This window comes from Anomaloglossus baeobatrachus, chromosome 5 (assembly GCF_048569485.1).
Source record: "Anomaloglossus baeobatrachus isolate aAnoBae1 chromosome 5, aAnoBae1.hap1, whole genome shotgun sequence".
NCBI classification, from domain to species: Eukaryota; Metazoa; Chordata; class Amphibia; order Anura; family Aromobatidae; genus Anomaloglossus; species Anomaloglossus baeobatrachus.
Window position 1 is genome coordinate 181,225,688 of NC_134357.1, and position 144,179 is coordinate 181,369,866.

At 45.4% G+C, this 144,179-nt stretch overlaps 1 protein-coding gene and 1 long non-coding RNA gene across 2 annotated transcripts in view; both read right to left on the reverse strand.

The window, feature by feature from the left end:
* Positions 1 to 14,486, reverse strand: part of SH2D4B (SH2 domain containing 4B) — a 524,447-nt gene extending 509,961 nt beyond the window's left edge. Inside the window, exon 1 of the mRNA XM_075349020.1 lies at positions 14,115 to 14,486. Coding sequence (XP_075205135.1) covers positions 14,115 to 14,298 — 184 coding nt within the window. The 5' untranslated portion in view covers positions 14,299 to 14,486. The remainder of the gene's footprint in view (positions 1 to 14,114) is intronic.
* Positions 14,487 to 52,416: 37,930 nt separating this feature from the next.
* Positions 52,417 to 117,839, reverse strand: LOC142311029 (uncharacterized). The gene is made up of 3 exons (XR_012754233.1): positions 117,775 to 117,839; positions 117,273 to 117,395; positions 52,417 to 52,497 (listed from the first exon to the last, which is right to left on the reverse strand). It is a non-coding gene; the product is annotated as an uncharacterized LOC142311029 (long non-coding RNA).
* Between the last annotated feature and the right edge of the window lie 26,340 nt (positions 117,840 to 144,179).

Genomic DNA, 144,179 nt, shown 5'->3' on the forward strand with positions numbered 1-144,179 from the left:
ACAGAGGCGGTGGAGGAGGATGCAACTGACGACTAAGTTACCTTGCGCCTTCCTGGACAGAGTCGGAGCACTGGTAGCACGTCTACAACTGCATCCTCAGCCACCACCCTGCCTCTGAGCACTAGTCGGGAGGGCTCAGCAGGTCGCATGCCCTCTAAGCCTTGCCTAGCCTGGTCCTTTTTTGACATAAAAAAGATCGCCCAAATTATGTGATCTGTAAAATTTGTCGTGATTCTGTTAGTAGAGGGCAAAACCTCAGCAGTTTGACAACTTCTTCCATGAATCATCACATGAATAAATATCATATGTCCCAGTGGGAAGCTCACCGTGCTGCAATGCGGCCTAGCGGAGCGAACCATCCACCGCCTGCCCCTTCCAGTGCATCCGCGCGCTCTTCATCTTCTAGGACTGTGGGGACAGCTGTCACACCTGGTTTTCCACGCACAACTCCCACCACTGTAACCGCAACAGGCAGTTTGCTTGGTAGGTCGTCAGTTGGTTTGGAAGGGGAAACAAGTGCGTGTGTACAGCTCTCTCAGACATCGATAGCACCAACGTTGGATGAAGGCAACATCATGTCTCCGCCTGCACTTTCCTCACAAACCTGCATTTTTCCAGGGACACCCTACTCAACACCGTCTACACACAGCAGCCAGATCTCTGTCCCTCAGATGTGGACAAATAAAAGGGCATTTCCTGTGACCCATGACAAAGCTAAGAGGTTGACTTTATCCCTTTGTAAGCTCTTGGCTACCGAAATGCTGCCTTTCCGCCTGGTGGACACACAGGATTTTAGAGACCTTATGTCTGTCGCTGTGCCCCAGTACCAGATGCCCAGTCGCCACTACTTCTCTAAGAAAGGTGTGCCCGCGCTACACCAGCATGTCGCACACAACATCACCGCTTCCTTGAGAAACTCTGTGTGTGAACGGGTGCATTTCACCACCGATACTTGGACCAGTAAGCATGGACAGGGACGTTACATGTCGCTGACTGGGCACTGGTTTACTATGGTGATAGATGGTGAAGGGTCTGCTGCACAAGTCTTGCTGTCCCCACGACTTGTGTGTCAATCCTCTGTCTGTCCAAGTTCCGCCACTGCTTCTGCCTCCTCCACCTCATCTGGGTCCTCCACCTCTGCCCCAAGCCTGCCTTGTCAGGCCACCAGCGTTCTCACTGCGCAGAAGGAAGCACGCACCCCTCATTACTATGCTGGCAGCAGACCGCAACGGCATCAGGCGGTCTTTAGCTTGACATGTCTTGGGAATAGGAGTCACACAGCTGAGGAGTTGTGGTCAGCTCTGCAGTCCGAGTTTAATAAATGGTTGTCTCCACTCAACCTGCAGCCTGGTAAGGCCGTGTGCGACAATGCTGCAAACCTGTGTGCGGCCCTTCGCCTGGGCAAGGTGACACACGTGCCTTGTATGGCTCACGTGTTGAACCTTGTTGTCCAGCAATTTTTAACACACTATCCCGGCCTAGATGGCCTTCTGACCAGGGCACGAAAACTGTCTGCTCACTTCCGCCGTTCAACCGCCGCAGCTGAGCGACTTGCATCGATCCAGAAGTCTTTCGGCCTGCCGGTTCATCGCCTGAAATGCGATGTGGCGACACGCTGGAATTCGACTCTCCACATGTTACAGTGACTGTGGCAGCACCGCTGAGCCCTGGTGCAATACGTCATGACGTATAGCCTGGGCCAACGAGATGCAGAGATGGGGCAGATCACCCTGATGGAGTGGTCTCAGATCAAGGACCTATGCACCCTTCTGCACAGTTTCGACATGGCGACGAATATGTTTAGCGCTGACAATGCCATTATCAGCATGACAATTCCAGTCATTTACATGCTGGAGCACACGCTAAACACTATTCGGAGTCAGGGGGTGGGACAACAGGAAGGGGAGGAACTACAGGAGGATTCATATGCGCAAGACACAACAACATCACCAAGGTCCAGACGTTCATCATCACCAACGCGGCAGGCATGAGACCATGGGGGACAGGGATCAACATGGGCGCATGGTAGCAGGTGAAATGTTGAGGAAGGTGCAAGAGAACATGAAGAAATGGAGGACAAACTGTCCATGGACATGGAAGACTCAGCGGATGAGGGAGACCTTGGTCAAATTTCAGTTGAAAGAGGTTGGGGGGAGATGTCAGAGGAAGAAAGAACGGTTAGCACCTCTATGCCACAAACACAGCGTGGACTTGGTCCGCATGGCTGCGCAAGACACATGAGCGCCTTCTTGCTGCACTACCTCCAACATGACCCTCGTATTGTCAAAATTAGAAGTGATGATGACTACTGGCTTGCCACACTACTAGATCCCCGGTACAAGTCCAAATTTTGTGACATAATTCCAGCAATAGAAAGGGACGCACGTATGCAGGAGTATCAGCAGAAGCTGTTACTCAATCTTAGCTCGGCTTTTCCACCAAACAACCGTGCAGGTGCAGGGAGTGAATCTCCCAGTTGTAACTTGACAAACATGGGAAGGTCTCGTCATCTTCAACAGTCTACCCGTACCAGTAGCACCATATCTGGTGCTGGTAACAGCAATTTTTTGGAATCTTTTCATAATTTTTTTAGACCGTCCTTTGCAAGGCCACCAGAGACAACAAGTCTGACACATAGTCAACGGCTGGAGAGGATGATACAGGAGTATCTCCAAATGAACATCGATGCCATGACTTTGCAAATGGAGCCTTGCTCATTTTTGGCTTCAAATCTTGAAAAATGGCCAGAGCTCTCCACTTTCTCCTTGGAGATTTTGTCGTGTCCAGCTGCCAGCGTTGTCTCTGAACGTGTCTTCAGTGCTGCTGGGTGTGTGCTGACAGATAAGCGCACGCGTCTGTCCAGTGACAATGTGGACAGACTAACGTTCATCAAAATGAACAAGTCATGGATCCACAAGGAATTTACTACCCCTGTGTCATCCTGGGGAGAGTAAATGCTTGTGGATTTGGAATGTGCTTGATGCAAATCAAAACATCCTGTTTGCAACTAGGGCACAAGTGCTGCCACTGAATGGGTGGGTGTGTGTGGGGCACAATTTTTGGAAAAAAAGGGAGACTCCGCTTGGAGTAACCCTTGCTTGCTGTGTTTTTTAAAAATGATCCAAGATAAACAGAGCTGGGATCAGGAAAGACTTTGCTACCTACCCCGGAGTCATCCTGGGGACGGTTAAGTATGGCGTATTTTTGAATGTGCTTGATGCAAATCTAGCTGTGAAGTGTACAACTAGGGCACAAGTGCTGCCACTGAATGGGTAGGTGTGTGTGGGGCACAATTTTTGGAAAAAAAGGGAGACTCCGCTTGGAGTAACCCTTGCTTGCTGTGTTTTTTAAAAGGAGCCAAGATAAACAAGTCATGGTTCAGCAAAGACTTTGCTACCTACCCCGGTGTCATCCTGGGGACGGTTAAGTATGGCGTATTTTTGAATGTGCTTGATGCAAATCTAGCTGTGAAGTGTACAACTAGGGCACAAGTGCTGCCACTGAATGGGTGGGTGTGTGTGGGGCACAATTTTTGGAAAAAAAGGGAGACTCCGCTTGGAGTAACCCTTGCTTGCTGTGTTTTTTAAAAGGAGCCAAGATGAACAAGTCATGGTTCAGCAATGACTTTGCTACCTACCCCGGTGTCATCCTGGGGACAGTTAAGTATGGCGTATTTTTGAATGTGCTTGATGCAAATCTAGCTGTGAAGTGTACAACTAGGGCACAAGTGCTGCCACTGAATGGGTGGGTGTGTGTGGGGCACAATTTTTGGAAAAAAAGGGAGACTCCGCTTGGAGTAACCCTTGCTTGCTGTGTTTTTTAAAAATGATCCAAGATGAACAGAGCTGGGATCAGGAAAGACTTTGCTACCTACCCCGGAGTCATCCTGGGGACGGTTAAGTATGGCGTATTTTTGAATGTGCTTGATGCAAATCTAGCTGTGAAGTGTACAACTAGGGCACAAGTGCTGCCACTGAATGGGTGGGTGTGTGTGGGGCACAATTTTTGGAAAAAAAGGGAGACTCCGCTTGAAGTAACCCTTGCTTGCTGTGTTTTTTAAAAATGATCCAAGATGAACAGAGCTGGGATCAGGAAAGACTTTGCTACCTACCCCGGTGCAATCCTGAGGACGGAAAAGGATGGCATATTTTTGAATGTGCTTGATGCAAATCTATCTGTGAACTGTACAACTAGGGCACAAGTGCTGCCACTGAATGGGTGGGTGTGTGTGGGGCACAATTTTTGGAAAAAAAGGGAGACTCCGCTTGGAGTAACCCTTGCTTGCTGTGTTTTTTAAAAGGAGCCAAGATGAACAAGTCATGGTTCAGCAAAGACTTTGCTACCTACCCCGGTGTCATCCTGGGGACAGTTAAGTATGGCGTATTTTTGAATGTGCTTGATGCAAATCTAGCTGTGAAGTGTACAACTAGGGCACAAGTGCTGCCACTGAATGGGTGGGTGTGTGTAGGGCACAATTTTTGGAAAAAAAGGGAGACTCCGCTTGGAGTAACCCTTGCTTGCTGTGTTTTTTAAGAATGATCCAAGATGAACAGAGCTGGGATCAGGAAAGACTTTGCTACCTACCCCGGTGCAATCCTGAGGACGGAAAAGGATGGCGTATTTTTGAATGTGCTTGATGCAAATCTAGTTGTGAAGTGTACAACTGGGGCACAAGTGCTGCCACTGAATGGGTGGGTGTGTGTGTGTGTGTGTGTGTGGCCCAATTTTTGGAAAAAAGGGAGAACTCCGCTTGGAGTCACCTTGTGGTGTTTTACATGATTTTAGAAGGGCGTGCCATGCCTATATCTGTGTCTTCTCCTCTTTTTCCTTGTCCAGCTCTTTTGTTTTCGCATGATTATATGTCCTTGTCACTTTCCCATGTGTTTGTGTTGTGTTGTGAGTTGTTTGTCACCTTTTGGACACCTTTGAGGGTGTTTTCTAGGTGTTTTTATGTGTTTGTGATTGCCTGCCATTGTTTCCTATGCGGTTCGAGTTCGGTTCGTCGAACGTTCGACGAACCGAACTCGAACGAGACCTCCGTCGGCGAACCGAACTCGAGTCGAACTGGGACCGGTTCGCTCATCTCTAATAAGGACCCAGGAAGCGAGGAGAAAATTTGACAGAGCTCACTCTAAGTTTCACGTGTTTTGCAGAGAGCCACACAAAATCCCATGGAGAAAAGACAGGAGCCGGGTGACGAAACCGATCGGACACCGTCTTCATACGGTCCTTAGCTGCTTGTATCAACTCTTGAGTCCGATCCCAAACCTCTCTTGCATTAGTTGCCTAGTCGGCCACAAGAGGAGAAGGTACAGCAGCGGGAAACGGTACCAGTACCCTAGGGTGTTTCCCATTATTGAGTACAAATGGTGTCTGCCCAGTGGCCTCAGCCAGCGAATTGTTAAGGGCAAATTATGCCCAGGGTAGGAGGGAGGACCAGTTATCGTGGTTCTCAGCAACAAAGTGTCGAAGGTATATAATCATGGATTGATTGGTACGCTCAACCTAACCATTGGTCTCCGGATGGTATGCCGAAGAGAGATTCAACTCAATTTGCAGAAGGCTACAAAGATCTCGCCAGAAACGGGAAGCAAATTGCGGGCCTCTATCACAAATGATACGATCTGGCATCCCGTGAAGCCTAAAGACATGCTTGAGGAATAGTTTGGCTAGTACCCTGGAAGACGGGATTCTCGATAACGGTACGAGATGAACCATCCGGGAGAAATGGTCCGTAATGACCCACACAAATCTATTCTAATCCTGTGAACATGGAAGATCACCCACAAAGTCCATGCCTACCACCTCCCATGGTCTATCTGGCACTGGTAAAGGATGCAAGAGCCCAGCCAGTCTCTGCCGTAATGGACGGTTGCGAGCACACGAGTAGCAGGAACCGACATATCTCTTGACGTGGCTGGCTAAGTGTGGCCACCAATACCACCTCTCCAGTAACTCTCGTGTCCGCCTAATACCAAAATGCCCACCCACCTTTGAGGTGTGGGCCCACGACAGTATATCATTCTGTCGATCAGGCGGCACAAAGGTCTTGCCCGGTGGGATTTGGTCTAACGTCACAGGGGAGAGCGTATGAAAAACCCTGGAGGGAAGCATAAGACGAGGTTCGTCAATCTCTTCCTGGGTAGAAACCATAGAGCGAGACAGAGCGTCTGCCTTGTTATTCTTACTCCCAGACAGATTGTTGATGGAGAAGTGAAAGCGGGAGAAAAACAAGGACCAGCGGGCTTGGCGAGGATTCAGACGCTGAGCGGTTTGTAAGTACGTCAGATTCTTATGGTCTGTATAGACCTGGAAAGGATGTTTCGCTCCTTCCAGCAAGTGACGCCACTCCTCCAAGGCTAATCTCAGGGCGAGCAGTTCCCTATCCCCAATGGCATAGTTTCTCTCTGACGGTGAAAAGGTTTTAGCAAAGAAGAAAGAAGAAGGCCTTTTTCTACCTGCACCGTTCTTTTGATACAAGACTGCACCAGCACCCACTGAAGAGGCATCAACCTCCAAGAGGAAGGGCTTATTCTCATCGGGTCTTTGAAGAACGGGAGCAGTTGAAAAGTGTCTTTTTACTGCCTCAAAAGCCTGGGATGTCTCAGTAGACCAGACTTTTGGATTAGCACCTTTCTTAGTCAAGGCCACCAAAGTAGAGAAATGGGGTATGAACTGCCTGTAATAATTTATGAATCCTATGAAGCGTTGCACCGCCTTCAAGGAATGAGGTTCGGACCATTCCAGGACAGCAGAGAGCTTTGCAGGATCCATAGCCATACCCTCTTGTGAGATAATGTAACCCAAAAAAGGCAAGGATAACTGCTCAAATACACATTTTTCGAGTTTAGCAAACAAAGAGTGCTCCCTTAAATGGGAAAGGATACGAACGACATCCTGACAATGAGTCTCCAGATCAGGAGAAAAAATCAGGATGTCGTCCAGATACACCATGACGGAGGATAACAGTAAATCCCTGAACACATCGTTTACAAAGTCCTGAAATACTGTGGGTGCATTACAAAAAAACCAAAAGACATGACTAGGTATTCATAGTGACCGTCTCGGGTGTTAAAAGCGGTCTTCCATTCGTCACCCTCTCGAATTCGTACCAAGTTATACGCACCCCGCAGATCCAACTTCGTAAAAACCTGAGCTCCCCTCAGTCTGTCAAAGAGCTCCGAAATTAAAGGTAACGGGTATTTGTTCTTTATTGTAATTGCGTTGAGACCCCTGTAATCTATGCAGGGACGCAAATCACCCTCTTCCAAACAAAGAAAAACCCAGCTCCCGTGGGAGAGACAGACTTACGAATGAACCCCTTCTCTAAACTCTCTCTTATATAGGTCGACATGGCCTCTGACTCAGGTATTGACAGGGGGTAAACCCTGCCCTTAGGTGGAACCAAACCTGGGATAAGGTCTATGGCACAGTCATACGGCCTATGGGGTGGAAGAACCTCAGCACCCTGTTTGGAGAACACGTCAGCGAAATCCAAATAGGGTGTAGGTATGGGAGAGAGATCAGTTGATGCAACCGCAACGACCTTAGGTGGTAAGGGAAGACATCGAGACTGACATTTCGAACCCCAACTAATAATGCTGTCGGACTCCCAGTCAATGTGAGGAGCATGAGTCCGAAGTCATGGGAGACCCAGAAGGACGTCGTCTATACCCTCAGGCAAAACAAGAAAAGAAATCTCCTCTATGTGACCCTGAGGCAGGGAAAGGCGCAAGGGAACTGTCCTCAATGTAATGGAGTCAGACAACATAGTCCCATTAACAACACGGACAGGAATAGGCGCCTCTAACATGATAGAGGGAATATTGTGTCTTTTTACAAATCCTGAGGACACAAAAGTCCCGTCAGCTCCGGAATCCACAAAAGCCATAATAGGCAATGTATTCTCAGAGAATGAGAGCTGACCTGGGATACTACACTTAGAGGGTGCAGAAGACGTCTCTAGTAACCCCCCTCTAATGGTTACTAGGCCTGGGAGTTTCCCTGACGACTAGAACACTTGTTGGCATAGTCCTCAGCCTGACGACATACGTAACATATAGGAGGACCAGACTTGCGTAGTCTGGAGGACGTATGACCTAACTCCATAGGAGTGGGAGATGTTTCAGATGCTGAGGAAGATGGTAGTGGACCCTCAACAACTGGAATATCCCGATGCTTAGGGCGTGAGGAAGAGACCTCGAGTCTATGTTTCCTATGGCGTACGTCGATCCTCGTTACCACTGTGATCAAGTCCTCCAGAGAAGCAGGGACCTCACGAGTAGCAAGGGCATCCTTGACATAGCCTGCCAACCCTCTCCAGAAGATAGGAATCAACACCTTCTCTGGCCAATCTAGTTCTGCCACCAGAGTTCTAAAAGCAATGGCATAAGAACTAGTGGATAACGAACCCTGAGATAGATCTAAGAGTCTCAGGGCCGCATCATGGGTAACCTGCGGACCCATGAATACCGCTTTAAGAGCATCAAGAAAGTCTTGATGTCTCAGAGTAACCACATCAGAGCGCTCCCATAAGGGAGTCGCCCATTCTAAGGCTTTGTCCTGAAGTAAGGAGATGATAAAGCCTACTCTGGACCTCTCCGTAGAGAAGCGAGAAGAGTTAACCTCTAGGTGTATCTGACACTGACTAATGAAACCACGACATGATCTGGCATCGCCAGAATATCTGTTTGGCCGAGCAAGTCGAGGATCATGTGCAGATGTCACCATGGTCTGAGGTTTATCCTCTATACTCTTGAGCCGCGACTCAAGTACTTGTATGTAACGGTGTAACTGCTGATATTCTGCCATAACTGCCAGACCCTTGGCTCAGTCCTAATGTTACGGGGGGCTGTCTGATAATAAAACCTAAAGGAATGTCAGACAGTCAGGGTCCACCGTGCAAAGACTCTGCTGCAGACTATGGCAGAGGATAAGGGGTATATAAGTGTGCCACTGTAAAAAATAATAGCACAAGTGCACAGTGCAATACCTCTGTTAAACTCACAGAGGAATATAATTAGAAAATAAAGCAATTCCTCCCTTACTTGGAGGGTGTGTGGAATGATCTCTGTTAAAGATCACAGAGACAAAAGCAGTGAGTGTGAAATGGCACCTACCTAGGTCCGTTCCTCTAGTGCCGTTCCTCTAGTGGTACAAGGAGACGGACAGCAGCGTAAGCCGCACAAAGCTCCTACCTGCGTTCGCTCCACTAGTGTGCGAGGACACGAACCACTAGATATGGCACCTGCCTAGGTCCGCTCTTCTAGTGGTGCAAAAGAGACGGACAGCAGCGTAAGCTGCACAAAGCTCCTACCTGCGTTCGCTCCACTAGTGTGCGAGGACACGAACCACTAGATATGGCACCTGCCTAGGTCCGCTCTTCTAGTGGTGCAAAAGAGACGGACAGCAGCATAAGCCGCACAAAGCTCCTACCTCTGTTCGCTCCCCTAGTGTGCGAGGATACGAACAACTGCCAGACGCAGTATAAGGAACGTTACCCTAGCGGCAATGTCCACCTACGAGTAGAATCACAAGGCCCAGCCGGACCATGTGCCTCAGGCACCTGCCTATGTCCGCTCCACTAAGAGGTAAGGATACGGACTGCAGCCGAAGCTGTAAGGTATAAGAACGCTACCCTGCCGGTAACGCTCACCTAACATAGACAGAGAGATGCCTAGAGGGACGTGCACAGGGCGTCTACCCTCATGCATGAACCAAGAGGACTGAGCACCGGGCGGCGTGCGTCAGGGTCTTATATAGACTCTGTGCCTCATCCAAGATGGAGGACACCAGACCAAATCCGCTGCCAGAATGACAGCAATGACGTCACGCTGGCCTATCACCGAGCAAAGCATCACAAGCACATGACCAGCGACCAATCGGCATAGAAGGTGTCAGAGACATGTGACCACGTGTCACAAGCACATGACCAGTGGCCAATCAGCTTAGAAGGTGTCAGAGACATGTGACCTCGTGTCAGCGATGATGTCACCCGCACATGTGCAATGGCTCCAAGATAGGACTTAGTATCCAGCGCTTGCACATGTGCAGTAGCAAGAAATCCGGACATAGTCTCCAGAGCCACAGCAACCGTAACAGAAGGCCCCAAAGCACTGGACGGGGCACGGAGGGCAGGCACCAGGCACAGAGCGGCGTCAGTGCAGGCGCCGGGCACAGAGCGGCGTCAGTGCAGGCACCGGACACAGAGCGGCGGGAGTGCAGGCACCAGGCACAGAGCGGTGGGAGTGCAGGCACCAGGCACAGAGCGGTGGGAGTGCAGGCGCCGGTCACACCACTCCGGAGAGCAGAGGGGCGGGTACACCGCTCCAGAGAGCAGAGGGGCGGGCACACACACCGCTGAGCACTCTGACACTGGACAGCGGGGTATGTTGTGATTTAAAGGGCCGGCAGCCTACAGGACCGCAGCGGCGGACCCATCACTGCAGCCGTCGGGAACCTGCTTGGGGGCCGCATAAAAGGTTATTGCGGGCCGCATGTGTCCCGCGGGCCGGAGGTTCCCCACCCCTGCTGTACAGGATCATATAGTGCACCGAAGAATAGTCCGTTCTAGACATAGAATAGACTCTATGTCAGTGATGGAGGCATAGCAGGGAAATACTGATAGCCAATTAGCCATAATAGCCAGCTGATAGAGACTGACCTCGATGTACATCCCAAGAACAGTAGAATTACAGCTGGATGGATTTGTTTGCACTTCAAGAGGTAAATAAATCCTGGAGTTATGTCTGCACAAATAAGGATACTATATACAGTATGTACATCATTATAAGAGCACATTGTGATTTTGTGACTATCCCTTGTAACATTGTTATGCAGTGGAAAAATGTCACTGTCTATGGTGCTGAAAGAGAGACGCTCTCAGTACAAAAGATTATTCTTAAATATAAAAATACCAGATTTCCCATGTTTTCACTTAAAGGGTTTACTATGCAAAATAAAACTTTAGCTAGGGAACAAGATGTGTGAAACATAACAAATTGAGTTAGGCCTAGGACACCCAGCGACAAAAAAGTTGCAAGTGGAAAGCGATAAAAAAATCGCATTCCACTCGGACCAATATTACTCTATGGGGCAGCACCCATGAGCGATTATTTTCTCAGCCCTAAACTGACCAAGAAAATATTCGCAGCATGCTGCGAGTACAAAGCGAGCTTGTTTCACTTTCACTTATTCAAGTCTATGGGGCGAGAGAAACATAGCATTGCTCTCGCGTTACACCAGTTACATTCTCTCATCGGCCGGCAACGGAGAAGATAGGGAGATAAATCCCTCCCTCTCCTCCGCAGCACCGGACCTCCACTTCACAGTGCCGGCCCCCCCCTGCAACTGTGGTCTGATCGCACGAACGGACTACAGTCGCATGACACTCGCACGACACTTGGCTCCCGCTGTGCTGCGAGTGTGTGCCGAGTGTCATGAAAGGGCTCACAGTAATCCCCATGTTGCCTCGGCCTTATACTCACACACTGGGACCCACCAGGATCAAGGGCATGCTGCTTTGTGGTCTATTTAGAGAAAGGAATCAGTGATTTCACTGTTTCAACAGCTGCTGGACAGCTATAGCCTGTGGTTGGCTGCAGCAGTCAGGGATTAGATCAGCGCATCATCCAATTTTTGATTATGATGCACTGCTTAAAGTTACCTGACTGCTGCAGCCAATCACAGACTTCTGCGGTGTGGCAGCTGGTTGAGCAATGACATCATCCCTTTCTATCTTTACGCAGACCACAATGCAGGCTGCACTGGATCCTGGTGTGAGTCCGGAGCTGAGTTTGACTGAGTTTGTTATTTTTTTTTTACATATTAAATACCCTTGAACAACATTTTATTTTGCCCCAAACAGCACTTTAACTTTTTTGTAGTGCTAATTTATGTCAAATGTTGTCCTTTTTGTAATCTATGGATGAGATACAATAAGCATGCACATTTACCAACAGTTTGGAGTATCGGTGGAACCACAATACTACTGAACAAACAGCAGTCAAATCTGGTTTGCACTGGTAAAGCCATTGGGGCCCTAATAATATAACGTTGTAGTATTATACTGAATATCTCAAACTGAGATTCATGCTTTTTATGATAGTCAGTTATGCTACAGTATGAAAGTATGTATGGATGCTATCATTATATCATTCATATCACTGAATGAAAAGCGCACAGAATATTTTTACCTGTCAGAACATTGGATGTTCAAAGAATAATAAAAATTATTGACTCTACAATAAGTTGAAGGCTCAAGAGTTAAAGACTTTATTAAATCTGACCATCTAGTATTAGTAAATTAAATCATAACCAGGCTTTCCCTAGCCCAGAGAAATAATTCCTTTTACTGAGCTAGACCTTATCGCAATATCTGGGACTGGAGTTATTAGCACTGAGCATTTCAGGATTGTTTGCATGGCCGGCCCATCTATGTCAGGCTAAAAGCAGGGAAAGGCTAGTGACCTGCACTGCCCCACCGGAGTCAACAGGGATCACGGGTGAATTGAATTTTTTTCTCTTATTGCACTTCAATTTATGGGGTAATTTGGTAGAACAATATCACTATTGCATGCATAGCGGGGACACTCTTCCTGTTGGAGGCACTCTCGGAGAGCATTATTGCTAATAGGGCCTATGAGTAGTACTATTACTAAAATGGAAACTCCAGGGAAAAATTTATACTAATGTTGGCACTTTTTTAGGCAACTATTATTATGGGAATATCCTGGCAAGTACTTTTGACAGTATCATGGAAGAGAACTATTACAATTGAGGACATCTTCATTGCCACAGTCACTTTTGAGAACACAATCTTATTGTTGTAGGCATTCTGATTGGTTCAATTATTTTGGAGGGTACATATTAGGATAATTTTACTATTAGCAACACAATGCTTTTTATAATCATGTTTGTAACCATTGCTTAAGCACTATTTATTGCCAAAATACATTTTCGGGGGCTAGTGGCATGTGGGCACTATAACAATAATTTTTAACAGATAATATGCTAGTGGCACAATTACTATCAGGGGAACTATTTTCTGCGCAATAATATTTTGGGTGGCAATAATGTATTAGGTAGCCCTATGTTTAACACCTATCACTGTAGTGGGCTCTGTCTGTTACTAGAATTTTCAGGAATACCGTATGGCATTTATGTATCTACAGTACAGTAATTAGGAGCACATCAGTATTAGGGGTAGCTATAGGATGACATTGCTATAACATCAGCTGTTTCTGCTAACAGGTTATGGAGAATCATAGAAAAGTGAGGAACATATGATGTCCGGACAGCAAACTCTGTATAGACATGTCATGGCTGCAAAGAGGACATGTTGACTGGGCCAAATATATAACATAGGTAAAGACGATGTCTAAAAGCAAAAGAGTAATCACATCTGAGACACAGGTAGAAACTATACTGTAGTTTGGCTGAACGTCATCTGGTCAGTTATGTATTCTCCTATCTAATCTGCGATTCACAGTGAATTTAATGTAAAAAATAATGTTATTCCAGGGAACTAGTTCATTGAGGCCTAGCATGTAAAATGTTATTCTAATAAGAGAATTCAGTATATATGTCTTGGGAGAAGTGCCCCTGACCCTGATCACTGCCCCTGACCCTGGTTGCTTCACCCACATGCTTCATCAACCCCTACAGCACCACGTGATAGTAAGAGTCAATAGCCCTGGCATGTTGTCAGTTTAGATAATAAGGAAATGTCAAGGAGATTTATTACAGAAATTACTTAAGGCATAAAGATATTGGAAAGAAACATGAAAAACGCCATGTATATGTTGTTGAAATCCTTTGGATAAGAAATTAACAACAAGCAGCTGGAAAAAATAAAAAATACATGAAGAAACTTGAGCAAAGCAAAGCTGAAAGTTTACCCTTGTGTCCAATGACAAGTAACACAACAAATTAACAATTATAAATTGAAATAACTATTATAGTATTCTATACTGATTATTGATATCCTTATAATATCTGAATGGATTTATATATATATATATTTAGAGAGCTGTGTCATTAAATTCCATACTGATAATAAATATCCAAGTTCAGTTTCTTAATCATTTTCTCAGTCTTATTTCATTAGGACTTACTGTGTTGGAACTTGGCTTTGATTTTCATTTTGGATTCCTCCTTGTCCAGATTTCGATCCCACTCAGACCAGCGTTTGATTTGCTCTTCCCTCATCTTGTAGAAGAGAATTTGTTTCTGCTCCTCATTCAGTTCCGCGAGAAGGTCGGGATCAATGTACATGTCCCGTAGAATCTGTTGCAACATGTTTGACTTTGGATCCTCTTTTGTGTTGAATCAAACAAAAGCAAAACTTAATTCCACCAAACACATGTCATTGCTTTGTAGTGTAGAGAGCGTATATATCTGGAATAAACATGAAGTCCGAATATAAGAGACTTGAAAACAGAATAAAGGTGCAAGAAACAAAGTGCAGGTCAATAATCTTTAGTAGTGCCTACATGCACCAAATGCTGAATAAATAAATGCCAGACTTAACAGGAGAAGGTATCTGAAGACACAGCCGAGCAGCTCACAGAGTATCACACCCTTTGCTATGGTTGATTTGTTTCTGGCTTTGAAGCAATGTGTGCTCAGGATAACAATGTTTTGAGTGATGTCATGGTTAAAAGTAACAGCTACACCAGGAATATCCATGTCAAGGCTGTTCAGCCTTTGAGAACGGATCTCTGGTGACAGACAGGAAAGCTTGGTTTTGTTCTGAGTGCCATTCGATTACAGCACAGGGCAGCTTGGTGCTAGGCCCTGGGGTATGGGGTTTCACTCTTTATTGATCAACCGCTCTACTGCTGAGAAAGGTAGCACTAGCAAATTATGAGGGATCTCATGCATAAAGCACATATAAGTGCCAGTTATTTACCTTGGAGATTACATTTTGCATTAAAAAAAGAAGCCAGCACATTTAATGGAAAGATTCATTTTTACTCTACCCTGAGTGCTGATCCTAAAAGTCATCAATGCATTAACTCATACAGGTATATCTGTCTGTCTGTAAAACATTAGTCCTCATTTATGAACACCTGTGTAGAAAAAATGGGAGACATTAGCAACCTGATCACTGCTTTAAATTCCAGGCTGGATTTTTACAAAGATATTTTTTAATTGCACCAACTCCAGTTCTTTTGCACTGGTTTTCAAAGAACGGCCCTATTGGGTTATGTGCTCTAGCGGATCCCACCCCTAATGTTGCTGTCTTGCTGGAAAAAAAAATAGACACAGTTCTCTTGTAGACCGCAAAAGATTTTCCTTCAAGACTTTCCTGCATTTTGCACTATTGCTTTTCACCTTCTACATCCCACTGCAAAGAAGCATCTTCAAACTATAAAGCAGCGGCCAGTATAATTTAACCAGTTCAAGATAGGGCCACCCCCGCCACACCCTGCCGACCAGGCGTGCTTTTGGTAAAAAATAAATTCTAGCTCAGATATTCAAAAAAACTTTATCCTTTTTATACCAACCATAGAATTAAATGTATCTCATTTTTATATTCCTTTTATTTTCTAATATTGGAGGAAAATGTAAAGAAAAATAGGAAGTCTGTTTATCTTTTTTTTTATAATTACATAGGACCACTAAAACATTTTAAGTTGCATTCCCCTTCTGAAAAAAATATTTTTTATATATTGGACATATGTTTTTAAATGGGGAAGGGGCCGTAAACAGCAATTCTGACTGTCAAGGTCTCTTTTTGTTCCCTTTTGTTTTATTTATGCTTATTTTTCTCTATTTAATTCTTACTTGTATTCATATTTTTTTATTATTATTATGAATTATAATAATAATAATTGTATTTTTTTATTATTTTTATTGTATTACTCATTATTTTATTTTACTCATTGGGTCCAAAAAAGGCTGAAAAATTAACAGACCCTTGGGGTATTTTTACATATGTATACATTATTTTTTATTACAGATTCCTCCAGTAACTGGTTCTAGAGTATTAGTCCCAGTTACAGGGAAATGTCAGCCTGCTGCCTACATAGCAGAGCTGACTGGGTTTCCTAAGAAGCAGAAGTTTCTTCTCCTTCCATTATTCCAGTGATTACATGTTCAATGGGTTTGAAGGAGGAAGCACAGTAAAGCTGGTGTCACACATAACGCCGACGACAACGACGTCGCTGCTACGTCACCATTTTCTGTGACGTTGCAGCGACGTCCCGTCGCTGTCGCTGTGTGTGACATCCAGCAACGACCTGGCCCCTGCTGTGAGGTCGCCGGTCGTTGCTGAATGTCCAGCTTCATTTTTTGGTCGTCACTCTCCCGCTGTGACACACACATCGCTGTGTGTGACAGCGAGAGAGCGACGAAATGAAGCGATCAGGAGCCGGCACTGGCAGCTGCGGTAAGCTGTAACCAGCGTAAACATCGGGTAACCAAGGGAAGACCTTTCCCTGGTTACCCGATGTTTACGCTGGTTACCAGCCTCCGCTCTTGCTGCCAGTGCCGGCTCCTGCACTGTGACATGTGGCTGCAGTACGCATCGGGTAATTAACCCGATGTATACTGTAGCAAGGAGAGCAAGGAGCCAGCGCTAAGCAGTGCGCGCGGCTCCCTGCTCTCTGCACTGTGACATGTAGCTGCAGCACACATCGGGTTAATTAACCCGATGTGTGCTGCAGGAGAGCAAGGAGCCAGCGCTAAGCACGGCTCCCTGCTCTCTGAACTGTGACATGTAGCTGCAGCACACATCGGGTTAATTAACCCGATGTGTGCTGCAGGAGAGCAAGGAGCCAGCGCTAAGCGTGGCTCCCTGCTCTCTGAACATGTAGCACAGCGACCTTATGATCGCTGCTTCTGCTGTGTTTGACAGCTAAGCAGCGATCATAACAGCGACTTACAAGGTCGCTGTTACGTCACCGAAAATGGTGACGTAACAGCGACGTCGTTGTCGCTGTCGTTTAGTGTGACACCAGCTTAAGTGCTACTGCTTTCTAATTTATATTCACAAGTATTTGTTCTACATTATGCATACAGAGATCGAGAAGGTAAGGCTAGTTTCACACTTGCGTTCAGCGCATTCTGTGACTACGGAGAATAGCGCAGTCCATTAACGGACTGCGCTATTCTCCATAGAGTTGTATGGACGACGCACTGTAACGCAAGTGTCTGCGTTGCATCCGCTGGACGACGCAGCGTCGTTATTTTGACGCTGAGTCGGGCGGATGGAACGCTGCATGTAGCGTTTTTCTGCGCTTGGCGGAGTGTCAAAAAAACGCAACCTGCAGGAATCCGTTAGGCGTCCGTTGTTTTTATAATGGACGCCTATGTTGGCGGATTCCGTTAGAATGCATCATTTGACGGATTCCGTTAACGCATCCGTCTTTACACACCTGCGCATGCCCAGATGTGTAAAGTCAAGGAAAAAACCTACAACGGATTGCGTTATTTTGTACGATCCGTAGCATTGCGTTGTGCCACTATATGCAACGCATGCGTTGCATGTGTCACACAACGCAATGCTACGGATCCCGTCCAACGCAAGTGTGAAACTAGCCTAAACCTGATAATAAATGTGTTATTCTCTTTGAAGAGCCTGGCTGTGTCAGGCGGTCAGCTCCCCATTCCCAGAGCTGCACAATCTTGTACAAGCTGTTGAGCTGAGTTCACATGTCCAGTAATCATCCATTAGAACGGATCCTGCAGAGTTTTTTTGGTCACCGCAACACTGCATTAAAATGCATTTAGAGGCGATCAAAACATCTCATCTACCCAAAAATTATATAATTAAAAATTTCAGGTCTAAAATAAGCCCTCACATAGTCCCAGATCCTGAAAAATGAGAACACTGTGTCTCGGAAAATGGCGACAAAAACGCAATTCTGTTTTTTGATAAATCTCTGATTTTTTTTCACCACTTAAGTAAATATAACACTATACATGTTTTGTTTCTTTGAACTCGTACTGACCTGGAGAATTATACTGCCAGGTCACTTTGACCATCTAATGAACATGGTACATAAAAAATCCAAAAACAATTATGGAATTGCACTTTTTTTGCAATTTCGCTGCTTTAGGAATTTTTTCAAATTTTTTAGTACAATATGTGCCAGAATGAATAGTTTAATTTAAAAGTACAACTCGTTTCACAAAAAAACAAGCCCTCACATGGCAATATTGACGGAAACATAAAAAAGTTATGGCTCTTGGAAAAATGGAAAATCGCTGGATGGAGAAAAGGTTCCAGAGAGCCTATCAGAATGATTTTTTTTTAACGTAAAGGAAGGGAATAATTGAAATGGTGTTGTAATAGAGATTGAATTGATACCTTTTGGTGAAGAAATCCATGTTGTTGTTCTATATTCACCATTTGAAGTTTTCTGGTAATTAGATTTTGATACACTGAAGTCGGACTGTGCACTGGGTCTTCTCCTCCCTGTCTGTGATTCCTAGGCCTTACATCTATCTTCGGTGTTTGAATGCTGTTTCACTGAATTTCCATTTACCTATCTCTTGTCACATCTCTATCACAGCCTTCCCTTGTGACTTCTTCTGTTATAAGGCGCCTCAATATTCACTATGGGGGTGGCACTGGTAATAGAAGAGATGTCAGAACCTGATGTTCTGGACAACACAGGCTCTGTCCAGCCACACAGTTTGGACAAGCTGGGGCCTGCATAGCTGTCCAGTTTGACAGTATGGGTGTATGTGCTGTTCATCTGAAGTTATTAGCTCCTTGCTCCAGCCAATTGGAAAGTGCCACAGCTTCCAACATATTGTGAATTAATAAAACCTTATTATTAATATTGTTGAAGAATCCATTAATTATAGCAGCGCAGGCAACCTAGCTTGATTTTATTATTATTATTATTATTATTATTTTTTATTATTATTATCATTTATTATTATAGCGCCATCAATTCCATGGCGCTTTACATGTGGAAGGGGTATACATAATAGGGACAAGTACAATAATCATAAAAAAAGCAAGGCACAGAATGGTACAGGAGGATAGAGGTCTCTGCCCGCGAGGGCTCACAGTCTACAATTGATAGGTGAGGATACAGTAGGTGAGGGTAGAGCTGATTGTGCGGCACTGTATCAGACTGAGGGTTACGGCAGTTTGTAGGCTTGTCGGAAGAGGTTTTTATCCAACTATATCCAATGTTTCCTTTGGGGTTTATCCATTAGCCACGTGGCAGCAGCTGTTTTTCTACATGCCTACATAGGAGTTGTAGCTATCACATCTCCACCAGGTGAGTGTTAACCAAGCACTTGTCCAATTTCCCACCCAAGGGTATCACCATATTGTGCTCTCTGTTTCCCACATCTAGATTTCTTGACACATCCAATATTTATGTACTATACTGGTATATCTTATCTAAGGTTCAATCCATTAAAGAGTGGATGCATCCAAAGTCTCTGAGGCCTAAAACACACTTCCGCAAAAAAAAGTCCGTATGACAAGGTCCGTTTTTCGGGTCCGTCTTCCGTTTTTTTGGGGCATTTCTCCGGTACGTATGGCATCTGTGTGATGGCGTATGCGAGCCGTGTGTGCGTGTGGAATGTCCGTATTGACATACAATATGTACGTGTGCAGTCTGTGTGCCGTCCGTTTTTTCAGATACGTATTTTCACACAAATAACCTTGTTAGCCCATCAAAATGTGCTCCTGGTGTGTTAAATTGGTCAATTAAGTACCCAATGTGTTTAGTTTGCTTAAATTAACCTTAAAAAACATGGCTTCAGAGCTCATTCTCACATTAGACACACTCCAAAATGTCTCTCTCCAATTAAGCAACCATGTATTTTCTCTGATTGATAACTAGGAGATTTGGGGTTAGGCGACATATGATTGAAGAAGAGCCACCACTGGAGAAAAGGATGTGGATTCACCGTCTTGTGAAGCTCAGGAAAACACATGGCCATTTTAATATTTTATATGGCGAAATGCGGAAATTTCCACCTAAATTCCAAGCCTACTGCCATCTCACCATGAATTCATTTGACAACATCCTTGGCCTTGTGTACCATCGTTTGAAGCATCAGGACACCTCTATACGCCTCAGCATCTCCCCTGAGGAACGACTGTTGGTGACTTTACGGTAGGTGTTGTCATGTATACTCATGCTTTATCTGTTATATTGAAATACATGTTGTCGCTAAGGCATCATTTTGTTAAAATTTTGTAATTTAAAATTAAGGTCTTTGTAGAAATCTTATATTGATCACTTAACCACAGTGCAATTTCAAAATAAGATCTGAGAAGTCACATCTACCATTCTATCTCTACAAAAATGAAAGAAACAAGAGGCTTAACTCAAACAAGCTTGTTTATTAAACACAAAATTAAATATTTTTCCAATATGGAAAGTAAAGATCACATATGCTTTTCCCAACCAAAGAAATTATAAAAAAACATACACAGTATCTCGCCAGCTATTGGATGATACAAATATTTGGTGTGAAATACAAATTACATGAATAGTCAAAGTAATGTCATGTTTTTGTTCTATTTCAGTTACCTTGCAACTGGGCAATCCATCAGCAGTCTACATTTCGAATTCTTATTGGGAAGGTCCACAATTGGCAAGATTATCCTGCATACCTGCACTGTGCTATGGGAGACCCTTAGGCATCATGTCATGCAGCTGCCTTCAACACAGGAATGGATGCACATTTCAGAAGAATTTTTGGAGAAAACAGCTTTCCCAAATTGTATTGGTGCCATTGACGGAAAACACATTAGAGTGAAGAAACCACCTAACTCTGCATCAAGATATTTTAATTATCATAAGTTTTTTTCTGTAGTTATTTTGGCCATGGTAGATACAAACTACTGCTTTTTATTTGCTGATATTGGGGCCTATGGCAGTGCCTCAGATGCACGCATTTTCAGAAGCTCACGTTTAGCACGACGATTAATGTCTGATAGTTTACGTTTGCCTGCACCAAGACCATTGCCTGGTACTAATGGCCCTATTGTCCCTTTTGTAATGGTTGCAGATCAGGGGTTTGCATTGTCTAGGCATTTGATGCGTCCATATCCCAGAAGGGGGCTGGACAGATCAAAAGCCCTATTTAATAGCAAATTGTCCAGAGCACGTTGCTATGTTGAACGTGCCTTTGGCATTTTGGCCTCAAGATGGCGCATTTATCAAACCACCATCCAACTCCAACCAATCACCGTCAAGGCTGTCATTAAAGATACAGTAGTGTTACATAATTACTGTAGATTACATGAAAGCAATGACGAAGACATTGAGGAGTTGCCTGCTTTAAATGCACCATTTGTAGAGAATGGTAGTGTTAGAACCACTGTGTCCACTTCTGGTCTACAAGTGAGAAATCAGTTTAAAGATTATTTTAGTTTAAATCGCCATAGTCATGTATAATTTTGACATTGTTATAGTTTTGTATCAATTGGTTACATAAGCACAAACACATATGTATTACAAAAGAGAAAATGACCATACATAGGTATAATTTGTGTTTTTTTTGTTGGTTGGTTGTGTTTGTGGTCCCCATAAGCTATTGTGATATAACTATATTGTTATAACATCATGAATTTTTGTTCTAAAAACAGTACTACTGAATGTATATGACTAATAAAATTATGGCAAATTTGATTTGAAAAAGTTAGTCCAGAATTATTATTTTACCTATGTATGTATGTTATCTTTTGCAAGACACCCTGTATTTTTTGTTTTTTTTTAAATACAATTTTGTCAGGGACATTAGCCCATACAAAACACCATACTTTATTATGCAATAATGTCACGCAAACATAATTTGTTTGACACTATTGGAATACAAGTATGGGACCAGACCATATGCAGATACTGCATAGTGGCTGGATTTTTAATAATAAAGGTGTCTGAATGTTAGTGTAGTAGTTTATGTGCATGCATTTTTACCCTAAACCCAGTTTATTCTAATGAAAGGTCCAAACAACATGTCCAGAGCAAGGCATCATTCTAACAGGCAGGTATTGTTTTTGAAGTGATAGAGTAATTTCTATTGAATTTTTGTAAATGAAAACAAAAATATGACTACATGCATATAGAATAAGTAATGTGTTACATTTTGATATGTTTCCCCACCAGCAATACCATAGAAAACATAACAAAATGTAAAATAATACATAAAATATCACATTATGATTCAACTAAATCCTCTAGGCTAGTGATGTTTTCCTGTGTAGGCTCCATTGCATTGGCATCTACAGAATATGTTTGCTGCACAACAGTAAATGTTGTAGTGAGTGACTGATCAGTGTTTCCACTAGTAACAGTTGTTGTACTTGGAACAAATAATGAGGCAGTTGTTTGAGCAGATGGAAGACCAAGTGTAGGTGGTACATATTGATGTGTTGGAAGAGGCTGAGTATGTGTGTATGTGAAGTTAGTTGGGTAAGTCTGTTGTTGAAAGTACTGTTGTTATGGATTATTATTAGGAACATGGTATGCTGTTGGTTGTTGAAACATTTGAGGTAGTCTATGAACATTACTAAAAATACTAGGATAGTTAAAAGAGGTTTGCATTGGTGTTTGTTGGGGTATTTGTGGGACAAATGTTGGCTGTTGAGATGGCCTTTGTGTCATTAATGTACCTGTTTGGTGTGGGACAACTGTTGGCCTAATTTGTACATCAGTTACCATAGAAGAAGATGGACACTGTATATGTGTTTGTTGCACTACAGGATTAAGTTGAAAATTAGAGAAATGTTCTTCTGTTTGGGTTTCCACAGTTTGTTGAGTTGTGTTTGTGTGTGGGCCACGTGGATTGGCTCTCCATTGTTCTATCACTTCAAAACAATAAATGGGTTCTGGCTCACGATGGGTAGCAGATATTAGTGTTATTAAGGACGCCCTCAATCTGTCCTGCCTATCAGGTGCAACCAATGCAAGAGGGGGAGAAAGAAAGCGGCAAAATCTCTCTCCATCACTCTCTGGTATCAGTGAATTCATCATGTGTATAATTCTGGTATCAATGATATCTGGCAGGGAACGTAACTCTTCATAACGCCTATGTCGGCGACCACGGATAGATTGGGCTACTGTGCGCATGGCATTAGTTGATATTCTTGACTGTGTGCCTGCATGTTGCTGTGAACTACTCTCTGCAATAACTGGTGAAGGGCCACTTTGTTGCCATCTAGACTGGCCTGCAATTACATTAGCGGATTGACTTGTTCCCAAACCCAAATCAGAGGACATTTCTTCTGCGTCTGGCTGGCTGGTGTTGGGGATTGTTGGTGATTGATATGAGGTTGGCTCCATCTCAGAAGCAGAGGTCACTGTTAATACTGCTGACGGGGCTTCCTCACTATCTTCCAGATTATCCTCTGTACTTTGATGACAAAAAAAAAAAAAAAATTAATGTGTGCCTTTTAAATAAAACCACCATGTGATGTAATGGTTTAAACTTACTTTGGTACTTCCATAATGGGCATAAGGAAGCTCAGTTTTTCATAATGGACATATTTTTTCTTTTTTGCTGTGGCAGCTGTGGTGGCCACTGGGTTATATTCTCTTCTGAACTGGTCACGGGCTGAGCGCCATCGCCGTTTGACAAGATCCACTGTTTAAAAACATATACATTGTAAAATAAGGTCACAAATTCTAACAATTGTAGATTTAAAAAAATTAGACATTAGTCTTGTATTGCAGCAATTGTAAAAAATAGGAACACACATCCATGTGTATGAAAACAACAACCCATAACACTCATATAGTGACATAATAACACAATAAGCATGGGAAAGAAAACAAGTTCACCAGTAAAAATCTTAAACCACTGAATAATCATTTATCTCCTTTTAAATGTTAAAAAAAAACAAAAACAACAGAAAGCCATGAGAAACAAAATGACTACTAACCCATGAAGTGCCATATGTTCCACATATACAGTTAGGTCCAGAAATATTTGGACAGTGACACAAGTTTTGTTATTTTAGCTGTTTACAAAAACATGTTCAGAAATACAATTATATATATAATATGGGCTGAAAGTGCACACTCCCAGCTGCAATATGAGAGTTTTCACATCCAAATCGGAGAAAGGGTTTAGGAATCATAGCTCTGTAATGCATAGCCTCCTCTTTTTCAAGGGACCAAAAGTAATTGGACAAGGGACTCTAAGGGCTGCAATTAACTCTGAAGGCGTCTCCCTCGTTAACCTGTAATCAATGAAGTAGTTAAAAGGTCTGGGGTTGATTACAGGTGTGTGGTTTTGCATTTGGAAGCTGTTGCTGTGACCAGACAACATGCGGTCTAAGGAACTCTCAATTGAGGTGAAGCAGAACATCCTGAGGCTGAAAAAAAAGAAAAAATCCATCAGAGAGATAGCAGACATGCTTGGAGTAGCAAAATCAACAGTCGGGTACATTCTGAGAAAAAAGGAATTGACTGGTGAGCTTGGGAACTCAAAAAGGCCTGGGCGTCCACGGATGACAACAGTGGTGGATGATCGCCGCATACTTTCTTTGGTGAAGAAGAACCCATTCACAACATCAACTGAAGTCCAGAACACTCTCAGTGAAGTAGGTGTATCTGTCTCTAAGTCAACAGTAAAGAGAAGACTCCATGAAAGTAAATACAAAGGGTTCACATCTAGATGCAAACCATTCATCAATTCCAAAAATAGACAGGCCAGAGTTAAATTTGCTGCAAAACACCTCATGAAGCCAGCTCAGTTCTGGAAAAGTATTCTATGGACAGATGAGACAAAGATCAACCTGTACCAGAATGATGGGAAGAAAAAAGTTTGGAGAAGAAAGGGAATGGCACATGATCCAAGGCACACCACATCCTCTGTAAAACATGGTGGAGGCAACGTGATGGCATGGGCATGCATGGCTTTCAATGGCACTGGGTCACTTGTGTTTATTGATGACATAACAGCAGACAAGAGTAGCCGGATGAATTCTGAAGTGTACCGGGATATACTTTCAGCCCAGATTCAGCCAAATGCCGCAAAGTTGATCGGACGGCGCTTCATAGTACAGATGGACAATGACCCCAAGCATACAGCCAAAGCTACCCAGGAGTTCATGAGTGCAAAAAAGTGGAACATTCTGCAATGGCCAAGTCAATCACCAGATCTTAACCCAATTGAGCATGCATTTCACTTGCTCAAATCCAGACTTAAGATGGAAAGACCCACAAACAAGCAAGACCTGAAGGCTGCGGCTGTAAAGGCCTGGCAAAGCATTAAGAAGGAGGAAACCCAGCGTTTGGTGATGTCCCTGGGTTCCAGACTTAAGGCAGTGATTGCCTCCAAAGGATTCGCAACAAAATATTGAAAATAAAAATATTTTGTTTGGGTTTGGTTTATTTGTCCAATTACTTTTGACCTCCTAAAATGTGGAGTGTTTGTAAAGAAATGTGTACAATTCCTACAATTTCTATCAGATATTTTTGTTCAAACCTTCAAATTAACCCCTTAACGACCGCGGGCCGTAAAATTACGTCCTAAATGACATAATGTTACTGCCCGCGGTCCTCCGGCGGCAGCATGCCGCGATCGGTGCACATCTCAGCTGATTTTCACAGCTGAGATGTGTGCCTGCTAGGCACGAGCAGAATCGTTATCTGCTCGTGCCGATTAACCCCTTATATGGCGCTGTCAATACATGACAGCGCCATTATAAGCGCGATCGCGGTAAAGTTTTACTTACCGCCGAAACCGGAAGTCACGTGACGCGATCACGTGACTCCCGATAGTTGTCATGGTAGCACAGGGTCATGTGATGACTCCTGTACTACACATGAATTGGTTTCACTTTCGCTGTGCCCGGGGCACAGCAAAAGAGAAAGACAGCGTATCTGCTGTTTACAGCCTTCCAGCTGTGATCAGCAGATACTGCAGAGCGATCGGAATGCTGATCGCAATAGCCCCCTAGGGGGACTAGTAAAATAAAAAAAAAAAGTAAAAAAATAAGTTTTAAAAAATTAAAAAAAAACAAAAAAACCTAAAAGTTCAAATCACCCCCCATTCGCCCCATTGAAAATTAAAGGGTTAAAAAAATAAAAAATATACACACATTTGGTATCGCCGCGTTCAGAAACGCCCGATCTATCAAAATATAAAATCAATTAATCTGATCAGTAAACGGCGTAGCGGCAAAAAAATTCCAAACGCCAAAACGACGTTTTTTTGTCGCCACAACTTTTGCGCAAAATGCAATAAGAGGCGATCAAAACGTAGCATCTGCGCAAAAATGGTACCGTTAAAAACGTCAGCTCGAGACGCAAAAAATAAGCCATCATTGAGCCTAAGATCCCGAAAAATGAGAACGCTACGGGTCACGGAATATGGCGTAAAACGTTCGCCACTTTTTTCGGACAAACTTCCGATTTTTTTTTAACCCCTTATATAAAAGTAAACCTATACATGTTTGGTGTCTACGAACTCGCACTGATCTGAGGCATCACACCCACACATCAGTTTTACCATATAGTGAACACAGTGAATAAAATATCTCAAAAACCATAGTGCTATCGCACTTTTTTTGCAATTTTTCAGCATTTGGAATTTTTTTGCCATTTTCTAGTACACAATATGGTAAAACTGATGGTTTCATTTAAAAGTACAGCTCGTTCCGCAAAAAATAAGCCCTCACATGACCATATTGACTGAAAAATAAAAAAAGTTACGTCTCTCAGAAAAAGAATGGCGAAAAAAAAAAACGGAAAGCGAAAAATAGGCCGGTCGTGAAAGGGTTAAACGTTACAATCTGCACTTGAATTCTGTTGTAGAGGTTTCATTTCAAATCCAACGTGGTGGCATGCAGACCCAACTCGCGAAAATTGTGTCACTGTCCAAATATTTCTGGACCTAACTGTATTTTCCATTATACACTACACATTACTGTTACCATTCCAGACATGGTGACACCAAGGAACATGCATAATAAACCAAACATAGAAATACAACTCAAAATGTATAGACAATTCACAGCACATTTGCAATAGAAAAAGCACAGAAATGCAAACCAAAAAAAAAACAATCATGTTTAATAGTGGCTTAACCACCCTGAAATGCCTTTTGTACATGCATAAAATGCTTTGCAGACCACATATACACATGCTGACATTACTAGAAAACTGCAATGAATACTTCAAAAGGCCAAATAAATACACACTCCTGTTTGTGAGTCTCCAGTGTAGCTCAAAATGAGTCAGGCCCATTAATACATGCCATAAAAACTATACAGATATGTTTCTAATCTGCCTACAGAATGTGCACATGTAGGTAAAGACAGAAGCAAGGCAAATATCTGTACTCACCATATCTATTTTTCTTTCCAGGGGTACATTGAGACCATCCATTCCTAGGGTAGACTATCTCTGCCACAGCCATCCATGCTCATTCCACCATTAGCCTGTCATGATAGCTATCAACACGTGTGTCCCACAGCTCTGGATGCCGCTCTACTTCTCCAATCAGGCTCTCTGTATCGATTCTGGGCGCCATGCTCAGTACCTGTGTTGTTCTCTGTGCTCAAAGTTCCCCTGCAGTGAGAGGACAGGTGCCCAGCTGCTGTCTGGCGTGCAAATGAGACAGGAAATGGATGTTTGGCGCCAGAATTAATGGCCTACAATTGACCTAATAGATTGGTAACAAGTGTTTCAAATTTTGTGATGAAAAACGGACATGGACGATACGTGCTGAACACGGACATACTCTGTGTGCATTCCAAGCAGGCACGGACCCATAGACTAAAGCGGGTCCGTGCCTGCGTGTTGCCAGCAAAAAACGGACATGTCATCCGTGTAGAAAAGCGCACACACGTACTTACGACACGGACACACGTTCCGTGTGATTTTACGTGCGTGTGCCATCTACCATTGAATAACATGGGTCTCCGTGTGTACGTGTCTCCGGTACGTGCAAATACGTACCGAACATGTACAAATTAAACGGATGTGTGTTGCGGGTCTGAAACCTTGCAGCATTTTCTTGGGTTTTCTAACTATTATCATAAATTTATTAAAATAATTTCTAACATTGCCAAGTCACTGACTGACTTGAAGAAGCAGATGTGGCTATTTGGAAGCTTGAGGCAATCTACGCTATCACTTAAAGGAATGTTTTTCATCTGACCCAAAATTGGTTCAGCATGATCTTGAGACCCTTTTACTGTGGAGGTCGACACCTTTGAGGTTGGAGTTGGAGTGGTGCTATAGCAAGCAATCTTATCTCTCACTCATCTTCATCTGTGTACTTTCTTTTCATGAATATTTTATTCTGTTAAGAGTAATTGTGAATTGTTTGCAATTAAGTTGACCTTTGATTAAAGTTGCTGCTACTTCTTTGAAAGTGCGAAACATAAAGTCACTGTTGTCACGGATCATAAAAATTTGACTTATTTTGAATAAGGCTACATTCACACTTCCGTTGTTTTTCATCAGTCACAATCTGTCACCTTGAGGAATTACGGATTCCTGCAAAATATTTTGCTGGAATCCGTTTTTTCCTCATAGCCTTCTATTATCGACGTATTGTAACTGATGGCCTTGCGTGCATCCGCCGCATGATGGATCAGTCATTTACTGACTGACTGTTAGGCGGGAGCAACGCTAAATGTAATGTTTTTTGGAGCGGCAAAAAAACGCACTTTGCAGATATCTGGCGCAATCTGTCAAGAGATGTAATGGATGTCTATGGTGCTGGATTCCACCGTAATCCATCACACAACGGAATCCAGTGCTGGATTCCGTCATGCTCTACTAAGCATGCCCAGCATATTTGGCACACCCATTGGGCTGTCCCAAACACAAACGAATCAGGACAGATCTGTCAAAAAACAGATGCACAGCGGCTGTAACGGACGCGATGGATCAGTTTTTTCACAGGATTCCTGTGAATGAAATCCCGTGGCATAACACATTTATTGCGTCAGTTGATATCTAAAAAATGATGCATCTGTCGTTGTGTCGCAACGACGGCCATGACAGATTTAAAAAACAGAAGTGTTAATGTAGCCTAAGCTAAAAGACTCAACCTCGGGCAAACTATATGGGCTTTGTTCTTTTCTAGATTTGATTTTGTTGTGATGTTTAAACCTGGTATTCAGAACATAAAAGCTGATGCATTCTCACAACGTTTCTGACCTTAGTCTGAGGACTCGGAACTAGTTCCTATTCAAGTTGAAAACATAGTTGTATTGTCTGTTTCTTTAGCTCTTTTAGAAGAGATCTGTAGATCCTAAGAGCAAGCCCATGATATGACTCCTATCCAAAAACTATTGTTTTCTCTCAGTTTTGCCTACAGGTTTTTCAGGAGTCTCATGATTCTGTGCTCAAGGGTCACCCTAATTTTAACAATACCATCCAACTAGCAGCCTGGAAATTTTAAAGTCAAACCATACTTAAAGACTTTAGGGAATATTTACTCACTTTTGAAACTTATGCCCATGCCAAGATAACCAGAACATGTTTCGCCAGTTTTCCCCAGCCCTTACCAACTCCTAGGAGTCTTACCACATCTCCGTGGACTTCATTACTGACCTCCAACCATCCAAATGGAAGACTGTTATCTGGGTGGTAGTTGACAAGTTCAGTAAGGGATGTTATTGTGTTCCTCTGTCTGGGTTGTCTAACTCAGAAACCCTAAGCAAGTTGTTTATCAAGCATATTCTCATTTACATGATGTTCCAAAAATATAGTTTACAACAATTCTTTAAAAAGATCCATATTGAGTTTTCTTTTTCTTCTGCCTATCACCTAAAGACCAATGGTAAGACAAAACATATTATTCAAACCCTTGAGTAATATCTTAGGTGTTATGTGTTGGATCATCAACCTGACGGGGTGGAACATCTGGCTTATCTAAATTTTCTATGATCAAGAATTCATTAAAACTACTCCCTTTTTCTGTAATCTTGGATTTCATCCTCATTTTAGTTCTTTTTCAATAACTGTGATAGATACTGTCATGAAAATATGATAAGCAGATATGTTTTCATGGTCTCTGGATCAGGGGTGATTCCCCCCCCACCTCCCTCCAGAGCCCTACCAAATTAAAAGCCAGGAAAAGATTTCCTTGTCAGGAGATTTAACATGTACCTTTCAATTAACTGCAACACCCCTCTCCAGCTCTTCAAAGACCCCCTGCGTAGCCAGAGATGCTTTGACTATAATCTGTATACACAGGGGCGGAGTACAAGTTTCCTGCAGGACTTTAGCTTTGCTGATCAAAGGACCAGGGCAGCCGTACTGTCTCCGTTGGGGAAGTATTAATATTGTGAGATATATATGTCCCCCAGATATGGCGGGCATACCACTGATCTCAAAATCCTATAACGCACATCTCACATATTTCAGCTTAATCATAGGACATACGGAAGAGCCACAAATTAATATCTGGCCCCAGAACATACCAGATCCCCCTTTTGTGGTATCCACCTTCTGCTAAAATCCTAAAATAAAATACGACGGTAATATCGTCCACGTGGGATGCTCCCACACGGAGATATGAGGACCATGAGGATTCCATAATTTTGGAAGAGGGGAAAACCCCCTCCCTTGCATGATGTCAGCAGAGGTGGGGGCTGCGGGTGGGACAGAGGTTGATAAAAGCCAGTGTCTTAGTAGCCACTGTGTCAATGCCAGAGGATATGCAAGCTGTGCATAGGATTGTCTAGTTCCAAGGGGCTGCCTCTCCCCCTATATCTGAGCCATAATCTGTGGCCAGGTGTAGTAATCTTTCATTTTTTTCCTTTTTATTTTATGGAACTGCATACTGTATTTGTATTGTTCCCTTTTATAAATTCTTGTATATTTTTTATAAACACTGCCTTCTATTTTGGATTAAATATATAAAATTTAATAGTTTCTTTCCTCATGCTCTATATATATATGAACCCAAAACCCGAAGGGCCTTATGCTATCTGTAACGGGTGGCCGGACCGCCTGAGAAACGTCCGGTGGTGGCAGCATAATTATTCTTGCATAGAATTAGTGAGGTGCTATCAGTAAGGGTACCGAGGTATATATATACTCCATTAGCGGGAATCAGTTATATGCATTTACCATTGTTGTGAGACCTCCAATATTTGGCATTATTAGCTCAGCAGCCTCATTTACTTATTGTCTGGAAGTTCCGAAATTGACCTGACACTATGGGGGCACTAGAGAGTAGTCGTGTTCTTGACAAATCCGTGAACAGCTGCGGGATATCTGAGTAACTCCCCCCGGCTGTTCATAACAGATACTATGGCGTTGAAAATGCTGTGGATAATTTAAAATATGTCTGGTCTGAAATCAGAGAGAACTTGAAGAGGGAGGGAACAGAGTGGTCAGACCTAAGTTTCTAATAGGAGACATTCTAGAGGCCTAAGCCTTAGAGTTGGGGACAAAGTATGGTTGACCACAAAAAATATCAGCCTTAAGGTCTCTTCTGACATATTGGGGTACAGATTTATTGGTCCTTATGAAACAATCAAGGTCATTAACCCTGTAACTTTCTGCCTGCAACTTTATCCATCTTTTAAAATACCCAATCTGTTGGCTATCACATGTCACTCCTTAAGTCATATCATTCTCCAGTTCACACAGTAAGAAAGTTTCCTCCTCCTGTGGTAGCTAAAATAAATTTGGAGTATGAGGTGCAGAGAATCCTGAATTCTCAAATGGTGAGAGGGTCTTGGCAATATCTTGTGCATTGAAGGGGTTATGGTCCAGAAGAGAGATCCTGGGTTCCAGCGAGTAATTTCAACGCCAAAAACCTAATAAGGAAGTTTTACATTTGGTTTCCAAATAAACCAGGTCCAAAGGATCCAAAGGCTATCAAAGGGGTCGTTACTGTCACATTTCCACCAAAGCCTGCTCCTGCAATGTCTGCTTTAGTTGCCAGGCACTGCTATGTTCACTCTGCTGGGTGATAGAAGAGATTTTGGAACCAGGAGCTCTGGACAGCAAAGACTCTGTCCAGCCACTAAGAAACTTGAACCGGTAGTGCTGTCCAGTCTGACAGTATGGGTGTATGTGCTGTTCATCTGCAGTTATCGGCTCCTTGCTGAAGCCAATTGGAAAGCACCACACCCTACTAAATCTTTCAGCTAACTTCTGGAACCTGCCAATTATAGGTTTGTACTTCTCTTGGTAAGGTCTGTAATTCTGTTTCTTTTTAGTATTGGTGTTTTGTTGTTTAGAGCTGAGCTTGTTCATGCTTCTTGCCAGCTCGCACCCACAAACAACAACTGACTCTGTGGCCTTTACCCACGGACATCTGTGTAAGGCTGCTTTCACATCAGTGTTTTTTGACGGTCGGTAAAAAAACGCAAACACATATGACCGGATCCTGTGGATTGAATGTGCAATGCATGCAAACGCAATTGTTATTTTACCGGATGCTTCTGCAGCAGGACACAGAATTTATCGGCCGGCACTGGAGTCAGCTGATAGGGAGTAGATGAACTCATGATCTCACAGCCCGCACACGCTGCGATGGACACAGGTTAACAGCAGTCACTGCCTGCTGCTGATCACGTGTGACTGTGTGCGGGCTGTGTGGTCAGGAGTCAGCTGAGTTTAGATCAGCTGAGGACTCCAGTGTCGGCCGATTACTTGTTCTGTGTCCCGCTGCATACATCGCAGCATGTGCAGGCTGTGAGGTCTGCTGAGCTCAGATCAGCGGACTCCACTGGCGGCCGAACTCAGCTGACCTCACAGCTTGCACACGCTGCCATGGATGCAGGTGACACAGAACAAGTAATCGGCCGAGTCTGGAGTCAGCTGATCTGATTACTTCTTCAGCTGATCTGATTACATATCCCTAACCCTAGGGTTAGGGGTAAAAAAAAATATGTGGGCTCCCGCTGCATTTTCTATTGTTAAGGGTAACTCAAGCAGCTACTGGCTGTAATACCCACTGCTTGGTGTTCCCTTCACTGGCAATGGAAAATCCAGGGAAGAATTTTTTAATTTTTTTTTTTAAGATTTTTGCTCAAAAATTAAAAAAAAAACTACATGGAATTCGCTCAATTTTTGTATGCTACCCAGGTACAGCAGGCATGTACGGGCTGCCCCCAACCCCCAGCTGCATATTTGTACCCGGCTGGGAACCAAAAATATAGGGAGGCCCTTTTTTAATTATTGCATGAATTTCATGAAATAATTAAAAAAAAATGACGTGGGCTTCGCCCAATTTTTGTGTCCAGCCAGGTACAACTAGGCAGTTGGGGATTGGAATCCGCAGCGCAGGGTGGTAGTAGTACAAGCTTTATGGGGCCCCCCTGCTGTGAATCGCAGTCTGCAGCCGCCCCAGAAAATGACGCTTTCATAAAAGTCATCTTCTGGCACTGTATCCAACTATTCCAACTCCTCCAACGGCCCTGGTGCTGGGTCGCACGCTGGGTAATATGGGGTTAAAACTAGCTTTGTTTTACTAGCTGGCATAAAGCTCAAGATTCTTAATGTCAGGCCAAGTTTGACCCGGCCATTAAGAATCTTCAATAAAGTGTGAAAAAAAGACACCACACAGAGAAGAAATACTTTATTAGAAATGAATACACAGACACACTTAGGAACTTCATCTTTATTACTCCTTTCCACCCCTCCATGATCCTGGTCTTCTGGAGAGAGAGAGGCTGGTTTCAGTCATCTGTCTGCTTCCTCCCGCTCCTGTCCTCCGCTCATTATACTCACTGAATATTCACTGCACTGAAGAGTTGGAAGCCAGAGCAGCCCTGGGGACTTCAGTGCTGGGGACCGTATAGCTGGGGACAGGTGAGAATCCAGCAGTGTGTGTGTGTGTGTGTGTGTGTGTGTGTGTGAAGACATATGTGTGTGCCTGTGTTCAGTGTATACATGCATGTGCGCTATGTGTGTGTATGTGCTCGGTGTATCCATGTGAGTCTGCTATGTATGTATACATATGTGTGTATATGTGCTCACGTATGTGTGTGTGTGCAGTAAGGACCTGGAAGCCGGAGCATCGTGGGGTCAGCATTGGGGACTCATCATAGTTCCCAATGAACTCTGGTGAATCTGTGAAGTCAATGTCCTGACACCCGCTGTAGCGTGGATGCCATGGGGGTGTCATCAGGATGTCATCAGAGTTCATTGGGAACTCTGATGACCTCCTTGACGTCACTGCACACACACTGATTGCTGTATACTCACATGTCCCTGCCATGCTGTCTCGGTGCTGTCCCGGCGCTGCTCTGGATACCAGCTCCTCTGTGGCGTGAAAAATTAATGAATATAATGAGCTCTGGTCAGGAGGAAGAGGCAGCAGAGCTCAAGACAGCATCACAGGATACAGGTGAATATAGAACATTTTTATTTCACAGAAAAGTGTTTTCTTCGGTACATGTCACACGTATGACCATAACCATGCATGTGACTTGTACCTGATAAAATACAGACATCTGAAACAGGCCAGAGAGAGAGATTTCTTTACTGACCATGCCAGGCTGCTTTCTGGGCATACTCAGTACAGACAACAGGATCTTGTCTATCAGGATCCGGCGAATTCCGGTACAGCAGGATCCAGCACCCAGCTGATCTTCAATAATTTGGTACCATAGACAATGCATGCATAGTTGTCTGTAAAATATATAATTGAGCTGAGAACTCAATCTGTGCATGCACTGCCAGATCAATAACAGCTCTATTTTATTGAAGGCCAGCCAGGAATTCAATCTGTGCATGTGTCTCCTGCAGCAATGATAGTGCCAGCAAAGGATTTCAAACAGAAGAAGCAGCTCACTGAAAAATCAGTGACCTGTTTTTTAAAGACGGAAGGCAAATCACAGTCAAGGAGGAGAAGACCCAGTATATGGCCAATCTCACAGTTTCCAATGCCCAATCGCATAGATGTCCCTCCTTTACTAATCATGAATTCTTGAATATATCCAACAACAGCAGAAATATCATTCACTGTTGCTTATTGTAATATTCACATAGAACATTTTATTGGTGACACTCATTCTAATTTTTCATCTGTTGTACGGAGACCCAAAAGATGTGGAGCCCATAGACAGGTGCCTACTATTCCTAATTGTTAATACATCACTGTATACGGCTGTGCAATGGCAGCAGCACAAGCCATACAGTATAAAAAAAGATGGAGAAGGCAAAGACATGTCTAATAGTATAGAGTCAATAACAGCAGCTTCAGCAGCAGTAGTACAGTAAAGATGACAAAAATGGACATTGAGCTGAGTCCAAAGTCCATGGGATCAGAGATCTGATCAAGATAGCAAAAGTCTAGGTAGCATGAATCTGGCTGTTAAGCCGGTGTTTCTCTATTTTCTGAAATGAATCAAGTTGACGCTGTGACAAATAAAATATTTGATCAATAATGTTAAATACACTATAGTTGTTGCTGCTGATGCCTTGGCTATTTGTTATAGCCCTAACGCTGGTACAGGCAAGGTAGCATCAACTTTGCAGTGAGTCGAGAGGGCTTTGCTTGTCAGTGGTGTGGTTCGCAGTCATATAAAGTTTGTATATCTGTTAACCAGTTCATAGGGTCTATTTGTATTTCATACATAGGTGCGGTGCATGGAAATTCCTGGTCCAGCTTTCAGGTATAGATACCAATCAGAATAAAGGAGTGGTGTCCAACTTCCGCATATAGTTCCTTATAAGTAGCAGGCAAGAAAATTCTTCTTCAATAAAATCATCAATTTTATTTCATCATTAAAAAGTCAGCAGATGTTCACAGTCGTCCACTCTGAGAAAGCTTTGATGAGAAGGGAATAAAGTATCCTGGAAATATGCCAATTTGGACTTGCTTTCAAAAAAAGAAATAAATGTCAACATTTTACTTCTTTTTGCCTGATAGTGTATGTCAGCTATGTTATGAGGCTCATGCAGTCTAGTCAAGCTATCTGATGAAATCGCTTTGTGTGAGAAATGGTATATATAGGCATCCACAAATATGGTGTCTCAAGCGCCCTACACTCACAGCCTATTTATGAAGTCAGAATAGTAATAAAAGACAACTACCAGATGCAACAGTAAAGCCAGACTACGGCTTCTTTAGAGACTCAGCAACCAACATCATACACAGCCTATCAGTGTGTATGCAAAGCAATCGCAGCCCAGTCTCCCTCAGCATAGACCCTGCTAGGGATCCAGCAGCCCACATCATTATACAGATCCATTCTGCCTGTGACATGTCATGTCTGAGGAGAAGACTGCACAGTCTATGCAAGATCCAGAACAAAGCTTAGATCTTAATCCTCGATCTAGTGAAAAAGCTAAACGTTGTACCAAGCTCATATGGAAGTTTAGAGATAACTAGGGATGAGCGAATGTATTCACCACTATTTGGTATCCGACGGATAATGGGGTATTCAAGGTCTTCGCCACCCGACGGCTAATTTGGTATTCGCATCAATACTTTAATTTTCATTTTTTACTTCCTGGCGCCTTTTTTCAGCCGATGAACACATCTGATGTTGCTTGCCCTCACAGTAACACCTCATCCATCTTTGTTGTGGTGTTACTGTGATTGGCTTTGCCGCACAGCGTCATAGGGGCTATATAAGCCAGCGGACATTTTGTGCACGCATTCATTCCTGACCTGGCAGTGTAGATAGACTGTACTGTGTGCGGGAGAGCGTTTCTACAGCCAACTAATATTAGTCCTTCTAAGGGCTGATAATATTTTGCATTAGCTGCTAGCAGGCGAAGAAATTGCAGAATATAGGGTCAGTGATAGTGCATTGCTTTTTTTGGTGAGTTCCGTTCCTGTTTTAAACTGGCAAAAAAAAAAAATCCTGTTATTAGTGCTGCATACGGTCTGTTACTGCAGTGCGTAATATCTGGTGAGCTTTTCAAAGGCAGAGAGAGATTTAAAGCTGTCCTGACATCTGCTACTAATAATCAACAATCCCAGCACTACTACATCCCTTGTGTGTGTTCTACTAGGAATAGGTATTACAACTTCCTAAAAAAGGTCCCAAAATTGACAAAACAACGTGTTCAGGTGTAGTTTAGTGCCTGTCAGCCACCATCTCAATTCATACCAGCACAGTTGCGTTCTTGTGTTGGCTTCATAGCATACATAAACTCCATAGTACCCTACTGCTAAAAAAAATAGTGTTAGTTTAAAAAAAGAAAAATTACTGTCACAGCCTGTAGTTCTGCCTGAAGCCAAATACCATAATATATAGCATCCTGGTGGTGGCTTCATATCTTACAGAACTTAGTGGCCTTCTGCAACTAACACACAGTGTCAGTGTTTCAAAATTTTAATTAATACTCGGTGTCAGTGGCTCTACTTCTGCCTGAAGGCCAATACCTTACTAGCAGCAACCTAGCATACTTTTGGCTGCTTCATATTTTACACAACCTACATAGTTTCCTGCTCTTACTAAAACAGTGTCAGTGTTACCAAATTTTAATTAATTCTCGGTGTCAGTGGCTCTACTTCTGCCTGAAGGCGAATACTTTACTAGAAGAAACCTAGCATACTGGTGGCGGCTTCGGATCTTACAGAACCTACATAGTGTCCTGCTCTTACTAAAACACAGTCTGAGTGCCAAAAACCAATACTAAAATAAAAGTTTTGTCAAACCCTGTTTTCTTTTAGGGCTGAAAGACATTCACAACATCTTTGTTGACTCCTCCAAGTGGTACTTTGTCCAATAAAGGTACCTTGCAGTTTTTAGACTTACAGAAACAGCTATAGTGGGAAACTATTAACACAAGTTTAATAACCCAGCATCAGTGTTGTTCCACTGCCTGTACAAAAGGTCACGTTACAGTATTCACCTTCAAATAATCAAACCAAAAAAATGGGAAACAGAGGCGGTAAGGGCCGTGGACGAGGTGGTAGTGACAGTGGTGGCCGCCCATGCCGTGTGACCAAGCCAAAGAAAAAGATTCCTGCTTTATCTACCTTTGCTTTCCAATTTTCTTGTCCACGTGGGAAACCACTCTTGCACCCTGAACAGTGCGAACAGGTAACTAGTTGGCTAGCAGAAAATGCCTCCAGTTACTTGTCGAGTAGCAAATCCCAAGGGTCCACACAGACAGACTTGAGTAGCCCAGAGGCTGGTCCATCGAATACTTACCCTGGTCCTCCTTCCTCACAACATCAGTATTCTAAAGAAACATATGACCCCAAAGCAGGTTACTCTAAGGAACTGTTTACGGGACCCATTGACCTTTCTTTCCTCTCACCGCGCAACACCAACAACCTAGGTGAGGCCTTGGTGTGTAGTGATGCACAGATCTTTGAGCACCCAAGGCCAGAAGAAAGCCATGTTGTTGGCTGTGACATGCTGGGAAATCAGGTAGAAGTGTTGGAGGATGATGAGACACAGTTGCCCTCAGGTCAGCCTGAAACCTCCGTTACTAAAGATGTTGACCTTCAGGAATTTGAAGATGACCTGGTCAATGATGAGGTGACTGATCCAACATGGACGGGTGGTATGGATTGCGAGAGCAGCAGTGCAGAGGAGCATGTGCCCATAGTCCGCAAAAAGGCTGTAAGAGATAGGGTTTCAACCACTGCCAGAAGTCAATAAACTGTGCACATGACACCACCACCTGTGGCATCTCAAAAGTCCAAGGGTCTGTGCACCACCTGTGCCATCTCAGAGTCCAATGGTCCGTGCTGCGATTGTGTGGGAGTTTTTTTCCAAGAGTCCTTCGGACCAAACGGTTGCCATTTGTCAAATCTGTCAGACAAAGCTTAGCAGAGGCAGAAGTACTTCCAGCTCGGGCACCTCCACCACGAGAAACCATATGTTAGCCAAGCACACTACTAGGTGGTTGAAAGCTCTAGGTGAAAAACACGATTTCCAGACTCAAAACTCTGCCACTTCCCCTGGGCTGCCTGCTTCCCAAACTGGTGTGCAAGAAGGTGGCACTGATGTCTCCTTTTCCCAACCTGATGTTGGCCAAACTCAATCATCAATGACCACATCCGCTTCGGTGTCCCAGCGTTCCGTTTAGTTGTCCATGAGGTCCACAGACCTTCGAAAAGAAGCGAAAATACCCGTTATGCATCCAAGGGCAGAAACCATAACTGCACACATTGCACGATTAATAGCCCTTGAGATGTTGCCGTATCGGCTTGTGGGAACAGAGGCTTTCTGTGACATTTTGGAGGTGTTAGAACATCTATACTCTGTGCCTAGCCGCCATTTTTTTTTTTCACGTTGTGCCGTCCCTGCGCTCCACAATCACGTGTCCGTAAACATCAAATGGGCTCTCACCAATGCCATAACAGTGAAGGTCCACTTAATCACAGACACGTGGACAAATGGAAGTGGACAGGGACACTACATCTCACTGACGGCACACTGGATGAACCTTTTGGTGGCTGGTACAGAGTCTGAGCCAGCAACATCCCATATAATTCCCACACCCAAAATAGCGGGCCCCACTTCAATCAGAGTTTCAGTAGCCTCCTACAGCCTCCTACACAGCAATATCGCCTTTCTCCTCCTAATCTTCATCTGTCTCCTATGCATCCTCCTCAACAATCGCCGGTGTCCAACCGTCGACATCATTCGCTAGCTGGTATCTCTGCAGCACTGCCTCGTCTAAGCGGCAACACACTCTACTGAAGCTCATCTGTATCGGTGACAAATCGCACACAGCACCTGAGCTTTTGAAAGCAATAACTGATCAGACAGAGGAGTGGCTTGCGCCATTGGACCTCCGTCCAGGGATGATAGCGTGTGATAATGGTCTAATCTGGTGGCGGCTTTAAAGCTTGGAAAGCTTGTACACATTCCTTGCATGGCCCACGTTGTTATTTTAGTAGTTCAGCAAATTCTCAAAAAAGTCATTCAAGACTATTGTTACGATCAGGCGCCATCATAGCCACAAGTGGCCTGATACGGTTCCTGTTCCCAGGCGCCAGCTGCCGTTCTTGGCCGTGCCTCGGGTCGTCCAGCTGGCTGCTCCTTCCACCATGTCTAAGTGTGGAGAGGCGGCTAGTGTGCATGCGCTCGCCGATTCACCCCAGCCAGAGCTTAAGTTCGGTGTTTTGCGTAGTGAGCATGCTCAGCCTGATTGTGTCATTTCTGAGACTAAAGCCTGCTTTACACCTTGCAATTAAGCATACGATATCGTATGCGATTGTACCCGCCCCCATCGTATGTGCGGCACATTCAATTTGTTGAACGTGTCGCACAAACGAATAACCCCCCGTCACACATACTTATCCGTCCATTCGACCGCGATGTGGGCAGCGAACATCCACTTCCTGGAGTGGGAGGGACGTTTGGCGTCACATCGACGTCACGCGGCAGCTGGCCAATAGAAGCGGAGGGGCGGAGATGAGCGGGCCGTAAACATCCCGCCCACCTCCTTCCTTCCGCATTGCCGGCGGGAGCCGCAGGATGTAGGTAAGATCTGTTCATCATTCCCGGGGTGTCACACACTGCGATGTGTGCTACCCCGGGTACGATGAACAACCTGACGTTCAATTTTTAGGAGATGAATGACGTGCATGCGATGAACGTTTTACCGTTCAATCGCAATCGCACGTAGCTGTTACATGCTACAATGTAACTTACGATGCTGGATGTGCGTCACTTACGACGTGACCACGCCGACACATCGTAAGATATATTGTAGTGTGTAAAGCGCCCTTATGTCCTCAGTTCAGGCTACTGAAAATGCTCCCACAATTAATCCTAACAGCCTCTTTGCACAGGTACTTGGACTTTGTGCTGTCTAAGTTCTGGGATGTGCCTACTGAGCATGTTCATGCAGATATTCTGAGTTCTGAGTCTGTTATTCAGGCTACTGAGCATGCTCAGGCACTTACTGCATTAGAGGCTAGGTCCGATAAGGATCTCACTGAGCATGTCCGTGAGGTGGCAGGTCCTGATAGGGCAGAGGGTGTCAGGTGTCCTGATGACGAGGCCACTCCGGACTGGCTCGCAGAGGCCCGGCCCCATGATCTGGCACCTCACCATTGGTCGTCAGATGATGACTGGCGAGGTGTTTGGGGTGTGGCTGCCATGAGGTCATCAATGACGTGGCGGTTCCGGATAGGCCGCTGGTGACGTCGCTGATGACATGGCACTCTGCTATTGGACCTTGGTGGTTATACCCTGGGTTTGGGGCGGACCCAGGTTATAAAAGGGGCTAGAGACAACATGGAGGTGCACAGTCTTCACTTAGAGTTCATGGTGGCAAAAGCCTTGTTGGAAGCGGTAGGTAGGGCTATGCGAACAGTGCCTGTCATGCCAAGATTCGTGGCTCAGCTCATCAGGGTCAGGCGCTGTGCTTCCTTGCTGCCCTTCCAGTTGTGCTATAGCAGTCCAATGGCACTAACTGGGCTGTGGCTGCTGCGTCAAAAGTCCGTTTGTGCCTCCTACGCACATGGACAGCGTACCTGCTGCATTACTTGTCCGGTTGTGTCCTCTACACACGGACAGCATATTTGCTGCATCACCTGTCCAAGGGTGCCCTCTACTCACACGGACAGTGTACCTGCTGCGCCACCTGTCCGGTTGGGCCCTCTACGTGGATGGACAGCGTATCCTAGAACCCCTGTGGAGTTAACAGGGTGTTCCTGGATTGGGTGTGTGAACCCTATTATCCTCCTCGGCTTCCCAGTCAAATGCTACTGGTGTGACTACCTGGTCTGATGTGTCCTTCACACACGTGGCCAGTCGAGTGGTGACCAGACAAAGCGCTGTTGCGGCGGTCTTCTCGGTTAACGCTAACTGGTTACCATATGGCCTGACGTGTTCCCTACACACGTGGTCGGAGTAGCGCTCGCTCCACTGAAATGCTAACTGAGTTGTCGTCCGGTCTTACGTGTGCCTACACACGTGACCGGTTCCCAGGTCTCCTGGGTTATCTCTGACTCATCAGCTCTATAGTCTCCACCTAACCCACAGGGTGCAAGCAGCTCCATTGCCATCTGGAGCGTGGTCGGCCCCGACTGGCGATTGGGATATATACCCCCTGGTCTTAATCTGCCGGTTCCCACGTAACAACTATTTTGTCTTTTATCATCTAATGAGACTGCAAGCTACACTGTCTATAACAATTGGTCAGCAGTCTCTATTTGTGTTTTTTATTGATGCTGTGCTCCATAGTGTGTTACACATGGCCCTCTGCAGAACCAGAAATTTTTTAGCTCCTTAGCATGTTATGCCCTGTTGCTTACCCTACCAATTTTTTTAAAAAAAAAGCTGTTGGGAGTACCTTCTGATTCATTGCTACATGGTGTCTAAACCATCACACCCTAGGGGAACTGATTGTATTAAACTCCTTGGCATGTTATGCTCTGTTATAAATCCTACCAATTTTTTTTAAAAAAAAGCTGTTGAGAGCTATGGCAGTACCTTCTGATGCTGTGCTACATGGTGTTTGAACAATTCCCCCCTGGGAAAATGAATTTTTTGAAATCCTCGGTGTTAGCTAGTGAAATAAAGACTGAATTTCAGAGTGAAACAACTGCCACTTCTGCGGTGCTGCATGCTTCACAAACTGCGGTCTAGGAAGCAGGCGATAATGCCTCCTGCTCCCAACCTGCTTTTGGTCAGATGCAATAATCATCAACGACATAAGCTTCGATGTCTCAGTGTGGCGTTCATTTGTCCATAAAACATACATTACTGAATCATTTGAATAGAATTTGAATAGAGGGCCACTGGAGCCGGTGGTGTTGGTGGAAGAGGGCAAGGCCAACACCCAAATGGCCACATTGGCAATAGCACTGTAAAGTGTTATGAAGTATGTATTCCAACTTTCACACTAATGATATAGGGGACGCAGAACACTACAAATGACTGCCATATCTCCCCAATGTATGTTACAGGGCCCACCTGAGAGCCCTAAGAAGTCTGAGATTTGAGGACAGCCAGTGGCCCTTCTAACATTTAAGTAGAGGGCCACTGTAGCCGGTGATGCTGGTGGAGGAGGAGGAGGGCAAGGTCAACATCCCAATGGGCACATTGTAGCTGACCTTTTAAAGTGCTGTCAAATATGTCCAAAAAAGGAGGTGTCAGACAGACACCAATATAATGTATAAGTTACAGCCCTTTCTAATCGAAAAAGGAAAAATGTAAAAAACGAAATATGTGAACATATGCTAAAGTGGGGTTTTTTTGGAGGTCGGGGCTTGATTTGACGTTTTATTACAGTGATTAGGTACTTTGGTTTGTGATCGTTGTTCTGGCGACTACTACGTAAATGCCGCGTGCTGCTCTGAGCACGTTATTCAGAGACACTAGAAATGTAGTCAGGCACCTTCTACAGGCTGTGCCCATACTATTTCAGCCTTTTCCCATCGATTTCAGCCTTTTCCTCAGTCACCACAGGTCACCGTTGGGTCCAACGGAAAATTATTCTGGTTTCTCATGGACTTACATTGGGGGTTGAACATTCGTGAATAGTCGAATATCGGCGAGGTATTCACCAGATATTCGGCGAAGCGAATATTAGGGTATTCGATCATCCTTAGAGATATCCTTACAATTGTAAAACATTAACTTTCCTGTATCAGGCTACTTTTCAAAGTCTATTGTGCTGCCCTCGGTAGACCTCTGATGTCACGGTGGTTGGTCCAAGTGGCCATGTGGGCTTACCGTGCGACAGACTTTTGTGATGGGGGTTGAAAAATAATACTAAAAAGGGAGAGAAAAATAAAATAAATAAATGAACAAATAAAAAGTTTGCAATGCCAGTTGGGATGTTTGGGTTTGGTATGGCCAGGCACTGCTGAAGGTCCCCAGGAGTTAGGTGGTGATGCACAGTCCCCTCAACCCCCCAACTAGGGCTGGTTCCTGGGGAATGTGTTGAGGTAGGGATGGCGCAGCAGAGAATAACTCAACCAGAGACAGAATAGTGAATTTTTACCTTTACTGGTGCTCTGCATAACAGAAAATTATAGCATTCACAATGATGGTGGTCTAACCTGCCTCAATGAGTACTGTATTTGGTTTCTCTGCTGTGTGATGTCAGTGTATTCCTTTGTTGCTACTACACTATCTAGGAAAAGGTGTTGAAATCCTGGGATTTTCAAGACAAGAAAACTCTGGATCTTTGATTCCTTCCAGCGAGCAGGTGACTTGAATTATGAAGGAAAACGCACTGTTTCTTCTAGAAGTTTTCAGACTCAATCATGTCACTGAGCTCCTGGGCAATTTCACTGCTCCTTATGAAAAGGCTAATAGCAGTCTCTCAGTTTTCAACTGACCTTGAATGTCCAGGTTGCCAAGGGACTGATACCCTGCCAATTTGTAGCTGGCCCCTCCAGAGGCTTCAACAGTTACCTCAGGACAGGACCGTCTCCATGTTACACTCCTCTCACAGGCTGACACCAACTTCAACTACCATCCTATGAATTTACCTCACACCTAAGCTCCTCCCCTTTCTCCTTCTAGGGCGCAATCACAAGCTTTATCAGCTCAGGTGAACAGCCCCAGTAAGGGAGTGTAGGAAAATGTTTGTATGTGGTGAACAGCAGAGAAAACCAAATCTCATTAAAGCTGGCAATACATGTTATACATATTGAAATACACATGCAACTATTCTTTGCGGTGACTCAGGCACAGGGCACCACATTACCACTAGAGAGAGCTCTAAACCAACTGTGTAGTTTATGATCTTTATATAGAGAGATTAAAAAAAAGCGGAGAATAAGTTATAACTTTGAAAAAACATAATACACAGGATTTCCTAGAAGAACTGCAAAGTTTCCAGCAACTTATCTCTAAGAGAGAGTATATGCACAAATAACAGATACATTATCATGAACAACTAAATCTGACAAGCAGTCAACACGATCATCTAAAGCGGACTGTACACGCTACGATATATCTAAAGAGATGTCGGCTGGGTCACATCATAAGAGACACACATCCGGCATCGTTAGTGATATCATAGCATGTGACAGCTATGAACGAGCAGAAGTACTCACCTTCTGGTTCATCGTTGACACGTCGCTCATTTTCTAAAAATCGAACTTTCGGTTGTTCACTGTTCCCGGAGCAGCACACATCGCTCCGTGGGACACCCTGGGAACGATGAACTGCAGTTTACCTGCGGCCGCCGGCAATGCTGAAGGAAGGAGGTGGGCAGGATGTTTATGTCCCGCTCATCTCTGCCCCTCTGCATTGATTGGCCGGCCGCTGTGTGATGTCGCTGTGATGCCAAAAGGTCCCTCCCCAGGATTGCCCGTGCCGCAGAAACGATGGGGGCGTGTGCGATCGCAAATGCGATCGCACAATAAATTGTAACGTGTAAAGCAGCCTTAAATCATGCTCTTCAAAAAATTCAATTCTTGGTTAGCACCTTATAAGAGTGTACCGCCCCGCTCTCAGCAGCCGAGCTGCTCGGATCCGGACCTTAGGTGGGTGGCTCGAGGGTCTTCGGACCCGGAGGTCTCGCGGTCACTTCAATCAAAAAGCGGATTGTAGTGGTGGTGGTGGGTGTAGGACGTATATGTACGGGCTGAGCCGTATTAAGTTCGTGACACCACCCACGGTGTGTGATGAGGTTGGACACCACTGCTGCAGTTACGGGGCACCCGGGGGAGATGTTATACAACAAGTTGTTAACCCCTCAGTGGGCAGGGATGGTGGCCCCGGGACCCGTTGGGGTTTTGGTGCAGGGAGATGGATGACCGCAGGGTACTGGTGTACTCACTATTGAAGGAAACACACAAGTCTCTAGTAAACCAAGGTGATGGTGCTCGGTGCCCGCAGCCGGCTGCGTTCTTGTCCCCCCACCTGGCTAGTGGTGTCTGTCTTTCTCCTGCTCCTTTGTAAGATGGTGGAATGTCTGTGCTTGCAACTTCAGGAGTCCGCTCCCGGCTGGATGTGGCCTAAGGAGCCCTTGCCCACAGATGCTGGCCCGTGGGATCTCTGAGCCCTGGCGGTGGCCTTCTATCTCCCTCAGTGGGCTGTTGTCTTCTAATAGGGACTTTGGGTGGGACAGGACCTCTAGTCCTGGCCTCAATTGGTAATTTAACCGGTTCCAGTCGCTTCTGGTCCCGGCTGCAGGGTCCGAGTACCCGCCTGTGTGCTCCGGTTTCCGAGTCGGTTCCCCGGGTCGGTACTGGCGGGCCACTACCCTGTCCCGGTCCACTTCGGTTCCAACGAGCCGTCTTCCCGGCTCCTGCAGACGGAGACCGCCATCTGCCTCTTAGCCACTGGCACCAGGGCTCCTACCCTGGCGCCGTTCAATTTGGGGTATTCGCCTCTGCTGGAGCTGCACATAGCTCCAGCCCACACTCCTCTCCAACTTGAACTCTAACTCTTGACTGCCCAACTCACTACCTTCCTGCCCCCGGGCTGTCTAGACTCCTTGGTGGGCATCTTCCAACTGCCTGGTTCCGCCCCCTGGTGTGTCTACTCAGCCCCGAGGGGGGTGACTAGGGTTTTGAAAGTTGGCTGATGTCACCTGTGAGGGAAAGGTGTAGTGCAGGGGCCTATTTGTGATTACCTGGCCCGGCCAGGGCGTCACAAGAGCATGTGCAGAAGCTGAGACTAATGAGTTACAAGTAGCTGTTGCGCAAAAGAAAATTGTCATGGAAGCTAAAACAGCATGCAAGAAGGTAGAAATGAATGAACTGGAAGTCCCTACAACGTGGAACAAGTGTGTAAAGATGCAGAAGTGGAGGCAGAAAAAGTGCACAACAAGGCAGAGATGAAAGCAGAAACAGTGTGCAAGGCATGGATTAAAGCAACTGCAGGAGTGAAAGCATTGTGCAAGAAAGCAGAAATGGAAGTGGATGCAGCATGTAAAAGGGCAGAACTAGAGGCAGTAGAGAAGGAATTTGGGCTTGCCACATCTATGGCAATGTTAATAGTCCTGGAACAAGCTATCAATGGAAGCCAAGGAGACAGTATCAACTTAAGTGATTTCAATTCAGAAGATTCTATTAAACACACAAGAGACTACGTGCTAAGCCAAAGTAATGCATCCCAGTGATCCATGGAGCTCTAGCTGACCAAGGTCGACATGTACCAACCTGACCTCTGCCATTTAGATACTGCCCGTGGAATAAACCCAATAATTTTTATGCTTCCGTATAATAATCTAGAAAGGTGGACCCTACTTGGGTCAAGATATAAAAGAGAACATCAAGTCTCATTTCCTCCATTTTCTTACTTCTGTGAGTTTATAAAAAATCTTGCAGAGTATAAGACTGAGCTAAGCTTTTCCTATGGAGCAGCATCTTCTAAATATTGTATGAGACTCAACATTAGAACGGAAACTGCAGATGTCCAATGTCAGTAAAAAAAAGTCTGATCCTCTTATAACACAACTAATTCAGCTCCAGACAAGAACAATAAAAGGGAAAATGTTAAAAATCCTAATTGGCTATGTCTCATTCATAAGAGGAAACAAGTACCATGGCACTTCTGTTGGTTGTGGTGCTCAAGTTGGATCCTATCCTGTAATCAACTAAATCAAAACATGACACTCAAAATCTGCACGTCTGTCTGTCAGCGGTGGATGCTACACAGTATTCCCTTAGCAATCCATAATGATGACGGTCCAAGGTGGACAGACACGTCTATTGTCATTTTCTGGATTGCAAGTCCCTTCCTTAAATATCTTTCTATTTCACTGTGAATTTTAGTTCCAAGTTTTGATTTTGTTCATTCATGAGAAGACACATTCCCTAAAAAAGTGCATCAGCTTCAGAAAGAAACCACTCCAACAATGCAAGGAGCTTTTAAAGAAGTTTTGGAGTATGTGACAGATGTTGTGTTTCTACTGAATCCTTTGCTAAAGAGTGTACAATTACTATTAGATGTTTGGCGTGTGACAGTGAAGACCACATTCAACCGTTCCATCCATCCCAGCCTAACTCAGCATCACTTAGGGTGGCTTCACACTTTAGCGATGCAGCAGCGATCCGACCAGCGATCTGACCTGGTCAGGATCGCTGCTGCATCGCTACATGGTCGCTGGTGACCTGTCAAACAGGCAGATCTCACCAGTGACCAGTGACTAGCCCCCAGCCAGCAGCGACGTGCAAGCGACCCTGCGCTTGCACGGAGCCGGCGTCTGGAAGCTGCGGACACTGGTAACTAAGGTAAACATCGGGTATGGTTACCCGATGTTTACATTAGTTACCAGCGCACACCGCTTAGCTTTGCTCTCCTAGCTACAGTACACATCGGGTTAATTAACCCGATGTGTAATGCAGCTACATGTGCAGAGAGCAGGGAGCCGTGCACACTGTTTAGCGCTGGCTCCTTGCTCTCCTAGCTACAGTACACATCGGGTTAATTAACCCGATGTGTAATGCAGCTACATGTGCAGAGAGCCGGAGCCGGCAGCACAGGCAGCGTGAGAGCTGCGGAGGCTGGTAACTAAGGTAAATATCGGGTAACCACCTTGGTTACCCGATGTTTATCTTGGATACAGCTTACCGCAGCTGCCAGACGCCGGCTCCTGCTCCCCTGCTCGCTTCATTCGTCGCTCTCTCGCTGTCACACACAGCGATCTGTGTGTCACAGTGGGAGAGCAACTTTGAAGAAAACGAACCAGGGCTGTGTGTAACGAGCAGCGATCTCGCAGCAGGGGCCAGATCGCTGCTCAGTGTCACACACAGCGAGATCGCTAATGAGGTCACTGCTGCGTCACAAAAAGCGTGACTCAGCAGCGATCTCGGCAGCGAGCTCGCTGTGTGTGAAGCACCCCTTACACTTTCTTCCTTCACAAGCATTGGCGAGGAGGATGCAGATCAAGCAGCAACTCTTACCACAATATCTTCTTCAAGTCTTTGGGTGAAGTCTGTGCGAAGATACAGTGGGTAAAATAAGTATTTTATATACTACCAATTTTGCCAGTTTTCCCACATACAAATGTGATGAACTGGCCTATCAGGTTGTCACAGGGTATTGTTCAATCTGCCCTTCTGTACAATATCCACCTCCTCCTTGGTTACGGGTCCCTAACCTTTGGTGTTGCCAAGAGCAAGCTAATCAAAATCCTAGGAACACTCTGCACCACACCTACCAGACTCACCAGAGGACGGCCTGAGTGGAATAGGGTCGCCCACTTGGGGGGTTGGTTAAGGGGAGGTCAGGAGTGTCAGGAGTAGGCCAGTGTAGTGTTGGAGGTGAAAGTGAGAGGAGGTCAGGAGCTCGGCTCCTTGAGACTACTAGGTGGCAGACGTTGGTCTGGGACTGGTAGGAGCTGGACTCCGGTCACAGGGGATCGTGACAAGGGGAACGGACTGTCGAGGAGGACAGCCGGCAGCCTTGTGCCATCATCAGGCCACAGGCCAGGACATGACAGGGTACGAGGACCCTAGGTCAGGAAAAAGCTTCAGGCGTTCTGGCAATTTACCCGACGAGAACCGAGCCTTCAAGATCCATTCTCCACCTGCTCCAAAATCGGGGAACTAGCGTAACGAGGGGGACAGGACTTTCCCACTATGCGGTCCAGAAAATCCCAACCGTGAACCCTGAGTTCAAGCTCACCCAGTTAGCCATACTGGTGAGCGGGACCCGAACAGTTTTACACTTGAGGGACCAACCAGAAGACTAGGTGCCAAGGCAAGGGTCACAGACTAAAAGGCAACACCAATGGGCATGGGATCCAGGTGTGCTCCCTCCAAGAGGCAGCGGTGTCCAGAACTTTGGTTTACCACAGTTGTCGGTGTCAGCGTTATTGGACTGAGTGAGTACACAAGTGACCCTTAGGCGGGCTTTGCACACTACGACATCGCAGCCCGATGCTGCGATGCCGAGTGCGATAGTGCCCGCCCCCGTCGCAGCAGCGATATGTGGTGATAGCTGGCGTAGCGAAAGTTATCGCTACGCCAGCTTCACACACACACTCACCTGCCATGCGACGTCCCTGTGGCCGGCGACCCGCCTCCTTGTTAAGGGGGCGGGTCGTGCGGCGTCACTGCGACGTCACACGGCAGGCGGCCAATCAGAGCGGAGGGGCGGAGATGAGCAGGATGTAAACATCCTGCCCACCTCCTTCCTTCCGCATATCCTACGGAAGCCGCAGTGAGGCCGGTAGGAGACGTTCCTCGCTCCTGCGACTTCACACACAGCGATGTGTGCTGCCGCAGGAGCGAGGAACAACATCGGACCGTCGCGTCAGCGTAATCATGGATTACGCCGACGCTGCACCGATGATACGATTACGACGCTTTTGCGCTCGTTAATCGTATCATCCAGCCTTTACACACTGCGATGTCGCATGCGATGCCGGAAGTGCGTCATTTTCAATTTGACCCCACCGACATCGCACCTGCGATGTCGCAGTGTGCAAAGTGCCCCTTACCGTCCCAATGGCACCTCTCCGTCAACATCACAGAGTCCTGAGGCATTCCCCCTACCCGTGGAGGGGTTGAACACCTATCTGCCCACACCATCGCCACCGACTACTCCCAATCGCAGCGGTGGTACTTTATCTTACCACGCACCACTGGTGGCGTCACAAACGTTCCACACTATCCCCTGTAAATAGCTTCCCCCCTTTTTATTCGAGTGGCCGCACTACCCCCGGGTCCGGAGTCCCCTCGAGCCACCGCGGATCCAGATTAGAGCAGTCCAGCTGCTGGCACGGGGGCGGAACACAAAGAATGGAGAGGTCTGTAATTTTATGGTTGTTACACTTCAATTGTGACAAAGAGAATCCCATCCAAAAAAAAACAAACAGCATTGTATGATTTTTAAATAAGTAATTTGCATTTTATTGCATAAAATAAGTATTTGATCCCTTACCAACCAGCAAGAATTATGACTTTCACAGAGCTGTTATTTTTTCTTATGAATATTTACTTCTCTTCACTCATTACCTCTATTAACTGCACCTGTTTGAACTTGTTACCTGTATAAAAGACACCTTCTGGATGATTCAGAGGTGGCATGGGAGAAGGTTATGTGGGCAGATGAGACCAAAATAGAATTTTTTTAAATCAACTCTACTCGCCATGCTTGGAGGAAAAAGAAGGATGAACTCCAAGAACACCGTCCTAATAGCGATGCATGCAGGTGGAAACATCATACTTTGGGGATGCTTTTCTGCAAAGGGTAAAGGACTATTGCACTGTAATGAAGGGAGTATGGATGGGGTCATGTATTGTGAGATTTTGAGAACAACCTCCTTCCATCAGTAATGGCATTGAAAATAGTTGGTGGCTGAGTCTTAAAGGATGACAATGGCCCAAAACACACAGCCAGGGAAACTAATAAGTGGCTCTGTAAGAAGAATTTCATGGTCCCGGAGTGGCCTAGCTAGTCTCCAGACCTGAACCCAATAGAAAAGCTTTGGAGGGAGCTGAAACTCAATGGTGCCCAGTGACAGCCCCGAAACCTGAAAAATCTGGAGAAGATCTTATGGAGGAGTGGACCAAAATCTCTGTTGCAGTGTGTGCAAACTTGGTCAAACAACTATAGTAAACATGGGACCTTTATAACTGCAAACTAAGGTTTTTGTAATATGACACTGCTAAGCTGCAAGTAACCACATTTCTCATGGTCCTCATGCCTGTCTCCATCGACCTTCCTGCTGATTCTTACTCCTTTAAGAGGATTCTCAGAAACATCACCACACAGCGTGACATGACCAAGTTCCACTGCGCAACTATACACGTTATTACCATTCATGACGCCGATATTCACATCATCAATATTTGGTTTTAATGAACTGTTTGATTGGGGCATTGTCAGGCATATATTGAGCAACCAAATGTCCCAGATCGGTCCCCAATAAAACATTTGTGGGGAGGTTCTCAGACACCCCCACTTCCTTCCCCCTGGTGTCAGTTGGAATTTCTTCATCAGGGCCTGCTTGATGGCCTCATAGTCTCCATCTTGGTCTCAAGGGAGAGCAGCGCACACTTTCAGGTCTTTGCCTCATAGCAAAATATCGGGCCCACTGATTATTTGGTAACTAGTACTGTTTACATGTCGTTTGAAATCCCCTCAGAGATATTTCCAAGTCCCTGTCCCTTTCTGTCACAGGTAAATGCTCGGGGTGGGGTTTAAAGCTGTTGATATTATTGGACTCACTGTTCAGTGAGGTAGACTGTTTTATCTTAAGTTGGACCAACTGCAGCTTGTACGCTCTCATGCTTCAGCCTCTCATTTGGCTTGTCATACCGCTCACTTGGCCTGGGATTGCCACTCTGCAAACGAACTTTTCATTTTTGTAACACCAGCTGCAGGCGCACTTGAGGGTTACATTCTCCCAATTACTGCAGATTGAGTGACAGACAAGAGTTCATTCCACTCTGGGAGCAATGGTTTCTGCTCCTCCCATCTGAGTTGGAGAGTTCTGGAAGCAGATCAATAGCTAGGTCTCCTGGTGCTCCACTCGTCCCAGGCTCTGGTGCCACCCAGTGCTTGACACTAGGAAAAACGAAAAAGTCCCGCACGACATCCAAAATATAAAACTTGCTCTTCTTTATTAATACATGTTAAAAAGGTTAAAAACCTGGACGAGGGACGCGTTTCGCAATATGCTTCCTTATTCACAGTCCTTCACAAAGTAACATACAGGATTCATTTAAAAGCCAAGGGTGGAGGAAAAAGGGGAGGGGGAGAACAGACAGGAAAAGATGTCATATATTAATAATCTGCAAAAAAAGAACAAAACAAAATGAAACATTATTATATCACAATTTAAAAAAATACATGAAAAAAAACATTTTATCAGGCTCAATATAAATATAATAAATCATTTTTAAGATTTAAACCTTCTGGATATCTTGTGTGCATATAATAAATCCATTTTGCCTCACGATAACGTAGTATTTTCTTAATGTTGCCACCTCTCTTAGGGAGTTTAACTCTTTCAATGGCGTTAACTTTTAAGCTGCTACAATCCCCATGGTGTTCTTTTAAAAATGCTGTGAAGCCCCTGACAGGCTTCTAGATGTTATATTTGTGGCATCATAAACATGTTCTGATATGCGACGTCTCAACATTCTTAAAGTACTCCCAATGTATTGTTTCTTACATGATTCACATGATATTAAATATACTACATTAGAAGTACCGCAATTGATTAATGAATCTATATTGTAGCTTCTATTCATCGCAAATGATACAATACGTTTTGTGTTTTGCATGAATTTACATAAACTACAATTTTTTTGGCCATATTTGACTGATCCTGTAGTTGGTAACCACATAGAATCGCTCACAATATTAAAATTATGAGATCTGATATTATGATCACTTGGGGCCAGAGTGTTACCCAAAGATTTGTTATTTCTGGAAACAAATCTAACCCCCTGTTCCAAGATTTTATTAAGGGTGGGATCAACTGACAAAATCAGAAGAAATGTTTTTATGATGTGTATAACACTATAAAAATAAAGGACTGGAAATATTAAAAATATATTGCTCCTCCTACCAGTTCATGCAAATATTTGCCAGAGACGGGAGAATTTCGTTCCCATGGAACATCCTCTATTTTGGATATAAAAATCATCAGAAAACATAAAAATAATATTTTTTTAGCAAAAATTCTGTAGCAGTCAAAATAAATTCTTGCAAATCTGGCGAATAATTACTGTGTCTTTTCATCTGGTATTTGAGGGCAATAAGTGCAAGATAGTGAGGGATAGATGAATACAATGACTGTACGTCACAGGTTATCTATATATATAATTGCCTTATTCTATCTGTCTGTCTGTCATGCTCCAAAATTGTGTCCTTACGGTGACAAACAGCGGATTGGCCACTGGGCTCGCCATGGCCCCGCCCCCCACACGGATTGGCCGCTCGCCTCGCCTCGGCTCTGCCCTCTCGCACGGATTGGCCTCTCGCCCCGGCCCCCTGCACGCATTGGCAACTCGGCCACGCCCCGCCCCCCTCACGCATTGCATGCTCGCTCTGGCCCCGCCCCCCGCACGCATTCCCCGAACCGACTCCCAGGTGAGTGCTGTACCCCCGGGAGCCCACATCAGCGTACGAACACACACACACGCACACACATAAGAACACACACACACACACATCAGATCACACTCACACACACCTCACACACACATCAGATCGCATCCACACACTCACAACATCCCGTGATATCGCTTGCTTCTCGGCGGCGATACTGTGCGTGCAGTGACCTTCCAGGACCTGCCGGAGGATCACATGGCCGGAAGCATGTGGTATCTCCGGATGTTGTGATTGTGTGAGCGCGTATGTGCGATATCGTCAGTGTGTGTGAGTGTATGCGATCGGATGTGTGTGAGTGTGTTCTGATGTGTGAGTGTGTGTGTGTGAGTGTATGCGATCGGATCTGTGAGTGTCGGCAGAGGAGCACGGCGTGCAGCACAGCTGCTCGGACCGCCCACCGGTGGGCACAGGGAGAAGTGGGGTGTGTGTGTGAGTGTATGTGATCAGATGAGTGCGTGTATACTGTCTGATGTGTGACTGTGGAGCACGATGGGGGGTGCACAGCATGGGGGATGGAGCACGATGGGGGGTGCACAGCATGGGGGATGGAGCACGATGAGGAGTGCGCAGCATGGGGATGTAGCACGATGGGGAGTGCGCAGCATGGGGGATGGAGCACGATTGGGGGTGCGCAGCATGGGGGATGGAGCACGATGGGGAGTGCGCAGCATGGGGGATAGAGAACGATGGGGAGTGTGCAGCATGGGGGATAGAGCATGATGGGGAGTGCACAGCATGGGGGATAGAGCACAATGGGGAGTGCGCAGCATGGGGGATGGAGCACGATCGGGAATGCGCAGCATGGGGATGTAGCACGATGGGGAGTGCGCAGCATGGGGGATGGAGCACGATTGGGGGTGCGCAGCATGGGGGATGGAGCACGATGGGGAGTGCGCAGCATGGGGGATAGAGAACGATGGGGAGTGTGCAGCATGGGGGATAGAGCATGATGGGGAGTGCACAGCATGGGGGATAGAGCACAATGGGGAGTGCGCAGCATGGGGGATGGAGCACGATCGGGAATGCGCAGCATGGGGGATGGAGCATGATGGGGAGTGTGCAGCATGGGGGATGGAGCACAATGGGGAGTGCGCAGCATGGGGGATGGAGCACGATGGGGGGTGCGCAGCATGTGGGATGGAGCACGATGGGGGGTGCGCAGCATGGGGGATGGAGCATGATGGGGAGTGCGCAGCATGGGGGATAGAGCACGATGGGGAGTGCGCAGCATGGGGGATGGAGCAGGATTGGGAATGCACAGCACGGGGGATGGAGCACGATGGGGAGTGCGCAGCATGGGGGATGGAGCACAATGGGGAGTGCACAGCATGGGGGATGGAGCACGATGGGGGGTGCGCAGCATGGGGGATGGAGCACGATGGGGGGTGCGCAGCATGGGGGATGGAGCACGTTTGGGAGTGCGCAGCATGGGGGATAGAGCACAATGGGGAGTGCGCAGCATGGGGGATGGAGCACGTTTGGGAGTGCGCAGCATGGGGGATGGAGCACGATGGGGAATGCGCAGCATGGGGGATGGAGCACAATGGGGAGTGCGCAGCATGGGGGATGGAGCATGATGGGGAGTGCACAGCATGGGGGATGGAGCACGATGGGGGGTGCGCAGCATGGGGGATGGAGCATGATGGGCGGTGCGCAGCATGGGGGATGGAGCACGATGGGGGGTGCGCAGCATGGGGGATGGAGCACGATGGGGGTGTGCAGCATGGGGGATGGAGCACGATGGGGGGTGCGCAGCATGGGGGATGGAGCACGATGGGGGGTGCACAGCATGGGGGATGGAGCACGATGGGGGGTGCGCAGCATGGGGGATGGAGCACGATGGGGGGTGCACACCTCCCCCCAAAAACACATACATACACACACCGCCACACACGCACTGCACAACACACCACACACACACTGGGAACCACAAACACTGCCCTACACAGACACCCACATACACAGACAACGCCGCACACACACAACACCCAACACACAAACACCGCGGCACACACAAATATACGCACATACCGCACAACACACACATTGCACAAAACATACCTCCCCCCAAAACACACACACACACCCCACACCCACACAAACCGTGCAACACACACACACAACACTACAGACACACAGCGCTCTACAAACAACGCAACACACAAACAACACCGCTCTCACCCCCCGCCACACCCAGACAACACCCAGAACATGTACAGCGCCCTACACAAACACTTGGTAACTACACACAACAACATCTATATATATATATATATATATATATAACAAAAATCATACATTAATTACACAATACGTAAATTCTAGAATACCCGATGCGTAGAATCGGGCCACCTTCTAGTCCATCTATAATTACTTTGCCACTGGACATTATTCATTATATTTAATACATGTTTAGAATCTTGTAGAAACCTTTGAGAATTCTGCGCTAACGTTTATAATCTTTTATCTACCCACTCTGAAAGATGTTCTAACAGTGAATCAATTCCTGAAACTATGGGGCGGAAAATTGGAGGAAACTTTCCTTTATGCAGTTTTGGCAATGCATGAAATAGAGGTGTTTTTGAAGATATGGGGCACAAATATTCAGCTTGTTTGTTATTTAAAATCCCCAAATGTACATCTTACTGCAAAATAATCTGTAATGATTCTTTTATTTTTCCCAAAAGATTACATGAAATTTTTTTATATGTATCCTGATCGCTGAGCATGCTATTCAATTCCCTTTCAGATAGACATTTCTCCAAAACTGCCATGGAACCGCCCTTGTCAGAATTTCTAATTATTATATATGGGTTGGTGTTCAATAATTTCAAAGCGGATTTTCGTCTTAGAAACATTGGAAAAAAAAATCTCTCCTTGTTACGTAACCTGGTTAATTCAATCTCTACCATATGTTGATAATCTTCCATCGGTTGCGTCCTAGTCCTGAACATCCTGTTTAGACTAGGACGCAACCGATGGAAGAATAAATTCTTCCACTATTAAATTCAGAATGTGTGCAATGCAGGGAACGTGAGTGACGTTGCCCAAATGTAACACAAGTCAGACAGTTCCAGCATCACAATAAATCCCAGCTATAATAATTCCCCAGATACAAGGAGTTATCCAGCATAAGATTTGTTTGTGGATCTTTTGAGAACAGTAGACTAATTTAGGTATACTGACCATAAACAATGGGTAAAGTTAAAAGATGATTCCTCCCTATGGGTTTTTTTCTCCTTTCCATAGATAAATGAATCTTTTACTTCAATTTAGACATCTTTTCTTGCTTACCTAAGGCGGACTTTACACGCTGCGACATTGCATGCGATATCGTGCCACTGATGGGGGCGGGTGCTATGTGGTGATCGCTGCCATAGCGAACATTATCGCTACGGCAGCGTCACACGCACATACCTGTGCAGCGACGTCGCTGTGACTGGCGAACCGCCTCCTTTCTAAGGGGACGGTTCGTTCAGCGTCACAGCGACGTCACAACAGCGTCACTGAATCTCCACCCAATATAAAAGGAGGGGCGGAGATGAGCGGCCAGAACATGCTGCCCACCTCCTTCCTTCCTCCTTTTCCGGTGGACGCAGGTAAGGAGATGTTTGTTGTTCCAGCGGCATCACACATAGCGATGTGTGCTGCCGCAGGAACGACAAACAACATCGTACCGGTGGCAGCAGCGATATTATGGAAATTAAGGACGTGTCAACGAGCAACAATTTTGCACGTTTTTGCGCTCGTTGATCATTGCTCATTTGTGTTATACACTGCGATGTCGCTACCGGCACCCGATGTGCATCACTAACGACGTGACCCCGACGATATATCGGCAGCGATGTCGCAGCGTTTAAAGTACCCCTAACACTTGTTGCAGGTTTGGGAGATAATGCTCACTTGTGCCTCTCTATATCCCCCAGGCATTTGGAGTGGACACCATACTACACATAACATGGGTAAGCAGTTTGTTTTTTTTTTCAGATACTACTATATAATGGTTTTTCTCCTTGCTTGCACTGACGCTTTACTTTGGAATATACTGGCATGTTTGCCTTACCATATCTTGGGAGCAGATTGAGTTTGTACATATGCCCATTTGATATATTTATATGGTCCATTCTTCATGTAACGGTTCCTCTTTTAAAGATCCTATCTTTAAAATATATGTATGTTTTGTCAAATTTGTTTATCAAAATTTCCATCTAATTTTAACCCCCTCACCACCCGGCAATTTTTTTTAAAAAAAAAAAAAATAGTTTCAATGGGGCAAAAAGGGGTGATTTGAACATTTATTTCATTTTATTGTGTCATATTTTTAAAAACTTTACACTTTTTATTTTTCTAGTCTTCTTAGGGCACTTCAAGCTCACACTGTCTGATTGCTTCTGCCGTTCAAAGCCATGGCTATGAACAGCAGAAATACTGATCTTTGGTGAATGCCTGCGCTCAGCCAACATGCATAGGAACTACATTATGATAGGAACAAGGGGTCATTAGATGACTCCTGGTTGTCATGACAACCCATCGGTGCCATAATCACGGTGCATTAATGGTGGCGGGGAATGGTGCACTCCCTGACGGAGCGTGTTAAATTTCTCTGACAGAGATTAATAGTGGGATTTAACTAGCAAACAGGTGCAGGTGGATCTCCAATCCACTCTTGCCTGTTAGCTGTGGTAAAATAAGGGTTATCAGATCTGGTGTGTAAAAAAAAAAAATAAAACTCCTTTCAAGGGCTCCATTTATGGCTGGCTGTATGTGGGCAGAGAGGCAAACTGCCCAATCACTTGGCTTCCAATGAGGTTCAGGTGAAGTTCACGTCCAGAACAGAACTTTATCTACCCACAAATCCTGAACTTTCACGGGTCCCGCTGATCTCTAATCTTGAGTATCTCATACAATGATTTGACTTGCAACAATTTAGGATGTGATTACTTATTCAAATTCTTGCCATGTCACTGCATTGCTACTTCTTTACTCCTAAGATTCTAAATTTTAATTTTTATTATTTTGCTAGTATTTTGTAACCTTTGTCTTTCAACACTGCCTCAATCTTCTGGTCATGCTCTCGATCAAAGCCATGCATATCTCGTCTGAAATCTGATCCAAGTCTCTTCTCCATGTTCTCAATGTGGGTGCATACTGGTCAACTTACTTGGGTATGTATACAGTTTTTCTTCAACTTTACCCAGAAATGTTTGACTAGGTTGAAGTCTGAGAACCATGGGGAATTAATCCAGCACCTCTACTTCATTGTCAGTGAACCGTTTCTCGATGTATACTTTGGGTCCCGCTTGGACATTGTTATCCTTATCATACACCTAGTACTCGAGTGTACAAAATAACTCATCTTGTAGAATACTGACATATCAGCATTGAGACCACCATCGATCCTAGTCAAGTATCCAACACCTTTTGGCTGTGAAACAACCCCATATCATTAGGCTTCCCCCAACAAACTTGACAGTTCCTTTTACTTTCTCCATCTGTTAGCCCCCTTTTCCATTTTTTTCTTCCAGACTAATTTGCACCCATCACAGCCCAGTCTATTGAATTTCGTCTCATCGCTGCAAATCACCCATTTCCAATTTTCTACCATCTACTTTTCTGCAAGCTTGAGTTGACGCTTCTTATGACGATATTGAAGTCGAGGCTTCTTCACCTTTTTCAGGCCACCATTGCAGACTTGTGTAACGTGTGTCACACAGTGCTTGCATGGACATCTGTGATCTCACTGTTATGAAGCATACGAGCCACCTCCACTGCAGTGTTTGTCGCACCACAACTGATAGAACTTGTAATGAGCCAACTTGTTGACTCCGATATGTTGCCTGGGCATCCACCTCTTGGCTTTTGAATAAATGAACAGACTACATTTCGTATTTATCCAAATGTCATGGCTCTGACATGATGCAGTTTGACAATTTTCTTGTCTGAGAGACCACTGTCGATGAGCTGCATGCTGCTGTTTCTCTTTTCTTGGGAATTTTTTTTTATAGCTGCTTCTCAATTTAAACAAATAACCTTTCAATTGTGCATCAACCTAGTAACACACTAAGCTATTAGGGACTGTGAGAAAAGGTTGTAATTTATAGGGTACAGAAAGAAATAGATTTTTTTTCCACCACCAGAAGGAAAACAGTAACAATGCAGGGACATGATAAGAATCTGTATAACTAATCACATATTAAATAGTTGCAAGTCAAATTTGTGTATGTGATAGCTAAGATGATTGTCTATAAAATGAAGGTAGTCTCACACTCAAATCTGTAGTGGATGATGAGATATGGAGCCTGAATATCAAAAGCTCAAAACATTGTTACTCTTTTGTTCGTCAGTGTATATGGTTTGATTATATACAATGGTTGAGTATTAGTGCCTTTTGTGCTGTATTTCCCTTACTCACACGATGATTCATATTGATATTTTTAACATAAAATATGAAATGGACAATTAACACCTTGTCATCACGTGCAGAATATGTGTTATTGCACAATGACTATTTATCAAACTTGTGACTTTTAGGATCGCTACTTCCAATAGGTGGCGCTGTGCTAGAGTTTGTCTCCTTTACTGGAGAGACAATTTGAATATTTCTTAGAAGGGCGTGGCAGCTATAAGTCCCCTTACCTGGCAGCCAGACTGGCTTGCAAAGTCTCCTTAAGGAGAATAGTGTTCCCCCGTGGTCCCCACATAGCTTTCTCATGAGCCAGATCAGACACCCCCATACTTTGCACTGACGAGGGGCAAGCACCCCGAAACACCGTGTCTGCAAATTGGGATTCTGATCTGGCTTATATATCCTGAGTCATATTGCAAAGGATTGTTGAAAATCCACTTGTGACTTTTAGGATCGCTACTTCCAATAGGTGGCGCTGTGCTAGAGTTTGTCTCTTTTACTGGAGAGACAATTTGAATATTTCTTAGAGGGGCGTGGCAGCTATAAGTCCCCTTACCTGGCAGCCAGACTGGCTTGCAAAGTCTCCTTAAGGAGAATAGTGTTCCCCCGTGGTCCCCACATAGCTTTCTCATGAGCCAGATCAGACACCCCCATACTTTGCACTGACGAGGGGCAAGCACCCCGAAACACCGTGTCTGCAAATTGGGATTCTGATCTGGCTTATATATCCTGAGTCATATTGCAAAGGATTGTTGAAAATCCACTTGTGACTTTTAGGATCGCTACTTCCAATAGGTGGCGCTGTGCTAGAGTTTGTCTCCTTTACTGGAGAGACAATTTGAATATTTCTTAGAGGGGTGTGGCAGCTATAAGTCCCCTTACCTGGCAGCCAGACTGGCTTGCAAAGTCTCCTTAAGGAGAATAGTGTTCCCCCGTGGTCCCCACATAGCTTTCTCATGAGCCAGATCAGACACGCCCATACTTTGCACTGACGAGGGGCAAGCACCCCGAAACACCGTGTCTGCAAATTGGGATTCTGATCTGGCTTATATATCCTGAGTCATATTGCAAAGGATTGTTGAAAATCCACTTGTGACTTTTAGGATCGCTACTTCCAATAGGTGGCGCTGCGCTAGAGTTTGTCTCCTTTACTGGAGAGACAATTTGAATATTTATCAAACTGTAGTTTACTTGTTTTTTCTGAAAATATTTGTTATCGTTAATACTTTCTTAGTTCTCAAAGTAACATTAGTCAGATCAGTCTATGACATTGAGGGCCAGTGAGACATCCCCTCAACTTCATCTGCAAGACTTTTTACTTACCCCAATAATTTAATTTTCAATGTCATACAATGTATATTTCTTTATATATTTTGGTCAAGGAAAGAAAGACTGTTAGATTGGTAGATGTGATGCCATAAGAAAGGTTTAATGGCATCAACATATTTTATCTTTCCTATTCCAAATTCCTGAAGCCTTAATATTTTGATATTTGCACAGAAAGACAGAAAAGCTTGCTCTTTGACTCTTTTCTTTTTGATTAAGTTGATTTCTTTACTTTTACCTTTCCAGTTAAGTTAAACAGGCACAACTTTATATATTTGAATTAGAGACAGATGCATTTGTAGAGGAAGAAAAAGTCTATTACATAGCTACTAAATCATAGCAATGGTGCTGGTATTAATCAATAAAACCATTTATTACCTGACTAATTTACATTTCAGCCTTTTTTAGGCTTAAAAACAAATTCATTTTGCTTTTCCAATTGACTAATCCCTGGCAGAAAGAAAATCATAGTTAGCAACAGGGCACAAATCTAACAGGAATCTTAGAGCTCATGCATATGGAGCCTGTATGGAGTTGAACATCCTCCTTGCCCTCCTTCATTGAAACCCATGGGTATAGAGATATTTTTCTTTAAAAGCAGTTGCAAAAGCTCTTACCTTTCTACATAACAGGAGAGTATACAGATATCATAGGGTCTCACAAATATCATAGGGTCTCAGCAAATTTCAGAAAGGGCCCTATCTTCCATTATTGTCTGTTAATGTCTTGTGATTGGATCTGGTAGAACTAAACTATAGAACTCCTAATAAGTTATAAAAATCCGCATGCAATTACCTCCCAATAGGAACAACAGTAGAAAAACTGTATACCTTTGTCATAAATCACATGAAGCAACTCACTTCTAGGTTGCCAGTAACCATAGGCTCCAATGCAGTAATGTAACTGACTTCATGGAAATTAAAGTCTAATCAAACATGCCATCTTTTTTTCTTTTAGGCTCAGGAAAATATATATATATTTACTAGCACCTATAGAAATGGGCCCAATGCTATCGCATCGGGAGTGCAGTGGAATAAACATCTGTCTATGCTTAGTGGTGCTAACAGGAGCAGTGTTGAGTGGGGCTGGTGGCATACAGATCTGGTGAGGGGGTATGTAGGCATACAGTTCTGGTGGGGGGGCTGGGGGCATATAGATCTGGTGTGGGGCGTACAGATCTGATAGGGGGGTTGGGGGCATACAGATTTTGTGGGGGGGCATACAGATCTGGTTGGGGGCATACAGATCTGGTAGGAGGGGCATACAGATCTGGTGTGGGGGCTGGGGGCATACAGATCTAGTGGGGGGGCTGGAGGCATATAGATCTGGTGGGGGGGCTGGGGGCATACAGATCTGGTGGGAAGGCATATAGATCTGGTGGGGGGCTGGGGGCATACAGATCTGGTGGAGGGGGGCTGGGGGCATACAGATCTGATGGAGGGGCTGGGGTCATACAGATCTGGTGGTGGGGGCCGGGGGCATACAGATCTGGTGGTGGGGCATACAGATCTGGTGGGGGCTGGGAGCATACAGATCTGGTGGGGAGAGCTGGGGGCATACAGATCTGGTGGGGGGGGCTGGAGGCATACAGTTCTGGTGCGGGGGCTGGGGGCATACAGATCTGGTGGAGGGGGGCTGGGGTTATACAGATCTGGTGGGGGGGCTGGGGGCATATAGATCTGGTGGGGGGGCTGATGTCCTTTGCAGTAATGAGCACATTGTGCTCCTGCTGGTTCCCATCTGTCCCCTATTATGCCGTGTCTCACCTGTCCTCCATGCCCGCGGAGCCTCCAGCTGCAGCACAGAGACTCCTCCATGATAGCGTCCGGTGTATGAAGCGGCCGCTGCAGGTTGATGTCATGGCTTTACTGCAGTTAAATGCTTTATGGCGCCACAAAGCATTCAACTGCAGTAAAGAGCTGACAGCAGAAGCGACGGCCCCGGACAGGTGAGTATACAGCAGTGTGTGTGTGTCTGTTCAGTGTATACATGCATGTGTGCTATGTGTGTGTATGTGTTCGGTGTCTGCTATGTGTGTCTGCTGTGTGTGTCTGCTGTGTGTGTCTGCTGTGTGTGTCTGCTGTGTGTGTCTGCTGTGTGTGTCTGCTGTGTGTGTCTGCTGTGTGTGTCTGCTGCGTGCGTCTGCTGCGTGCGTCTGCTGCGTGCGTCTGCTGCGTGCGTCTGCTGCGTGTACGTATGCGTGCGTGCATGCAGTGAGGACCTGGAAGCCGGTGCATCGTTCGAACTGCGGCTGCGCAACGGACAATGCTGCAGTGCATGACGGAATAGGGGAACAGACAAAACTGGTGATTATGTAAGTAGATATATATTTATTCACTTACATAGCGCTATTGATTCCACAGCGCTTTACATACATTGGCAACACTGTCCCCATTGGGACTCACAATATAACGTCCCTCTCAGTATGTCTTTGGAGTGTGGGAGGAAACCAGAGTACCCGGAGGAAAGCCACGCAAACAAGGGGAGAACATACAAACTCCTTGCAGATGTTGTCCTTGGTGGGATTTGAACCCAGGACCCCAGCGCTGCAAAGCTGCAGTGCTAACCACTGAGCCACCTCCATTTAAAATCAGAAACATTCTGAGGTACATTAGAGGAGCAATTTCATATGCTGATTACACCAAATTATACACTTCTTCCTGTCATCACTGCTGCATTACTACAAAAAAACAACGATTTTCTGTCTGCAGTCTTTAAAATCATGTCTTAGCTCTAGCTAAAACTGAATATGTCAAAAACTTAACTTCATAAATTCAACATTGCCATTTCTGTACGTGGTTCTGTAGAATGGCACGGGATGCTAGTCATGGGTGAGGGATTGACTACAGACACCTCGACACGCTACATGAAATTACTGCTCCTGGCTGGGTTTGTGAACTTGGGTTGCATGGGCTGTGTAAACATGCAGGCTGTTTATTGCCAATGACATCTGCAAACCAGGACCAGATGATGACTTATACTCACAAGGAGATCAACAGTTCTTTTCAAACAACACAACAACACTTTACTCAATGGTCTATTCCTTGCAACAACTTCACACTCTGGGCATATGTCTTCCAGCACATTCCAGTTTGGCAGGGTATGTTCAGACACAGTCTAAGTTCCCAATGAATTCCACTGTATTGCTTCAGATCTTGCTAGTCCTGTGAGTCCCGACGCAGCATTTCAGCAGTTTTTGATGGTGATCTTCCCTTCCCCTCAGTACCATGTCCATTCTCATTAAGTGTCCCATCAAGACTGGAATAAAGCTAAGCACATCCGGATGTCTTAGGTCATCGACGATTTTCACACACCAGTTGATATTACCCCGTATCTTGATGGTTAAGGGACCTGGCCACTATAATCTTGTCCTACCGACTCCTACTGTCTGAGACCATGCCGATCGAGGATCAGTTTCTCATTTCAATGCTTTCCACACTCCATGTCTCTTTCAACACTCGAGGTTCACATTATCTCGCCTTCCATCTCCTCTCCTTCTTCTTTGTTGCCACAAACCACCCACTGTATGTGACCTTCATGACTGACTGACTATATGTCCATCAATGATTCCTGCTGAATGAACCGACACTTTCCATTTCACTTGACCACTCCCATTGTGAGATAGTTCCAATGCTTAACTGTTGCTAAACCTACAGTCTGACAACTTCATACACAAGTGCTATGCAATACATACATACACCTTTTACTCTACATATAATTACTAACACTTATTACACTGTACATCACAATATAATAGAATTCCATGGCATAATGTTTACAAGAGATGCAGGACATTATTCCCATTAGAAGATAATATAGAGATTGTTTTCTTCAGGGGTAGTAAAGCAAAAGCCATATTTCCCCACTCTTTCATTCATCCCCTCTTTTATAATGGTTGTATTCAAGCATTCTGGAATATTACACACAATTTGCCAAAGGCAACTAGAAGTACCCTAACTGAGGGCCATTAAAACTTAACATTTATTTCATTGATATAAAATAACTGACCATTTAAAATTGCAGCAGAAGGGGAGAGCTTATTGTCATTCCTAACTCATAGGGAATCAGGCCACAGACCTGAATATCCAATTACTATCCCTTTAATTAATCTCTCCCTTATTCTGCATATTTAAAAAATCTGACTATTAGCCTCCCCGACATGTTTCACCATGTCTGGCTTCATTAGGGGACTGAGGTTATAGTGGGCTGAGAAAACAAAGGCATCCTTAAATCCTTAAATAGATCAAAATCGTCAAAACGCGCATGCGTCGACACTTAAAAAATTATCACTCCAAAAGACGTGAGAATCCGCTCATGCATTAGTTCTTAGCCATTACAAGGTAGATTACTCAAAGTGCGCATGCATCACCACTTAGAAAATATTTGCGTTGGATAATATACGAACCGGTGCCTGTATAAATGCTATCACTAGGATAATAATATAGAAACGCATGCGCTAACACTTGGAAAACTATGCTCAAATCCAATGAGATGTATCATGACAGCTCAACCGATCACTTGAACAATTTCCATGAGCCCTAAAGTACTACCCCACTGGAATGCTGATCCTTAAAGGTAAGGGAGGCCAGCTATTTCAGTGAAGCAGACTGTTGGTAGATGTCGGTTTACGATAAAGATAAACGTTGCCGCGTTCCCATCTATGGTAATCCATAGGTCCAGGAAACTAATGGATCTCATACCAACCTCATATGTGAAAAACATACCTATTTTGTTGTGATTAAGAAATGTTACAAAATCAATGAATAAAGTGACATCACCACCCTACAGGATAAGTACTGTATATCGTCGATGTACCCACCCCAAAATAGTTTTTTTTCAGCCATTCTGGAAGTCACCAATGCATATTAAATACAACTTATAGAACAACAGTCTCTGCTCCGGAAGGCGGATGATGTCCTCCTCTCTCTTGGGTTTACATGAACCTAGTCCCACTGGGTTGGGTATTGGAACAAAGTATTCAAGTCATAGTCTACCACTCTTACAGTTCTACCATTACTCCCCAGTAGCATGTCCACTCTATTGGGGTTATATTTGACTTAGATCTTTCCTTTACTCCCTACATCCAAATACTCACTCGCTCATGTTACCTACACCTCAAAAACATCTTTAGAATTCAACCTTTTCTTACTATTGACTTTGCAAAAACTTAGACTGTCGCTTTTATTCATTTTCATCTAGACTATTGCAACTCTCGTTTTATGACTCCCCTATTTCCTCATAGTTTGTAAGCTTGAGAGCAGGGCCCTCACTCCTCTTGCTATCTACTGAATTGTGTTACTCTGTAATGTCTCATATTGTCTGTATGTGCACTCTCGGAATTGTAATGTGGTGCAGAATGTGTTTTCACTATAGAAAAAAAATAAATCATTATAATTATTATTACCTGTAATCATGCTCTTTGCCTTTACATTATAATGAAAACTTGCTGACAGAATCCCTCCCTATAAGGCTTAAATAGACCATTTATCTTAACTTTAAGTATGATTTTAGAAAAGTGAGAGTGTGGCTTACTGGTTTGTGTGAATTTCAGAGAACACAAAATATTTAAGGTAAAAATTAATACTTCTTGCCTTAATTTTTGACTTATTTAATAATTGTCAGGAGCTAGAGATGAGTTGATTGCTTCATGTAACCCCGGTCAATGGTCCTTATTAGTGCTTTGTGGCCATGGACAGAGGATGCACAAAATTTTCTTAATGAGCAGAAAATCCAAGTCCAAATTTTCTTACCCAATGGGATGCCAGGCTCAGTTTATGATTATCGTCACCTGTGTAGTGCCCTTAATACAGATGACATCACGCTAGGCCAGTGAATCAAATGCCATGCCTTCTGGTAATGAGTGACTTGGAGCCTGGAATTGGGTTGCACATAGCAATCCTCTCATATCTACCGTCCTGGGAGTCCAAAATGTCACTAAGATTTACCTTAGTGGGTCTACAATTTCTTCCATATTAGACAAAGTGATGAGTTAAAGGCAGCTTTCAGTACTGCCAAGTACATTATCAATAAATAATTATGCCTTTTAGACTATGTGATCTGAGATATTTATTTTTTTATTTCATTAGTAATCTTGGACGAGATTTTTTTGGAAGACTGGTAGTTTATTTTGATGACAGTTCGATTTCTTTCCTTACTTTTGCTCCTTAGTTTTATGTCTGTTTGGTAAAATATGAGAATTATTTGTTTGCTAGTTTTGGAAAATGTTTAATTTGCATGCGAGATGTGGGTTAGTTAAATGGAATCTGTCAGCAGGTTTTTGCTATGTAATATGAAAGCAGTAGAATGAAGTGGAAGAGAGACTGATTCCAATGTGTCACTTGATTGGGCTGTGTTTTGCTCCTTCTATACAAGTAGAGTTTTTATCTGCTGGAGATTATCACTATGGGACTTTTTGCCTTGTGCCTTCTAGACCAACCACCTCCACAGTCCTCATTTAGCAGCTTTCCATCATTAACCCCTTAACGACCGCGGGCAGTAAAATTACGTCCTAGAGGTCATAACGTTACTGCCCGCGGTCTGCTGGCAGCAGCATGCTGCAATCGGCACACATCTCAGCTGATTTTCACAGCTGAGATGTGTGCCTGCTAGGCACGAGCAAAATCGTTATCTTTAACCCCTTAAATGACGCTGACAATATGTGACAGTGCCATTATAAGCGCGATCGCGGTAAACTTTCTTACCGCCCGATACCGGAAGTCACGTGACGCGATCACGTGACTTCTTATATTTGTCATGGTAGCACAGGGTCATGTGATGACTCCTGTACTACACATGACTTGCTTTCACTTTCGCTGTGCCCGCTGCACAGTGAAAAAGACAGTGAGCGTATCTGCTGTTTACAGCTAGGTAGCTGTGGTCAGCAGATAGTGCAGAGCGATCAGACTGCTGATTGCAATAGCCCCCTAGGGGGACTAGTAAAATAAAAAAAAAAAAAAAAAAAAGTTTTAAAAAATTAAAAAAAAAAAACCTAAAAGTTCAAATCACCCCCCATTTGCCCCATTGAAAATGAAAGGGTTACAAAAATAAAAAATATACACACATTTGGTATCGCCGCGTTCAGAAACGCCCGATCTATCAAAATATAAAATCAATTAATCTGATCAGTATACGCCACAACTTTTGCGCAAAATGCAATAAGAGGCGATCAAAACGTAGCATATGCGCAAAACTGGTACCGTTAAAAACGTCAGCTCGAGATGCAAAAATAAGCCGTCACTGAGCCATAGATCCCGAAAAATGAGAACGCTACGGGTCATGGAATATGGCGTAAAACGTGTGCCACTTTTTTTGGACAAACTTCCGGGGTTTTTTTAACCCTTTATATAAAAGTAAACCTATACATGTTTGGTGTCTACGAACTCGCACTGACCTGAGGCATCACACCCACATATCAGTTTTACCATATAGTGAACACAGTGAATAAAATATCTCAAAAACCATAGTGCTATCGCCTTTTTTTGCAATCTTTCTGCATTTGGAATTTTTTTGCCGTTTTCCAGTACTTTATATGGTAAGACTGATGGTTTCATTTAAATGTGCAGCTCGTTCCGCAAAAAATGAGCCCTCACATGACCATATTGACTGAAAAATAAAAAAGTTACGTCTCTCAGAAAAAGAATGTCGAAAAAAAAAAACGGAAAGTGAAAATTCGGCCGGTCGTGAAGGGGTTAAACAATGGACACAAAGTGGTGGTGCAGGCGTAGTAAAGGAGGCTTTACACGCTGCAATATCGTTAGTGAATTATCGTCGGGGTCACGGTGTTTGTGACGCACATCCGGCTTCATTAACGAGATCGCAGTGTGTGATACCTACGAGAGACCTTAAACGATCGCAAAAGAGGTCAAAATCGTTTACCGTGGAGAGGTCGTCCTGAAACCAAAAATCATCTGCTTATTAGCGATATTGTTCCTTGTTCCTGCGGCACCACACATCGCTGTGTGTGACACCGCAGGAGCGACGAACATCTCCTTACCTGCGTCCCGCCGACTATGCGGAAGGAAGTAGGTGGGCGGGATGCTACGTCCCGCTCATCTTCACCTCTCCGTTTCTTTTGGACGCCTGCCGTGTGATGTCACTGTGACGCCGCACGAACCGCCCCCTTAGAAAGGATGCAGTTCGCCGGCCAGAGCAACGTCGCAGGGCAAGTAAGTCCGTGTGACGGGGACTAACGAGGTTGTGAGCCATGGGCAGCGATTTGCCCGTGTCGCACAACCGACGGGGGCGGGTATGATCGCTTGCGATCTCGCTAGCGAGATCGCAGCGTGTAAAGTACCCTATATACACAGCTCAGCAACTAAGCTCTGTTAGATATACAACAGAGAAAACTGTAATTCTATCATAACTGCTGCAGCCATCATTGTTGGAATCAGGGTCTTTGCCCACACTTCATGATGCTCTTAGATTACATAGCAAAAAACCTTCTGATAGATTCCCTTTTAGATACATCATCCCATGTGGATACAGCTAAAGTTCATCCTACATAATACGGGGTCAAACCCAAAACTGTGCATAACTTTCAAAGCTTTGCTTACTTCTATAGCAAATTTCATAAGAGGGTATTGGTCTTGGGAAAGTCTCTTAAATAGATTTGACTAAAAAGAGGGCTAATATATAGTGTCTGAGTAGAAACCAGACTGGAGACAATAGAAGCTTTTAAGGAATTGAAAAGGTGCTTTATTTCAGCTTTGCTTTTACTCCAACCTGATCCACAGTGGCTTTTAATTAAAGAAGTAGAGCTTCTTAGGTAGTGGTGGCCATATGCATAAAACTGGCAATTGATTCACCCATATTATTACTCTTAATTTATATTATCTTTAGGCAAATCCCTATAATAGTACAAAGGTGGGTGATACTGGACCATCTCAGGACAATCGTATTGAATACGTATCAAACAAGGGGGAGAAAAACGACCAAAGTCCTGTTTATTGCAAACATATATTTATTAACTGACAAGAGACAGGGGAAAGACACCACAGTGTTAAAATAAAACCAATAAAAGGAAGGATGTGATTGACCATGCATATAGCAATCATGTAACATTAGTATGTATGGCAGGTAGTATAAAGGAGTTACATATATCACCAACAAAATTATACAGTCTATATAATTCTCTCAATACATCAATACCGCACTCAATTCATAGTATATACAAAGATCATGGGAAGGATAGTCCAAACATACTATATATCATATGTCAGCGAAATTGCAGTGCGTACACCTGGCAAAAAGATATAATCATAAAATAACCAAAATACAGTAACATTCGAACTGCATATAGCATGTTCATAGATATGGTACAAACAACAAGTAATATATATATATATCTCAGTGTTTAAATCCACCCCACATTTCTCAGCAAGGGTCATATATATATAACGAACTAATTACCAGGTGTCGGCACTGACACTTCATCTAGCATCCCAAAATCAAACATATAACACGAAGGCGTTGCCGTAACGCGCGTAGGGCGTCCTTGGATGTGTATGATCTTAAGATTGGCACAGGTAATGTACATTCATCATACTGCATAGATTCAATCAATGGATTGGGAGGTTTTTCCACCACTGACACCTGGTGGCTTAATCATTATATGGCTGCATGGGTTAATGTCTCCACGGATTTAGGATTGATGTAACAGTATATGTGTTGCTGGGTGATTGCGTTGCACTGCAATTTCTATATACCTATCAATTGGTTCATGTCGTTCCCAGCAACACATTTATATTTTATATGATCCCCCTGCAGCCATACTAGCCACTACCCCTGTAATTTTGGGATTCACCAAACATCAGCCCTGACAGGTGGTTGTAATATCATCCCCTTAGTGTACAGTGTGTTATATGTTTGATTTGGGGATGCTAGATGAAGTGTCAGTGCCAACACCTGGTAATTAGTTCGTTATATATATATGACCCTTGCTGAGAAATGTGGGGTGGATTTAAACACTGAGATATATATATATATATTACTTGTTGTTTGTACCATATCTATGAACATGCTATATGCAGTTCGAATGTTACTGTATTTTGGTTATTTTATGATTATATCTTTTTGCCAGGTGTACGCACTGCAATTTCGCTGACATATGATATATAGTATGTTTGGACTATCCTTCCCATGATCTTTGTATATACTATGAATTGAGTGCGGTATTGATGTATTGAGAGAATTATATAGACTGTATAATTTTGTTGGTGATATATGTAACTCCTTTATACTACCTGCCATACATACTAATGTTACATGATTGCTATATGCATGGTCAATCACATCCTTCCTTTTATTGGTTTTATTTTAACACTGTGGTGTCTTTCCCCTGTCTCTTGTCAGTTAATAAATATATGTTTGCAATAAACAGGACTTTGGTCGTTTTTCTCCCCCTTGTTTGTTAGGTAGTGGTGGGTGCAGTTTATTTCAGTGTTCATATTTCTTAGCCAAGTTGCTCCTGTGTGCAAATTTTTTTCAAAATCCCATTTGAGAAAAATGAAAAATATTGGTAATTGCAAGCTGTTAAATTGAATTCTGATATGTGGTAATGTTACTTAGAAAGAGCTAAATAAATCAGTAATCATAACAAATGTACTTATTTGGAGTCTGTTAGGAAATTAACGATATTTTTTGGATTATAACATGCACTATTCCTCCCAAAAATTTGGGAGGAAAATGAGAGGTGCATCTTAAAATCCAAATATAGCTTACCAGGAATGGGGGCTGTCTGTGCAGCGACCAGGTGCGTTCGGGCGGCAAGGTGCCTGTGGCTGCGTGTGGGCAGCTGGGTGCCTGTCGGTGCCGGTTGCCTCTCTGTCCTGGAGACCGGCTGCCTCTCTGTGCAGGTGGGCATACGGGTGGGCGGGCAGACAGCCTGCTGGCTGCCACTCTGTGCGTACATGCAGGTGGGTAGCTGTGCGGACTGCGGTGGCTGTGCGGCAGGTGTCCCAATGTGTCCGCGGTCCCAGTTTCAAATGATGGCGCCGGGAGTCAGCGCATGCGCAGATCCACGGACCTGCCGCGGCTGCCAGCACAATCTCTGTCTCCTGTGACCTCGCTTCACCACCACTACTGCCCCCTTCCGGTAACAAAACACCGTATTATAAGACAGCCCATTTTTACTTTTTTTTTACCTTTTGTTATCTCTAAATTTGGGGTGAGTGTTATAATCCAGTGCATCTTAAAAAAACGAAAAATACGGTAATCCTTAGTTAAGTGAGATGGCATTTTTTTGTGCTAAATGTTAGTCAATTTTAGGGCTGGTAATAAAAGTGGAAAAGTTTATGCGTTATATCAAGGCTTTCGTTTTTTCCTGTTAGGTAACTATTTGTTACACCTCATGTAAGGAAACAAAAACAATTCAGTCTTCACTGGTCATCCAGTTATCTCTGGTACTTCATTCTTTCTGGTGGCCTTATTTTAATAATCCTAATGATGCTAAAGAATATGCTTCTTCATTCCAGGTTAGTGCTCATTCTAAACAATCTATTTACTAACTCTTCAAGTACCTAAAACACCTTGGGCGACTCAAATATACATGGATTTTATCATTTATTTTATGACAAACTGTTATACTGTTTGTTATATTAAAACAAAGATTAAAGTCCAAAATGTTTCTGAAACATAAATCCCACCAACACTGTTTACCTGATGGAAATGCTACACATGTACAGTAAAGATTAATGTCTGACATCGAGAAACCTATGCTCATAGGCCAATCAGAGGGCCCTGCCTATCAGGCAATTGGAGGGTTTGACTGAGCAACCCATCTGAGCACTTGGCACTCTGAGTGCATTAGCCCGTATCCCCAGCGGCCATCATTAGTTTCGGCACTACTAGTTGTGTTTTTACTTCCTGTATGGTTTGATATAATTACTAGCCTGGCTGGTTTGACCCATTCTCTATATCCAGCTACACTTTTAACTTGATGTCTTTACTGATTATTTTTCTATTTTCTGGTGTCAACTCCAGAGTATGGTTTTAGATATTTTACCTCATAATCTGCAGTGTCAATGTTAGCACTTGCTGATAAAGTTTAGCTATTTGATAATGTCACATGCCCTGTTTAGCTTATTTAGATTTACTCCCCAAAATAGAATATGTATAGAGAAAGGGGCATACATAGAAATCATTGCAGACATTCTAAAAATGCTGGGGGTCACAGAAAAGCATATTTCACTACTTTGCAGGCCTTCCAACGTAATTTTCCTCCAATTGAAGCCATTGGATTCCCCTTTCATTGCACCCATAAAGGATGTTGCCAACAAAAGTATCCCGCAGACACTTTGATACCCTCACAGTGATTTCCTATACAGTACCATCCACAACTACAGTATGATAACCCTAAAGTACTCCCCTTCAACTACCCCAGCAAGGTATGGTGACCTAAACACAGTAGGATGCCCAAGTGTGACTCCCACACAGCCCTCCATGCAGTATAATAGACCTACATCCCATATACTGGCCCCCACATCTCTTCACACTGTATAATGGCCTCCACCAGCTCTCCGAACAGTATAATAGCTCTCCACACAATATAATGAACCCCACACAAACTTTCACACTGTATAATTGTTTGCATATAGAATAATGGCCTTCAAATAGCCCTCCATAAAGGCTCCCTGATAACTTTTCAAATATGATAAGGGCTCCCACATAGCCAACCATATAGTATAATGCACCCCATATAATCTTCCAAAGTGTATAATGCATCCCCCATAGTCTTCCATATAGCATAATGTGCCTCACATTGTCTTCCATGTAGTATAATGTACCTCATAGTCTTCCATATAGAATATTGGTCACCATAGTCCTCCATATAATATAATGCACCCATTAGTCCTCCATACAGTATAATGCATGCCATAGACCTTCAAAAATATAAAATACCCCAAAGTCCTCCATATACTATAATGCGCTCTCCATTGTCTTCAATATAGTATAATGCTCCCCCTAGTCCTGCATATAAAAAAATGCACACCATAGTTCTTCATATAATATACTGTAAAACACCCCATAGTCCTTCATGTAGTATAATAAACTCCATAGTCCTCCATATCATATAATGCACTTCATAGCCCTCCACATAGTATTATGGCTACGAATGTTAATAAAGAGAGTTATTTCAGCTCCAAGTTATTCAATGGAGGGAAGCTATTCCAAGGCAGTGCATGGACAAGGTAGGAGGCAGGCCTTGTGATGCGATCACGGGGCACCAATGGGTTGGCATGAAATCACAGGGTCAGCTAATAACCACTGTTGCTGCCATGACTCACTTCCTGTGAATGCCGGCAAAGCACTGGCACTCATAGGAGATCAGCATTTCATAGGAGATACTGAAGCATTGCCCTGATCAGCACAATCGATCAGACTGTGTAGGCATATAGTGCCCTAGGGGGACTAGTAAAATCATTATAACTAAAAGTTCAAATCATCCCCCTTTTGAAAATAAAAAAATAATAAAAAATTCAAAATACACATATTTGTTATTGCCCCTTTCGGAAATGTCCAATCTATCAAAATATAGAATCAATTAATCTGATCAGTACACAGCGTAGCGATAAACAATTTCAAACATCAAAATGACAGATTTTTAGTTGTCGCAACATTGCATTAAAATGCAATAACAGGCAATCATAGCATCTCATCTATACAAGTAGAGTATAATTAAAAATGCCAGCTCAAGACACAAAAAATAAGAAAACACACAGCTCCAGATGCCAAAGAATGAGAACACTATGGGTCTTGGAAAACAGCAACAAAAGCGCAATTGTTTTGTTTTGGTTTTTTTTACAAATTTCTGAAATTGTTTTCACCACTTTGCTAAAAGAAAAACTATACATTTTTGCTATCTACACACTCATACTGACCTGTGGAATCATACTGCCAGGTCAGTTTTTAAAACTAGTGAACATGGAAATAAACCACCCAAAAAACAATTGCACAAGTGCACTTATTTTGCAATTTCACTGCACTTGGAGTTATTTTCCTGTTTTCCAGTACAATATGAGACAGACTGAATAGTATTCAAAAGTACAACTCGTCCCGCAAAAAACAAGCCCTCATATGGCTATATTGATGGAAAAATAAAAAAGTTATGGCTCTTGGAAGAAGGGGAGGACAAAAACAAAAACAAAACATGGAAAATCACCGGTGGGTGAAGGGTTAAGCTACATAATTTGGCTTATGTAATCAGGCCTTCAATAAGATTCATTGTCCTGCATCTAGTGAGGGGCATTGAGTCTTTTGTTCTTCTCAGCAGGGGACTTCTCTAATATACAATCCTGCAGACATGGCTTGGACTAGGCTTTCCTGAATCATAGTTCATGTAGAAAATGTCTAAGGAGATGGGTGTGATGATGAGTATTTTTCCTATCCCGGGGCCAGATCTAAGGAGACGTAAAACAATATGCCACATGTTTGGCCGGTGAGGTAGTTGCTGCTGTGAGGTGGATCGGTGAGGATCTTTTGCAGCGAACAGGCCTTGGTGCCCATGAATAGACTAGAGAGATTGGAGCTGGATACATGTGCTACAGTCCTGATATCCATTGTCTGGAGGATAGGCTGTGACAACAGACTTTACCGGTCGGAGTTAAAAAAGGTGTGAGCAAACCCAAAATTGGGAGACAGTGAGTATTGCCTGGGACGGGGGCAGTAATAACTAAAGCTTTAAGGCCTAAGCCACACGGCGAGAAAATCAGTGCGAGTGGAGTGCGATAAAACATCGCATTCCCCTCGGACCAATTCTAGCCTGTGTGTCAGCACACATGAGCAATTATTTTCTCAGCCCTAATCGGACCGAGAAAACAATAGCAGCATGCTGCGATTGTAAGCTGAGACTCTTTCTCTCGCACCCATTCAAGTGAATGGGGCGAGAGAAAAATCGCACTGCACTCGCGGTACTCCGGTGTACTGCCAGTGCAGTGCGATAATGGCAATAGCCGGTTACAGAGGAGAGAGGGAGATAAATCCCTCCCTCCCCTCCTCTGTGCCAGCGCCCCTCGCAGCTGAGGTCTGCTCACATGATCGGACCTCAGACACAGGCACACTCGTATGACACTCGGCTCCTGCTGTGCTGCCAGCGCGAGCCGAGTCTCATGCGAGCATCGCAGTAGTGCCACATATGGCCCCGGCCTAACTTTGAGTGTTTTGTTCTTCTTAGCAGGGGACTTTTCTAATATACAATCCTGGAGACAAAGCCAGAGAGTGGCCTTTCCTAAATCATAGTTCATGTAGAAAATGTCAAAGGAGGTGGGTGGGATGAGTACTTTTTCCCATCCAGGGGGTTGATCCCAGTAGAGGTAGAACAATAGGCCACATGTGTGGTTCTTGAGGTAGTTGGTGCTCTGAGGTGGACGGGTGAGGATCTTTTGCTGCAAACAGGCCCTTGTGTCCATGAATGGACTAGGGAGATTGGAGCTGGATACATGTGTTAGAGTCCTGATATCCATTGTCTGGAGCATAGACTGTGACTACAGACTTTACCGGTCGGAGATAAAATAGCTGTGAGCCAATCCAAAATTGGGAGACAGTAGGTATTGCCTGGTACAGGGGCAGTAGTAACTAAAGGTCCACGTTTGAGATCTCATAGACTAGGGAAATCTCATTCTTGTCTATCTAACCGGAGTTGCTGAAAGACTGTGGATGGAAGAAATAAAAATTATTGCATTGTTAACCTGGTGATCAGTATAACCCACAACCTCAGATCGTCACAATCCTCAGATCCTCCTAATAGCTCTTGACAGCTCATTTAAACATTATGAATTCGCTTTAATTTTTGCTGCTAGTGTCAGTGTGACGCCCTGGCCTATCAGGTCGTCACAGGGAATTGTGCAATCTGCCCTTCTGCACAGTATCCACCCTCCTTGGTTACGGATCCTGGTCCTTTGGTGTTGATAACAGCATAGCCAATCAAAATCCTAGGAACACTTCCCCCTTTACCTACCAGACACACCATTGGGGGGCCTGAAGGGAATAGGGACACCCACATTGGGGGTTGGTGAGGAGAGAGTGAGGAAAGTGACAGTTGAGCAGTTGAGCAGTGGGAGTTGAGCAGTGGAGAGTGAAGGACAGGAGGTTAAGTGACTCTCTGCGAGGTAGAGGTCACGGAGCAGAGCTCCTGTAGTACTAGGTGGCAGACGTTGGTCTGGGTCTGGTAGGAGCTGGAACCCCGGTCACAGGGGACAGTGTCAAGAGGCACAAACTGCCGAGGACGGTGGCCGGCGGCCTTGATCTATCACCGGGCAGGGGCCAGGGCATGACGGGGTACGTGGACCCCAGGCCGGAAATTAGCCTCATGCGTTCCGGTAATTTACCCGATGGGGGTGAAGACTTCAAGTGTCATCCCCAACCAGCTCCAAAATCAGAGTACTAGAGCACCGATGCGATAGTACTTTCCCACTACAGTCCAAAGAAATTCTACGCATGAACCCTGAGAGCAAGCTCACTCCATTAGCCATACAGGTGAGCGGGACCCGAAGAATTTTATACCCACGGGTCCAACAGAGACGAAGGTGCCAAGGACAGGGCCACAGGCTAACAGCAACACCAAGGGCACGGACCCAAGCGTGCTCACTACAAGCTGCAGTGGTGCTCAGAATTCTGGTTTACAAGCTGTTGGTGTAGTTATTCCGGGACTGAGTGAGTACATTCAAAACCCCTGTTCCTATCGCCAACGGCACCCAAATACCATCCCAACCATCAATGAGCCCCGGGACACAAACCCCCTACCCACGGAGGGGTTAAAAATCAGGCTGCCACATCATCGTCACCGGGCTCCCCAACGGCAGGGTGGTCCCTCACATTACCATGCACCGTGGGTGGCGTCACGAACTTTCCAAAAAACCCCTTGTACATGTATCCCCTTTTTAATCGAGTGGCCAAACGACCCCCGGGTCCGGAGACTCCTCGAGCCACCGCGGATCCAGATCCGAGCAGCAGCAGCAGCCCGGCTGCTGGCACGGGGGCGGTACATCAGTGCAATTCCCTTACACTCTCACGTGTCGCACACACCTTGGGAGCCCTTGAAGTAAATTTGGGTTAATGTCATTGTTGTTTAATTTGTTTCACAATGCTATTTTTAATGTATAGATTATCTAGAAACTAACTAATATAATCCGGGTGAATGAAAGCTTCAGTGTTGGAAGAGTTACTTTACAATTTGTTTCCTATTGCACCCTTTTTCTTCTCTATCAGATCAGACTCCTAATGCTAGGCTGAACCTTTTTATGGCCACTGTTACCCAAAGCAGAGCAAGCCAAACCGTGAACTCTTTTCCTTTGGTTCAGAAGTAAGGCAATATACAGTCTCGGCTACAAATAAAACCCTTCTCTAAATATGCTTACTATTGGCAATGAGACAGTCGAGTAAAACAAAGGAAGGATCATTAGTATAGCAAACCGTGGAACATACGAGCCATTGGAGAGATAAGTCAGGATCAGACGGTGCACATTAATCTTATGTTTCCAGAGGAGCCATCATTGTGGGTAATAGTGCTGTCAGTCAGCATTTGATACTCCTCACAAGTAGGTAGCTACACACTGACAGCTGGTGAAGCAGGGGAATCAGTTAAGAATGTTTTGGCTGAAGTTACCCATAATGTGCTGTAACAAAACCGAGGAAGCGGTACTTAATGTTATCAGGATACCTTGCTCTAATATCATGGGTTGCAAGTTCATGTCCTTTGGATAAGCGGTTGTATCATTTTGGCATCAGCTTTTTTGTTATTTATAACCTCGGGATTGTCTTTAAAAAAACAAATATTTAGAAATAAAAAGAATGAATGTGCAGCAATTACAGCTACTCAGAAACATCGTCTCCGAGATTCAACAGTATAAATTACAAACCTAAATCCAACTGTTGTAAAAATTAAAAGCCTTGAAGTCAATAGAGCTGATACATCTGGAATCAATTAGATGTGTATTATGATAAATGCTCAGAGAAGACGATGAGGCATAAAATATGAACAGAGTTTATAATTATAAAGTACTTTACAAAAGCTACTATGTTACAGGATAACTACATACAGGTGTACTCTTTTTACTTTTTAAATATAACTTTTTAAACTTGCTCTATTAAAGAATAACTGAATATGAAAACATACAGATAATAGTGATCACAATACACCATACATCAGTGATTATAAAATACCAAGCATCTGCTTCACTCTACTTTACGACATTGTAAATCATATAGGTAGTATGGAATAAAAGTCCTATTAATGTGCTTAGAATAGGAAGAGAAATTGCAAAGAGCTCTGATGAGGCCTGCACCCAAGACCTGGGTGCCAGGAGACACTTTTCCCATTTTCCCACACTTTATTTTACATTTTTGAAGGCAGCTATTTTCAAACACTATTTCATATTTAAATTTCCGGTCAGAAACGAATATTGATTTTAATCCTAAATTTCTATTTAATGTAATAATCTTATTTCTTTAATTAAAAAGTCCCTACCATTCCATCACTACTTCACCACACTGCTTTTTTTTTTATTTATTTTTTCTATTTTTTATCTATTTGTGTTTTAATGATGCTTTGTTTGAGAAAGCATGCTTAGTGCATGCTGGCATAATCAAAAAGGACATCATCAGGAAGCACTGATCATTGTCACAGCTTCTCTCCCCAACCTGAAACCAAACATCATCAGTGATGTCAATTTGAAGAGCTGGGTCAGTCCTGGATCTACTGAGAATGGCCTGTTGTCATTTCCAATGTTTGGTCAGCTTAATGAGCTCCTTTGCCACTGTGCAATATTCTTTTCAATGCACAGTGACAGTGCACTCCCTCGCCGACTCTGATGAGAAGTAATGAGCCAGTAAGAGAGAGTACTGTCAGTGCACATGTGTGAGATGGTGAAACAGCACCCATTGATCATGATCAGAAATATTTACCTGGTTAAAGATGCATATGGAAAGCCCCTGTACCACCTCACCAGCATGGTTTAAATGTATATATTTGTGTCATAAATGTGAACATTGTATTTATTGTATGTAAGCTTACCACCTGCTTGCTGTCTGTAATGACGTGATAATACTTTAAAAGGGACTAAAATGTCTTTATTTAGCCACAAGAGGGCGCTGTTTCTCAGCACAGATGAAAGACTGCAAAAGATAGCTGGAGATGGGGGCGGAGCTACAAGCTGATATAAAATGTACATTACAGGAAGTAAAGTGATGGCCATCTTGGGAGCAGTTGACAGTTGGTAGCGAATGAACACAGAGTCAGAGGACATGCAGGAAAGAGAGTCAATAATATCTGTGCATGAAAATGTATCATCTTGACCAGAGCCATGACAGAGTGGAGCTGACTCTGTACATATCCAAATCCTTACCAGATGGGAGAAAATTGCTGAAAGGATGCTGCCAGGGAGACAAGCCACAGATACCAGTAGTATCACTCATCTGTTGCCAAGGAGACAAGTCACAGTGACCAGCAGTATCACTCATCTGTTGGAGAGGCTTCTGTGTACATCAAATATTTAAAAAAAACTGACCAGCACATCCAACTAGTCTGAACACGTGCTAGCTGAAAAAACATAGTAAATTTAAGATGCAAATAGCTGCACACTAAAAAGGCTTTTCAGTATGTGTGTACTTCAGACATATTGTCCAGTGCAGAGGCGGGTCGGTAAGATAACTGAGACTCACTGAACCATTGCAGTGGGTAACCGTGCATGCACCTCACACCAGTTCGGCACCAGAATATTCATGACTGATTCAGAGCCTGTTGTTAGTTTAGGTAGGCATAGTAACCCCGTCAGGCCTCAGTTACTGCACAATCACCATTTGGGATCACCATTTCCACGACTATGTCATTTAATTCTTCACCATTGAGGCTTCTGTGTGGACCACAATGATCTCACTTACACCTACAGTAAGTGTTGCTAAGGCTTATTGTGTACTTTAGGCCATATTTGAGCTCATGCAGGAGGGAGCTTGTGTTGAACAATATAAGTACATGTCATTTGTTTAACTTGTTACACACCCTTTCAGGCTAAGCAGCCGTTGCATATTATAATTTGTTCTGTAATTCCAGGAGATTCTGAGGAAGGACCCTTCATCACAGTTCACTGTATTTATATTGGAGCTAGGGAATATTTAGTTGAGATTTATAGTAAATTTATGGTAAGTGTGGAAACTGTTGTGCTGTACCGCAGGCAACTTCTATAACAATAAATGGCGCTATAATAATAAATAATAATAATAATAATAATAATAATAACACACCCATTCGATTCTATCAGATTAAAGGTTATTAATAAGTAGTTGGCAGTTGGATTATCCAGTCACACCTGTAGATAATGCATAGTGTACATATTGTAGTTGACACATATTGTAAGATGTCACGCTGTATAGCACAAGGTTCTCAGCCTCTTCGCTGGGTGTCTGTGGATTTTCCCTGAGTGTTTTCCCCTGTTTTGATTAGGTTCATATCCAAACTGTAGTAAAGTACTTTTAAAGCTGGTTGATTTAGTTTTGGAGCCGTTTATTTCCTGTTTGTGACTTTGCTGTATCCTAAAGAGCCCACCCCAGTACACGGCTTACACATGCATTGTAAGAAGAGCACATGGTGACCAGAGATGAGCCCCGTCAACAACATTGATGCCTGTTTTGGGGTGTGCCTGTTGCCTATTCGCCGCTTTGTTTCTTTGCAATGCACATCAACAATTTTCTCTTTTGCCGGCTCATCACTTCTCATTAGAGATGCTGAGGAAACGCACTGTCATTGTGCATTGAAAAGAATATTGCATGATGAACAGGGATTTTATACTAAGCATATGTTGGAATTAACAACTAACGCTAATGTTCAATGAAGCAGGGCCTAACCTCCTCCAAGAAATGTTTTTAAAAAAAATTTCTTCCACATCCACCTTTATTACTGGTTTCATACCTTTTGAGTAGTTTTGTTATTATTCTCATTTTTAGAGTTGAGCGCGGTTCTAGGTTCGAGGTTCTCCAGTTCTAGGCTCGAGTGATTTTGGGGCCTGTTCTAGATCGAACTAGAACTCAAGCTTTTTGCAAAAGCTCGATAGTTCTAGAAACGTTCGATAATGGTTCTAGCAGCAAAAAAACAGCTAATTCCTAGCTTGGTTTCCGCTGTAATAGTGTAAGTCACTCTGTGAATCACACTATTATGACATTTCAGTGTATAGTGTGCATGAACAGCGCCTTCAGATCACTGCTGTTTGTATATTGGCAATCGCCATTTTTTTTTTTTTTCCTTGTCTTCCTTCCCTAAGCGCGCGCGTGTAGTGGGGAGGGCCATTATGGCAGCCAATCCCAGACACACACACAGCTAAGTGGACTTTTAGCCAGAGAAGCAACGGCATGTGTGATAGGATGTCCATGTCACATGTCCCTGCATTATAAAAACGAATATCTGCCCATCCGGACGCCATTATCTCTTCTGCATCCTTGGTGTCAGACATCACTGGCGCTGCTCCGTCCTTTGTCCTATCGCCGATACTGCTGTATGCGCTCCATACACAGCGCTGGACAGCTTAGGGAGAGCACTTTCTATCAGTCCTTTTAAGGGCTCGTACTGGCAGGGTCAGAGCCATAGGTGTCAGGTCCTGAAAACAGAGACAGCGTCTGTGTAGCTAAGGTCAGGGATTTCGTCGCTGCATTTCCCCATTAGGAGGGAATAGAAAGGCAGGCTTCCATTCCTCTACCCAGAGCCCCACAATCCTGGCACTGTACCCTCCTGTCCTCTGCACACTCCAACTCATTATAACTAAGCCATTATACTAGCAAACACTAAGTGTACCTAGTGGCATCCTAAACGTGGCTATTGGACTTTTGTATCGTCCCAGTAGTGCACAGATATTTGCAGCACGTCTGCCTGCATTGCACACTCAAACTCCTTATAACTAATCCATTATACTAGCAAACACTGAGTGTACCTAGTGGCATCCTAAACGTGGCTATTGGACTTTTGTCTAGTCCCACTAGTGCAAAGATATTTGCAGCACCTCTGCCTGCATTGCACACTCCAACTCATTATAACTAAGCCATTATACTAGCAAACACTAAGTGTACCTAGTGGCATCCTAAACGTGGCTATTGGACTTTTGTATCGTCCCAGTAGTGCACAGATATTTGCAGCACGTCTGCCTGCATTGCACACTCAAACTCCTTATAACTAATCCATTATACTAGCAAACACTGAGTGTACCTAGTGGCATCCTAAACGTGGCTATTGGACTTTTGTCTAGTCCCACTAGTGCAAAGATATTTGCAGCACCTCTGCCTGCATTGCACACTCAAACTCATTGTTACTAAGCCATTATACAAGCAAACACTCAGTGAACCTAGTGGCATCCTAAACGTGGCTGTTGGACTTCTGTATCATCCCACTAGTGCAAAGATATTTGCAGCACGTCTGCCTGAATTGCACACTCAAACTCATTGTTACTAAGCCATTATACTAGCAAACACTCAGTGTACCTAGTGGCATCATAAACGTGGCTATTGGACTTCTGTATCGTCCCTCTAGTGCAAAGATATTTGCAGCACGTCTGCCTGCATTGCACACTCAAACTCATTGTTACTAAGCCATTATACTAGCAAACACTCAGTGAACCTAGTGGCATCCTAAACGTGGCTGTTGGACTTCTGTATCATCCCACTAGTGCAAAGATATTTGCAGCACCTCTACCTGCATTGCACACTCAAACTCCTTATAACTAAGCCATTATACTAGGAAACACTGAGTGTACCTAGTGGCATCCTAAACATAGCTATTGGACTTCTGTATCGTCCCACTAGTGCAAAGATATTTGCAGCACCTCTGCCTGCATTGCACACTCAAACTCCTTATAACTAAGCCATTATACTAGCAAACACTCAGTGTACCTAGTGGCATCCTAAATCTGGCTATTGGACTTTTGTCTAGTCCCACTAGTGCAAAGATATTTGCAGCACATCTGCCTGCATTGCACACTCAAACTCCTTATAACTAAGCCATTATACTAGCAAACACTTAGTGTACCTAGTGGCATCCTAAACGTGGCTATTGGAGTTTTGTCTAGTCCCACTAGTGCAAAGATATTTGCAGCACGTCTGCCTGCATTGCACACTCAAACTCATTGTTACTAAGCCATTATACTAGCAAACACTTAGTGTACCTAGTGGCATCCTAAACGTGGATATTGGACTTTTGTCTAGTCCCACTAGTGCAAAGATATTTGCAGCACGTCTGCCTGCATTGCACACTCAAACTCATTGTTACTAATACATTATAATACCAAAAATTGAGTAAACTTAGTGGCATACAAGAAGTGGCTGTTGTACTCCATTAGTGCCCCACTGGTGCAAATCTATATGCAGCACCTCTGCATGACACCCTCCTGCTCTGTTTTTAATAAGCTATAATGATAGCAAAAAATACTGCCATTTAGTGGCATCATAGAACTGGCTGTTGTATTCCATTAGTGCCCCACTGGTGCCAAGCTATTTCTAGCACTTCTGCATGACACCCACCTGCTCTGTTTTTAATAAGCTATAATGATAGCAAAAAATACTGCCATTTAGGCTGGACTCACACGAACGTATTAAAAAACGGTCCCATTCTCGTTTGCGAGAGTCGGACGAATTTTTCTCACTTGTCATCAGTGTGCACTCAGTGTGCTGTCAGTATGCTGTCAATATGCAATCCGTTTTTTTGCACAGCAGCTGTTACTCATTTACAGTCATGTACAGGAGAATTTACAGTGTTCTGTGCTACATGATAGGATTGTATTTAGAAAAACGGATGTCACTAGGATGGTCCGTGTGCCGTCCGTGTGACATCCGATTTTTCCTCGCACCCATTGACTTGTATTGGCGAGCCTCGGACGTATTCTGGATCAAATCGCAGCATGCTGCCGCTTTTCTCGCATCCAGAATCTGGATGCAAGAAAAGCTGACCAACAGCTCTCCCTCATTGACTAGTATTGGTCCGAGTGCAATGCGAGAATTTCTCGCATTGCTCTCGTCCGTTTTTGTCGCTCGTGTGAGCGTACCCTTAGTGGCATCATAGAACTGGCTGTTGTATTCCATTAGTGCCCCACTGGTGCCAAGCTATTTCTAGCACTTCTGCATGACACCCTCCTGCTCTGTTTTTAATAAGCTATAATGATAGCAAAAAATACTGCCATTTAGTGGCATCATAGAACTGGATGTTGTATTCCATTAGTGCCCCACTGGTGCCAAGCTATTTCTAGCACCTCTGCATGACACCCTCCTGCTCTGTTTTTAATAAGCTATAATGACAGCAAAAAATACTGTAACTTATTGGTATACAAAAAATGCCTGTAGGACTCCTTTATTGTGCCACTTGTGCCAAGCAATCTCAAGCACCTCTGCATTCTACCCGCATGCACATTTTGCTATGCTAATTTTATAGCAAACTCAGGGAATTCCTTGCTGCATTTGATCATTAGGAGGGATAGAAAGTGAGGCTTCTTTTACTGTCCTGGTACCCACATAACACGGCCACTGTACCCATCTGTCCACTTTTGCCACGCTATTTAATTTGCACAAAGAGCTGACTCTTTTTCTGCCATCCTAAAATTGTCTGGAATACTAAGTTAGTGTTCCTTTGCTGCCAAACAAGGTACAACACATGTGCATTCTACACTCCTTTCCATTTCTGGAATGCAATTATTAACTGCAGGTAGTCCAGGCAATCTGTGACGAAGGTGCAGGCGTGGATATAATGTAGCCTGCATCCAATGATGGTTCTCTCGATGTCTGACAGCTCAACAATACCTTCTGTTTCCACTTCCAAAACAAGTAATGACCTGCCAATCACACTCCCTGTTGCGGGTTAAGGAGTGGAAGTTCAGTGTGAAAAACCATGTGTGACTGTTGTCCCCATAGTCACAGAGGATGAAGAGCACGCAGATGCACTTGATGGGGCAGGCGGTGGTTGCACAGGCACGCTAGGCCGCATTGTAGCACAGTTAAATTCACATTGCGACTTATGCTTCCTTTTAAGTCGTGTACAGGGTGGGCTCCCCAGTATGCAGCAAAACCAGGCAACAGGAAAAGGACTCTAGGCAGTTGGGTTGATAAATGATTGTTTAACTTTACCAAAACAAACAATAAGAACCATGCATACAATTTAAATAATTGAACAATCTATTCTGTTGCCTACTACGTGCTAATCCCTCTGTGTAGCAGTAATTGTGTGTTTGTGCGTGTGTGTGTGTGTGTGTGTGTGTGTGTGCGAACACGACTTACCAGTGGCACATCACAAGAGCTTCCAAGTTATCTACCTAAACATAGACAAAACACATGACCCCCCCTGAATACCCTTGTTAGCTGAAGCCTCACAGATAATGCAGATGATAACAGTGGGAATGCAAACCACACAGCTCTGCAACACAGTCATGGAAATCTTGAAAAGCAACAGTCAATGCAAACATGTGTTGCTGTCCCTCTATGATTTAAACTGTACGTGACAATTTGACAGTGCAGAGGCAGCAAGTCTTATTGTCTATATAGTCGGCCTACCCAGAACAGATATGTGTTTTGCTAATAAAACAGAGTGTTGCGTGCCCGCATTATTGTCTGGGCACAGCCTACCGTACCCGGTGTGAGACTGTGACCGGGGTTATCTATGACGGCCGGTATGTCTCGCCCCGGTTGTGCTCACTACATGATAGAAAGTAAATCCACTCTAGGGTTAATGCTGTTCCCCTACAGGCTGAAGGAAGGGTTAAAAGGAAACAGTAACGAGGGCAGGTGTGCCGGGTGTGAGGGAGTGAACAGAACTCCCTGAGTTTTCTGCTGGAGAGGCACATGTATTGTGTTATGGACTTTTGTTTGGACATTAAAACCGTGTGCTGTGAACCTTAATGCCTGGATCCCGTGTCTTCTGCTGCGCAGCCGACCGTGCTACCTCACATATGGTGGAGAATGCGGGCATGACAGCCGGTGAGGTGTAGCATCCATCCCTGGTGACCCAGCTGCGCATGTCCTGGATTCGAGCGGCCATACTACAGCCCAAACCCGGCGACGCCATGGAGGACATACTAAAGCATTTGGCTCAGGCTAATGCACAGCAACAACAGGCTAATGCACAGCAACAACAGACCAATGCACACCTGCTCCAATCCTTGCAAGTGCAGGAAAAAAAACTCCAAGAACAGATGGATCAGGCCAATGCACGTCAGCAGCAATCCTTGCAAGTGCAGGACAAAAGGCACCAAGAACAGATGGAGCAGGCCAATGCACGTCAGCTGCAAGCCTTGCAATTGCAGGAAAAAAGGCACCAAGAACAGATGGTTCTCCTGGCCAAGTCGATCCGTGCCGGACCGGCAGCAACAACCCCGGGACCGGGTGACGACGGCAGCGTCCGGAAAGCGGTGAGACAAGCGTTGCAAAAGATGACCCCGGGTGATGATGTGGAAGCGTTCCTGGCGGTGTTTGAGCGGGTGGCCGAGCGGGAAAAGCTGCCGACCCCGCAGTGGGCTGAGGTATTGTCGCCCTATCTGACGGGGGAACCCCAAAAAGCGTACCTGGACCTCTGTGCCGAGGACGCCATTGACTATGTGACCCTGAAAGCCGAAATACTGGCTCGGTTGGGGGTGAATACCTATGTACGGGCTCAGCGGGTAAATCAGTGGTTCTATGAGGAAGCCAAACCCGTACGCTCCCAGGCCTATGACTTGTTGCATCTTGTAAAAAAGTGGTTGCAGCCTGACACTCTGAGCCCGGCGCAAATGGTGGAAAGGGTAGTAGTGGATCGTTTTGTGCGCACTTTACCCGTCACCGTTCAACGGTGGGTCGGACAGGGTGACCCGAGTACCCTGGACCAATTAGTGTCCCTGGTAGAGCGGCATGTGGCTACGCAGGACTTGATACGGGACACTGAGACTTTGCGTACCGCCCGTCGGTCCGGCCCCTCCAAGCCTAGGGCCAAGGACCCACCGCTGACAACGGTACAGGAGTCCCCTACCGTCCCGTCTGAGGCCGCGGCCGCCATTTCTGAGGTCCGGAAGGTTCTGTACCCTAAACGACAACCCGTCAAGGGAGTTTCCTTCCCTATTAGATGTTGGCGGTGCCAGCGGGTGGGACATATGGAAGCCCAGTGTCCACTCACCACGGAGCCCATGGATTGTGGGGTTACCCGGCGGGGTTCAATGTATGCTCAGGTGGTGTGTACCGCTGACCTGGTCTCCCCAGAGACGGAGCCCCACTTGTGCCAAATACAGGTGAATGGATGTCCGGTTACAGGATTGTTGGATTCCGGAAGCTTAGTGACCCTTGTGCGATCCACCTTGAGAGCTAAAGTAAAGGCCACAGGACGCACCGTGGGGGTGGTTTGCATACATGGGGACCGCCGCGACTATCCCACGGGGATTGTCACCATCACAGCACCTTGCGGTCAGGTGCAACATGAGGTGGGACTTCTTAACACTCTTCCTTATGACGTGATCCTAGGAAGGGATCTGCCCTATTTTTGGACTTTATGGAGGGGACCCCCTAAGTCCCCTCAGATATTGGTCGGTCCGGGACCTGAGCCCTACAATCCTGAATCCGGGACACCTGCCGTAGGGGTCACCATTATAGGGACAGAGTGTGAACCCGATAGGTCGCCCCTAGAGGTATTGGCAGGAGAGGCTGAGACGGTCGAGCCCATCCCGGAGTTGGAGGCGTCCCCGGATACGTTTGGGACAGCCCAACTCCAGGACCCTACGTTAATACATGCCCGGAGTCGGGTGACAGTAGTTGACGGGGTGGCACAGCTGCCCGGTGCCCAGGTAAGGTACCCCCATTTCGCTCTTAAGCAGGATTTACTCTACCGGGTAGATGAAATACGGGGCGTAGGGGTAGAACAGTTGGTGGTGCCCCAGCCGCATCGCCGGCGGGTCCTCAACTTGGCTCATAAACACCTGATGAGTGGCCACCTAGGGGTCAAGAAAACGCAGGAGCGAATATTGCAAAGGTTCTATTGGCCCGGGGTCTTTGGGGAGGTAAAACGGTTCTGCGAAACCTGCCCGGAGTGTCAGCTTACTGCACCCCTGACCCATTTTCGCAGTCCGTTGGTACCGTTACCCATTATAGAAGTCCCTTTTGAACGGATAGGGATGGATCTGGTGCGGCCCCTCGTAAAGTCCGCTCGAGGGCACCAACACATCCTAGTGATCGTTGACTATGCCACCCGGTATCCCGAGGCGATACCTCTCAGACATACTGCAGCAAAGCTTATAGCTCGGGAGTTGTTTGCTGTGTTCTGCCGGGTGGGATTGCCCAAGGAGATCCTTACGGATCAGGGGACCCCATTCATGTCTAAAGTGACCAAAGAGCTATGCCGGCTACTCCAGATCAAGCAGTTGCGTACGTCTGTGTATCATCCTCAAACGGACGGTTTAGTCGAGCGTTTCAATAAAACCCTGAAAACCATGCTAAGAAGGGTGATTTCAAAAGACGGGAAAGACTGGGATATGATGCTTCCCTATTTGATGTTTGCCATACGAGAGGTGCCACAGGCATCCACGGGGTTTTCGCCTTTTGAATTGTTATACGGGCGACATCCCCGGGGATTGTTGGACCTGGCAAAGGAAACATGGGAACAAGAGCCCACCCCCCATAAAAGTGTGATTGAACACATTTTGGGTATGCAGAACCGCATAAGCGCGGTCATGCCAATTGTGAAGGAGCATTTACAGGAGGCTCAGGCCGCGCAAAGCGGCCGCTACAATAGACAAGCCACCGTGCGGACCTTTAAACCCGGGGATCGGGTGTTGGTATTGATCCCCACGGCGGAGAGCAAATTCCTGGCTCAGTGGCAAGGCCCCTACGAGATAAAGGAAAGAGTAGGGGTGGTTAACTATAAAGTATTGCAGCCCGGTAGGCGGAAACCTGAACAAATATACCATGTCAACCTATTAAAACCTTGGCAGGAACGGGAAAGCCTGATGGCTGTTTTTTCCCCACCTCCCTCCTCTTCGGGTCGTTCACATCCGGCTCCAGCGACCTCCGGAGAGGACAAACCGGAAGTAAGGATTGGAGAAGCCCTCACCAAGCAAAAGAGGCGAGAGGCCAGACGGTTGGTTCAGCAGAACCCCGATGTCTTCTCCGAGCTGCCCGGTAGGACCAGTCTGATACGACATGATATTGTCACCGAGCCCCACCTGAAGGTACGCCTGAAGTCATACCGGGTACCGGAGGCTCGACAACAAGCCATATCGGAGGAAGTAAAGACAATGTTACGCCTGGGGGTCATCGAAAAATCCCGGAGTGAATGGGCTAGTCCGATTGTCCTAATACCAAAACCCGATGGCTCCTTAAGGTTCTGCAATGACTTTAGGAGATTGAACGAAATATCCAAGTTCGATCTCTACCCCATGCCCCGGGTGGATGAGCTGATTGATAGGCTGGGACAGGCGCGATATTTTACCACGCTCGACCTGACCAAAGGGTACTGGCAGGTGCCACTAACGGAGTCCGCCAAGGAGAAAACCGCTTTTGTTACGCCGGAGGGTCTCTTCCACTATGTTGTCTTGCCTTTTGGGTTACATTTGGGTTACATGGCGCTCCGGCCACGTTCCAGAGGTTGATGGACTTAGTGCTGGAACCCCACCAGGCGTATGCATCAGCGTACCTGGATGACATCATTATTTACAGCTCCGATTGGCAGACCCACTTGGAACAGGTACAAGCGGTGGTGGACGCGCTTCGAACAGCCGGATTGACAGCCAATCCCAAGAAATGTGCATTGGGACTCACGGAATCCCGCTACTTGGGCTACGTGATAGGCCAAGGAGTGATTAAGCCCCAAATTAACAAGGTTGAGGCGATCCAGAAGTGGCCTAGACCCCTGACCACGAAGCAGGTTAGGGCCTTCCTGGGTATCGTGGGGTACTACAGGAGGTTTGTAAAGGATTTTGCGGGACTATCAGCCCCCTTGACGGACCTTCTCAAAGGCAAGAAGTCCGTCATGGTGCGCTGGACTCCGCAGGCCGAGGACTCCTTCCGGGCCCTGAAGGAGGTCCTGTGCGGACAGCCCGTTCTGGTCAACCCTGATTTCCGGAAGGAGTTCATAGTACAGACTGACGCCTCGGAGATCGGCCTGGGGGCAGTGCTGTCTCAGGTGGTTCAGGGGGAGGAACACCCCGTCACCTTCTTAAGTAGGAAGCTCACCCCTCCCGAGCGGAATTATAGCGTAGTGGAGAAGGAGTGCCTGGCGATCAAGTGGGCCTTGGAGTCCCTACGCTATTACCTGCTGGGACGGCAGTTTCGCTTGGTGACGGATCACTCTCCACTGGTCTGGATGAGGTCCGCCAAGGAACGGAATGCCCGAGTTACCCGGTGGTTCCTTTCTCTGCAAAACTTCCGGTTTACGGTTGAACACCGGGTTGCAGGGCAACGCCGATGCCTTGTCCCGCGGCCCGTGTTTGATGGCGGGAGTTCAACCCCGCACGCTTGAACTGAGGGGGGGGGTATGTGAGACTGTGACCGGGGTTATCTATGACGGCCGGTATGTCTCGCCCCGGTTGTGCTCACTCCATGATAGAAAGTAAATCCACTCTAGGGTTAATGCTGTTCCCCTACAGGCTGAAGGAAGGGTTAAAAGGAAACAGTAACGAGGGCAGGTGTGCCGGGTGTGAGGGAGTGAACAGAACTCCCTGAGTTTTCTGCTGGAGAGGCACATGTATTGTGTTATGGACTTTTGTTTGGACATTAAAACCGTGTGCTGTGAACCTTAATGCCTGGATCCCGTGTCTTCTGCTGCGCAGCCGACCGTGCTACCTCACACCGGGTACTGTGATGTCCAGTTGCCAGAAATACAGACTTTACGCTCCTCTCACGGTAAACAGTATAGACAGCACCGTAAGAATGTTGGTCTGTGGCACAGGATGCTGCTCACTGACGTTACAGTGCTCATCATCAAAGTACAACACAACTCCCCTCACAATTGAACGAAGTGTTTCCGCGGTGGCTCCTTGCTGTAACACACACCTTTAGCTTTTCCTTCTGTTCATAGACAGCATCTCCAAGTCCACCCCCGAAGAGAAATTTTCTATTGCTATAGTGACCAAAGGCAGATCCAAAAAAACAGCAGCCCCTTGTGTGTAGTCTGCAACAATGCATGCAATGAACGGCAAATAAGCATATTGCGTTGACAGTTGCTAAAGCTGAGCAATACACCTTCACGCTGTCAATTCATATCCATGTGATACTTCATGGAGGGAGTACTCAAAAGTGTGAGTTTTTGCCTTCTACTTACAGATTGTTGACAAATCTTACAGATTCCATGACTTGGGTGATCCTTTGCGATGTCCAAAAATTCACAGGCTAGGAAAGGCTTACAGCCCATGCGACCTGCATAGCCAACACGACATCTGCTCAGAGTCAAAGTTGTGGTCCAGGATTCAGTTGTTGACGTGCTTCCAGTACTTTGTCTCTGGCCAGGAAGACGCAACGTAACCTCGTCGTCAATAGCATCCTCCTCCACCTCCTCTGCTGACCTCATCGACTGGCTGACTTTGGTTTGACAGTAAGTGTGGTCTCCAACCTCATCAATAACCCTGTGTGTTTTCATTCCCCTCGTCCTGAGTCCTCCGAGACAACCTCTTCCTGCCCTGACCGAATAGTAAAGTTGTCCTTCCAATCAGGTATCTGTGCTCCTCATCATGTTCCCCATTGTCTCCACCAGGAGGATTTACTTTTTGGAAATGAGGGTGTAGATTAGGCTCAGCACCTTCTTCATCGGGGCCTGGATCCCAGTCACAAAGCTTCTGGCCATCTGCGCAGATCATTTTCCCTGTCTCATGGAACTCTCTACCTCAACACGTTAGATTATCTGCTACACACGCAAGCTTCAAACTGAATCTGAAAACTCATCTGTTCAGAAATGACTATAACCTTCAATGACACCACCACCATACGTACTTGACGCTCAACCTAAACAACTCCTACTGTCTCCTCCCAAAAATCCTTTAGAATGTAATCCCGCAAGGGCAGGGCCCTCTTCCCTCTGTACCAGTCTGTCTATAGTTACTTGTATATGTATTCTGTATGTAACCCCCTTCTCATGTACAGCACCATGTAATCAATGGTGCTCTATAAATCAATAATAATAAAAATAATAATAACTTCCTTGTCTGTACTCATTGCAGCTTTGGAGCAGACCTCTGATTCCCAGGCTATAGTGCGACTGAACAGCTATGCAAACTCAACCATCTCTGTCACCCCATACTCAGCAGGGCTGGTGTAAACTTGAGAGCTTTTAGGAAGCAAGTGCGATTGGATTGACACCACAGAGGAATGGAGTATTTGGGATCTTGAAATTGGGGTGGAGGAGAGGCCACTTTATGGAGCAATTCAGATCCATTGAAGCAGCTGCTGATTTGGCCTCATCTACATTTGTTAGCGATGGTCGTGTCCATGAAAAAAGGGATCATATCAGATTATCCATGGGAAGAAGTACACCTGTTCTTTTGGATGTTATTTGTTGTTACAAAACGGTGACGCCTTAAACGCAAGCAGCCTGCTGCGGTTTCAGTTGCGCCCAGGCATCAGCTGCCATTTAGGCCTGTGCCTCGGGTTGTCCAGCTGGCTGCTTTCTCCTCCACGTCTAAGTGTGGAGAGGCAGCTAGTGCGCATGCGTGTGCCGATTTACCCCAGCCGCAGTCTAACTCCAGTGTTTCGCCTAGTGAGTATGCTCAGCCTGACTGTGCCATTCCTGAGGCTAAGTCTTCATTTCGGGCTACAGCGCATGCTCCCACACTTAGTGCGAAAAGCCTCTTTGCACAGGTACTTGCACTCCGTGCCGGGTCTAAGTCCTGTGTTGTGCATAGACACCATGCTAAAGCTGATAGTCTTTTTTCAGAGACTGTATTTCATGCAACTGACCATGGTCAGGCACTTACTGCATCAGAAACTAGGTCCGGTAATAAACTCTTTGGCCCTGCCCCTGATGTGGGGGGCCCATTTAGACCACAGGGCATCAGGTGTCCTGACGATGTGGCCAGGCCACTCCCAAATGGCTTGCAGAGGCCTGCCCCTATGACTTGTCACCTCAATTATTGATGGTAAGACGATGACTGGTGAGGTGTTTGGGTCATGACAGTCATGAGGTCATCATTGAAGTTGCGTTTCCAAATAGGACGCTAGTTATGCCACTCATGACGTATCACTCTGCTTTTGTCTCCATGAGGTGCATTGTAGTCCACCCTGGTTTGGGGCGGACCCAGGTTATAGAAGGGGCTGGAGACAACAAGGAGGTGCGCAGTCTTCTATTATGCTCCGAAAGAGCACACCTCCATGTGTTGAACCCATTGCGGCTTTAGGCCAGAGGTAGGCAGGGATAGAGCGTCGATGCAGGCCACCACCACAGTTGGTAACGCAGAACGATTAAGACCAGCTCCTGTCCTACAAGTCCTGCTTGTGCAGCCCAGTGGCATTAACAGGCCTGCTGCTGCTGATGCGCCTGCTGTTCACAGGTGTGGCCCCAATGCACACGGTCAGCGTACTGAATGGCCCCTGTGATGTTAACAGGGAGTTCCTGGGCTGGGTGGGCGTGTGGACCCTGTGACGCTAACAGGGCTCCCAGTCTCAAGATCCGAGTGGCGTCTAACTTGGTTCAGGCTACTATTAGTTTCATAGCCACACAGCTCTGTATCCTCCACCGAACCTTCCAGTTGCCAACCTCTCCTTTTCCATCTGGGAGCACGGTGGACACTGACTGCTGATGGGGATATATACCTTTCTCTTTCTTTTCATATTAATTTTCGTTATATAGCGGTAACATAGTATATACCATTTTATCCAAATCTGCCAGTCCCACCGTAACAGATGGTGTTTCTTCATCAAATGTTACTTTTGCTTAACCACCACACCCACGGACCAAAACTTTTTTCCCCTTTCCAACACACCTGTTCCCCTTTTCACCAGCATCTGTCCTTTTTCAACTCATTTTGTATATGACCAAAAGTGCAACTCTGCAGGGACACCGTACTCAATGCCATCTCAGCACAACAGCCAGCCCTCGGTCCCTCAGATGTGGACAAGTAAAAGACCATTTCCTCCTATCCAGGACAAACCGTTGAGATTCACTCTGTGCAGCACTGGTGTTTAGTGGAAAAGCAGATCGAAGATTGCGTACCACCTTCTGAAGATACTCCTGTACACGTGCGTCCCTTTCTATGGCAGGAATTATTTCGCCAAATTTTGTCTTGTACCAGGGATCTAACAGTGTGGCAACCCAGTAGTTAGCATTACTTCAAATTCGTACAATCCGAGGGTCATGTTGTAGGTAGTGCAGCAAGAAGACGCTCATGTGTCTTGTGCATCCAGGAGGACCAAGTCCTTGGTGTGTTGGTGGCAGAGAGGTGAGAATCGTGCCTCCTTCCTCTGCCCTCTCCCCCCAACCTCGCACAACCGAAATGTGAGCAAGCTCTCACTCATCTGCTGAGTCTTCCATGCCCATCGCAAGTTCGTCCTCCATTTCTTCATGGCTCCTGCACCTTCCTCACCAATTTTTGCTGATACTATGCGCCCTTGTTAATCCCTATCCCCCACCATAACTGCTGCCTAGGTGCCGCTTACCGTATGGACCTTGTAGATCTTATTATCCCTTCTGCGTATGACTCCTCCTGTACTTCCTCACCTTCCTCTTGGACCAATACCTGACTCCGAATAATGCTTACAGTGTGCTCCATCATGTAGATGACCAGAATTGTCACGCTGAGAATGGCATTGCCAGTGCTAAACATTTTCGTCGACATTTGTAAACTGTGTAGAAGGGTGCATAGGTCCTTGATCTGACACCACTCCAGCAGCGTGATCTGCACCACCTCTGGATCAAGTTAGCCCAGGGTATACGTCATACCGTATTTCAGCAGGGCTCTGCGGTGCTGCCACACACGCTGCAACATGTGCAGATTCCAATTCCTGCGTGTCGGAACATCGCATTTCCGGCGTTTAACCGCCAGACCCTAAGACTTCCGGAGCGATGAAAGTTGTTGAGCTGCTGGGTGCAAGGGTGAAAGTGACCACATAGCAGCGTGCCCGCTGCACAAGGCCATGTAGGCCGGGATGGTATTTTAAAAATTGCTGGAGAATCAGATTCAACACGTGAGCCATACAAGGCCCGTGTGTCACATTGCCCTGACGAAGGGCCGCAGACAGGTTTGCATCATTGCCGCACACGGCTGTTAAGTCACCAACGTAGTCCACTCAATCAATTTGTACTCTGGTCCCAATGGGAAGACACCACACCGTTTTTTAGGCACCTCCTGTCTGCAGACCACTGCCAGACAAAGCTATGAACCTCTTGTTACTGTTACCCCCAGTTCAGTTTTATGAGTTTGTGTGCTTGTTACCTGACTATGTTTCCTGCTTGCTGTTTATGTACCTCGTTGGCCGATCCGCATTTCACCTCTGCTTGTTTTCTGATTAAGTCCTGGCCATCCCATTCTGTTCCTCTTCCTCAATTAATGTTTTTGACCCTGCATGACTACTATTCTCTGGAACTGCAGCCTTCCACAGGTATTGATCAACTTAGGCCCTGTGTAATTCCAAATCACTGTATAGGGGTTAAAGGGTTTCAGGGTTCTGGGTGTCCAGCTTGGTGAGTGGCTTGCCTCTAGCCTATCCTTTACAGCCCATCTGAGTGTGTTGATCCAGGCAGGCGTTACACCGTGCCCTCTGCAGAAGGCCATGTAGGCCGGGATAGTGTTTTAAAAATTGCTGGACAACCAGGTTCAACACGTGAGCCATACAAGGCACGTGTGTCACATTGCCCTGAAGAAGGGTCGCAAACTGGTTTGCATCATTGTCGCACCCGACCTTCCCTGACTGCTGGTTGATTGGAGACAACCATTGATGAAACTCGGTCTCACTCTCCAGAGCTAACCGTCCACAATTCCTCAGCGGTGTCTCACATTTCCCCTACATTTCAAAGTAAACATTTGACCGCCTGATGGCCTTGACCTCTGCTGCCAGCATAGTAAGGAGGTGTGTGGGATTCATTGGGCGCAGTTACAAGGAAGGGTGGCCTGACCACACAGGGTTTGGGCCGAGGTGGAGGACCCACACGAGGTTGAGGAGGCAGAAGCAGTGGAGGAACTTGTACATACAGAGGAAGGATTGACACACAAGTCGTGGGGACGGCAAGACTTGTACAGCAAACCCTTCTCCATCTCTCACCATAGTTACCCAGTGCCCAGTCAGCAACATGTAACTCCCCTGTCCATGCTTACTGGTCCAAGTATCTGTGTTGAAATGCACCCTGTCACACACAGAGTTTCTCAAGGAATCGGTGAGGTTGTGTGCGACCTACTGTGGTAGCGCGGGCACGCCTTTCTTGGAGAAGGAGTGACAACTGGCCATCGGCTCTTGGGGTGCTGCAATGGGCATAAGGTCTCGAAAATCCTCGGTCTCAAAAGGGTGTAAAGGCAGCCTTTCTGTTGCCAACAAGTTGCAGATGATGAAACTCAACCTCTTAGGCATGTCATGCCCTTCGAAAATCATGTAAAACATAGCGAGGGGACTCCAACCACAGTCTCCCTCGTTGCCACTAATTGTGCCACACACACCCCACTTGACTGGCATCAGTTGACCCCCCCTTTTGAAAAAGGAAAAGATGCTTTGCATGAAGCACTCTCAAAAATACGCGTGCCTTTCCCGTCCCCTGGCTGACCCAGGGGAAGAAAAGTCCTCTGAGAGCCATGACTTGTTCATCTTGGTTCTTTTAGAAACACAGCGAGGGGACTCCAACCACAGTCTCCCTCGTTGCCACTAATTGTGCCACACACACCCCACTTGACTGGCATCAGTTGACCCCCCTTTTCAAAAAGAAAAAGATGCTTTGCATGAAGCACTATCAAAAATACGCGTGCCTTTCCCGTCCCCTGGCTGACCCGGGGGAAGAAAAGTTCTCTGAGAGCCATGACTTGTTCATCTTGGTTCTTTTGTCAAAAGCAAGGGGACTCCAACCACAGTCTCCCTCGTTGCCACTAATTGGGCCACACACACCCTACTTGACTGGCATCAGTTGACCCCCATTTTCAAGATGAAAAAGATGCTTTGCATGAAGCACTCTCAAAAATACGCGTGCCTTTCACCTCCCCTGGATGAGCCAGGGGAAGAAAAGTCCTCTGAGAGCCATGACTTGTTCATCTTGGTTCTTTTAGAAACACAGCGAGGGGACTCCAACCACAGTCTCCCTCGTTGCCACTAATTGGGCCACACACACCCCACTTGACTGGCATCAGTTGATGCCCCTTTTCAAAATGAAACAGATGCTTTGCATGAAGCACTCTCAAAAATACGTATGCCTTTCACCTCCCCTGGATGACCCAGGGGAAGAAAAGTCCTCTGAGAGCCTTGTCCACATTGTCAGTGGACAGACGCGTGTGCTTATCTGCCAGCAGACCCCAGCAGCACTGAAGAAAGGTTCCGAGAGAACGCTGGCTGTAGGACACGACAAGATCCCCAAGGTGTACGTGGCGAGCTCAGGCAATTTATCCAGATTAGAAGCCTAAAATGAGCAGGGCTCAAGTTGCACAGTAATGACATCGATGTTTCCTTGCATATACTCATATATCTGTGTCTCCTCCTCTTTTTCCTTGTCCAGCTCTTTTGTTTTCGCATGAGTATATGTCCTTGTCACTTTCCCATGTGTTTGTGTTGTGTTGTGAGTTGTTTGTCACCTTTTGGACACCTTTGAGGGTGTTTTCTAGGTGTTTTTATGTGTTTGTGATTGCCTGCCATTGTTTCCTATGCGGTTCGAGTTCGGTTTGTCGAACGTTCGACGAACCAAACTCGAACGGGACCTCCGTTTGGCGAACCGACCTCGAGCCGAACCGGGACCGGTTCGCTCATCTCTACTCATTTTAATGGATGAAAATTAACAATTGAGAAGGAAAATGTAAATTCTTCATTTACTTACTGTACATAACAATTCTGCACACTAATAGTTATCCAATTGTTCTGCACACATACAGTAAATAATCTAAGAAAGACAAAACCTCCTTTTACTTTCGTAAATATATGGATTTCAGATTTATTAACCTTTTAGAATGACCGACAGCACTGCAATTAATAATAACAAATATAAATTGCCTAATATTTGTTCACACAGTGTAGAATTCTGTAACTTTGCTAGCAATATCATATGAAGTCAAAAATGATTTTTTTTCTCATGAACTAATACTAAGAATGGCTGGAGATGACCGCCACTGTTTAAAGGTATCTGTCACCAGGTTTTTGCTCCTCCATCTGAGAGCAGCAGGTTTCCATAACCATGTTTCTAGCTATGTGTCAGTTACTGTTTTCTGTCTACCTTTTCCCTTCACTGGCTCTGTGAAGCTAGAGCTGTCAATCAAAGAAGGGGTAGAGATAGAAAGAAAACAAGCAAGTGGGAAGGCATACTTAAATGTTTAGCCACGCCATGATGCACCAAACATTTGCACTTGGTTTGGACAGTCATTCTGTGCTGACTGTTGAGTTTGAGTTTGAGTTGATGACAATATTAAATGCTATTATTTCTATTTAAATAACTGGGGTATGGCAAGCTTGTTCCACAGCTTGGCTTCATGTGGAAAGATTTCCTCCACTTTCTCCCCAAAAGGCGTGCCTTTTGCATTAGGCCACGTGCACTAGATTACTGACTTCATTCATAGATCCGAGAAAAAAAATATGACATGTGCCCAGCCCCATAGACTAACATTGGTCTGAGCACAATCCAATGTTTTGTCCGGTCGCACTCTGACTGACTTGGCTGCCATTTGTCTGTTACTGACAAGCTCTTATCATTGTGTGGCACCCCTGAGGCTCTGGTCGCTACAGAGTACTGCACCTCAATTAAGGTGTGGTATCCATCTCAGGTAAGGGGGATTTAATCACCAGTGTTCCACATTCACCCTTTACATACAGCTTAGGGGTCTTCACACAGGGTGGGATGGCTCAGGGTAGGCGGGGTGGTGGCCATAGCGATGCATGGGACTTCCCGTGTCACTGAAGCCAGCCACCTGGGGGGCGGGTTCCCCTGGGGGGTAGAAGGAGGCGCAACACACTCATACAACTCAGACGAGTCGGGACTATAGTTCTTACAAGACACTTGGAACTCTTGGACTTCACTAGGCCTGTGGCTTGGAGCAGGAGCTCAGGCCGGGTTCCAAACTGCTGAGGGAGACATCGTAGGAAAAGGACATTATTTCTCTCTCTTTCTTCAAACACTGGTGGTGGCCCTTACTTACTTGGGATTGACCGGAGCCCATGATGACAGAGAACAGCACCTGGGTGCAGCTTTAAATCAGTGAGTAAAAGAACCTGGAACCACAGTTGCCGACTCAGACTCTGTTTAGCAACGTCATTGCCCCGCGCTTCGGCGCTTCCAAAGGACTGCCATTTCCCCATCATCCACCCGGGGTCCGCTCCTCCTGTGGGCAGTGACACCTCCTGGCTGCCATAACACCTGCCCCGGTGATAAATTCTGCAGCGGCTGCTACTCCTTGGCAGCATACCACAGGTGGCATCACAACAAACTTTCCCCAAACTCCTGGCTCCTCCTTCATTTACTGCACTCCTTGGGGCAACAGAACTGGGCAAGGCCGCCCGTGACATCGCCTGACCTGACCCACAATGGCCCGGCAATGAGTAGGTTAACCACCTGCCCAGTGGGGCGCTGCATTTGGCATCACAAACAGGATATTGTGTCCATTCAACTGGGTACTGTGAGCTTACGGAACTGTGTTAATTCGGTTAATTTGGCGTTGATGAAAAACAACAGTCACCATTTGTCATTCCACACGGGAAAAGAGGAGGCGTGCTTCGTGGGCAGAACCTGGTGAAGGCGCCAAAGCGCAGGAGATGCCCAGAAAGAGTCCCGCTGCCAGTAACAACCATCGACCGTCACCATTCCGCATGGAAAAAAAAGAAGAGGTGCAATTGGAGGCGGCACCCCGAAAACCGCACGAATAGGGGATCCACTGCTGGAGGTGGGGTCCACAACTTCGGGCGACCTGATGAAGGAAAAGGATCTGGCAATTGACGCAGGGGACCAGGTTGAAGCAGCCCCTGCAACTATGACACCTGTGATACCGGACTCCTACAGTAAGGAAGAAGATCAGAATTTGCCAACACTGCAATTGCAGGGTGAGGGTGCAGACTGACCCTGCGACCTGTCTGTAACACCCTAGTTGGCTGCGGCAGTAAAGATGACGCCTTCAGTCTACCCGAGTCCTGGAGTGATTCGGTCTTGACAGTTCTATCACCTGGAGTGCGGTGTTCGAAGGAAACTTGAGGTAGTCGCGATCCAGCCACTACAGTAGACTATCATGGAGGACTACCCTAGAGCAGTCCCTGAGAGGAAGCCTACCTCTGGTACTGTGGATATCTTAATACTTATTTGTCATCACTGTAAAAAGGCTGGCCATTTTGATCGGGGATGTCCAGTGATCGTGCCAAACTAGGGGGTCGGGACTGGCCCCCTGGAAACACTAACAGCCAAGAAAGAATAATTGTTAATGTTTTTCATGTGCAGAATGTTTTCTAATTGCTGATAATTGTTGCCTTGCAATGTTTTGATGACCTGTGACCGATATTTTTGAACATGTTGAAAACATTTTGAAATTATTGCTGCCTCCCATAAAGGGAAGGATGTTTCTTGTTAACCTGTTCCATGCATATAAAAATTGTGGTGTTAAATGTGTTTTGTTGCAGCCCGGGAGTGCTGCCATTTGCCATGGGGGAATGTGGTGCCCCTGAGGCTCTGGTCATCACAGGGTACTGCACCTCAATTAAGGTGTGGTATCCATCTCAGGTAAGGGAGCTTAATCACCAGTGTTCCACATTCACACTTTACATACAGCTCAGGAGCCTTCACACAGGGTGGGATGGCTCGAGGTAGGCAGGGCAGTGGCCATCACGATGCTTGGGACTTCCCCCAGTCACTGAAGCCAGCCACCTGGGGGGCAGGTTCCACTGGGGATAGAAGGAGGTGCAACACACTCACACAACTGTTGTGAATGTTAGTTATGTTTTGGCTGCTGGGAGGCTCCCTCTGGTGGCCAGGAATGGTTTGGACTTGGACCAGGTGTGTTGTGCAGTGGGTGTTTCCTTTGCTAACTCTCTGCTTATTTAAATCCTGGTCTGATTGCAGGCTGTTGCCGGATGTCAGTTGTTCTTTGTATCTCCAGCCTGCTTAATCCTGCTCTACACCACATCTTCCCCAGATAAGTGCTTGCTCTTTATTTATTGTCTGGTTCTTTTGTATATCTGGGTTTGTCATTTGCTGTGGTTGGTTTCAGGTTATTTGCTTGCAGGGATTTTCCCCCTCAGTGAATTGTTGAGGAACTCCCTGCAGTTCTGTGTGGAGTATAGCTCCTTTGGGTCCATGTGTTTGTGGCTTGTTGACTTTGTTATGATTCTTGTTTTCTGTTCATTGGTATGACAAGGGCACCTGGTATAGGACGGAGTTCAGATCGTACGATCTGAGGGCCTTTTTGTACTATCAGGAAGTTGGTATTTTGCAGGGTTTTTCTCTGGCCACCATCAGTCCCTTTCCTGTCCTTTCCTATTTTAGTCAGCGGGGGCCTCACCTTTTGCTAATCCTGTCATCTACCTGTGTATTGTGTTTTTCCTATATCACCGCAGTCTTTGAATGCTATTCTTGTCTATTTTCTGAGGCAGAGAGTTATTCATCTTTCCTACCTTTAGGATAGTTAGTTGTCCGGCTGGGTTCGCGGTGCACAGGATGTTAGTTCACCCCTACTTCTAGTTGTGATGGTTAGTAAGGGGATGGCGGCCAGATTAGTTGCCAATGCTCTTGTCACCTTTTGCCAATGATTTGTGGTGGTCTTCCATGGTTCCGGATCATAACACACAACTCAGACGAGTCGGGATCATAGTTTTTACAAGACACTTGGAACTCTTGGAATTCACTAGGCCTGGGGCTTAGAGCAGGAGCTCAGACCGGGTTCCAAACTGCTGAGGGAGACATTGTAGGAAAAGGACATTCTTTCTCTCTCTTTCTTCAAACACTGGTGGTGGCCCCTTACTTACTTGGGATTGACCGGAGCCCATGATGGCAGAGAACAGCACCTGGGTGCAGCTTTAAATCAGTGAGTAAAAGAACCTGGAACCACAGTTGCCGACTCAGACTCTGTTTAGCGACGCCGTCGCCCCATGCTTCCACGCTTCCAAGGGATTACCATTTCCCTGTCATCCACCCAGGGCCCGCTCCTCCAGCGGGGAGCGACACCATACCGGCTGCCATAACACCTGCCCCGGCAAAGAATTCTGCAGTGGCGGCTACTTCCTGGCTGCATACCACAGATGGCATCACAACAAACTTTCCCCAATCTCCCCGCTCCCCCTTCATTTACTGCCCGCCTCGGGGCAATGGAACCGGGCAAGGCCACCCTGACATTGCCTGACCTGACCTGCAATGGCCCAGCAATGAGTAGGTTAACCACCTGCCCCATGGGTGCTGTAATTGCAGATAAGCTCTAAATGATTTTGATCTTGTTACTAAAGGCTACTTTACACGCAGCGACATCGCTAGCAATGTCACTGGTGAAAGCACCCACCCCCGTCAGTTGTGCGTCACAGGCAAATCGCTTCCCGTGGCACACAATATTGCTAGGACACATACTTACCTGCCTAGTGATGTCGCTGTGGCCGGCGAACCGCCTCCTTTCTAAGGGGGAGGTTCGTTTGGCGTCACAGCAGCGTCACTAAGCGGCCACCCAATAGAAGCGGAGGGGCGGAGATGAGTGGGCGAAACATCCCGCCCACCTCCTTCCTTCCTCATTGCGGGCTGCCGTAGGTACAGTGATGTTCCTTGTTCCTGCGGTGTCACACATAGCGATGTGTGCTGCCGCAGGAACGACGAACAACTTGCGTCCTGCAACAGCAACAATATTTGGGATTAGAACGACGTGTCAACGATTAACAATTAGGTGAGTAATTTTGATCGTTAACGGTCGTTCGCACGTTTCACACGTAATGACGTCGCTAACGAGGCCGGATGTGCGTCACAAATTCCGTGACCCCAACGACATCTCGTTAGCGATGTCGTTGAGTGTAAAGCAGCCTTAAGGTTAAGAAAATCAAGAAAATGTTACTCTGATGTTTAGGGAAAAAAAAATCATGAGTATAAGACATGTACTGTTGACACCTGTCAGAAAAGGTTCATTGTCCAGTGCTTTTATATTCATGCTCTATCCTTAGTATAAATCAAAAATATCAGATTGGTGGCTTGCGACACCGACAGCTGGATGTGATCAGTTACTGAATGGAACAGCAAAGCTCTGTCAATCGTACAGTTACCACTTTGGGGTCTTGCAGACCCCTATTCATTCGAATAGGGGAAGATGTGTAGCAGCTGGCTGCAGCCACTGCACTGTTGACGGAGATGTGCTGTTCTGCTCTGCAAGAAATCACATCTGGCCACTGCCGGTACCAGGAGCAGCTGATCAATGAAAGTGCAGGTGTAAAACCCCCACCTATCTAATATTGATAAGCTATTTTAGGCCCTGTGCACACTAGAAAAAGGATTTTTCTCAAGAAATGCATTTTTACTGCGTTTTTGTGTGTTTTTGATGCGTTTTTTATGCATTTTTTCCACGGGTTGGTCCCTGCATTTTTTTTTACCATTATCTATGGCAAAAAAAACAGGTACCTGCAGAAAAGAAGTGACATGCTCATTCTTTTTCTCAAGAAATTCTGCAGAAAAAAATGTTCTTGAGAAAAAAATACAGTGTGCGCACAGCTTTTTTTTTTTTTTCCATAGGTTTTCCTGGGGAATGTCTGCAGAAAGGTTACAACCATTTTCTCAAGAAATGTATGCATCAAAAACGCAAAAAAAAAGTGGGTAAAAACGCAGTGTGCGCACAGGGCCCAAAGGACAGGCCATCAATATAAAATAAATGGTTAACCCTCTTAATTTATGTTTACTCCAAAATCTTACTCTTCCATAAATTTTGCGGAAAAGAAATCTGGATACATCTGACTAGACCAAAGTGTTTCCATTCTTCAATGTACGATATTTTGCATTGTTTTGTCCATTATAAAAATACCTATTTGATTCCCCTTAAACAACAATGGTACTCAAACTAGTTGTCTGCTTAAACAGCCTGCCTTGTGAACTTGGTAGGTTCAGATGTTTTAGTTGAACCTACTTTGTTGTATTCAACTGCAATTTGATTCAATCAGAATAATTATTGACATATCCCACTTTTTTTTGTTTGGTGCACACTACATTGGATAATGCTGTTGTTACCCCCAGTGTGAGCTGATCAAACACTGCAAACATCTCGCGCTGGGCTGAACACCGAGTGTACCCGAGCACAGCGATGCTCACACGAGTGGTTTGCATACATAAAGCACCCAAACTCCAAACTCTGATTTTTTTTTTAAAGTCTGTGTGCAGTAGGAACACCGAACACTGAACATCGGAGTCGCTCATCTCTATTGATGACCTATCCCTAGCATACATCATTAATGTGAGATGGATGAGAGTCCAACACCTAGCATACACACTGATCAGCTGTTTTCTGCAATGGTAGTGGCCAGATATAAGCAAAATATGAGGTAGAACACAGTAACCTTGCTTATTGATTAATGAACACAAATGTGTATCACCCATTAAATTGGTACAGAATACAGATATTTGACTACAGTGACGGATTTCGTACTCCAAGTAAACTCATTTTTATGACCTGTCTGAGGCCGGTTTCAGACATTCGTGTTTAATCAGGCACCAGTCACACGCTTGGTTATGGTCACACGTGTGTCATACGTATGTAACATGTGTGGCACACGTGTATGTTTAGCTTAGAAAAAAGACATCTCAGAGGAGATCTCATTTATATGTATAAATACATGTGTGGTCAATATAAAGGACTGGCACATGACTTATTTCTTCCGAAGACAATACTAAGGACCAGGGGGCATTCACTGCGAGTGGAAGAAAAGCGATTCCGACAGCTAAATAGGAAAGGGTTCTTTGCAGTTAGAGCAGTCAGATTGTGGAATGACCTACCACAAGAGGTAGTAATGGCAGATACTATAACCGCTTTCAAAAAAGGGCTGGATGATTTCCTCAGTACACACAACATTGTTGGTTATACAGTAAATGACTTAGTGACCAAATGTAGAACTGGTGGAGGAAGGTTGAACTAGATGGACCTAGGTCTTTTTTCAACCTTAGTAACTATGTAACTATGTAACTATGTTATTACTGCTACATTATGTCTAGGATGCACAAAGAGTACATTGTTACATTGTAGGGAACACCAAGAAAGACCTTAATATTGAACCCTTTAGACCTCAAACAGAAAATGGCTCCTTTTTATACCGACAAGGTAATTACTTCAGGAGGCAAGGGCACTATTATTGGGTTGTCACTTGCAGAGGAGTGAAAAAAACTGGCACTGTCCTGTGGAGAATGGGGTGTTAGCATAATTGAAGTGGTATAATACATGGACTGGACCAGTAATGTCTGGTGTTTATCAGAGAACACTTAAGGCCGCTTTACACGCAGCGACATCACTAACGAGATATCGCTGAGGTCACGGATTTTGTGACGCACATCCGGCCTCGTTAGTGATGTCATTGCGTGTGACACCTACGAGCGACCGCTAACGATCAGAAATACTCACCTAATCGTTGATCATTGACACGTCGTTCATTTTCAAAATATCCTTGCTCTTTCAGGACGCAGGCTGTTCATCGTTCCTGAGGCAGCACACATCGCTACGTGTGACACCCCAGGAACGATGAACAACAGCGTTCCTGCGTCCTCCAGCAACAAGGTAGGAGTGATGTGAATGCGGCTGCTCTCCGCCCCTCCGCTTCTATTGGTGGCCCACTAAGTGACGTTGCTATGATGCCGAATGAACCACCCCCTTAAAAAAGAGATTGTTTGGCGGCCACAGCTATGTCGTTAGGAAGGTAAGTATGTGTGACGCGTACCGGCAATATTGTTCGCTATGGGCAGCGATTTGCCCGTGAGGCACAAACGACGGGGATGGGTGCTTTCGCTAGTGATGTCGCTGCGTGTAAAGCAGCCTTAAGTGTCTGATATGCCAGCTGAAGGCTCTCATTGTTTGCTTTCTGGATTGTCAGAGATGGGCATCTAAGTCTGACACAGATACAGACTCCAGGAAAGGGGTTCAACTCTTGTGGTACTTCGCTTGGGTACTATTTGATGTGCCAATATCATCAGTGAAATCTGTGTCTGCTGCTAGTAATTGTGTGGGAGCCCTGGTAAATATAAAGGGGGAATATTTTCAGACTGACATTTATATCTTATGTCTTAAACAGAGTCCTCTGGAGCTAAGTAAGCCCATTTTATTATGAGGTGCACAACTTGTAATAAATTTTGGCATATCTTGGCTACAGTATGCATCATAAATTTCTGCCAGCTATGAGCTGGCACACAGTACGTTACTAATCTTTTCAAGGTTTTTTCCAGCATATTAAAATTTAGTGCCCAGCAGAGTCCAAAAGGACCCTGTTGGCCCCAGTACTGCAGAATACAAAACAGCCATCACAATTATCATGTGAACAGGGCCTAAGTGACATTAAACAAATGGCTTTTTTTGTAATAGGCAAGAACGTGTAACTCTAGGGCTTACTCCTGCCTTTAGATACTTTAAGCAAGGTCAGGAATACATTTATGTAAATTTGTTAAAGCATAGCTATCATGTGGATTTAGAATTTCTCAATTTTTATATGATAGACGGTCTGTGTTATAGCGCCCTAGTATTGCCCCTTGTGGTACAGTACCATGGCCCCTGGAGTTGCTCTGCATAGTATAGTGTATTCCATATACATGTTGTATACAGTGCGGCTGCATTGTTTTGTTTGTGCATCGTGCAGTCATGGCAGCTTGCACCTGTTCACATTTCCCCTATTTTGTTTAGAGGTACTGGTCAGTTTTCTTGTTATATACAAGACAGTCCATGACCATAAAAAGTGCCAGTTGTCATGTGTGCACCTCAGCGTCTAGAGTGATCCTCGGGCTCCTGTATTCACAGTATATTAAAGAGGTGGTTCACTCATATTTATTATTGGCCACAACGATATTATGTTGAGAAACAAGGTTTCTCTCAAATACCTTGTGTTACTAATAGTGCCTGTGAGTGGCGCTACTGCAGTCCGCTCTTCCCCATCGCATGACCCACAGGTTCTGTGACCTTGGGGATCCGGTGATGTCACGACAACTTCCTGCTCACCTGAAATCCCTGTGGCAGGCCCCAGTCTCCGAGAGTCACTGGGCTGTGGGCGCAATTTCATTGCTCACCACAGCCCAGCGTCACATTGTAGCCCCTCCCCCTTCGCTGCAGAGCACACAAGGAGGAGGGAAGCTAGACTCAAGGAGTCTGGGCCGGCCACAGTGATGTCAGGTAAGCAGGAAGTTGACTGAATATCCCAGCATCCCCGAGGTCACAGTGCCTGGGGGTCAGGTGATGGGGAAGAGCGGTCTGCAATAGCATCGCTCACAGGCACTATTAGCAACACAAGGTATTTGAGAGAAACTTTGTTTCTCAACATAATATCATTGTGGCCAATCTATATATATAATTGCCTTATTCTGTCTGTCTGTCTGTCTGTCTGTCTGTCTTGCTCCAAAATTGTGTCCTTACGGTGACACAAAGCTAATTGGCCGCTGGGCTCGCCATGGCCCCGCCCCCCCGCACGGATTGGCTGCTCGCCCAGGCTGCGCCCCCACACGGATTAGCCGGCCGCTCGCCCAGGCTCCGCCCCCCCACAGATTGGCCTCTCGCCCCGGCACCCTGCAGGCATTGGCAACTCGGCCACGCCCCGCCCCCCTCACGCAATGCACGCTAGCTCTGGCCCCGCCCCCCCCGCCCGCATTCCCCGAACCGACACGGTCACGGAGCCACGACTACCAGGTGAGTACTGTACCCCTGGGAGCCCACATCAGCGTATGCCGCCAAACCAGCCGACACATACCCTCGCATTGCTGGGGCTGGCCGACGTATGCTGGTGTGGGCTCCCGTGCGAGCGGGGGACGAGATACGCTGGTAACCATGGTAGCATCATTACCAGCGCATCTAGGTCCTGCAGCAGCGGAAAATACACACACGCACACACATAACAGCACACACACACACACACACACACATCAGATCACACTCACTCTCACACAAACATCACATCGCATCCACATACTCACAACATCCTGGGATATCGCTTGCTTCTCGGTGGCGATATTGTGCTGTGAGCTTCCAGGACCTGCCGGAAGATCACATGGCCAGAAGCATGTGGTATCTCCGGATGTTGTGAGTATGAGCGTGTATGTGCAATATCGTCAATGTGTGTGTGCGTGAGTGTATGCGATCGGGTGTGTGTGAGTGTATGCGATCGGGTGTGTGTGAGTGTATGCGATCGGATCTGTGAGTGTCGGCAGAGGAGCACGGCGTGCTGGAGGAGGCTGGGAGGAGAGAGGCTGATCCTGGGGAAGGCTGGGATGGGGAGGCTGAGAGAAGAGAGGCTGATGCTGGGGGAGGCTGAGGCTGGGGTAGGCTGGGAGGAGAGAGGCTGATGCTGGGGACCGAAAAGGCATCAGCTGGGGACAGAAAAGGCTGATGCTGGGAGGAGAGAGGCTGATGCTGGGATGAGAGAGGCTGATGCTGGGATGAGAGAGGCTGATGCTGGGATGAGAGAGGCTTATGCTGGGGACAGAGAGGCTGATGCTGGGAGGAGAGAGGCTGATGCTGGGATGAGAGAGGCTGATGCTGGGATGAGAGAGGCTGATGCTGAGGACAGAGAGGCTGATGCTGGGAGGAGAGAGGCTGATGCTGGGATGAGAGAGGCTGATGCTGGGATGAGAGAGGCTGATGCTGGGGACAGAGAGGCTGATGCTGGGGACAGAGAGGCTGATGCTGGGGACAGAGAGGCTGATGCTGCAGGTAGAGAGGCTGATGCTGGGAGGAGTGAGGCTGATGCTGGGAGGAGTGAGGCTGATGCTGCGGGCAGAGAGGCTGATGCTGCGGGTAGAGAGGCTGATGCTGGTGCAGCATGGGGGATGGAGCACGATGGGGGGTGCGCAGCATGGGGGATGGAGCACGTTTGGGAGTGCGCAGCATGGTGCATGGAGCACGTTTGGGAGTGCGTAGCATGGCGGATGGACCACGTTTGGGAGTGCGCAGCATGGCGGATGGAGCACATTTGGGAGTGCGCAGCATGGCGGATGGAGCACGTTTGGGAGTGCGCAGCATGGCGGATGGACCACGTTTGGGAGTGCGCAGCATGGCGGATGGACCACGTTTGGGAGTGCGCAGCATGGCGGATGGACCACGTTTGGGAGTGCGCAGCATGGCGGATGGAGCACGTTTGGGAGTGCGCAGCATGGGGGATGCAGCACGATGGGGAGTGCGGAGTATGGCGGATGGAGCACGTTTAGGAGTGTGCAGCATGGCGGATGGACCACGTTTGGGAGTGTGCAGCATGGTGGATGGAGCACGTTTGGGAGTGCGCAGCATGGGAGATGGAGCACGATGGGGGGTGCGCAGCATAGGGGATGGAGCACGATGGGGAGTGCGGAGTATGGCGGATGGAGCACGTTTGGGAGTGCGCAGCATGGCGGATGGAGCACGTTTGGGAGTGCGCAGCATGGGAAATGGAGCACGATGGGGGGTGCGCAGCATAGGGGATGGAGCACGATGGGGAGTGCACAGCATGGGGGATGGAGCACGATGGGAAGTGCGCTGCATGGGGGATGGAGCACGATGGGAAGTGCACACCTCCCCCCAACATACACACACACACGCGCGCGCACTGCACAACACACCACACACACACACTGGGAACCACAAACAACTGCCCTACACAGACACCCACACACACAGACAACGCTGCACACACAAATATACGCACATACCGCACAACACACACATTGCACAAAATATACCTCCCCCAAAACACACCACACACACACAAACCGCGCAACACACACACAACGCTACAGACACACAGCGCTCCACAAACAACGCAACACACGCAACACACATACAACACCGCTCTCACCCCCCGTCACAACCAGACAACACCCAGAACATGTACAGCGCCCTACACAAACACTTGGTAACTACACACAACAACATCTATATATATATAACAAAAATCATACATGAACTACACAATACGTAAATTCTAGAATACCCGATGCGTAGAATCGGGCCACCTTCTAGTAACAAATATGGGTGAACCACTTCTTTAATCAAACTTTACTTGTATATACTAGAAATATGCTAGTAATATTAAGTCTGATGTTTTCTATGTCGCGGTCATGGTATGGTGGTATATTTTGGCCCTTCCAGAAGTATTGATAATATTGGTCTTGTGTAGTGCATTGTGTTCAATACCAGTGTAGAGGTAACAGTAAACCACTGTATGTAAAAACTCTCTATGTATTCACATATATTTGTTTGGCGAGGAGGAAATACATGTTTTAGCCCTAGCCTTCTGCATAAAATCTTCTGAACATGGTTATGTTATTGATATAGTATGTTAACCTTTGGGTCCACACTTGTAATTTTGGCCAGGGCTACGCTTTGTCTAAAACTGGCCCTGTAAACTACAGAACTGGGATTTTCAGCACCATGGATGTTTCAGTAGGTGGAGAAAAGGTTGGGAGGATGTTAGAAAATTGTGGCCCTAAAGATATCTGGTTAACAAACTGCAGATACAAGACATCAATAAAAGAAGTCTTACTGACAGTATAGGCTGGGAAAGTCATGACTGCAATCAGAAAAGCCATCATCTGTAAATGTAGTTTGTGTGAATATTTTTTTTTTCTTCTGAAACTCTTCTCAGCAAAAAAAAAAAAGTGAGGATAATAGATGGGGATTATCAGAAATACAGAACTCCTATTCGCTTAAAATCTCAGGTCATGGAGAAAATCTAAATCCCAATGGCTGGATAAAACAAGTCGGAGGAAGACTGGCTTACTTCTTTCCAGCCTGGCAAACTAAGTAACAATCCATGGTAGCTAGACATCATTTAATTGGAAATAATTTCCCTTCCTTCTATTTGTAGTCACTAACACCCGTCTCTCTTATCCAGACCAGTGGGCTATAGAAAAGGTAACTTTTTCTATGTGTAAGAAGAGAATTTTAATTTTGGGTTACTATTGATGAAGAACACATGCATTTTATTCCACTCTGCTCCTGATCTAAAAGCCATAGGATCTTGCAGAACAGTCATAAGTTTAAAGCAGATCTTTGACATATTAAAATGTCTATATGGAGAAATCCACCGTCTATTTTCACTTTCCAAATTGTTAACACATATACAATATATTACCATATTACCATATCTTGATTTATCCAGAGATTTAGAAGTACTTAAGAACTGCAGTCTCATTCAGTACTCAACCTCTTAATTTTCCATTTTGCCCTCTTCCCTTCAGATAATCTAGGGATGGTCAAAAGCGTACATTAACCAGATATATACCAAAGAGAAAAATGCCTGGATGTCCACCTCTTGGCTTTTGAATAGATGGACGGACTTCATTTCGTATTTTATCAACTGTCTTGGCACTTACATGATGCAGTTTGGCAATTTTCTTGGCCAAGAGACCTATACTGAAGAGCTAGATGATGCTGTTTCTCTTCTCTTGGGAAACCTTTTTCATAGCTGCTCCTCAATTCAAACCAATGACCTTTTGCTTGGGAATCATACTAATAACACACTGAGCAATTAGGGAATGTGAGAAAAGGTTGTAATTTGAAGTATACAGTAAGGAAAATATTTTTCCACCACCAGGAGCAAAACAGTAACAATGCAGTGACATGACAAGAATCTATATAACTAATGATATGCTGAATAGTTGAAAGTCAAATTTATGTATGAAATAGACAAGATGATTGTAATATGAAAGCAGTCTCACGTTTAAAGCTGTAGTGGATGATGAGATATGGAGCTTGAAAGTGAAACATTCAAAACATTGTTATCCTTTTGCTCATCAGGGTAATAACTGCAGTTCCATTAACATTCTCTGCATCTTCATATCTTGAATAACTACGATTGTCAGACTCAGACTCCATTCAGAAATTCTCCTTTCAGGTTCTTTAATCTCTTCTCTGGTAGCTGAATCTTTATTACAATATAGGAAGTGACTTCTTTGGAGACAAATAAATCTAGTACTTTAGACAACAGATGCCAACCCTGAGGTATTAGGCTTAAGGCCACTTTATACGCTGCGACATTGCTAACCGATGCTAGCAATGTCAAGCGTGATAGCACCCGCCCCCATCGTACGGCCGATATGTGGTGATCGCTGCCGTGGCGAACATTATCGCTACAGCAGCGTCACATGCACATACCTGCTCTGCGACGTCGCTATGACTGGCGAACCGCCTCCTTTCTAAGGGGGCGGTTCATTCAGCGTCACAGCGACGTCACTAAGTGGCCGCTCAATCAAAGCGGAGGGGCGAAGATAAGCGGGACGAACATCCCGTCCACCTCCCTCATTGGTTGCGGGACGCAGATAAGGAGAGGTTCCTCGTTCCTGCGGTGTCACACGTAGTCATGTGTGCTGCCGCAGGAACGAGGAACAACATCGTTACTGCAGCAGCAACGATATTTGGGAAGAGGGGGGCATGTCACTGATTAGCGATTTTGAATGTTTTTGCAACGATTCAGAATCGCTAATAGGTGTCACACGCAATGACATCGCTGACGTGGCCAGATATGGGTCACAAATTCGTGACCCCAACGAGATCACTTTAGCGATCTCGTAGCGTGTAAAGCCACCTCTAGGTTTTCTTAAACCCCATAGGGTTTTCATTTTTTTCAGAACACCTTTGAACTACAAAGTGCTGCAAGCACCAATCCAAATCATCAGGAATTGATCCCTTTCATTGACAAGAGGAAATTACGCATTCGGTCAATACAATGTCCTACATAAATCGTCAAAGAGAAACAAATAATTATTTTTTGATGGATTTTTGCACACAAATTTCTTTGCTACCAGAATCAATTTTAGTCTCACTATTGGCAGTACATTTAAAACATAAGGAGAATTATACAAAAAAATTCCCAAGTCGCAACAAGATCTATCAAACCCAAAATTTCTGCCATGATCTCAATTCTATGGGAGTTTCAAAAACAGACCTCTTTGGAAATCGGCAAGTAAAATGTTGTATTCAGTGTATCACTTAGACAACCTACAGGGGTTAGGTAGGCTCCAAGACCACTTTTGGGACAGCATATCTTACACTTTTACTCATATGGAAATAATCCAGAGAGTGTAGAGGAAGATCAAAGAACACAAAGTCAGAGCCATTGGATAAGACCCATTCTGGTGAGCCATGCTAAAATCCATATTAATATCAGATCCATTGATTCTTCAGGAACTGGTAGAATTCTTACATTAGGGTCTGATTTTTCACCTAGAGATGAAAAAAAAATCTAATGGCATGGAACTTGAAGGAGTGATAAAGCAAAAATAAGGCAATTAGATGTGGTTATTGACACTCTCCAGAAAAGTAGGAAGTTAGTGACCTCTCAGACTTATTTAGAATCTGGCAGGCACCCCAATGGTACACATCGACCATCCTAATATACTGTAGTTCTATCCTATCCTGAATATATTAACTAAAGACCCATTTAAGCTTATTGGGTCTATCTTCCTTACACATCTAACTGTAGATGGTTTTTATAGTTGCTATCACTTCTGCTAGGAGAGTTGGGGAAATATTTCCCTTGTGAGGAGAACTTCCCCATATGCATATCCTAGAAGATTATTTAATCTTTGGGTTAGAATTGTCCTTGACATGACACGAGATCGCCTAAACGTCAGAGGTTTTGTGACATATCAGAGACAACACCAACAATATCGCTGTGTTTGACAAGTAGCAGAAAGTGGGCCCCTGCTGTGAGGTTGCTGATAGTGACAAAATGATCAGGACCATTTTTTGCTCATTGGTCTCCTGCTGTGCAGCACGCATCGGCGTGTTTGATGGCGGGAGACCAACGAGCGCTGGTTCTGAGTGTGCAGGGAGCCGTCGTTACATGGGTAGCTAATGACTGGTGACTGATGGCTGGTCGCTGTGGAGATCTGCCTGATTGAAAGCTCAACAACGACTATGTAGCGACATTCCAGTAATACCTGCCAGGTTGGATCGCTGGTGGGATCGCTCATACATCGCTATGTGTAACGGGACCCTAAGAACCATGATAGCACTCTTATATTCCCACCTTTTTAATTTTTATTTCAGTAGACTGGGTGCTATAACGTGCTGTTTGAAAAAAGAACAATCAGATTGCATAAGTGTCGCAGGCGGAGGGGACGCGCTCACCACGCTTGGGTCCGGGGCTTCTGCTGCTGCTTGGTGGCTTGAGCAGTGGGCCGGACCTGGGGACTTGAGCAGCGCTCCTCGTCCACGAGTGAAAAGGGGTGGTTTGTTTTGGGAGATAGTTCATGACGGCACCCACGGGTCGTGGTGATAAGAGCACCACCGCTGCTAGTGACGGGGATCCCGGGAGCGATGGTAGGGAGCAGCTAGGATGTTGTCCCCTCCGTGGGTAGGGGTTGGTGATCCCGGGGCCCGGTGGTGTAACGGGGAGGCTGGATGGCTGGGATGCAGGGTTGCAGGGGCAGCGCGGCGCGGTGCCGGATTGCACTGGTGTACTCACTCAGGCAGTCAATGACAGAGTCTCTGGTAAACCAAACAGCTGGATGGACGGGTCCCGCAGCCGGCTGCAGTGTTTTGTGCTCTCCCCGGACAGCTGATGGTGGCTGTCTTTCCCTGCACCTGTTAGAATGTTCTGACTCTTGTGGTTGCCCCCCGGTAGTCCGCTCCCCGGCGTATAGGTACCGAAGGAGCCCGTTTTGCCCGCAGGTGCTGGCCCTTGGATCTCTAGCCTATGGCGGTGGCTGTATATCCTCACGATGTGGACTGTTGCCTTCTGTCGGGTCTTGGTTGTTGGGAAACCCCTGGGGTTCCGGTCACACTCGGATTTGACCGTTGATCAGCAGCTCCAAGCCTAGTCGGGGTCCGATGGCCCTGCCTGTGTGCTTAGCTTCACTTCGCTCCCCGGTTCGGTACCGGCGAGCCACCGCCCGACCCCGGTCCTACGGTTCTGCAGAGGTCCACTAACTCCTGCAGACGGCCACCACCATCTGCCAACCTTGCTGTCAGTGCCTGGGCTCCGACCCAGACACTTGCAGTTTCTACTCCTCACACTTTCACCTCCAAACTCTATCTAACTGCTTTTCATGCCTCCAGGCCTGTGAACTCCTCGGTGGGTGGGGCCAACCGCCTGGCTCCGCCCCACCTGGTGTGGACATCAGATCCTGGATGGAGGCAACAAGGGTTTTTGTCTGACTGGTGTGACTATCCAGGGGAGGGGGTGTGTGTGGTGTTATGTCTGTGACTACCTGGCTAGTCCAGGGCGTCACATAAGACTAATCTAAGTTTTGGAAATTCCCTGAGGCTAGGAAGGAGGTACTTCTTTTTATCTTTCAGCTTTTCCACTACCTTGGGATGTGCCTATCTCTCTGTGGTGCCATGGGAACTCGAGGATACAATACGAGGAGCGAGGAAACAATTACCGATAAGTGTAATTACTGATTTCTCCCCTTCACCTGCTATTTGGGAGTCTTGTTATATATGTAATCATCATTATCATTCTAAGCAAGTTGAAAAGATAAAAAAGCAGAGTACAGCTCAAAGCATAATACCATTAACACAGAAAGATTTATAGTATGAAAGTAGTGGAGGTCCTCACCTCTGGTTGTCGTGAAGAGCTACAACAACTTATCAAAGCACATAGACCAGGAGCGGTCTATTTGTAACAGATGCAGTTGCCTCCGGGGCGGTGCAGGTTGCTTGAAACTCACTACTCCGTGTGCTGAGTATAAAAACAGAAAAGAAAAATAAAAAAATATCCTAAAACTAGCACTGAATTCTAAATAGAATAAAGGTATTTATTAAATTGTCTTTAAAATACTCTGATTTGAGCCCGAGTCCAACTTTCTCAGATCAGCTCTGTCTTTTTTATGCAAGGAGAAGGAATCTCCCTCAAATACACCTTATTTTTTAATACATTTTAATAAATACTTTTATACTATTAATGATTTAATATTGGTGCCGGGGTATTTTTTCTTTTCATTTCGGATTATCATTATTAGGGTATCTATTTTTGATCTATATTCTCTTGTTAGACCGGAGTTATCCAGCACTGTCACCATGTATGAAAAATCACAGAAGTAGTAAAATAAAAGAATTACTTGCATCTTCTCTCCTGGGTGCCCGGCAGTGTCTGACGGCTGGGTAGCTGACCTTCGACTCCACACAGCCTAATTGAAGGACAAGATCTTTGTTCTGTGATGAATTTTAGTCACAGTGTCAAAAGCACATCAGCGCCATAAAACGTGTTGGAACAGAGCTATACTCAACTATCAGCAGTAAGTGAGGTCAGAAAATGAAAAGAATATAATTATTATGGTCTGTACTCTGTCCCCTGTGACTTTTCCTCACATCCTCAGCCTCTCAGTGTCATTTATTCCATTATCTACTTCCTCCTTGTTTCCTACATGCTCAAGTTCTTTCTCCCCTTCCATCATCCGCTGTGATCACTAATTTTCCTTCACCTCTGAAGCTCCTTTTACATTGGAGACAGCCTCCCTCCGCTGAACTGCTCGATAACAGCTGTTATATCTTCCGCCAGTGGAATTTCAGCTTTGAAACCAGCATCATATAGAAATGATGCCCTACGTCTCCGAGCAAACTGTACCAATGCCATCTACTCATATCATTTACTAATGCAAATTCTGCATGAATGACCATGATAATAACTTCTACACTGACATCGCCCAGCTTTCAATAGTAAAGACAAAATACATACAACGGCCAAAAACATGTGGAAAAGGTGTCAGCTGCTAGGGAGTAGATAGGGTCCTGTGCACCCAGTGTCAGCATAATGTGTACTAATAAAATGTGCATTCCAATAAATAATGCCCTAGCTAAATAGATTAAATAATATTGATTGGATACAGCATATAATAATCCCATAAAGGTAGACAAAATAGTAGCAGTTATGACAAACCATACCCAAGCATTTTATATATACCAGAAACTGATTACTGCAGCTGTAATTAGTTGTAAATAATGTTTGTGTAAATTATTTTTGGACTACTATCATCATCCTATGGACAATGTAATAATGGCTTCCTGTATTTTTGGTATGCTCCTTTATGGTTTGCATTTACTACAACTATCTTGTCTACCTTTATGAGATTATTATATGCTGTTTCCAACTCTTGTTATTTTTACCTAATTCAGTATTTAGCCTGGGCACTATTTACTTTAATACTAGAAGTCCCAGAAATTTCGAGCTCCGCCCTGAAGTCCCGAAGGAGGGTCAAATGACAAATACAATAAACTGAATAGAACTAACTATAAACTAAATGGCTAAACTCAATGGAAAACAACATCCTCCTGTGGTGCAACAGTAATGGCCTTAATTACAGAACAAAAGACGGTGATTATAGGATGTTAGCTAAATCCTTCAGGTCATTCAACCCGTCTCTGGGTTCCAAAGGTAGAAAAGTTAAATGACCCCTCTCTGGGACTTCTAGTGTTAAAAGTATTGAGCGCTAAGATTTGCTTTTTTATCACTCAGTTGTTAAATGAAAAAGGAGTTCTGATTAGAGATGAGTAGATTGATTCACAGAAGATTGAGTTTGAGTCGAATTTTCTGAAATTCATGGATTCACGTGAATTCATTTATTTTGAGATTCTAATTGCGGTTGAAAAAAAAAAAACCTTGCCCATCACCATTTCCCACACTGATGAAGCATCAGAGAGCAGGCTAATGTCATTATGTGTTGGTGCATGGGCTTACCCATAATGCCCTTCAGCTATCACAGATCAGAGGTTCTCAGCAGAGCACAGTTTGTACTGCAGAGTTGTTTTCCAGAGTTACTGGGTAAGTCTCCCTCTCTGTTAGAGTGTAAGCTCTTACAATCAGGGAGTTCTCGCTCTCTCTCCAGTAGAGTGTAAGTGTAGCGCCCCTGAAGCCATCAGGGAGATACAAGGTACTTTATCCCCATCGGGATGCAGGGCCTACCCCCTAGGGACACAGAAGACCAGTGCTTGTAACACGAAAACACTAATAAAAATCCCTGTTTTTCCCCAACATCCCTTATAGAACGGTACAAGGCTAGGGATGGACCAATGGATGGCCGCATAGAGGTGGAACTAATCCAGTCCACTAGATGACCAGGTGGGAGGGGCAGACAGTGGAGAGTAAGGAGTTATGAGGAGACATTGAAAGGGAGCAGATAGAATGACAGGAGTAAACAGTAACCTGAGGTCTCTGGTGGTTAGTTGCTGATGGAGTACGGTGGAGTGCTCCCAGAACTACGGACCAACGGGGTACAGAATCCTAGGTCAGGCAAAAGCTCTAGGCAGATCTGATAAAATCTGCATAGTGAGGGGACCATCAAGGACCTCACTGACTTTGAGGTTCGGGACTCAGTAGCAAAGGGAGAACTGGGGACAAGACCAGAGACTCCAACCCCTCAGGGTTCACGTTACTGTCATACGGACTGCAGTAGAAGACCACCAGGAGGTGACCCCCAGCTGCTCTATTCCATGTGTAACCACCAACCAAAAGACAGATGCAGGGAAAGAAGCCACCAAGTCACTAAACTGGCACTGGGACTAAGGGGACCTGTGGTTAAGACCAGCCAGCCTTGGGTGACCAGTTACCACCAGAAAGAGAGTAAAGAACCAGTTGCACTGAAACCCTTGTGTGGCCTACCTTTTTCCGACACCCGTCACATTACCTACCCTCTGGGGCCTGGCTCTGCTTGCGGAGGGCCCAACATTCAGGCTGCCACCAACACCAGCCCTAGTAGTGGACATAGTGCAGTGGCGGCTCCATCTACATAGCCGCAAGACCGCAAGTGGCATCACGTGTGAACATTATTCTAATCCCCTGTAAATATTCCCCTTTTCAAAAACCACCCAGGGCACGGAACCGGGCAATGGCCACCAAAGTGACATTTCCCAATTATACACCGCCCGGGACCAAGTATCCCATAACCCTGGGCGACACATAAGCTCTTATGGTGAGTACTGCCCTCTCTCTCTCCTGCACTGTAGAGTGTAAGCTCTTATGGTTAGAGGTGTCCCCTCTCTCTCACCTGTGAAGTGTGAGCTCTTATGGTCAGCCAGGTTCTCTCTCGCTCTCAATTCCTCCCCATGTATTTTACATGTAATTACAAACTTTGCAATTTTATTTGCTGTGAATTAAAGTTTTGTGCAACATTTTTGACAGTCGGCAAATTCAAATTTCAAAAGATCTACTCAGATATAGTTTTTATCCATCTGCATCAGCCACTGTCTAGAAAAAACTGAGAGGCAACAGTGCATGTACTCTGCTTTTACCTATCTCCAAATCAGGTATGGGTCACACTAGCGTATGGCATCCGATGAGAGAGCATCAGATGTGATACGGTAATTACACTCGGCTCACCCTCTGCTGCGTCCATGAGCCAAGTGTCATAATAGGTGAAAAAAAGATGGAACGATTACTTTGTCCATCTTCTCCATTGCTTGTCTTAGTGTATAAACAAATATGATATTAAAATGAGCTCAGTGTGGAAAAAAAGGAAAGAATGATGACAGATTTTCATCCCCAATCCTTTCCCTTCCTACCATACGAGGGTCGGCGTCCTATCTTTAATGACGCCCCAGTTCACCGATGGCTAATCCCTATCTGGTCCCTTCCCTCTTTCTAGACCCCAGTGGTCTTATTATGGCTGTGGGAAATAGTGCATCACCATACAGCCCATAGAGAGATAATCAGTACTCTGTCTGAGAAAAGCACGTTTGTCAAGGATTGTCTCCTGTTTTTATTGTTAATGAGAATACGGCCATACTACTTCGTCAACTTAAGGGTGCTTTACACGCTGCAACATCGCTAGCGATTGCTAGCGATGTCGCGAGTGATAGCACCCGCCCCTGTCGTTCGTGCGACATGTGATGATTGCTGCCGTAGCGAACAATATCGCTACGGCAGCGTCACACGCACATACCTGTTCAGGGACGTCGCTGTGACCGCCGAATGATCCCTCCTTCAAGGAGGAGGTGCGTTCGGCGTCACAGCGATGTCACAGCAGCGTCACAAAACGGCCACCCAATAGAAGAGGAGGGGAGGAGATGAGCGGCAAGAACATGCCGCCCACCTCCTTCCTTCCTCCTTTCCAGTAGACGCAGGTAGGATGATGTTCGTTGTTCCTACGGTGTCACACACAGCAATATGTGATGTCGCAGGAATGATGAACAACCTGTGGAATGAAACACCGACAACATTATGATTAGGAGCGACGTGTCAACGATCAACGATTTTTGCTGTTTTTGCGATCGTTGATCGTCGCTCCTAGCTGTCACACGCTGCGATGTCGCGAACGACGCTGAATGTGCGTCACAAACACCGTGACCCCGACGATATATCATTAGCGATGTCACAGCGTGTAAAGCACCCTTTAGGTGTGAGGTAGAAAGAAAATATTTTTTTTTTGTGTGTGAGGTAGAAAGACGTGATACGCTAATTACACTCGGCTCACCCTCTGCTGCGTCCATGAGCCAAGTGCCATCTATTTTGATCCAATTCACTTGCATGCGAGAATCGGATCATAGGTGAGGAAAAGATGGAACAATTTCTTTCTCAATCTTCTCCATTGCTTGTCTTAGTGTATCTCAAACCACACACGACTGTCATGTGAATGCAGTCCGATGTTTCATACGTACCCATAAACTTGAACGAGTGTGCGTGATTCGATATACGCTATCAATCACAGAATGCTTCTATTGTTTTCTCATGTCGATTCAGCTTGAGAAAAAGAACACAGATCCTCCCTATTATATGCCAGTTTGAGCATACCCTTAATCAATGAATTGGCCATAAAAAAAATCTACTTAATAACATTGATATTACCCAGCAATAGGGCTGCTGTCAAATACATTAAAGGTGTTGTCTGCTCACCTTTTATCCATGAAGTATCCGTAGGATAGGTCAGATCGGTGGTGGAATGATACCCAGCACCCACACTGATCACTTCTAAGTCCTGTCAGTGGTCATAACTAAACACACCAATGATCTATATTGCATAATTCCATTCAATGTGTAGTGGCTGCTGCTGGGTAATATGGAGCAACATTAATTGTGTCAACTGGAATTGCAAATGGAACAAATTTAAAGGCATAATTTTACAGGATTTTTAGAGTATGCTTGAAATACTGTATAATCCCTACTCCAAAAATAAGCTCTAGTTACAGTTGGGTCTGGTGTTAGGGGGAGTCAAACTTCACAATTTCTCAAGGACCCCACACTCTTAGGGACCCCAGAAGTTGTATTCCGAGCCTAGGATTGAATTCATCAAATATCCTTAAACAAAGTCATGTGCCATGATGTAATCAAAGATTTCTTAATTGTAGGAGTGTTGAAGAACTGAATACGAGACAGCCTGATATTCAGGTCTGGCATTAGGGGGAAGGGAGAGCATACTGGGTAAGGGCCCCCATTCTCCTAGGGACCCCAATGTTTATATTCTGATTACAACACTGCTTCAGGGAATTTGTGACATCATATCATGTGAGTAGGTTGTCACCAAAATGTCTCTTAATTGCAGGAGGCTGAGGCTGAAGAGGAGACATATTATGTGTGTGTGTGTGTGTGTGCGTGTGTGTGTGTGTGGGTGTGTGTATATATAGATGGATGGATGGATGGATAGATGATATATAGATAGGTAGATAATGGATGTGTGACGCCCTGGCAAAACCAGGTAGTCACAGAGGTTGCACAAATCTCTCAGGTGCAAGACTTCATCCTCCTTGGCATACCAACACAAAACCCCCACTCAGGTGCACAACACCAGCCAGTAAAGCCTAGTTACCCCCCATGACAATAGGGACACACCAGTGGGCGGGACCAGGCGGATGGGAGAGCCCATCTAGGGGTCCTGAGGTGTTCTGGGAGGAACCAAGACAGTCTAAGTGAGGAGAACAGTACTGACAGATGAGGAGAGAGGAGTGTGGATTGACAGCGGAGTCAGGGGTTGGGGCCTCTGGACTACTGGACTACTGACTAGGTGGCAGATGGCAAGCAGGACCACAGGCAATGGAGATCCGGTCACGAGAGACCTTAAGTGGACCGGGGCAGGGTTGTAGCCCGCCGGTGCCGACAGCGGGAATCCAGTCCGGATGCCGTTCACAGTCGGGGTGCCTGGACCCTAGGGCAAGGAAGGTTTCAAGCCCCTTGTCAATTGACCAGCCGGGGACAAGGTTCCAGGCCTTGTTTCACAGTAAGCCCAGAGAGCTAAATGGAAGCCCAACGCGGGGGATAGGGTGTCCGCCAGAACCCACAGAGATACCAAGGGTCAGATTTCGTGGGCCACAGCTCCCAACATACAAAGTACCGGGAGTGGACCTCCCCGTTTCAAGCGGAGTTGTCCCATTGAAGACACAAACACTGACTGCAGGAGGAAGGGACCCCTGTTTGCTACATCAGGGTGTGAGACCCGAATACACTCGCCGGAGGCAACCGGTCACTGGCAATTTGGTTTACCACTGGACTCTGTGTGCAATTCTTTGGAACTGTGAGTACAGCTATATAGCAAGGATTAAAATATAACTTTTAATATTTGAAATCTAAAACAGACAATACATAATAGAATAATAAAGTGCAGTGCATTAAAATGTAAACAAAAGGATAGATCTCACCCAATTCTTCTCCACAAGTAGATCATACACCACCGGATATACAAAGGCGTAAGAGGGCCAACTTGAAAAAAGGGGGAACACGTTAGTAAATACTACCCCTGTCGTGCCCATGCAGTAACTTCCGCCCCAACAAGGGCAATACCCAAGTCAGATAGGCCACCCCAAACAGCCACTTGCCACTAGCACACATGCAGAAAGCAAGCTGTGTGTGAACACATAGACTACAAACGTGCTGTGTGTATATGCACCTGCCATTGCAGGGTATACGTCCCTGTTCTCCCCTGATGGGCTCTCTGGTTATTTGGAGAGGGAAATGCATTGGGGGGGTTAATTCTGTTTGGGGTGGCCTATCTGACTTGGGTGCTGCCCTTGTGGGGGCAGAAGTTACTGCATGGGCACGACAGGGGTAGTATTTACTAACGTGTTCCCCCTTTTTTCAAGCTGGCCCTCTTTCGCCTTTGTATATCCGGTGGTGTATGATCTATTTGTGGAGAAGAATCGGGTGAGATCTATCTTTTTGTTTATATTTTAATGCACTGCACTTTATTTTCCTACTAGAAGGTGGCCCGATTCTAACATATCGGGTAGTCTAGAATGTGTATTTAGGTTAGCAGATTGAATAATAAGGTAATGAATGGACTGGATGGGTTGCGTTTAATTTAGTATTCTTATAATTGTTTATTTGTTTTAAAATGACAAACAACAGAAGAAACAGTTTTAATAGATGAGTCTAATGTTTAATGATGTCCATGGCTTGTAATGAAAGAAGGCCATGAACAATGTAAAGTTAAGTAAAAATATGCTGATGCTGTGATGTGGCCCAATGCTGGTATGTGCCCCTATCGTGGTGCAGCCACCATCTTGACATGTGCCCCCATTCTGCTGGGTAAGGGCGCTTTCACACTTGCGTTCAGCGCAATCCGCCACTATGGAGAATAGCGCAGTCCGTTAACGCACTGCGCTATTCTTCATAGACTTGTATTGACAACGTACTGTAACGCAAGTGTCTGCGTTGCATCCGCTGGATGACGCTGAGTCGTTATTTTGATGCAGCGTCGGGTGGAGGGAACGCTACATGTAGCGTTTTTTGGGTTGTTAAAATAATGCGTCTAATGATTGTCTATGGTGGCTATGCGCTAAGCGGTGGAATCCGCTGATAAATTACGTCACGTTCTACTGAGCATGCTCAGCATGTCCAGCAGAATGATCTAAATCATTTAAAATCATTCCTGGTCTCTCTCCCCCCTCTACCCCCCTCTCTCATACTCACCGATAACGGGCGTGGCGCTGCACGGCTGTCACAAAGCTCTGGCGGCTTTTCCTTTTGAAAATGCCGGCCGCTCATTATTCAATCTCGTATTCTATTCCCTGCTTCCCCCACCCACCAGCGCCTATGATTGGTTGCAGTCAGACCCACCCCCACGCTCTCTCACTTCAACCAATCACAGCCGCCGGTGGGCGGGTCTATATTGTGCTGTAAAATAAATAAATAATTTTAAAAAAATGACGTGCAGTCCCCCCCAATTTTGATACCAGCCAAGAGAAAACCATACGGCTGAAGGCTGGTATTCTCAGGAAGGGGAGCCCCATGTTATGGGGAGCCCCCAGCCTAACAATATAAGCCAGCAGCCGCCCATTATTGCCGCATCCATTAGATGCGACAGTCCAGGGACTCTACCCGGCTCATCCCGAATTGCCCTGGTGCGGCGGCAATCGAGGTAATAAGGAGTTAATGGCAGCAGCCCATAGCTGCCACTAAGTCCTAGGTTAATCATGGCTGGCTTCTCCCCGAGATACCTTCCATGATTAACCTGTAAGTTAAGGAAAATAAACACATACACCGGAAAAAATCCTTTATTTGAAATAAAAGACAAACAAACCCCTTTTTCACCACTTTATTAAACCCCCAAATACCCCTCCAGGTCCGACGTATTCCATATAGGTCCCACAACACTTTCAGCTCTGCTACATGAAGCTGACAGGAGCGGCAGTAGAACATGACCGCTCTCTATCAGCTCCATGCAGCAACTGAAGTGAGCCGCGCGATCAGCTGTGCCCTCATTCAGGTGACCCGCGGACACAACTCTCGGGTTGAGGACTTCAGCTGTGGCCGCGGGTCACCTGAGTGACGGCACAGCTGATCGTGCGGCTCTCTGCGGTCACTCAGGGGATTTGCGGTTACCTCTCTCTCCTCCCGACCGCAAGTCTACTTTTCCCGGCGAAACCTAAAAAAAAAAAAAACGCAAAACGTTCTTTTACAGGAATCCGTTACTTTAATAGCACACTATTTGCAACGCATCCGTCACATGCGTCACACAACGCACTGTGACGAATGCCTCTCAACGCAAGTGTGAAAGCAGCCTAATGTGTGGTGGGGGCAGAGTGCGGGGTGGGTGGAGCCGAGCGGACCCATGGCACTGAGGACATGAGTGCCAGGGACTGCATGGCTGGTTACAGGTGTGTGTGTGTTCATTGTATACATGCAGAGTGCTAAGGGGGCGGAGCCGAGCGGGGAAGTGTTGGGCATCATCCTGTCGGCCCGTAGATCAGGCTGCTCAGTTAGGCTCCCTGCACACGTAGCCAGGGTAAATATCGGGTAACTAAGCAAAGCACTTTGCTTAGTAACCCGACGTGTACCCTGGTTACGTGTGCAGGGAGCCTTAGCTGAGCCATGTGTCGCAGGCTCTTTAGCGCACGCGGTGTGGCGACGATTGTCACTGTAATGATGTCATTTTGTAGCAAGACAGACAGACAGACAGAATAAGGCAATTATATATAGATTGTCTGTTTTAGACTTCAAATATTAAAAGTTATATTTTAATCCTTGCTATATAGCTACAATTTGAACTGCACATTTTGCCTGTGTAGCAGGATTTGCTGTTTGTTTGAACTGTGAGTACACCATCCATCCCCGGTCCAACCCTGCATGACACTCTCCGCAGCCATTACTCCCGTTCACCTGGGCCCGGGACTACACCTCCCCTACCCGTGGAAGGGATTCATCCTGCTACCCTGTTCCATCAGCCCTGTGCTACCAACGCTCACCACAACCCACGGGTGGCGCCACTGACAGACTTTTCGCCTTTAAATATCCCTTTTTATTAGTGTTGTGGGCAGCGGGCCACTGCACGAGCCCCGGATCCGGTCACCACTCAAGCCGCAGCCACGATCCCGAAACCGAGCGCCCCAAGTGGCCCCCTGACGTGGTCTGCGCCCCCGCCCACGACAGATGGATAAATAAAGACACAGGGTTTGGAAAGTTATGACTATATTTGAATAAATGTTTATTTTTTTTGTCCAAGAATAAATGTGGATTGTTCTGGGAAAAAAAATAAGACATCCCCTAAAAATAAGCCTTAGCCCATCTTTCCGATCAAAAAAATAATATGAGACCCTGCCTTATTTTCAGGAAACACTCACTAAATTGGGCTGTGCATTTGGCCACAGATGGAGCTTTTAGTAGCTTAAGCGGGCTTTACACGCTACGAGATCGCTACAAGGATCTCGTTGGGGTCACGGATTTTGTGACGCACATCCGGCCGTTGTAGCGATCTCGTTGTGTGTGACTCCTAGGAGCGATTTTGGATCATTGCAAAAATGTCCAAAATCGCTCCTCATTGACATGGGGGTCCTCTCCCAATTATCGCTGCTGTCGCTTGGGCGAAGTTGATCCTCATCCCTGCGGCAGCATACATCGCTACGTGTGACGCCACAGGAACGAGGAACCTCTCCTTACCTGCCACACGCCAGCAATGAGGAAGGAAGAAGGTGGGCGGAATGTTCGGCCTGCTCATCTTCGCCCCTCCGCTTTGATTGGGCGGCCACTTAGTGACGACGCTGTGATACTGAGCGAACCGCCCCCTTAGAGAGGAGGTGGTTCACCGGTCACAGCGACGTCGCCGAGCAGGTAAGTACATGTGACACTGCCGTAGCGATAATGTTCACTACGGCAGCGATCTTCACATATCGGAATAACAATAGGGGCGGGTGCTATCACGCTCGCCATCGCTAGCATCGGCTAGCGATGTCGCAGCGTGTAAAGTCAACCTTACGGTGGCAATGCCGCCATGCCAGATAGGTTATCAAAATGTCGTGACTGGACAATTCCTTTAAATTCTTTGTCATTCCTGGTCATATCAGAGAAACATAAAAACATTTATCTAAAGTTTATACCCAAAGTAGGCTGGTATAATATAAAGGGAAATGCCACAGGGAATGCACCTACCAATTATTATGCCCAGGGGTTTCACCCTAACTGTGACATGCTCTGGTGCCAGATACTGGGTTTAATCCCTCCAATATTCTCAGTGTGTCCCCCATATAGTACAAGCTACAGTATTACTAAAGGAAATGACACAGTAACAGCCCCCACTGCATTTTATGGAAGTAGTTTGTTTTTACAATTTATACACTATATATTTTCCTGAAAACACAGCTTATTAAAAGAGCAAAGATGCAGATTTTGCATTTTGATAAATTTCCCTTTTCGCCTGCAAACCATGCCAAAGCCCGCACACTACTTTTATCACATACATGGCGACAATATAAAACTAGGTGACAAAATGATGCACCTGCGGAGCTCTACAAAGGTCCATTTTACAGCGTATTTATGAGTGTCAAGTTCTTGTGCGGAGCTGAGCGATTCCCAAGCTCTGTCATTAAACACACATTTTACAAACAGAAGATATGTTATATAAAAACACAGCTAGTAAACTGTGACAAGCGGACACAAATTTGTGCACCTAGCTATTACTGGACGTGCCTAGGAACAACAAAGGAAGATATAAAACAGGATGCCAAAGAAGGATATAATGCTGAGAGGCCTGGAACAATCACCCACTGCTTAGCTTCTTTTGTATGACATATTTTGTATCCTGCCATGACACTGAATACAAAATACAAGCATGACTACACAAGGAGCAAAATGAACCTCCGCTTATCAACAAGCAGCACATCATTTTTTCCATGTGAGGTTTTACTGTAATCATTACATAGTCTCTGGCGCCCTCTAGAGGCAGTCACGTTATTACACATATATTAAATACATAGAACCGTTTTGTCTTGTATTCTAGAAAAAGCAGGGGAGAGAAAAGAATAACACTGCACAGAATAACTTTACTGTTCAACTACAGAAATAACTAACATATATACCTATGTGATTAATCAGACAAATAATCCATTTGCTTGTCTGGTTTACCTCGTCTCCATGATTGTTTTGCTGTATTTTCATTTCTTCTAATGTTAAGTAAACATGGGTGTCAACATTTTCGTTACAAGTTATACAGTCCTGTGCAAAAGGTTTAGGCATGTGCAGAAAAAAATGCTCCAAAGTAAATATGCTTTAAAAAAATACAAGTGTTAATAGCTTAGTTTTATCCATTTATTTAATGAAAATCAATGAACAAAAGAGAAATATAAATCACTTCATTATTTGGAGTGATCGCCATATCAATGTATCAATTCTTCCAGTTCCATTTGCATGCAGTATTTAAAGGAACTCTGCAGGGAGGTTGTTCCAAACATCTTGGAGACCTAACCCCAAATCTTCTGTGTATGAGGTGTGTGCAGAGCATTCTGTTTCTTCATGTAATCCCAGATAGAATCAATGATGCTGAGTAGTGATGGGCAGACTTGCAGATAACCTGGACCGGCTAGTCTACGATTGCCTCATTACAATGAATGGCTCAGACTGGGGTTCCTTCCAAATCCCATTTTTAAGGTTTTAGGATGAAAAAGAAAATCTTCATTGCAGTACACAGAAATATCTTGCAGATAAAAGACATTTAAAACAGCCCTTACGCTCAGAAACACTTATAGAGTCAAAATCTACTAAAATACAAAGTCCCTCCTTATTACGTGATGACAATAAAAGGAGTTGTATACAATATATAAACAGAGCACTTGAATGTATACAACAATAAAATAAAGAGGCTAGTGCAAGTAAAAATATCCAGTGGAGAAAGTACATGGTAAAAACAAAAAAAGATACATAAACCTGCCAAAGGATATATGCATGTATCGATTTGGTGAAGTGAAGTGAATGAGTGTCTGCAGGAGCAGTTACATATACGCTGGACACTCGGTAAGTATGAAGCACTTACTCCTATCCCCCTATACCTTCTACCACCATTTTTAAACGCCAGATTCTGGTCCCCATAGGCTTTTATGGGGACCACATCCAGCCAGATAACCGAGATCAATCCCAGGCCAAAACCGGGTTGTTGATTTTTTTTACCGGGTTAGACTAGCATGATATTTGTTCTCATTTTTTTCAATTTTTTCCATAGTGTTTGAATGTTTAAACTTTACTTAGTTTTGTATTTGTATTGAAAAACACATCTGTCCTTAGACACAGAAAACGCATGTAAAACCATACACAAAATAGCTAATTTTAATTAAATAATTAATGTGATATAATATTTATGTATAAAAAACGTTAAATTATTGTTTTTCTATTTTTTTATAGTCGGACTATATGTGTGTGAAAAGGGACACATCATGACATCAGTATAATTTCCTACACATGGGTTTATTTTGTCAAAAAAGCATGCGTTTTGTATCAAAAAAGCATGTAAAACGCTAGGATTTTGATTTTGGATGCGTTTAGAAACTTCTCATTGACTTTAATGTTAGCAAAACGCTGCCAAAATGGCAAAAGCAATTGACATGCTGCTTCTTCAAACGCAGAGATTTTGACAAATTTTCTGCAACTAAAACGCTGCATTTTTAAAAGCATTGTGCACACAAGAAAGCCCAAATTCCCATAGACTTTGCTTGAAAATCAAAACGCATGCAGTTTTGCATTAAAACGCTGCAGTTCAAAAAAATGCGGAAACGCATGAAAAAATGCAACGTGTGCACACAGCCTAAAAGGGTTAACAGTGCACCGTTCTGATAATTGATAGGGGTTGACAAGACCTTTCTCATCATGATGGACAATTCCATCTGCTTTGGAGGTGGTAGTCACCCTTTTACTTCTTGGGCCCCTGTGCGACTGAACAGGTTTCTCAAATGGTACGGCCAGCTCTGCTGTCCATCTCAAAAAAGACATACACTACCAAAACAGAGGCCACTCCTTCATGACTCCGATTGTCATTGCGTGACGCCACCTGTGGTATGCGGCCAAGGAGTAGCCGCCACTGCAGAATTACTCGCCGGGGCAGGTGTTATGGCAGCCGAGATAGTATCGCTCCCCGCAGGTGGAGTAGGCCCCGGGTGGATAACAGTGGGTTGGCAGTCCCTTGGGAGCGCAGGAGCATGGGGCGATGGCATCGCTAATCAGAGTCTGAGTCGGCAACTGCGGTTCCAGGTTCTTTTGCTCACTGATTTCAAGTTGCTTGCAGATGCTGGGCTCTGCCGTCGTGGGCTCTGGTGAATCCCAGGCAAGTAAAGGGGCCACTACCGGTGTTTGAAGAGAGAAGGAGAGAGAGAGTGTCCTATTCCTAGGATGTCCCCCTCAGCAGTTAGGTACCCTGGCTGAGCTCCCGCTCCAAGCCCCAGGCCTAGTAAAGTCCAAGAGTTCCAGATATGTCTTTTCAGAACTCAGAACTATGGTCCCGACGGATCTGAGTTGTGTGAGTGTGTTGTGCCTCCTTCTACCCCCAGTGGAACCCACCCCCCCAGGTGGCTGGCTTCAGTGACCGGGGAATTCCCATGAATCATGATGGCCACCCTTGCCTACTCTGAGCCATCCCACCCTGTGTGAAGGCTCCTAAGCGGTATGTAGAGTGTGAATGTGGAACACCGGTGATTAAACCCCCATCCTTACCTGAGATGGATACCGCACTTAATTGAGGTGCAGTACCCTGTGGTGTCCAGAGCCTCAGCGGCGCCACATAAATACTGTTATGAATTGGCCCCTAACTCAAAATTCACACTCTGCATGCTTTGGACACAGTGAAACATAGATATGAGTTTTGTTCATTAGATGCAGCTGAGCTCAGTTCTTTTGTTTGGCACAGTTCAAAATATGTTCATGTGATATCTATAGTTTCACAGCCAACGTTTTTTTTTAGCTTAGCTTTAGATAAAATAGACAGTTGGGTCTTGTATACAAAGAATGAATTGATTGTTGTGCATAAATAATGTATCATATACATACTTAAATATTTATGTACGCAGCTTAGCACAAACAGTGCTGTTCTTAGTGTAGCACAATACTGTAGCTTTACATCCCATCATATATGCTAAGTAACTTATACAACATTACTATTACCTCTTAGTAAGAGAGTGCTGCATTGTACAAATATATATGCTTGAAATAGAATTGTCACATTAATTTACCCAAATGTAGGTTAAGTACTGTAGATTACACAGTGGAAATAACACTAACATTAGCAGGTATGCATTATTGTTTATTCATTAACATGATGCACTCTCATAAGTTCTGTGGCTTGAAAGAGACATTAAAATTTAAGGATGATTTACATGTACAAGGGCTCCTGAAGGGATGCTTCTACCAATAAAGGTCTCCAATTACATGTAGATGCATAGGGATTCTGTTGTCATAATCTATTAGTGGTTTGCCACAGAGCACGCATGTAAATAATTATTTGGTTAAGATGCCATAACTCCATGTGACGAACAAATATCCTGAGACTACAAACAATAAAACTTATATATATAAAAATATATCATAATTATATCTATGTATCTATCTCTCTATATACAGTATATCTATCTCTATATACTGTACATATCTCGTATTTCTGTCTATTTGTCTATCTATCTATCGCTATTTCTTTCTATATCTATGTCTCAAATACATAAAGAGAGAGATAGATAAGATATATACTAGATATAATAGACCTACATATAGGAAAAAGATGTACAGTAGATCAATAGGTGCATAGATTATACAATACATAGATAAGAAAGATATCTATAGATAGATATGTATAGACATATCTATCTAAATTATATCTATCTGTCTCTGATGTTAGCAGTGTGTGGCCTGCTGGATAGAGTTGTAGTGCATAATACATTTATTGAGTGTGCTGGGGCATTGCCTGAAATTCTACCACAGTCAGACAACACAGGAGGCAGCAGCGGAGAAGTGCCATGTTACTGAGCAGAGCAGGAGCTAAATATCCTTAGAGGAGCTTGTGCACAGGACAGCGGGAGGGAGCTGTGTGCACAGTGCAGGGGGCTGTGTGCCAAGCCAGTAGCTGACCAAGTACTAAAAAGTCACTGCTAAGCAAAGAAGGAAGTCAGACCAGATAAGCTTGTGTGAGGAACAGCAGAGGAGCTTGTGCTGACACCCTGACAGAGCTCAGCACTGTGCTTTAGCCTAAGTTAAACTGGCCCTGCATCAGCTGCTGAGAGCTCACGTTGTGTAGGCTCCGCCCTCACCTTCAGAAGGCCATATTCAGTGTGTGGAGCTGAAGATGGATTTTCCCTGACAACGAGCTTATGTCTGGATTAGAAAAAGCCTAGGTGGACATCTTCCAGAAGGATTTTGAAAGGTTTAGTTCCCAACTTGATTTTTAAAGTATATTTGAAAACAAACATGTGGCAAAACATAGCACTGGAGACATCCTTTAAGGAGTATGGGTACATATGCAAATAAGATGATCTCCTGCAGAGAAACAGACAAGATGCATAAAGCGTCATGTAAATGACACTCAAGCACTGATCAAACTGACAAGAAAACATTGAGGAATAATGAATAAAATGGTGTAGTTCACCGGCAAGGTTACCTTGAGGATGGGTGGCTGGAGTATGGAAATGAAAAGCGCAATGGCGCTAGTGTATATGAGGATTGCCTAATAATATAAAGAATGGTAAGAAATATGGAGATGCAACATATACAAGTATAGAAAACAGACAGGAATAAGCACTGGCAGAGTTACCTTGAGGATAGTTAGATCTGTGTTTGGAAACGCAGCGATGCTGTTGCTGTTTATAGTGCATATCCTGATAGACTGCTGTGAAAGAAGGACTATATATATATGTTCCAGAAAGCAACCATGTGGGGACACAGGGCCAATGAGATTGCTAGTACTATGTGGACGTCACTGGTGGGTGATGGGTGGCACTCACGTGTCATATGTATCGATGTGGCAGGAGAAGCCAGTATAATCGTAGCTTTCAGTTTATAATCGCCCATGCATGGGGAACGCGACAAAACCATATGGAGCTGGTGCATGCGTGGTGCTGCAAATGGCACAGTTTCTTCTCCACCCGGTCGCCGGATAGTTGCCTCTACAGATTCGATTTTGTCGCTGTTGTCAATCTTTTTGTAAAAAATATTTACACCTTTAACTAGACAATCATGATTTTATTAGGCACAGGGCATTTCCTGGAAATCATCTGCAATCTTAATTCCATCCCCACACTTAGTCTGTTGGTTACCCTTGATGTACAGAGTCTTTATACATCAATTGAACATGCTAAGAGCATAGAGGCAGATAAGATTTTGTTACAGGACTCTGGTTTAGTGAATAAATCTATTCAGTTGTGTCTGGACCTCCTATCACTATTCCTCCAGGAGAATTTTTTTCTGTTTAGCGACAACTATTACTTGCAAGTACGGGGTACCGCCATGGGCTCACATGTGACACCAGCCTATGCCAATTGTTACATGGATCGTTTCGAACATGAGTACGTCTATTCCAATACACTTTTCAAACAATTCGCAACCAATTGGCTACATTATATTGACCACATTTTTTTCATTTGGCATGGCTCCTTTGAATGTCTCAATTCCTTCGCTACACAGTTAAATTCCATCAGGGCTGAACTACAATTCACCTTACAATTTGATATGCACAAAATATCCTTTTTAGATACCTTAGTGCTCAAAGACATCATGGGTCATCTCACAACAGATTTATATACAAAACCAACAGGCGCAAATACTTTACTCCTTTATTCAAGCTGTCACCCAAGAGCTACCAAAAATAATCTACCTTAGGGGTACTTCACACACAGCGAGATCGCTACTGAGATCGCTGCTGAGTCACGGTTTTTGTGACGCAGCAGGGACCTCATTAGCGATCTCGCTGTGTGTGACACTGAGCAGCGATCTGGCCCCTGCTGTGAGATCGCTGCTCGTTACACACAGCCCTGGTTCATTTTTTTATTGTTGCTCTCCCGCTGATAAGCACACATCACTGTGTGTGACAGCGAGAGAGCAACGATCCTGAATGTGCAGGGAGCAGGAGCCGGCATCTGACAGCCTGCGGTAAGCTGTAACCAAGGTAAACATCGGGTAACCAAGATGGTTACCCGATATTTACCTTCGTTACCAGCCTCCGCAGCTCTCACGCTGCCAGTGCCGGCTCCTGCTCCCTGCACATGCTAAGCTAAGCGGTGTGCGCTGGTAACTAAGGTAAACATCGGGTAACCATACCCGATGTTTACCTTAGTTACCAGTGTCCGCAGCTTCCAGACGCCGGCTCCGTGCAAGCGCAGCGTCGCTTGCACGTCGCTGCTGGCTGGGGGCTGGTCACTGGTCGCTGGTGAGATCTGCCTGTTTGACAGCTCACCAGCGACCATGTAGCGATGCAGCAGCGATCCTGACCAGGTCAGATCGCTGGTGGGATCGCTGCTGCGTCGCTAAAGTGTGACAGTACCCTTACTCTCAGTTCCAAGAGGGTTTCTAGGATTGTATCTGATACCTTCCTACTCTCCAGTAGATTAGATGAGATGACTAACAAATTGTGTGATCGTAATTATGACCTTTCTCTACTTACACAGGAGAGAAGGAGGACTAGACTATCACAAACTCCCAAAAGATCACAAACTGAGAGAGTTCCCTTCATCCATACGTATCATCCCATTATACCCAAGGTCTATGATTGAATCTGTAAGCATTGGTCTATACTTGCCACAGCATACCCACAAATTTAGGCCTTTAAAGCACCGGCCCTTATGTGTACTAAAAAACACGGAACATCAAGGACAATTTAGTTAGAGCCGACCTAACATGTCAGGGATAGGATTGCTTCACATAAATCCAAAATTAGATGCAGAAAGACCCGGCTCCCTATCCACCACCATTTTTGTACAGTTCAACACACAATATCACAACTACGATTCCAAGTGATAAAACAGGTCATCCGACCACACAGAGGTGGTAACCACATTAAGATATGGAAAGATCATGAGGCCTATTGGATTTTGATCTGAATCGTGAATTTGACATATCCATCTAAGTAACTTTAATTGTCAATATTCCATGCTTGGTTTGTAGAGCATACTATATTCTTTTATGTAACTTTATATTCATGTATTTTGTCAGTATAGTGACTATTTTTTTCTTTGCCTTTTGGAACCCATAATTGAGAATCTTGAGGGTAAGTACACCGGCTATCAATTCCTGTTCCCTCCTTCCTCTTTCGTTCTCCCAATACACTCACACGGTTCCTGTACTCTGTCTCTATGGTGACTGCATCACACTGATATGCATACATACATATGTAAGGGGGAGTAGGGCTCAGCCCACCCCAGATCTGAAAACCTGTCATATACTAAGAGTATGTTAAGTGTATGGTGTAATGTGTTTAAACAGCCACTAGGTGGCCATAATGTGTAGGCTGCTTCCCTGGTACTCCCAGGCTAGAGGGAGCTAGTGAAGGGCAGGGGCTTGGTTTGAAAAATGACAGTTAAAAAGTAATTTAGTGTGAGGAGAGTCCCTGAGGGAGAGGAGCAGATTGCGTCTGTGAGAGGTGTGGCAAAGGAAAATCCCAATAACTTTAATTTGGCGTGATCTTCGTGCGTGCCTTTGGCGTGCGGGGTGCCTGCATGCTTGCCATCTTTTGCTAAGTGCCAACGTTGCCAAGTGCTGGGCAGTTACTTCAATGGCATTGGACTAACATGCATCTTCTCTCTCTTCACACAGGTATATATCTCTGCTTGCTGAAGTGTAATGTCTGCTCCCCTCTGCTGCTGAATTCACTCTCCTGGTATATATCTCTGCTTGCTGAAGTGTAATGTCTGCTCCCCTCTGCTGCTGAATTCACTCTCCTGGTATATATCTCTGCTTGCTGAAGTGTAATATCTGCTCCCCTCTGCTGCTGAATTCACTCTCCTGGTATATATCTCTGCTTGCTGAAGTGTAATGTCTGCTCCCCTCTGCTGCTGAATTCACTCTACTGGTATATATCTCTGCTTGCTGAAATGTAATGTCTGCTCTCCTCTGCTGCTGAATTCACTCTCCTGGTATATATCTCTGCTTGCTGTGAGTTATGCTATGTCATTTTTACATTATGTTTAATACTCACTGATGTATGACTGTATCTTCCTCTTTGTACATCTTATCTGATGGTGGAAGGTGTGAATCTGTGTAGACTAGAGTCCGGGTGGGTGTGAAATGTTCTGTTTCCTTTGATTCCTTAATCATTCCCTGGTGTGATCAGCATTTGTTAATTTTCCTTAACAAGCTGAGCTCCCATAATCCCCCTCACCTAACCCTCTAGTCTGCCCTATATATCTGGGGCTGTTCTAAGGGGTGCACGCATGCGGGGTGCCTGCATGTGTGCCATCTTTTGCTAAGTGCCAACGTTGCCAAGTGCTGGGCAGTTACTTCAATGGCAGTTAGTCAGGGCAGGAGGCAGGTAAACTAATCCTTGACACTCTGTTTCCATCATGACTATTATTTCTCTCTCTATCATCCTATGTGCCTTTACTGTCCACTTTCACCGCCCTGTCCCCCCTCTATCACCACTCATCCACATTAGTCCCTCTCTCCTCTCCTCTCCTATGTACAGTTCACAGGCCCTTTTCACCTATCTGATTAACCTCAATCCTTCATGCTCCAGGGTATCACACAAAAACACGTCCAAAAACCATCTGACCCATCTCCTTCTACTCCTACTTCTATCAGGTGATATCTCTCCTAATCCCGGTCCACCCCATGCTAACTTTACCCCCTCCCCACCTCCCATAGAAACCCTGATAATATTATTAACATTCCCTGTACACCCTCACTTCCCTCTTTTAATTGTGCTCTATGGAATCCACGGTCTGTATGTAACAAGCTTCCTTACATCCACAACCTCTTTCTCAATTACTCTCTTAACTTACTAGGCCTAACTGAAACCTGGATTCAGGATTCTGATACTACTTCCCCTGCTGCCATCTCTCATGGTGGTTTACACTTTACCCATTCACCAAGACCTGGAAACAGACATGGTGGCGGAGTAGGCTTACTACTGTCCCCACAGTGCACTTTCCAGGTCATCCCCCCAGCTCCATCACTCTCATTCCCATCCTTTGAGGTTCACACCATTAGGCTCTTCCATCCCCTTCCCCTCAGAGTAGCTGTCATATACCATCCCCCAGGCTCACCCACCCAGTTCCTTGACCACTTTTCAGCCTGGCTGCCACACTTCATGTCCTCTGAATTGCCAACCCTGATCCTAGGAGACTTTAACATCCCCATTAACAGCCCCTCCTCCCCTTCTGCATCCCAGCTTCTATCTCTCACCACCTCCCTTGGCCTCTCACAACTCTCATCCTCAGAGACACATGAAGATGGTAACACCCTTGACCTGGTCTTTTTCCGCCTCTGCTCAATCTCTCACTTTGACAACTCACCTCGTCCCCTCTCTGACCACAACATCCTCTCCTTCAAGCTCACAAACCCTCGTCCGCCCCAGCACACTCCCACCTATCACACATTCAGAAACCTACAGGCCATTGACTCTCAAACACTTACAGACTCTCTACACTTATCACTATCCCCTATCTCCTCACTTTCATGCCCTAATCTGGCTGTAAAGCACTACAATGACACACTCAGAAGCACCCTGGACCAAGTAGCACCCCTCACCCTCAGAACCTCCAAACACCGAGTAAAACAACCTTGGCTCACATCACAAACTCGATTTCTCCAGCGATGCTCTAGGAGTGCCGAGCGCCTATGGAGGAAATCCCGCACACCAGAAAACTTCATCCACTACAAGTTCATGTTAAGGACCTACAACTCTTCCCTTAACCTCGCCAAACAGACCTACTTCACCACCCTTATCTCCTCACTAGCCAACAATCCAAAAAAGCTCTTTGACACCTTTCACTCCCTCCTCAGTCCCAAAGCACAGACCCCTATCACAGACCTTCATGCTGATGACCTGGCCTCGTATTTCACAGAGAAAATAGAAAACATCCGCCAAGAGATCAGCTCCCAGTCACCAAGCTTTGTGAATCCCATCCCTCGCCACATCCCATCCAGCTCACTTTCCACATTTGACCCAGTCACAGAGGAGGAAGTCTCCAGGCTCCTCTCTTCTTCTCGTCCTACCACTTGCCCTACTGATCCCTTCCCCTCACGCCTACTCCAGACACTCTCTCCGGTAGTCACCACTCACCTAACTAAAATCTTCAATCTTTCTCTCTCTTATGGTATCTTCCCTTCCTCCCTCAAACACTCTATTATTACTCCACTATTAAAAAAACCTTCCCTTGATCCATCCTGCACAAGCAACTACAGACCAGTCTCCAATCTCTCCTTCATCTCTAAACTCTTGGAGTGCCTGGTGTACTCTCGCCTCACCCGCTACCTCTCCTCTCACTCTCTTCTAGATCCTTTACAGTCTGGCTTCCGCCCTTTACACTCAACAGAAACTGCCCTTGTCAAAGTGACCAATGACCTATTGACAGCAAAACGTAACGGTGACCACTCTCTGCTTATTCTTCTTGACCTTTCTGCAGCCTTCGACACTGTTGACCACCATCTCCTTCTCTCTTTGCTCCATTCTATTGGCCTAAAGGACACTGTTCTTTCCTGGTTCTCTTCCTATCTTTCTGGCCGTTCGTTCAGTGTATCATTTGCTGGCTCCACATCTTCTCCTCTCCCTCTCACTGTTGGGGTCCCTCAAGGTTCAGTCCTTGGCCCTCTTCTGTTCTCCCTCTACACTGCCCCAATTGGACAGACCATCAGCAGATTTGGCTTCCAGTACCATCTCTATGCTGATGACACACAACTATACACCTCCTCCCCTGAGCTCACCCCCACTGTACTACAGAACACAAGTGACTGCCTGACTGCAGTTTGCAGCACCATGTCTGCTCTCTATCTGAAACTTAACCTTTCCAAAACTGAACTTCTGCTTTTCCCTCCATCTCCCAACCTTCCTAACCCTGACATCTCCCTCTCTGTGTGTGGCACAACGATAAGTCCTAGGATGCAAGCCCGCTGCCTGGGGGTTATACTTGACACTGATCTCTCCTTCACCTCCCACATACAATCCCTTGCCCGCACCTGCCGCTTGCACCTCAAGAACATCGCTAGAATCCGCCCCTTTCTCACAATGGAAACGACAAAAACCCTCACCGTGGCCCTGATCCACTCTCGCCTTGACTACTGTAACTCTCTATTAATTGGTCTCCCCCTAACTAGACTCTCCCCTCTACAGTCCATCCTTAATGCAGCAGCCAGGGTCACCTATCTGGCCAACCGCTACTCGGATGCCTCTGCTCTGTGCCAGTCATTGCACTGGCTGCCCATATATCACAGGATCCAATTCAAACTGCTTGTTCTCACCCACAAAGCTCTCCACAGTGCAGCACCCTCCTACATCTCCACCCTCCTCTCTGTCTATCATCCCACCCGTTCTCTACGCTCTGCAAATGACTTTCGACTAACATCCACACTAATTCGAACCTCCCACTCCCGAATGCAAGACTTCTTCCGAGCTGCACCAAACCTCTGGAACGCTCTAACCCAAGAAGTCAGGTGTTACGGGGGGACCGGCAGATTAGGACCAGGGGGTATATATCCTAATCGCCAGTCGGGGCCCACCGTGCTCCAGATGACAATGGAGCTGCTGGCACCTGAGGGTTAGGCGGAGACTATAGAGCTGGATGGCTCTGAGATAACCCAGGAACTCTGGGAACCGGTCACGTGTGTTGGGACACGTCAGACCGGACGACAACCCGATTAGCGTTTTGGTGCACCTAGCGCTACACCAACCACGTGTACAGGAAACACGTCAGGCCGGGTGGTAACCAGGTAGCGTTGACCGGAAGACCGCCACGAAAGCGCCCTGTCGGCCACGTGTGTAGGACATGTCAGGCCGAGCGGTCCTCCGATTAGCGTTTCTGGCCACCTCTCGACTGGCCACGTGTGTGTAGGACACGTCAGGCCAGATGGGTACACCAGTAGCGTTCACCGGGAAGCCGAGGAAAATAAGGAACACCCTGTTAACTCCACAGGGGTCCTGGAGTACGCTGTCCGTGCGCGTAGGGGGCACAACCGGACAGGTGGCGCAGCAGGTGCGTTGTCCGTGTGCGTAGGGGACACAATCGGACAGGTGGCGCAGCAGGTGCGTTGTCCGTGTGCGTAGGGGGCACAATCAGACAGGTGGCGCAGCAGGTGCGTTGTCCGTGTACGTAGGGGGCACAATCGGACAGGAAGCACAGCAGCCGCAGCCCAGTTAACGCCACTGGGCTGCTATAGCAAGACTGGAACGGCAGGAGGGAAGCACGGCGCCTGACCCTGATGTGCCGAGCCACGAATCTTGGCGTGACAGGCACCGTTCGCCTAACCCTACCTACCGCTTCCCAACATAGGCTTATGCCGCAATGAGGCTCTAACATGGAGGTGTGCTCTGACTGAGCAAATGTGAAGACTGCGCACCTCCATGTTGTCTCCAGCCCCTTTTATAACCTGGGTCCGCCCCAAACCCAGGGTGGAACCACCAAGGTCCAATAGCAGAGTGCCATGTCATCAGTGACGTCACATGTGACCTATCTGGAACCGCCACGTCATTGATGACCTCATGGCAGCCACGCCCCAAACACTTCACCAGTCATCGTCTGACGACCAATACTGAGGTGCCAGATCATAGGGGTGGGCCTCTGTGAGCCAGTCCGGAGTTGTCACGTCATCAGGACACCTGACACCCTCTGCCCTATCAGGACCTGCCACCTCACGGACATGCTCAGTGAGGTCCTTACTGGACCTAGCCTCTGATGCACTAAGTGCCTGAGCATGCTCAGTAGCCTGAACTGAGGACTTAGTCTCAGACATAACACAAACAGGCTGAGCATGCTCACTAGGCACAACACCGGGCTTAAACTCTGGCTGGGGTAAATCGGCGCACGCATGCGCACTAGCCGCCTCTCCACACTTAGATGTGGTGGAAGGAACAGCCAACTGGACGACCCGAGGCACGGCCAAGAACGGCAGCCGGCGCCTGGGCGCAACAGAAACTGCAGCAGGCTGCTTGCGGCTATGGCGGCGCCGGTTCGTAACATTAGGACAAATCACAACTTACTCAGCTTCAGACGCTCCCTAAAAACGCATCTTTTTAGGGTGGCCTATCACACTCCCTAGCCAAACTAATTTCACCTAATCCCTCTACAACTTCTCAGAACATAACCCCACGTCAAACCCCACGTCAAACTCCATGGCACTCAAATGCATCTCAAGGCTCTGGCCAACTGGTCCAGGAAGCCATCATCTATCCCCCATGAGCTGGCTGGATTGTCATTTTAAATAAACACTTGTACCTTGCCCCTCCCCCCATCTCATTGTAGATTGTAAGCTCTCACGAGCAGGGTTGCCATTTTTCCTTTTAAATATTGTATCCTCTATAATTGTTACTTGTCTGTATATGTTTATGTATATGATATGTATATGTTCCTCCTGAATTGTAAAGCGCTGCGGAATATGTTGGCGCTATAGAAATAAAGATTATTATTATTATTATTATATTCTGGGTCAAATCTGGGTGCCGGACACGCAGTGCGGCCTGGATAGTGTTTATCCCCTTGTGGAGACCTAATGAATCCCCTCAGTCAGCGGAAGGTCAGTAGACACTTGAGAGAAGAGTAGGTCCTGACTGACCAGAAAGATGGTTGAGTCTGCCATAGATAGTGAAGCTAAAGGGGAAGAAGAGGAGCTTAAAGACTCCAATGGGAGTCCAAGTACCAGGGAAGCAGTCGAATGGAAAAATGTATAAAATTATCCATTGCTATTGGTAACCTCTTTGGGAACAAGAATGTGCCTGCCTCAGATGAGATAAGAAACTGTATTTGATGTTGACAAGTAAAGAAGTTTGGTTGAAAAAACCTGTGACCGTGTTAATGCTTGTGATGCATGAAAAAAAAGTATGCTTATTACTGTATTGCACTGAAGTGGCGGTTGGGGTGCAGAGGAAGAACACTAGGCTGTGCGGCAGCCAAACAGCAGACCCTGCCACGACTACAATAGCCCCCGACCACCCCTTTAACACATACATTTATATCCTCACAGCATTCATTCACCGATACATTTGCTATACCATTTATTTAATAACAATACATCCTCCATTCGCTAAATCACATTTTAATAACATTGACTTACTCATCTTTTATCATACATCTAACATACATCATCATCTCCACATGTATCCATTTTTTTCTTTTTTTCAACTCTATGTATAACCATCTTTACCCCCATATACACTCCTCTAGCCACATGGGATTCTCCATATCCTATTTTATTACTGCTTTTGATTCTTCTCCCATTGCTAGAAACATCCATCATTACATCTATATACTGTACACCCATATATATATATATATATATATATATATATATATATATACTAGAAGGTGGCCCGATTCTAATGTATTGGGTATTCTAGAATTTATGTATTGTGTAGTTAATGTATGTTTTTTGTTATATATATCGATGTTGTTGTGTGTAGTTGCCAGTGTTTGTGTAGGGCGCTGTAAATGTTCTGGGTGTTGAAAAAACAAAAAGCCAGCACCAAATGTGCACTACAGCACTAAACATTCCAAACTGTACTTATTATAAAAAAAATTTTGAGATTTTTGGCAAAAAATTGCAATTTCTTGAGCTGCTTCGCCACGTCACGGAAAATCTCATTTGAAGCAGTCCTACACTAAAATATTTTTATAAAATGTGCCATACGGCCTCACATATAAATAGTAGAACTGCTCTTAGCAGCAC